The sequence below is a fragment of the Hirundo rustica genome, chromosome 1, assembly GCF_015227805.2.
Source record: "Hirundo rustica isolate bHirRus1 chromosome 1, bHirRus1.pri.v3, whole genome shotgun sequence".
In the NCBI taxonomy this organism is placed as follows: domain Eukaryota; kingdom Metazoa; phylum Chordata; class Aves; order Passeriformes; family Hirundinidae; genus Hirundo; species Hirundo rustica.
Genome location: NC_053450.1, coordinates 4139537 through 4281524, shown reverse-complemented (window position 1 = coordinate 4281524; position 141988 = coordinate 4139537). Strand labels below are relative to the sequence as shown.

At 43.5% G+C, this 141988-nt stretch overlaps 1 protein-coding gene across 1 annotated transcript; it reads right to left on the bottom strand.

Moving 5' to 3' along the window:
• Nucleotides 1–37046: 37046 nt before the first annotated feature.
• On the bottom strand, nucleotides 37047–125534 carry KCNK9 (potassium two pore domain channel subfamily K member 9). The gene is made up of 2 exons (XM_040074589.2): nucleotides 124952–125534; nucleotides 37047–38232 (listed from the first exon to the last, which is right to left on the bottom strand). The coding sequence occupies exons 1-2, from the start codon at nucleotides 125532–125534 to the stop codon at nucleotides 37391–37393; spliced, it is 1425 nt and encodes a 474-aa protein (XP_039930523.1). The 3' UTR covers nucleotides 37047–37390.
• Between the last annotated feature and the right edge of the window lie 16454 nt (nucleotides 125535–141988).

Sequence of the window (141988 nt, the reverse complement as noted above, 5' to 3'; positions counted from 1 at the left end):
TGGCTTTTAATAGCAGCTTTTATAAGTGCTGGCCCCTCTCCCCACAGGAAGGGACCTCCATTCATGTAAACTTTACTTCACAACAGCATGTGCTAGGAGTATTTTATTTCATCTTCTCTTTTGCCTTTTCGAATGAAGGCTGAGGATGTCAAGTCTTTGCTGCTGATTGTGACAGCTGGGAGTTGCTCTAAGAAAAGTCAACTAATACGTGTCTCACAACTGTGTGACAAAACTTCACAGGAATACCAGTGCTGCCCTTCCAGCCTGCTTTGTTCAAGTAGACAGACCTTTTTTGAAGACATTGGGACTCTCTGTTGTCTTCCTGTGCCTTAATTTACCCTAAATCAGATCAGACAAGGACCAGATTGTGCCATTCTGCATGCAGTCTTTACAATACGGTCACCTGGTTACCCCATGCCTGAAGCACATTCTGTTATCAAGGAAGACACAAATCCTTGACCCAAATACAGAAAATATTCAAGAAGTGATAGTGTATTAGCTCTGCTGAAGTTTTTGATTAGGCAATTCATGATGTTCTTAGCAAAAAGACCCATCAGTATGTTCTTGTCAAGGAGCTTCCAGTCCAAATCCTTGCTTTCATAGTCCTCTTGTATTATGCAGGTCTTGAAAGCTTTCTGTCGTATCACAGCATTAGGACTCACAAGATCTTTCTAGATTTAAAAAATGTATTAGTACTAATCTCTCTCTTTCCATTTCAGTCTCTCTCTTTCCCCTCACCTGTGCAGTTAGCCAGATGGTAACTAAGGCAACCTGGATTTACAGTGGGATGTGCAGACCATAAAGTCTTTTATAACTCTCTAACTCATAATATTTCTGTATGAATATGTACCTAAGCAAACCAGGAGGATAAGAGCCATTTATGAATAATACAGCTAACTTGAATTTCTCCATGAAATCTTTACTGGGTTAAATGGAATCTCCAAATCTTCTTCCAGATACAGACTTCACATCTCTCATCTCCAGAGACAGCCTTACTTCAGGTTTGATAATTTCACCTCATTCTGCCTTCAAACAATGAGTTTATCTCCAGCTAATTTATCCCCAAAATTCTATTTTATCATTGTCAAGCAAATATCCTCAGAGAAATCAAATCTGCTTGCCATAAAAATTAAACTCCACAAAATTTGGGATTTCATCACATTGTTACCTATTATTGGACAAGACTTTCTGCAAGAGGTAGTTTGAGGTCTGATGTCTTGTATAGCACTAACACTAGAAGACAGAGATGATATCTGCAGGAGGCAGGGAAGTCAAACTTACAGGGATTCATATAGTTGTGAATAATATGAATAAAATGTGCTCGTCTCACAAGCAGAATACATCACTCCCATGTCCTGAAGCAGTAGAGAATAAACACCATGTGAATGCTACAAGGGCAGTGCCCAAAGCAAAGGAGGACAAATTCATGTCAGGAGCACACTTGAGGCAAAAAAAAATTCATTCTGTTCTTCTCCTCCTCAATGCAGCTTTTTTCGAGACCTGTTTCCATACATCTTATGAGCCACAACCAGAGGAGCAGAAACAAAGCATGTGGTTTCCATAATGCATCTGGAGAGTGTCAGCCTAGAACTAGAAACACTTGTCTTCTTTTCAGATTGCAAAATGAAAAGACTCAAAAGCAGGCAGAGAGCAGCCTGGGAAAGATTATTGAAAGTTGTCCAGCTTTGGAGAAGTAGGTTGTTTATGCAAAATATTGCAATGTCCTCAGCAGCTAGTCCAGTGTCTATCTGAAGCTGAGGCACCCACTGAACTTAGATCAGCAGTGTCTGCAGGTGACTGTACTCAGTAACAGGAGGGGAGCCCTGAGCTCCTGCAGGGCCTCACACAATCCTAGGATTACTGGGTGCAGCATAGGTCACATTCAACCCAAATCTCCAGAACAGCCTCAGTCATTCTTCACCTGTCTGCTCTTGCCTCATGTTGCTCTCCCCCTGCTTTACAGTCACAAGGTCTTTATAGCCAAATGCATTTGGTGCTGCCTTGCAGTGCTAAGCATTGCTTCCTGTATATACAATACAGATTTTGCATTTCCTTGCCCTGGAGAAAAATTCCTTTGAGAACTGAAAAATGTGTGCAGTACCAGGATGCATGTCTGTGTAGATAGACTTAACCAAAATTTATCTGCTGCCCTTCCAGGTTGTTCCCAGGGTCACTGTTACCATGGCAGCTTGTAGAGCAGCAAAGGTCATAGATTCATAGAACCATGGAATGGTTTGGGTTGGAAGGGACCTTAAGGATCATCTCGTTCCAACCCTTCTGCCATGGGCAGGAACACCTTCCACGAGATGAGGTTGCTTAGACCCTCATCCAGCCTGGTCTTTCTTCTCAGTTATCAGAAACTCTCCACCAGCAACATATTCCCTCCCAGACACTGCACCATCACCCTGCTGACAGCAAGAGACAATGCAGGTCATCACCAGCACACTGAGGCTGTCATCCAGATGTTTGACCACTGTGCTAACAAAAGTGTGTGTACGGATGCCTGAATTATCCCCATTAATGGATGAGAACAACACTTCGCAGAAAATACTGAAACAAAAACACTGCAGTCAAGAAACCTCCTGTTTTTATGAATGTGACAATATCCTTTCTATTAAAAAAAAAAAAACCAACCTTTGGCTGAGTTTTGTCTGCAGAGACACCAGAGCTGGACAGAGCTTTGAACATTGAGATGTCGATCGACGTCAGCAAATGTTTGATGACGAAGGCTGCAGCTGTGATGCTCTGTGAACCAGGAAAATAAACCTCTTGGGATCAGGCCTAGAAATGAAGCTGAGAAGTTGCTTGAGAAGTGGAGCAGTCAGTAGTGTAATGATTTGAAAGCCTGGGGATCATGCAAGCGATGATGTCTGTGCTACACACAAGGAATTCAATCCCTTCTCCCAAATAAGGGCCCTTGACTGTAACACAACACTGCATTATGGACAGAGAGATATTGTGGATCTGATGCCTCCTTTTTTATTGAAGTCCAGGATTATGAACTGTAAGTCATTTAGCCCACTTTAGATAAGGATCATTTTAAAATCGGATTATAATTTGCAGAGGCACAACATGTTCAGGGCAAAACCATGTCAGGCAACAAGATAAGTATTCCAGGAGGCTCTGCTGCATAGTAGCTCTGCAGACAAGGAACGAGGGCACTGGGAACTTTGCAGTAACACATGAACTGACAACTGCTCTTTTTAATTCTTCTTCAAACAAAGGTGAGCTATTAGACCTCTCGAGGCAATTGACACAGAGAGCTGGGAAAAGTTGTGCAACATACAGTTCTTCATGGGTGCTCATGCTGATTTTGCACACATATACATTATTAATGCTGCTATTTTTAAGTTTTATTTTCCCTTGTGCTGTGTGGAAAGCTATACCATTCTCCACTGTGCCAGTGACTGTCCTTTGAATATATTTTCATTTCCCATTTTCCCACATGAAGCATTTTCCTATGTCCAGCAGAACAAATCAAGAGAAGAGCTGCCAGCTCTGACTCAGAGGGCTGGGGGATGCCACAGGCAGCTTCCCACAGGAAGCAAAGGTGAGTGTTTCTCTCGCACGACACGCAGGCGGTGTCAGGCATTCCTCACCAACTTCACAGAAATTCTGGAATATTAATGAACGAAATGCAGGTCTCCCTCCTGCCCCTGCTTCTCTCAGAGACGTCGATGAATGAGTCAGTGATGAGCTGGTGCTGCATCATCGCCGTAGTCACTGGGGAAAATCCCAAGTCACAGGGAGAAGCTTAAGCCATGGAGTTACTCCTCACCAGAGTGCTGAGGTGGGCAGGGCAGGATGACATTCAGCACTGGGCTCAGAAGAAATTCCCTGGTAGGATTAAGCTGCTTTGAAGAGGAGGTCTTCCCTTCCCCTGCAGGCCCTTCCTTGCCAAGCTTTGCGTCCACAGCCTGATAAGAAAGGAGAGTTTTGAATGTGGCATTTAAGACTCTGAAGCCATTGAAAAAGAAGGATGAAGGTGCACAGACTCACATCTCTTGTTCAGTTTTATGTCCAGCCAGTTGTGCAAACACAGGAAAATATTGGAAGATTTGGCTCTGCCAGAGCTTTGATTGCCTTGGTTAAAACAATGGCACTCATTTCTTCTTAGAATGAGAATCACAGAATCATTAAAGTTCAAAAAGACATTGTCAATTAAACCATGGCACTAAGTACCACATTCAGTCATTTTGTGAACACCTGCAGGGTTGGTGGTGAAGCCACTACCCTGGGTAGCCCATTCCAATGCTTGACAGCTCTTTCCATAAAGAAATTATTCCTGATGTCCAGCATGAAGTTCTCCTGGTGAGGTTTGAGGCCATGTCTTCTTGTCCTGTCAATAATTTTCTAGAAGAAGAGGCCAACACCACATGGCCACAATCTCCTTTCAGGTGGTTGTAGAGAGTCATAAGGTTTTCCCTGAGTCTCCTTTTCTCCAGGCTATAGAATGTCCTTACATGACTCCCATTAATGGATGAGAACACCATTTTGCAGAAAATACTTGAATAAAAAACTGTCAAAGAGAAGCCTCCTGTATTTTTGACTGTGACGACATCCTTTCTATTCAAAGTCCCCCTTGGCCAAAAATTGCTTGTGGAGACACCAGAGCTGGGTGGAGCTTTGTGATGTCAATGTCAGCAATGATTTGGTGATGAAGGCTGCATCCGTGATTCTCTGTGAACAACGGAAATAAGCCTCCTGGGATCAGGCACAGAAACAAAGCTGCAAAAGATAGGAGGTATTTCCCCCTATCCTTGCAAGCACTTTTAACTATCATTCAATCATGAGCATACTGAAAACCACTGATCAGGTCTCACCTAACCTATGTTCCTTGGAAACATAAGTTTCCTCCAGAGACACGCTCCAAAAAACCCATTATGTGTCCATCAGCTTCAGCTGGTGAGCCATCCACAGAGCTGGACCAAAGCAAGATTATGGAACTGGCATCTGAAAGCAGATTTGTCCTGTTCATCTTATCAGTAGGTTTGAGGTCTGGGTATGGTATTATCTTTTTGAAATTCCTACAGCACAGGAACACTGGTGAATGTTTAAGGCTTTTTGTAGGTACAAAGGGGAAGAGAAAAGGAACATCATTGGCATCATATGCATCTTTCTAAACTCCATGTAGTTATTCTGTGGAGCAAGAGACACCTGCTTCTGATATTCTGATGTCTTGTATTCCTGAGAGAAAATGCTCAAGGACTTATTATCCAACTAAGATTTTTTTATTATTATTATTATTATTATTTGAGCCAGGATTCTTTTCCTTGGCCCGAGTCCTATTTCACTTTGGCACCTGCACTTCACCATTGAATTTTTCAAGGGTCCTCCATTTCTCTTGATTTATGAGATGAGAGGGAGTGACAAGCCTGACTAATTGCTGTGTATCTCAGTCTACGACACCAAACTTTCAGAAAGGTCAAGGAAGCCATGAGAGTCATGGTCCCTTAAGAATGATTTTGACATGGAAACTGAATTTATATTAGCCAGCCCCACTTACAGCAGCTTGAATTCCTGCCTGTTTTGGTTCCTGGCCTTCTGGTCCACCAGCAAGCACAGATCCACTGTACTCAGTCCTACTTTATATTGTTCCTGAATGAAAAAAACTTCCGTTTCAGTTCATTGCCTAAAGCCAGTTTCTTCTAGAGGGGCATCAGAGTCCTGAAGTTTCCTGGGCCATCATAAGCAGAAAGAAGACACAACAAAGGGGTTTGCTGTGGCCCAATCTCCAGCTCTGTGTGAAGGAAATGGTAATCCTTAGCCTTAGGGTAGTGTGAGGGTTCATTAACTCATGTTTACATAGTGCTGGGCATTAATTATTAAGTCAAGCTGCCATTGAAGGGAACAAAAGGCCTTGGCTTTCTGAATAATAGGGCAAGCATTTCTTGGAAGACTCCCACTGCCTCTTTGACAGATGCACAGTGTGACATGGCATGTGGGAAACTGCAACCGTGTTTTCCTTTAAGCCACATAACTAATTAAACTCATGAGATAGCTCAAGCTTCACTGAGTAGTGTGGTGTTTTGGAAGGAATACTGCAAAGCTTTGTGAATAGCTGAAACTCTGAAGGTGAGGATTGACTGATGAAGAGTAGAAAGACAACATCCCTAGGAAGCAAATGGTATTTTTTCTTCCAGCAATTTTTTTGTGTATGTCAAAAAGAGGAGACACAAAGAAATCAACATTTCTCTTTCATGAAAAAACTCTAAACAGAATTAGGGCTCCACTGAAGAATTTACTAAGCAATAAAAAAACCCCAGCCCCTTTTCAGTAGAAAGTCATTACCTTCACTCTGCAGCTGAGGAGAACATGGCTGCAGGTTTCCATTTGCTTCACAGATACCTGGTAACTTCGCTGGTGGATGAAATCCTCCCATGACCAAGAACACCTCATTAGCCTAAAATTTTCTGAAGACTTTCCTAAGTAACAGAAACAACTGGGACTGTGCCATAACCGTAGCTACTATTACTGCCCAATTCTGGGGTTATCTCCTTTAAAGTGAAAACAATCAGTGCCAGGGGTCAGAAAAGATCCTGACCTGGCTGTTCTACATATGCATAATGCCTCAGCACAGCAGGTGATTCAGAATACTGTAAAGACCAATGTTTTACAAAACAGGACTATATTTCAGCTTGGAAGCACAGGAAGCTACCAAGTAATTTCCTATATGAGCACCATTTCTGCTCTGAAAATTTTATGTGATCTTCAGAGACATATTCCACATCTTTGTGAACATGGCTATAGCCACAATTTTATCACAAACTCTAATGTTTTGATGCAATTGCTCACAGACAGCACCACCTGTCCCATCAGGTGATTTATCTTCACATACGCCCCCCCTCCAGCCTCTTCAACCTCATTTTAAAGGCAACTCCCCAGAAAAGCTCCAAAGTGACACCCCCAGAAACCCCTGCATGGAAAAACCACAGCTGTCAAAGGCAGATGGTGCTGGGCAGTCAGTGCCATTTTTTTTATTCTTGCCAGGGGAGTTTCAGTGCTCAGGAAGAATGTGAGAAACTTCTTTACTATGATTATTATTTGTTGCTTTTACCACTAGCACTACTGGTTATGCTGTATTAACTGTATAGTGGTAGTATTGGCAGTAGTAGTGACAATAGTAAAAGGAGCATTATTTTTAGCAGCCAGAGTCATGACTTCAGCTTTTATCTGAAAAATAAATCTCTTAAGGGATCTCAGCTTAGTTGCACTGGCAAAGCCTGTTCATTCTGGGGAAGGGGCCCTGCTGGTGATGCATGTCTGCTTGAAACTACTGTGGCATCCCTGGTGCATTTCTCATAGGTACCAGGACACTATCAAACAGCAACAGCACTTAGTCAGAGCTAACCCAGCAACATCAGAAATGGAAAAGCAAAATGCACTCCAAGGAGCTAGGGAGGAGCACAAGGAGATCCTCATTTGAGGCGTACAGGCTCTGGTCAGAATTACTGTCACCAGTTAACTGGTTCTGTAAGGCAACCACTTATGTGTAACTGATAGGTAGTAAAAAGAATTATTTGATGATTATCCCATTGCCTTTCCATTGCTGGCTTGACCTGATAAGAAGCAGCTCCCCTATCCATCACAGCTGTGACCGTTCTAACTGAACTCATTTTTCAGACCACTATCAGTCAGCCTCAGCTATTTTTACTCCTAGATTTATGGGGCAAATTCATCCCCTAAATTCAATTTTCTTTGATGAAAGCTCTTCAGAATTTTTTTTCATCTTTTCTCCATTGTCTGTGAGTTATGCTTTACCTTCTCTGTCCCAGGTGTAAGTCCCAGAAGGTTATCTGCACCTGCAGGGATATTGCATTGCCTTCCTATATTTCTTTTTAACTACTGAAGTTATTATTTTCAGAAATAATATTTTTCATTCAAATGTCACGGTAAGCTCCAGGAAGCCCTTAAACAAGGCAGAATCTATGTTTGTGTATGTAGGTACGTTTTCCTCCTCCCCAGTAGACCTTGGACCAACTGGTGATCGGTGAGTTTCTGTAGAACTGAGGATATCAGTAAATTACACACTGGAGGATGCTCCCATTCACTTGCATTACAGCTTCAATTATCCATTAATACTTGCAGCAGGCTTGGATACTGATATCTATGTTAGGAACTTTGCATCAGTTTAAATAGCAAATGAAAAAATAACTTCCACTGAAAGGAAGGGAGTGCTTAGGGAAAAGAAATTAAATCACCCAATAACTCAAACACCTACTCTTATCAGAAAGGTCCCATCGTCCCCACACCTCTCAGCCCTATGCAGGGATGTTGCTGCAAGCCCATTTCCCAGAGCTGAGTTTGGCTCTTTGGGAAAAATATTTCCATCTACTAGTGCAAAAGCTGAATATTTATCTTGCCGAAGGGAGATAAACAAGGTAAAAATGCACAAGTCTGGGTGAGGCACATGATAATCCCTGGACAACCTGTGCTGCACTTAACAAACTAGACCAAATCCTGGCAGGGTAAAAATATTTTTGAGGCAGAAAACTCAGCCCTAACCATAAAATACTCACTGAGGGAGCAAAATCCAACATAGTCCAGAATTCTACATGCCCAGACACCCAAAATTTGGGTTTGGCTATGAGGTCTTGGGTTTAGCTCCCCTCTGCTTACAGTGCTACTTGAATTATTAACTTAAAGTGCTTTAATGATTTTCAGTGTTGTGTTTTACTCTTCTCAGGCAGCTAAACTTCATCTGCTTCAGTATTTTGACAAGCTTTGAAGGTAAAGCACCTCTCTACACCCCCTTTGCACTGCATTATAAAGTGGGGAAACTGAGGAGGGATGGATACTGGATAATCCAGCCCTGGCATTCAATAGTTTGGAGCCAGACTTGACTCCAGGGAACAGGCTGCTGAATCTCCTCTGCTATTTGCATGGGTGCAGGTGACTTGAAACACAGAGACAGATCAGGAGGCGTTAGTCCCTGTAGAGACCCACAAAAATCATGTCAGATGTAGAATTTGTGGCTTGGAAGTTCCCTGACACCCAGGAATGCCTCTGTCCATTCACTCTGCAGCTGGTGTTTGGGGCAGATGGAGACCCTTGGGTCAGCAGTGCTGGGTTATGCATGAGGAAACACGAGCATTGCCTGTGCCCCAGGAGATCGGGCTTTGCCTTTTGTCTTCAGCAGAGTTCAGACATCCAAAACCAAAAGACCAGGTTCCCACTTGCTTTCAGGGGAAGCCTATAAGGTAGGGATTATCCGCTCAGTTTTAAGTTTTAAACTAGTTTATCTAGCCATTTTTCCACAGAGTAGTTTTTGTCTTGATTTTAAACATCACAACTACTTTTAAAGGAACAGATCTCAAAAAAAACCAAAACCCACAGAGTAATATTTATCTACAGTGACCAGATATTTTCTACTTCCATAACAGATATTAATTCTTTGTAAAACTCATTCTCCAGCCCTGAGTGGCAGAAGCCAGCAGTCGAGCACCTACAGAGTGTTATCTGCACATCTCCTAAAAACCATAGGAGCTGGTTTCTCTATTCTGCTGTGGACCTTTGCTAGGACTAATCCTCTGCACTGCACTGATCTGTTTCTCACTGAATTGGCTTTGACTGATTAAGGATGTAACTGTTTCTCACACCATCCTCAACCATCTTAACCTTGGCATCAAGAAATGTACAGAGACACTCAGGGAAAGAGCTAAAAGTCTCATAGCATATGAATCCATAATCAGGCCTGATATATCCAACTACTTTTGTTTTAGTGGTAACAGAATCTGCTCCAAAACTGCCTTATGGAAAAGCAGGACTGTCTCTGTGGCAGGTGCTGCACTCACTGACATTTTTTCTCGGGCAAATTGAAATAAATGAACTGCAGCCTCCTGAAACCCAGACTGTTCATGGGCTGCTCCTGCTCCTTGGGCTCTGGGCCAAGCTTCTCTTCCCAGGAGAGGACCATGTTCTCAGGACACTGTCTTAGTGGAATGAGTCTCTTCCTGCTGTATGAGCCTGTTTCCTGTGTCTCTGCAGCGTTACCTTAGAGCCCTTGCAGACTCCATGGTCCCAGCAAAAAGCTCCTGAGCCTGCTGTACATCAAAGACCTTCTGGCTCACTGGTGGCCATGAGAAGATTCTCCTTTCTATCATGTACAATGCCGCCAGGCAGCCGGTGGCAGATGAGGGGGCTACTTTCCCATTTTTCTTGGGATTTTCCATGAATTGAGTACTGCTAGACCATCTCATTTTAAGGCCTGGCATGACAAAAGGATGGAAAGTTTTGGTACTAGCCCATTATCGCTAAATCTCTTCATTTCAAGCTGCACTAAGATAAGAACAAATAGTAGTAATACCAGACATAGTGTGCAGTGCAGGAATAGATAATGCAGTTCACAGAGACGTTTCTATAAATATGCTACTTTCTAGTCTAGCAGGTTTCAAAGTTTCTTTCACACACTGTGATTCAGCTAATAAGCTGAAAGATTCTTCTCAGGCTTCTTATTCAAGGACTTGCACAACCCATTCACCATCTGGCTGCCTCACAAAAGGCAACCCATGCATAGATCCCTTTGCTCTTTCATAATTTAAGTTTGCAGTTTCTTCAGATCCAACAATTTCTTATTCCATCAAGAAGAGTGTTGCAGCACCCCATCCCCACACCATGGCTTGGACCCACCAGTATTTGATACTGTCTTTGGGATATAGCCTAGTGTGACTCCTGTTTGCCCAGATGGACAATACAGTTATTTAATTAATATTCTTCTTGTCAGGGGATAAATTACTAAGTCACTGTAAAAGAAAATTATCTCCCCCCCACAACAGCTACAGTCAAATGCCAGACTGAAGCCTCATCATTCCTCTCCAGATCCCACAGGGCCATGTAAATTGACGACCACATTCTATCCAGCTAAATAAATGTTACTGATGTGTGTGGCCTATGGTTGCATTTTGATCAAGACTGCACTGAGCTGTTAGGGAATTTGTGATTAAATGATCCATGAATTCTAATTTTGAGGGAAATAAGTGGAACCATTATGGTCCCACTGTACTCTCCCTCCCCCCCCCCACCCCCCCTGCCCCCCATCACATGGCAGCCCAGCTGGTAACATTCTTTATGGCAAAAATATGAGAATGCCATCAGAAAATACTGTATCTGAAGAGAAACTGACCAGGACTCTCAGTGGACAGGTATTCAGTTATTTGAACACTGAGTGCAGAGTAGCCCATTACTGTCTCTGTGGGCATTACTCCTTCTTTTGGCATATAATTTGCAAATGGACAGCTTATATCTCACCTCGTTCAAAGTGTATTCTCTGAAACTTGGACTTTATTGTCCATTTGCATTTTCAAAGGCTCGTTTCTCTAAGTTCATAAGATTGTGCATCATGGTACTAGAGGAATTTGCTCAGGGCTATGTCCCTTCGGGTTTTGAATACCTCCAAGAATGGAGAGTCCACGGACTCAGTGGTGACCTGTTCCAGAGTCTGTGCTCCCTCAACTTCCCTCCTTCCAAGAGAAATGTTTTCTCTTACATTTAAATGGAATCTCCTCTATATCAGTTTCGGTCCTTTCTATTTGTCCTGTCACTAGATACCACTGAGGACACCTTGGACACTGCAAGATGGCTCCATCTTCTTTACTTCACCTCATCAAATATTTATATGCATTAGCAAGATTCCCCTGAACCTCCTCTTCTCAAGGATGAATATGTCTCTCAGTTTCTGCTCATATGTCAGGTGCTCCAACACCGGACCCATCATTGTGGCCCTTTACTGGACTCGCTCCAAGCATGTCCACGTCTCTGCTCTGCTGAGGAGCCCAGCAGTGACACAGCTCTCCTGGAGGTTCCCAGCAGAGCTGGATGGAGGTGAAGAACCACCTCCCTTGATCTGCTGGCACTGCTAGTGGATGAGATGGAGAGCGATGAATGTGAAAGCAGCTCCGTCTGGACCCATTGGGATCCTTCTATGCTAAACAAAACTTTAAGAGGTCTCTTAACACCTAACTCAGGTTCCAAAACAAGCCAAATACCACCTTTATTCAGCTATTCCTGTGCCTCTGTGCTAGATCGGAGGATCCTTGGGCTCTGATACCCTCTGGACCACAGCTGGAGCCTCCTGGGGGAGGTGGTGAGAGTTGGGGGGCAGGAGCTGGATGTTCCTCTGGTCCAGGGGTTTTCCAAATGCCTTGCCATCCCAGCAGAGTCACCAAAAACTGATGCCTGGAGAGGCTGTCTAGAAGAGAGGCTAGACAGTGTTAAAGGAATAAAGTTGGTGTTTATTAAAAGGCCTTCAAAGGATGCACCTTGGGCAGTACAAGAGCCTGGCTGAGGCTACAGCCAAGATGGACAATGGGTCATGAGTTTTCACACTTTTATAAGTTTTGATTCATTTACATATTGGGGTTAATTGTCCAATTACAGCTACAGGTAATGAAGTCCCATCCTCCCAGACTGCTCTCCTCAGCTCATTGTTTATACTTTTTGGGCCTGAAACTGCAACAGTGTCCTTGGTTCTCAGGCTGGAAAAGGATTGTTTTGTCTGACCGAACTGTGAGGAGAACTTGCTAACACTTTATATGAAGTTCAGAATTATACAGTAATGCAGTACAGAATCTGGAAAATATGAAAGCTAAAACAAGGCATCAGCAACACTCTGCCTAATGCAGCACTGGAGGCTGTTGGTCTTTTCGTTTTGCTGTAAGGGCACATTTCCACCTCCTGTGCACCAGGACCTCTGTGTTTTCTTCTGCAAAGCTGCTTTCCAGCCACCTTCTCCTGGTGCCTGATGTTATTCCTCCCCAAGGGTTGGACTTGGTGTTCCCTTTACTGAAATTCATGAAGTTCTGTCAGCCCATTTCTTCAGCCTGCTGAGGTCACTCTAAAAGGCAGCAGAACCTTCTGTTCTCTCAACTATAACTCATAATTTTGTGTACATAATGTAGGACACCTGTATATCTCAGGCAGGACTTCTCAGTTGTACTCTTAGAGACAGAAGAGTGAAAATTAGATATCCCACAAGGTAACTTCAGGGGTCTAAACTCCTTATTAGTTGTGGTTCTGAGAACTGCTGTCCCTGTCATATCTCATTACCCTCCATTGCTCACTGAAAAGATCATATTTAAATATCAAATTCCTCGTGCATATATTTTATTTCAGCCTCTGTGATTGTTAATATTATGTGTATTGAAATTCTGAGGTTTCAGCAGAGATGGCAAAGGTGTGTCTCTGCCTCACACTCTCTGCACAGCCCTCCACTCACAGGTCATTGCTTGTGCAAATATGAAAGCTCCATCCCAGTCCTCCACATGCCACAGAAATGTACCAACAATGAACTTTGAAAACAAGCCACCTTGCTGCTCATGTCTTTTTTAAAAGCTCTGTTTGGTTTTGCAATTGTCTAATTGGCTCAGCTCACTGAGTGAGATTAATCTCCGCAAGGAGGAAATGAGATTCTGCTTCTCCCTTTCAGCTGGAGGACAGCATGAGGGCAGATGAACACTTTGTGAATCTAGGACATATTTCTCTCACTCCTCTGCCCTTTGCAGGAGCTCCTCTGGAAGGACCTCATTAGGTATTCTTACTATGGCAGCTTCAAGCCATCTGTTGCTACAGAAGAAAATGTTTGCTGCAAGCATTTATTTTCCTAAATAGGTACAGAACAGTTGGTGTTGTCTGGTGTTTGGGTGCTCCTGGAGGGTGGTGAGTGTTCAAACAGGACCTGTCTAACCAGATACTTACAGCCTTTTTGCTAAAACACATCCAGCTTCTGGATCTGGATGGATCACAATGAATGACAGCTGAATCTACAAATGCCTTTCCCAAAATCAGAACAACACTTGGGCTCTTTCTAAGTTTCTTCTCAACAACTAAAGTGGTCTCAACCAAATCATTTGCAGAACTCAGATACTGTCAGTGACATGGATTTCTGCCAACTTCAAAAGTTGCATTTTTCTTTTGCACTAGAAATTAAGACACAGCTCCTTTATCATGAGATGGAGCTGCGCCAAGTAGATTTCATTCTCACTTTTCTGACGGGTTATTCTGCAGGCCAAGAATTTTTTCTGCCCTCCCTGAGCTTTAGACCCATGGGGGTCCTTTAGTGCTTCCTCTGATGGGTTAAAAGGCTTAGCAGGACCTCAGATGCCAGCTAGTGCATCCCTCTCTAGAAAAGTAAGCTCAGATTATACTTAAACTACTCACTATAATCAATGTCATCATTTGTCTTAGGATCCCCTCACAAAAGGAAGCACTCTCAGCCTGTGTCAGCCCTTAGGCAGAAGCACAGGGAAGGTGGGAGCATCTCAACCACCCCCCTTCCAGGAATAACCAAAGAAGGAAACGAGCTCAGTGATCAGTCACCATTCAAAGCACAAAGCAGTGATTATTCCATGAGGAACTGATGGGAATACAGCAATGAAAACATGAAAGTAAAAAATTAAGTACAGTAAGAACAAGAACAAGGGGAATGCACCAGACTTCTTGGGACCCATAGCAGGACAGACTTTGACTTGTAAAATTCAGAAAATCAGCTACTTTTCCTCTTGGTAGCCAGTTCAGTTATTATAAAGGGTGGCCTATCTCTATAGGTGATCTTGTAATGGCTGAGTAAGATCTGATCCAAGGACTTTAGTGTGAGGGGAGAGCTACAGGTGGCTTCACATTGTGCTGGGAGATTTTCATTCATCCATTTGCCCCCATATTAACAGGAGGGACAATTTTACTGAAGTCTTGGCTACTTAAAATCTTGGCTCAACTTGAAAACTGGAAAAAAAAAATACATATTCATGGATTTGACCTACTTAAAGAATAACCTTCAGGCTTCCCACATGCAACAAGTTAAAAAGAGATCTCAATTGCTTTCCCAAGTCACAGACAAAATCCTCTTATCATCTTCCCTACTGAAGGATCCTAAACTTTTGTGAATGCTGCTGGGGCAAACCTGCCCCTCAGGGAACAAAAACTATCATTAGAGAGAAGAGTGGTCTTAGGTGTAAGGAAGTGGCCCGGGATTGAGGGCAGTGTGGATGTTTTCCATCTGTGTGATTAGGATGCATCTTTCAGTAACTCATGTGATTTGTGATTTTGTAAAATTATTATTCCAATATACTTCTTTTAATGTTCATTTTGTTTATTTCTCCACCTAGACTATAAAAGGAAATATTTTTCTATCTAAAGGCTTAGGACTTCAATGCATACTACTATCGCCACCACCACCACCAGATCACTACATATATTTTCAGTGTTATTAGAGAAAACAATCAAATGTCTGTTATAACTCTGATCCTCTGATTCATTGATTCTATTCCACACCCATCCCTGAATCAGTGAGTCTGTATAAATCAGCTTTCACCATGCCCTGGTCCAGGCACAAGGCTGGCCTGGATGATCTCCTGAGGTCCCTTCCAAAGTGAATTTTCATATGATTCTGTTATACTGCTCAACTGGCTAATGATGTTTGGGTGACACATTTTATCTGAAGAGGTGACACATCTCTAGTTGTTGTGGTATCAAAGGCTTCCCATTACTGAAGTAAACAGTAAATACAGAGCTCAGTCGGGTGCATTCTGATGTGTCAGCCAAGGGCAACATTAAATCTGAGGAGAAGGCAGCAGTGGAGAAATTTGGCTTTCCTACTCATTATAAACAAAATCTATGAAACAGAATGATCTGCAAAAGGATGCAACTAAAGTAGGATCATTTAATATGCCTTTCCTACAGACTAGGCTAAATATACAGTGTGAAAGGAAAAAGGAAGCTTCTTGAAGTGCCCATGACAGGGAAACACAAAATAATGGAACAATTTAGAGTGGAAATGGAATTTAATCATCTAACCTCGGAATAAAGCAGAGCCAACTTCAAAATTAGATCAAGCTTCTGAAGAGCTTTTCCAGTCAGACTTTGATTATTTCAAGGTTAGCACAGGGGCAACCTGTTCCAGGATTTGACCACTCTCCTTGTGATGCCTTTTTCCTCAGATTTCACTTTCTGCTGTTTATGTCTGTTGCTGCTCATCCTTTTGCTGCACAGCTCCAGCTGGAGTCTGGCTCCATCCAACCACCCATACCACATGGGAATGGTCCCATCTTTTTAGTGCTGGTACAGCTCTACTGAAAATCAATTGAATTGCCCTGGGCTAAAACAAAGAGACAAATCTACCATTTCCTTCTGTGGATTCAAAGGAGGTTGAAATTTTCTGCTCTGTGTAATAATTCTGCAGTGTCCCCACGTCATTCCCAACTCACTTCTCTTTATGCATGGATCTCAGCATTGCCTTTCATGATGCAGAGAGAAAGAACTGTTTAATACCTCATATCCCAGCATCTACTCTTGATACCTCACTGGGATATTGCCATGGAAACAGGGGAAGTTTGAAATAAAAGCAAATACACTAGCTTTTCTTATTTTTCAGTAGGGACTTCAAAATTTACTGCAGTATAAAAAAAGCCATGTGCCATCTGCTTATTGAAAATTGAATGCAAATATTTCTTTTCTTTCTTCTGGAGCAATAAATCACTGCCACAGTGTATCCCCTCAGAAGCATCCCTAGAGGTGGTGCATGAGTTTTTGTGTAGCTTCCTGTCCAGAAGTTCAGGTGATAAGAAACATTCTTGTCCTTCAGCCAGGGATGGCACAGATAAAGAACAGACTGAACCCAAATGGAGGGCAACATGTACTGGAGGCAAGCAGAACTGTGAAACCAGCTGCTGGAACAGAATTTAGGCTCTATAAGTCACACAACCTCCCAGCTATTTTTGTGGAAAGGTAATTTCTTACGTATGAGAGGACTATGTAGGAAAGTCTTCACAAACACACCAGTATCATATTTCCCTCTGTGGTCATTTTTTCTGTGGATCAAATAAGTCAGGCACTGCTGAACTGGAGAGCTGAGTCCTCCGTTTGCAGCAGCATGAGACTCTCAGCTCTTGTGACTAATTTGTTCACACTGCCCTCTAACAAGGGGCACCAGAGTATGGTTCTTGATGAAGTCAGTGGAGATAAGGAGCTATAACATCTAACTCAGCTAGCTGGAGGAGATGATGGGTCTGTGTAAGACATCATTTCTCCCTACTGAGATCTGTACAGGATCTCAGATTCCCTTTGTGTTATGTGCCACAGCAGAGACCTAAGTCTGTATTAGGAAGTGGCTAGAAGGAAGATCAACTCTTTTCACATTCTTGATCTCTCTCATTGTATTGAGATTTCTGCTGAAGAAAGATTTTGTCATAATTTTGATTATTAGTTTTATGACCTAGACACTTGCCTGCCAGCAACCTGTCTCTCCGAGGTGGGGTTTTGCTCTCTGCACTGGCCATCAGTGTTTTGCTACTCAAGGAAATTTCCTGTCACCAGGGGAAATAGTCCAGACACCACTGAACCTCTGATAGCTTTCCAGAGGAAAGATGTATCAATGCTGATGAGTGCAGCTGTTTCTTTGCCCCTGATCTCAACAGCCCTTTCCCCAATTAGTGGTTAAAGAGCTTCCATCTCTTTGTGAATTTCCATGGGCTCAGGTTGGCCAGGAGAGGCTGACTTACAACTTCTCTTTAGGTGCAGGGTCACCACTGCCTCTAGAAGCAGAGGGAGCAGCACAGCTTCCTAGGTCTTGCACTCTGCACATAACTCTGCTTCATAAGCAGCTCACGGGGCTGCAGCCTTTGCAGGGCCATCCATCTCCTGTCTGCCTTTGCCTCTCCCAGAGCTGTTGCAGGGAAAAGGTGCTCAGGAAGCAGTTGCAACCAGATTGTGTCTTCTGTTGCTGCTTCTCTGGTAATCAGACAGCTACATCAATAATCATGTCCTTACAACCCTGGCTCCTGCTTATCACAGGCTTGTCTGGGAAGAAAAGCCTGCTGTGCCCTGTTCCCTTAGCCATCCGTCACCTGGCCGTCCTCAATGATTAATGTCTCCCTACCCAGGCCTGCACAGCTTTTCCTGGGAGGCACTGAAGCTGTTGCATGTGCAATGTTTTGGGCCCACTGGAAGATGAGTATGAATGATCCTTACCAGGCAAGTCCAGGGTGCTATGAAAGTGTGTATCAGTGACTAAAATTTACATAAGATTTAAGTGTGATTAGATTATGCTTCATTTAAGCTTCCTCCTCATTCACAGACACCAGGTCAAATCTTCACTGTGTCCATCTGGAGAGACAGATCCATCATGTCTGGAGAAGTTTTCTGGATACTGAAAGACTATATTTCAGTCGCTGCTATTATATCTATGAGGTAAGTCTTGATTGCAGGCGTCTGCTTTGTGTTACACTGATTCAAACACAGTCACAGTCCTGTTCAGGCTGGGAGGTACTGCAGGATGTCTCTAGTCTAGATTCCTGTTTAAAATTGGAACAACACTAAAGTCAGACCAAGTTGTTTACAGCTGTTTCCACGTGGGTACTGTGGTGGGTTAACCTTGGCTAAGAGACAAACTCCCATTTGGCTGCTCTTCCACTTCTCACTCAACGTGATACACTGGAGGGAAAAAATAAAAAGCCAAAACCAAAGATCTGAAATCTTGTGGATCGAGATAAAGACAGGGAGATAACTTACCTGTTACTGTCATGGTCAAAGTAGACTCAAACCAAGGTAACTAATTTATTGCAAGTTGAAGTAAATGTGGATTATGAGAAAGTAACTGAAACAGCACCTTCCCCTCATACCTTTCCCAGTTCTGCCTTCACCTCTTAATTCCCAGCTCCTGAGGGGAGGAATGGGAATGAGGCTGAGGTCAATCTATCACAGCCTCTTTTAGTCACCCTTCACTCCTCACATCTCCCTGCTAGGAACCTGCTGGGTTGGTTAAACTGTCTTTGGGTTTTGAATCTGTGTAAGCACTGGCCCTGTGAAAAGGTCTTTGAAGGAATATAATTTCTTATACACTAATTTCCTACAGAATATTAGCTGGAGTAGGTCATGTAGCTTCCCGGTAAATCTGAGGTACAATAAATGCCTCTATGTATTTGTCCAGAAACACTCACTCCATCAGAACTGACTGGAAACTACACACATCATGGTCATGGGCTGAGGAGAGACCTGAGTCCTGGTTAACAGCTCATCTGCTACACAACAGCTCAGAAAGACCCTGACCTCATGATGGATCTGAACCCTTGTGCTGTCCCTCCAGCAGATGTGGGACATCTGGGGGGAACTCAGGAACATCTCCAGATCATCACTTCCTTCAGCTCTTCCACTAAAGGCCAAAATATACAAAATATGATGACTTTTTTTTTTTTTTTTTTTTTTTTTTTTTTTTTTTTTTTTTTTTTTTTCCCCCTGCAAGATGACTGACTCCTTCTGTCTCTACAACTCATTCAGCCTTGGACCATGTCAGATTATCTAACACAGCACAGGGAAGAAATGGCAAATTTGAAAATTCATCTGCTAAAAGAAACTACATGGAGACTCAATAGTGAGACCCTTGCTCCCACTATCAACATGGGATGGATTTAAATGATCAAAGGCAGGCCAAAATCATCTTGAAATTATTCAAGTGCAATCAGTCACGTTTAGGATTCCACTGCCCAAGGCGGGTCACAGAGATCTCTTACTTAAACAGCATCTGGTCATCTCTTGATCTTCTTGTTAGCAGATCTGCCAGACTTGATTGACTTGTTTGCATTAGGACTCCTGACAAGACCAAGTCTGGCAAAGACCTTTTGGCCTACAGGCTGTTGCAAGGAGGCAGAGAATGTCCAAAGGACAACAAACTCGGGTGATTTGCTGTGATTTGTGTTCTAGATTCCTCCCTCCCTCTCTCCATCTCTCTCCCTCAGGGGAGCAGACACTAATCATTGCCTGCAGCACTGGGTGATTAATTTAAATGATTTAGCACCTGGGGATTAACCTTCACACAGAGATCGATGTTTTGGCTGTTTCCTACATTATTACCCTTACAGCAATTACCTCCCACAGACACTTGCTCTTGTACTAATGAGCCAGGAGATACTAGCATCCACATCCCCTATCTACATGTTTTATAGTTACAGGACGCTTCTTCCTTGATGACCACAACTTCTGGACATGTAAATTCACAACATGATTAGAAAAGACTCTTCTGAAGACATTTCTGGAAGGAAAAAATAATAGAGAAAATTGTATTAGCCTTATGAAGAGAAATGTGTCATGAGCATGAAATGAGACCCAAGGAGAAGAGAATCAGACTGTTAATTGCTGCCCTATCCTCTTCTTTCTTTTCCACATCTGTATTCAGCTGAGTCCTATCCCAGTGGTGTTGGCTTTTACACTACCATCCATCAGTTTGTCCCTTAGCACCCCACAGGCTTTTGCACCAAAATATGGATTATTTTAACCCATCAGTCCAAATATTCCTCTTGTTTACAGTAATATAAATTCAATGAGATGCTATCAGAATAATTGTGAAATGCAGAGACCATATGTTTGTCAGAGCCCATGCACAGCATAGAGACAGAATAACATGAATACAAACTGAGATCACTTCTACTGTGCATTATTTCACAATGGCAACATGAATCTAGAACTGAGGGACATTGTCTTCGTGATTCATCTCTGTTCCTTTTCTCATTTTATCTTTTGGTAAAATTATTTCAACTATTTTAGCAACTCCCTTTTTATACATGGAATTTTTTTACATTTTTTTAAGTAGAAATAACAAAAGAAAAGCACAGCAATAGTTCTGCTCACTAAATATGATCCATCAGGAGGCATAACTCATAGTTTGAGATCAAAGTCACTTGGGCTGTGAGTTGGCCTTTTCCCCTTTCATTTCTGTGTTTAACACAGCAAACCTCTGTCCTAAAACCCCACAGATGTCAGCATCTTGCAGTTTGCCTCTGCATCCAACTATTCAAAATGCAACTTCTAACACTCATCAGCCTCTACAACAGTGAAACAGATAAAGGCTGTTGCTCCCGATCCACTGGGCAGCACAGGACACCATAGGATGGAGTAAACTTTTCTTCCTTGAAAAATCAGCTGCTGCCTTTTGTGGAGAGAAGGACCATGACATACCATACGTTCTCCTTTTATTCAAACCTAGGTCTGAATATACAGCTGTTGGTTGCTCCCTTTGGAAATACCAAGTTCATTCATATGACCTGAACTTCCAGAGTAAGACTGGGGTCTATTGTGACACAAGACCATTAGTGTAGGAGGTATTTAGGAGCAAAATTGATATTAAAGTAGAGGGTTTTTTCCTGCCTCTCAACCTTGACTAGAAGGTAGAAGGGAAAGATTAACTCAGCATAGACTAGGGCAATATAGGTTAGTAGTTTCTATCTCTAGCATTTCCAGCTTCTTAGAAACTAAGTGACACATTCTCACCTTAGCCAGACCTGGGAGAAATAACCCTAGACCTGAGTCAAGACAGGTCGTCTGAATCCATGACAAGTGTTAAAGCCAAGAGTTTTCATCAACAGCCACTGTGAAAATGGCACAGTACATTGGCTTAATCTACAAAGATATTTTCTTCCTTTTCTTCAACAGTCAGCATTTCCCAGCAGTAAAATGCTGGAGGCCAGGATAGTCTGGATATAATCATAAAATCATGAAATGGTTGGGTTTGAAGGCACCCTAAAGATCAGCTAGTTCCAGCCCTCCTGGGCATGGGCAGGGACACCTTCCACTTGACCAGGCTGCTCTGAGCCCCATCCACCTGGCCTTGAACACTTCCAGGGAAGAGACACCCAGAGCTTCTCTGGGCAACCTGTTATGAACTGGTTTAAATTTAGAAGAGCAAAGAAAGCTAAGCCTCTGTGAACAAAAAGGATCAGACCCAGAAAGGTTTGAAATATACCCAAAAAATATGATTAAAACCACATGAGGTTCAATGTTGGTGCTAAAAAATGATATATTTTGTTTAATAGTAACAGAGAGTAAGAGAAAGAAAGATAACAGAAATAAAGAAAAAGATAGGGAAAGAATTGTGCATGGGGGGTGGACGGACAGGGAGAGAGTGACAGGGGTTAGGTGGAAGCATATCACCCATCCAAAGGTCCAGAGATGTCTCGTTGCTCCCCTCTATCTGGTCCTGGTGGTGAGGGTCCCCTGTCGCTGCTGCTGCACCACACTGTGAAGTATGGAATCCCATGGATTAATATACATTTTGGGCAGGCAGGAACGCCCAGGTGCCTCCTTTATGGGGGCTAGGCTTGTCACTGCCTGAGTGTTGCATTATCTGCAGTCCTTTGGTGCAGGGTCTGGGGAACCTTTGGAGAGGCCTTTGACAGGCCATGACAGCCCCTCTGCTGTGCATAAGCTTTTCCCTGGGGTGAAGAAACGCCTGCAGCTGAGCTTGATGCCTTAAGTTTTAGCTTTCATGTTTTCCAGATTCTGTGCTGCCTAGGGGCGCAGTTCTGAGCCTCATATTAAGTGTCAGTCAGGTCTTTTCACAGAGCAGGGGGACAAAACAAATCTTTTTCCTGCTGAAGATCAAGGACAAGGAGTACAACTTTCAAGCCCAAAAGCACAAACAATGGTGGACTGAAGAGAGAAAACAAGAAGGGTGAGACCTCACAACCTGAAGCTGTAATTGGACAATTAAACCCCAATATGCAAATGAACCAAAACTTATAAAAGTGTAATACCTCATGACCGGCCAGCCATTTTGTGACCATTCTAAGTCCACCTTGGGTGTAGCCCTGGTCAGGCTCTTGTCCTGCCCAAGGTGTACCCTAAAGGTCTTTCAATAAATATTCTATTCTCCAGCTCTGTCCAGTCTCTGTTCCAAGGCAGCCTTCCCAAGGCATCAGGCTGGTCAGCACAGCGGAGGCCGGGCGGTCACCGCACTGCTCCCCAGAGGCTTTTTCAAAGCCTGAAACCTGAAACCTCTTCCCCTCACCCTTTGGTGGGAGGGTCTGTGCGAGCCTGGCAGCTGACAGCCCCGAGGCTGTGGTCTCCACCCCAAAGAGGCTAAGATTGTGCTCTGTGAATGCATTTTTCTCCCCCAGCCCTGAGCTGTTACTTTATCTTGTCTCCATCAACCAGCAGTTCAGGGCCTCAGTCAGGCCTATTCAGGATGTGGTGGTCTTCTCTGTTGCTTTTGTAATGCAGTTTTGCTATTGTAGGCAAAGGTCCTTCTTGAAGATGTTTAAGCCATAAATTATAACATTCAGTCTCTGACATGGCCAGTGCTAGGGCCTCGCCACCCTCATGGTAAAAATTTTCTTCCTCCTATCAGTTTCAATCTCTTTCAGTTTAAAGCCATTCCTCCTTGCCCTATCACCCCTTTGTTCCTCTCCAGCTCTCCTGTACCTCCAGCTCTCCTGGTAGCCCCTTTAGGTCTGAAAGAAGCACTAACATCGCCCAGGAGCCTGTTCTTCTCCAGGCTGAACCAGCCCAAGACCCTCTTGACGTGAATTCACAGCAGAGGTGCTCCAGCCCTTTGATCATCTTTGTGTCCCCCTCTGGACTCACTCCAGCAGGTCCATGTCCTTTTTATGTTGGGGGGTCCAGATCTGGACACAGTGTTATAAATGGGGTCCATGAGAGCAGAGTAGAGGGGCAGAATCATGTCCCAACAGCAAAATAGTCTTTTATATTTCTTTCAGTGGCTGAATTTGAACTAACACACTGATTACAGGTCTTCCAGAGCTTCTGCTTTCTGCATTTTAATCAAATCAGTTTATTTTCCTGACTCTGAAGATCCTAGAAATATGTTTTTAAAAAAAATTATTCTTATACTTTTTTTTTTCATAAAAGAAATAAAAATATTTTCTTCTCTCAGTTCTAAATGTTTTTGTTTTTGTTTAATTGGATATTGCTTTGTCCTGGGAGAGTGAGCGAGCACAACAGGGAAGAGCTCATTTACCTCTTCTGTAGTGCTCATTATTTTGTACACTTCCAGCACAATTCCCTCATTTGTTCCCTCTCAAAAGTCACTGTTTTTACAATGGATGAGCTGAACTAAAGATATTGCCTTAGGTGAGAAAGGTGCAGAGCTTTGATCACAGCATCATTACAGACATAAACCTGTTTTCAGTGACTGAAATATGTGGTTTGCTGTCAACTAAGCAAAATATGTACTGAGCAGGCTCTTGCATTTTGCTGCAGGATGTTTAATTCCTAACCTCCTCTAAGACAGGACCCATGCACATGGCAGTAGCCAAACCCTAAAAAATCACTTTGATTTAAATGTATAAAGATTTCTATAGCATACAGATGAAAAATTGAAGAATTTTTCCTTAATTTTTACTCCCATCCCCTGAAGCCTGACATTCCTGTTGTAGTTGAGCTCAACATGCAAAGTCTTCAAATTCTCCTGCACTACCTGGAGCCCTTTAAAATGTTGTCTCTAGTCTATATTATTGATTGCTTATATAATTACTCTGAAAAGTTTTTGGAACAGGAGCATCTGGGATTCAACAACACTTCAGCTTTTCTGTGCAAGATAAAGTGTGCTTTCAAATACCACTCCAAAAAGAAAGAAATAGTTGATCTCAACTGCTAATAGAGACGTTCATAGAAATCATAGAATCCTTTGGTTTGAAGAGGATCTTAAAGGTCACCTAGTTCCAAACCCCTGCCATGGACAGGGATGCTACTCTCTAGACCAGGTTCTTGCTCAGAACCCCATCCAACCTGGCCTTGAACATTTCCAGCGATGGGGCATCCACAGCCTCTCTGGGCAACCTGTGCCACTCACTACCCTCTCAGTAAAGAATGTTATCTGATGCAGCCCGAAAAACATGTGAGATTGCTTGGGTATCTTTCTCTCTGACATGTGAGGTTGCTTGGGTATCTTTCTCTCTGTGGTTACTGCTGTTTTTCCCCTTTCTGTGCCATAAGTACTTCTGTCCTCACCAGAAAATGAAGATGTCACATGCATCTTTTTTTAATTGTTTTAATGTAGGCCGGGCACTAAATAAGGATGTGTAGAACACTGACTGTGTACCAACACACAGGGCTTCTTGGCTCTTCACTCATTTGTAATTGACAGCAAGAGCAGATGAAGGCTATGACAACAAACTTGTCTCACTGTCGCTGTAATGTCCCATTGTAGCTGGTGGTGAGGCACTGGCACAGGTTGCCCAGAGAGCTGTCAATGCCCCATCTCTGGAAGTGCTCAGTGCCAAGCTGGATGAGTCTTGGAGCAGCCTGATCAAGTGGAAGGTGTCCCTGTCCATGGCAGAGGACTGGAATGAGATGACCTTTAAGATCCCTTTCAATCCAAACAATTCCATTATTATATCATAACATGTAGTTTGGCTATGTTTTATCATTGCATGTCGTGGTAAATTTGCTGCAACCAGCTTTTATGCTAATGGTTACCTATTCTCACTGTTCATGTGAGATGTTTCCTTTCATTAAGGCTGCTAGAAGGAAATATAAAACTTCTCATTCTCTGTCACTGTGCAGCTGGGACCAGCTTCTGGCCACAGCATCACCAAGAAGGAAGAAAGAGGGGATTCTTCCTATTAGTGAGATTTCTTAAAATATAAAATATTAACTCTGGCAACTTTTACAATCCTTCCATTAGTAGCAGAGTGTGGTGAAGCCCGTGTAGGAGCGGTTGTGGTAGTGCCTCCTCCCCCAGACCACATCAAAATCTAAAAAAAGTTCCTTAGGGCTCAGCACTGATGAACAGCACCTGGGCTGAGTCCCTCTTGAGTTTATCAGAAACACTGTGTGCTCCCAGGAAATGGTGCTAATGAGCTCCTGCTTTTTTTTGTAATGAACAGCCTTGGAAACATTTCTTTGCCTGAATAACAACCCAAGTGGGATGATATTTTTGTTCTCAGACTTTCAAAGAAAGCCACCGACCTGGATAGCAGCCAGGATGAAACATTGTTATGACCAAAGCCCAAGACTCTCTTGTGGATCAATAAACAGCACCCTAAAGTGAGACCCTCTGAGCTCTCCTGGACCACAGAGGGCTGTGAGCGCCTCCTCCCTCTGAGTGCACACCTCTCCGAAACAGAGACTTCTCGAGTTTGCAGTACTGGGGAGATTACTGAACAATGACAGATCCTGGCCAGATACCCCAATTCCTCAACCCTTCACCTGCTGAGAACATTGAAAGAAATATTTCACTACCTTCAAGGGGAATTTTTCACAGGGACCTTGTACAGACTCTTCATGTCTGTCTGCATGTAAGTGTGCATATGCCATAGCAAATGTGGGAGAAATGTTGCTCTCCTGGATTCTTAGACACTTTGGATTTGTAGATGAGGCCTGTAAGGAAGTTACAGTTGTGCCACAGTAAATCCTATGTGAATCCTTTGCTGAGTTGTTCAACTTAGGTTATAAGTTAAGGTGTTATGGTGCTGTTAAGTTTAATTTAATACTGTTAAGCTTAAATACTGTTAAATGCTCTTGGGCCTTCAGGCATATTCCTTTTTATCCTGATCCTTTCTATCTTTTTGTGTCACCCCCACCCTACCTCCACATGGATAGTTTTGGGTTTATTTTGGTTTGGATTGATCAACTCTGGATTTTTTTGTTTGCTTTCCCTCAGTGTGCCTTACCTATCTAGGAAGTGGTAGACTGAATTTTGCCAATGAACTTTGTTGTGCTGTCGTTTTATATCAATCCTGTCTTTACTGATAGCTTTGATGATGATTCTTTAAGTGATCATAAAACCTTCATTTGCTACAAAATCACTTCATTAGGACAAAGTGAGGGCCTCTCCCTGGCTTCCCTTGTGACTTACCTGGATGGCAGCAACAGCATGAGCTGTCCAACACTCCATCCCAAACAAAGAATCATGCTTGTGCCTCAAGGCAATATCTGCCAGCTAAAACCATCACTGAGACCCAATTCCCCTCTTTGATTAGGCAGCACCCAATTAGTCATTTCATGAGGAGAACACTCATCTCCTCAAGTCAGGATAAGCCACGCTTTTCAGTTTGATATCCTAAGATCCTGCCCTTTAGCTCCACAAAGTTAAGATGTGGGGAGCCTCAACAGCTTACTCCAGCCCACCATGCACTGACTGTGCCCTTATTCCTCCTCTAAGCAGTTTAGTTTTTGCTTGTTCTGAACTGCAGTCATTTGGGAACAACATGGTTGGGTATTTGATGAAGGTTCATACTTCACTCTGCACGTACTTTTGTCAAAAAAGCTTTTATTGCAATGCAAAATATCTTCTGTATATGACATCTTTCTGCCCCCCCAACCCCCTTAAATTTAATGAGTAATCCTCTCTGGGTTTGTACATTGTGATTCTTGTGTGTATGTATGAATATATATACATATCTATATATCTATCAATCTATAGATATTATATTAATACAATCATATATAAATCTGGACCTATATCATTTTATATATACATATAGCACTGGATATATGTGTGTGTGTGCATATACATATACATACATTAAATATACACTATATACACATATATGCACACGCATACATATCGTATAATCATAAACATCTGTTGGTTGTCAAGGGACTTTTCTTTAACAAAATAAGTTCCATCAGTGGATTTTACTTCTGTAGTGCAATTTTACAGGAAGTTAACATTTCCACATTCAATATAAAAGAAACAATATACATTTGAAAACGTGCCATAGGATTTTTAATGAAAAAATTAGAAAAGTGCATTATTTTACAACACTACAGTAAATGATTCTTCTTTTTTTCTCTGTAAAGACATTGTAAAATATATACAGGGTTGCGTAGTGCATTCATTACAAAAAAAAGATGCAATCCCTTGCATAAATTACATATTGTACAGGGGTTCGCTGTCTACTTGGACTTGTAAACATTTGTGTGATACAGTTTTCATTCTTTAAGTAAGCTGCAATACATCTTATTTTCATTTGACTGTTGTTGCATTCTGACTCCAGTACGGCATTCTAAGGCCATGTGTGAAGGCATCCTCTCCCATGACGGAGAAGGCCAGGAAAAGAAATGAAAACACAAAAGAGTCTTCAATTTGGTTCTTTGTAATCAAGTTATCACTGGTTTAACAAATCACTTCTTGATGCTTATGACCTGATCACTCTCGTTTGCTAGGACCAGCTCAACAACTATGTTGAAGTTTAGAGGTCTGAAATGAGTAGAGAAAACAGCTTCCAGGAGGTAAATTCCAAGTGCAGTCTCCACAGCCAAGTAGCTCCTCTTTCTAGATGACCATGCCCCTAATGCTCTGTGTGCTGCACAGAAAATGTATCAGCCAGGGTAGAAATTTAGATTTTTGCTCTATCTCAGGCTGTTGAGGGCCTTTAGAATGCCGTCAATACACCGTCGGTAAGTTCGCATATGCACATTCAAAGAAGTACAAAAATGCACCAAAAAGTGTCAAGAGATCCAAAAGAGACACAGCATCAACACACACTCACAAACACACACATACAATCACACTTCTTTCTGAGCGGGAAGGCTCAGTCTCCAAAGTAGGATTCACAATTTAATTTCAACATGTATGTGTGTTTGGAAGAAATCCAAGAATTTCCATATAAACTCCTTAGGTCCCAAATTGAACACTTTTATCCCTGTTTCTCATAAATGAACAGTTTGTTGTAGTAAGAAATTGCACCTTGAAGAGACAGTATCCACATTCTTTTGGCCTACTGGAAACAACTGTTAAGCCCCCCTCCCTTTCCGCATTGACCTATCCAGCTCCAATTCATATCCTTTGCCACCATATCACTAGGGTCAAAAGTTTTGCTTGATACTCCTCAATGGAAACAAACAACCACACAAATCTTAACAAGTCAAGGGAAAAGGAAAAATAAAGCATTTTTTTCTTCCACAGTGCCCTCCTGACCTTGCAAAAAAAAAAAAAAAAAAAAAAAAAAAAAAAAAAAAAAAAAAAAAAAGATGGATTATTGGTCGTATTATAGGAAATGTGCATTATGTATAAGATTAGGTTTGCATTCTAAAGGAAAAGCCATTGCCTCATAATTTCTGCTTCTTTCTTAATTGTCAAAGGTTTGAAGTAGACAGGACTCTTTCTGAAGCATATATTAGCACTTTTTTTCAGACAAGGTCAACCCAACAGTACTTACACACCCAAACTAACTTTGTGTGCATTAACCAAATTTGTCAAAGTCCAAAATAGCAGTGTTCAGAGTGGTACCCAAGAAATTACTTAATAAACCAAACTGCTAGATTAACTGTCTTAAACCTCTCGTGATCTGGACACTGGGATCCCTCTCTTGTTATGCAGGTATTGCACTTGTCCTCCAATCAGCTGAATAATATTCCTGCACTAAGAATTTATGCAGAAAGTATTTGCCACAATGTAAATGTAGCTGAACAGTTGAAAAGGAGGGAAATTGCCATGAGAAAATCATTAAGTTGTGTTGAGCAAACCAGTTGTGTTGGTCAGTGGTGACCACACAGGATTCTGTTCTTTCCAAGAGAATAAAGAGGGCACAATATCAACAATCAAGAGGAATTTCCCACTGCTGCCTCTGACTGCAGTGTCTCTCCATGTTGGGCATTGAGGAGATAGGCTAAAAAGGATCTTTTCTGGGAAGCATACATGGCAGTAATGAATTCTTCAAAGAAAAGAGAAGTAGTGTGGAAATATCAGTCACCGTAGAGCAGCTGGAGCTTCAATGCTGAAAAACTTGAAAGGAATGTACAGTGAAGATAAAAAACCCAACTAATTGCATTGCTAGAAGGATCTCACATACATGTCTTTTGCCCCACTTGGCCAAACTTTTGGGAAGAGAGCAACTCCTAGAGAAAAAATGGCAAAGTTTTGGGAGGGTCACAACCACAATGAATTCCTGTGACCTGGCCACCAGATCCATTTGGATGACTGGCATCATGAATACAATATGAGTCCACTGCTGCTGAACAAGAAACTTCACCCACTTCACCACTTAGAAGGGGTTCTGAGAAGAGCTTCAAATCAGAGAGGAGAGATAAATGTGGTGAATACTTCACAGGAAGCATTAAAAGAAACAGCTATAGATCTATCTGAAGGCACTGCCTCTCAAGTTCCACATCTTGGTTTCTAAGGAGAAACCAGCCCTGAGCTCTTGCCCAGTGTGCAAATCAGATATCAGCCCTGAATTCAGTGGGAATTAAGAGCCTCAATGCATTGGTGCTGAGCTAAAATCCCTTCCCCAGATTCTTCCAACACCGGCTCCAGCCAAGATGCCAATATGATGCTTGTCAATAAGACAGCTGAGACATGACTCCTATGTCAGAAGTGATATTATCAAGTAGGCCTTTTGGAAATAATTTTGTGGAGTTGCAGTTTCAGACTCTGGGAGGCCAAAATCACTTACACAGTCTACTCCAGATAATCCAATTAAATACTTTTATCAGATTAATTATCCTCTGAACAATAATTATGATTAAAGAGCTTTGTACCCACTCTGCAGGGAGAGTCATAATGAATAAATGTTACTTCTCTAAAGGTCAGTTTAGATGACATTTTGACATGTAGAAATTGCCCAAACATAGTCAATATGAAGAGGTTTCTTTGCTGTATTGTGACCCCCTGAACTCAGCTAGAGAATTCTCACATATTCCTATGGCTCTGGGGAGGTGTTATCAAAGATGGACAAGGATACGGGAGTTCAGGTCTTTTGGATTTGCTGCAGGCAGTAGGAGGGCTGGTGTAACTGATCTCTTCCATGGAATAGGAGAGGGAAGGTGCTCTAGGAGACACGATTTTCCGTAGTTTCACTTTGACACCTGTGTTGGTAAGGTGGTCTCACCACAGCAATCCACTCAACTGTGAACTAGCCCTGGTTCATCCTTCCCACACCTCCTGCCACTCCTGCGTGGGAGGATGCTGGCAGATGACTAGAAAATAAACTGAAGCAAGAAGCCCATGACTCTTTCATAATCTGAAACTATGCCATGGACCTCACCAATGATCCTCAGACAATGAGCCAAACCACTGTCGCTCTTCACCTGCTTATATAATTTGTGCTAGCCATTCTCCTGTTGGCCTTCTCCCAAACAAACACACTCCAAAGTTCTCCTTGTAGGTTAAAGCATTGCATCCCAGCCAGGGAAGAAACGGGTCTCACCCATTCAAGGTTATGCACATTGCATTTCCTACTTAATTCCCCACATATTGCTTTTAATCAATCTGTAAATTTCTTTTGTCAGCCATAATTAGAGAGGAACATTTCCTTCCCCAGGGTGTAGTTGTGTAGCATAATGCCTTTCATTAATGGATGAGGAGGCAGAGTACAGAATGTGGCGATCTTGGGCCTGAACATACATCCATGAAATGGCAAGCTAATGAGTTAATGTCTGAGTGGGAAAGGAGGGAGAGGGTGTAGAGAAAGCCAGAGGGTGGCTGTCTGTGAAATGGATCTCTCTTCTAGCCTCAAGTGTAGTGCTCTGGATTCAGCAATTACTGCAAGCTGTTCCACAGGCCGGATAAACAATGAATCAAAGCCAGGATGGTGGTATCAGAACTTATGCATGAGAAAGATGCATTATGGAGCATAGTTTCAATTATTATATTTGCCAGCTCCACTTGTAAATTTGCCAGCTATGATAAATGTTATCATCCTGTTGTTTGCTCTGCATTTCTCAAAGTGAACTAAAAGACAAACGCAGCTTGGAACTGTGAATATTAATTACCAATAAAATTGCAGCATTTATCTCTCCTCCTCTACCCCTCCTTTTTTTTTTTTTTTTCAATCTGTTGTGGGCGTTAATGCACGGCAGTACTCCTTACCCTGTCAGAAAGCAAGGTGAAGGAGGGCTTTGGGATATTTATTAATTACAATATTCACGGGAGAAACAAATGAAGGCCGAAGGCTCCAGGGATAGTATTTCCAGCCTAAAATTAGCAGGCAGCTTTGAGTGACTGGATTCCATAAAGAAAACTACAGCTGCATAAATTATACAGGTCGACTGTTGGGTTTAGGTCTTACTGCTTTCCCTTAAGTTTAGGAAAGACTGTTCATGGTGAGCAGTAGTTGGAGGCACTGATAGAGTATCTAGCAGTAAATAGAAAAAAGTTTCACATTTCAGTCTCAGGAAAAGGATGTAAAACAGGACTCATTGTATGGCACCCAAATCAGTTGGCTTCAGAGGAAGATCTTGCCTATCCAGGCCTCAGACAAGGAGAGAATTTGCTCATGTCCTCTTGCACTTGGAAGCACCAGGAGGAGGAAACAGCATCACTAACATGATATCTCCCAGAGACCAGCACTGCTTAGGATGGGCTAGCTGAATAAAATCTTGGTTTAAATGGGGACAGCAAAAACCGGACTGGAGAGTCAGGAGCTCCATGAATCTCCCCATCAGCAGTTATCAGTGGAACACTGGGTTAGGCCTTGACTGAGCTGAGGACAGTCAGTTTCCCAGACTGATTCTACACAGATGAAAGCTCAACAGTCCTTCATCATCACCTCACAGCCATTTCACCTGGAAATAACAGTACTCCTGCTTCTGAGAACAATTTTTTCCCCCCCAACTTTATTTTTTCCTTCCTACTACTTTTTGGTGGGTGAGAGTTCCTTTGTCATATTCATTATATGCATCTTAAAGAAATTAAATTTTCATTTTGGCAAAGGATTGCATCAGTTTTTCATGGTTTTAATTCAGCCTCTGAGCTCAGACTATGTGGCATAAGAATCCCAGGGCACCTTCCATCTGTAATCAATTTCTGTGTCCAGTATCATTATTCCATTTGTTTCAACTTTGGTGAATTGTTATGATAGCCAATTCTTTTTCTACAATTTATCTTGCTAAAGTTCCCAAAATAAAGTTTTATATAAGATCTAGATGACAGCAGGCTGGTCAGAAAGGTATTTTTTTCTTTTTCAGTTCTGTGAGTGTTACACATTTCTGGTTGATGAAAGTAGAAGTGGTGCAATTCTCATTGTAATTTGTGCAATATTCCAGTCAGTAATAGTGTCTTGTTGAAATATGCATGAAAAAGTCCATAACATTAGTGTAATGGACACACTCCAACACATCTCTCTCATCTGGCTTCCTCATAAGGATTTTAAATGACTGCCTTAATTACATCTTAATATTAACGGGAATATTACATAAAGCTAAATGAGGACATAAACTTCAGCTGAAATCTACTTCTACCTAAACCTCTGCCCTCTGTTCTGCACACACCAAATAGTTTTGGAACATTTTCATGCTCCATCTTAGTTTCACTGACTGCACCTTTTTAAGCTTTTAGCAACAAATCAAGCTTTATTTTTTCCTTAACAAAAACTTCCAAATCTGTCAAAGAAAAAAAAAGGAATTAACTTACTTAGGTCAGATTCACAATAATCTTGATTACTGCCCTGACATTTCATTGATCAAAGCACTAGGGAACTAATGAGAAAATGTACAATACAGTATATTACCTTGGTCACTTCCTTTTTTTCTTTTTCGTTTTTGTTTTCTCTTTTTCTCTTTTTTTTTTCTTTTTCTTTTTTCTCTTTCTCTTTTTCTCTTTTTTCTTTCTTTCTTTTTTTTTTTTTTTAATTATGTCTCTTTCATCCTAATGAGCTGTTACGGAGAGTTCAAACAGAAGTTTATTGCTGAAGGTCACTGTACATCTTCTCCATTCATTAACAATCAAGAAGCTATTTTGGACTCTTGAAGGAATATCCAAACACCCCTTCTAGGGCTGCCCCACCACAGGCATCCCTGCAAAGCAGGTGCATGTACAAGGTTCTGGCAAAGCAATGCCTGTTAGATCAGTCACAATATTCTTACATGGTAATGAAGACCAAGTGGGGACTTGTGCCTGCATTGTTCTATTAAGTTTCCTCTTGTTTCCATATCACAGCATGCTCAGTCAAAGCTATTTTGGTGCTTCACTGATCAAACTGATTTTTCCCTTTGATGATAATATGAAATATTATAGGATAATAGGGTTGTTATATAATCAAAGTTGACAGCAGGGAGCTAAATTTGTGTTGTTTTGATGAAGAGCACATTAGTGTGACATAAATAGACTAATCTGATTTATTATTATTATTTCTAATGCTTAATAATAGGGAAGGGTAGGGGAAATGAGACTCTGGGGAATGAGAGTGCATCACAAAGTGATAGCACACATTAGGATGTCTAGTCATAAGCAGCACCACTACTACCTGCTCGTAGCTGAATTCCAAAAGAGCGAGCAGCGAACAAGAGAAGTTGTTCTGACAGAGATAATATCTTAAGTGGAATAAACCCAATAATGTACTAGCAAAAATATTCTGTAAAAAGCAGTGCTGTGAAAAGAAAACATGTAGGGCAATAAGAAGTCAGAGACAGAACTGACAAAAGTCAGCTCACCTTTCAATGATTGATTTTTCATGTTTAACTGAAAAACTGGGATTAACCTTGGACAAAAGCTTCCCTTTCATGATTCAGTCTGTTCCAGTCCAAGACAGCCCAAGCCATTATTCACACATCAGTCAAGAACCATGAAAACAGCTAAAGGGAGGCAGATTTTGCCTCATGTTCTGATGTGCAATTATGACAGTTCTTGTGTCTAGCTGCTCACAAAGCAAAGTCCTGCGAGAGTTTCCTTGCAAATGAAACATCCTGCTGCTTCAAAATCCCATGTGTGGCAAAAAATACAGGTTGGACAGAATTGTGGGGTCTTCAGACAGAAAATAAAATAAGTAAGCACATTTGAAAATCCCAAGGAATGCAGATACATTCAAGCGAAACACTTTCCCACATATACAGTCATTATAGCTTTTAAATTTAAAAGCATGGCTACGGGCATCTAGTCTGGCCCCTTCATATCAACTTACACAGGTTTCTTCAACTACATCTACAACTTCAACTAAGCTAAAGCAGAGCTACTACAAAGCCATTGATTTTTAATGCAAGTGGCAGATAACCCATGACATGATGAGGTAAGTTTCTTCCCAGGTTAAACACCCCGTGTATTAAAATTTACTCTTCATTTATGGTTCCAGAGGGAAGATTTAGTAACAAATCAGGTAGAGTATGTAATGTTTTCAACCCCTCCAGTTCAACAACTTTTATAGGACATTTAAAGATGATGTTTATATGCAGTAGAAATAATAGTTTCTTCTTTTCTTAAAGGAAAAGAGAAAAAAAATCTATGCAATGTTTTATAAGGTGCAACTGCTGTTTTCTTTTTAAAGGTTTTGCTAAAAGTCCTTTTATCAAAATTCTCCTTTCCCAGGCACAGAATTCAACTCAAATTCTGCAAAACCGCAAAATTTTCCTGCTTCTTTCCAGTGTCAAATACACCCAGCAGTTGTACATGATATAGAGGTGCATATTTCAGGCATACTTCTTATTTCTATAGCAGGAAAAGAGACATACATTTATTTGCACTTCTGGGATAACGAGCAAAGATGAAAAAAAGTGAATTAGGAGAGCACTGTGAACCCTATGGGCTGTCAGGGGAAGCAGCTTCGAGGTTTCAAACATTGAGGTGGTTTAATGCATCCTGAAACTGCTTTTTTAGGTATTCTTGTTTTGATCCTTCTGCATTTGCCCTAGGACATGGTACTGGCAGCACAGCATTGATGCACTCAGCATGCCCCACACATTACTCTGGAAAAAGTCCATCCTCATCCATAATGATTAAGAATCCTATTAGTTCTTCACCAATCTTAATGGAGGATTTCATGCCACAGCAATTTCTACACCCAAAGGAAGCTGCGTAACGATGTCAAAGTCATGGATAACTTGCTTGTCATTTACTTATTGAAAGTCAGATGTGGAGAACATGAGCATATTTGATAGTTAATAATTTAAAGCCAAGGAGAAGACAACAGAGGAGGAATGACACTCCTTATTTCTCCCTATTAATGCTCTTTATAGATGCCTCTTTCAGAGGGTATCAACATCCATCAGCACATAGAGCTCAGAGCAGGGCACACACCATCCAGTTTTAAAGGTAGAAAAAGGATTATTGCTTTTACACTGAGAGCACAAAATGGTAGAATCAGCAGGAGGTGATTAGTGCCAGAAAGAAATGGGTTTTGTAGGGCAAATTAACATGGAACGCAATTTCAAAGATAGAATTAAATCAGAGAAAAAGGTGCAAGTTCATAAAACTCCCAGTCCTACCCTTGTAAAATCAAAGATAAATATCCAAAAGCACTATATACCATGTAATCACTGAAAATTCCTATTCTCTTAAAAGGGAGCTGGATTAGGCCTCTAATTAAGTTCTGTAAAGTCTGTTTGGTCCAGATGAACAACTGAGGGATGGACAATGTCCAAGGAACAACTCTATGACATGGTCTCAACATCCTCCACTACAACTTGCCAACACAACTGCTCCCGCTGTTACCCTCCAAACACTGGAGTAAAGCTATTTTTGCCTGTTACTGCTAAATGAATTTTGCCTTTGCCTAGCAAAAAAATGCAGTATCACATCTAATCTCACAAGTTCCCAGTGAGCCAAACACAAGATACTGTCCCTTGAATTCTTCCTGAGACCAACAAAGGCTTTCCATTATTTACAAATCAAAAGCATTTAGAGACAATCATCTTTATTTTTTTTATTTAAAACAAGGAATGCCCTGTCACTATTATATAAGAAAAAATATACATCCTCCTATTTATACCCATCTTAACCAAGCATTCCAAAAAATATAAATACTATTCATGCAGGAAATTACTGCACAAAATAAAATTAGTAATAATAATAATAATAATAATAATAGTAATAACAATAATAATTTATAAATAAAATTAAAATAACAAAATACACTCTCCTGTTCCAACAATTCTCCCAATTTTTCCTAGAAACTCTGTTAGCAAATTGTTGGAACAGTTGAAAATGATAAAATTAAATATAGTTAAATTAATATGATTATTTGCTTTTGATTATTAATTCCATTGCTAGTTTTTCTTGTGTTTTTATTATGCATACCAGTTTTACAAAGTGCATGCTTTATTTTATTTTTTTTTTAAATTCTGAACTGGCAAGCTAAAATGACCCAACTTCTCCTGCCTTTTTTTTTTATGTTAATACAATCTAAAATCTAGCGTTAAAAATTTTACCATGATACACCTGGTATATTGACTGCTTATGGCGCATGCTTGCCTTGCTAAAAAAAAAAAAAATAAACAAAACAAATTGGCTCCCCTCCCACCCTCCCTGTTCCTTTTGGAAGCAATCTAAAAAAGCAGGCTGGAACACAATTGCTTCAAGGGCAAAAGAAAAAATAATACCTGATGCTTTAAATTTTGTCACATGGCACTGGTTGTGGAATTGCACCTGCACACTCACACACACGCACCCGGCACTCACACAGGCACACCCACACACACTGCAACCTGCTCGTGAGGAAGAGAGTTTGTTAGGTCAGGAGTGCCAGCGGCACATGAAGGCTCCCAGCTGTGTGTGCAACTTTGGATTTGGTACCCACTTCACGTCACCTTGAATCCTCTGACATCCACCAAGGGGGTAATGTAAGGCATACTTTGCTGGAACAGTAATAATCCATGCTTCATGCTGAAGAGCTGAGTCTCAGAGGAGGACTGGCTTGCTCTACTCCCTTTGGCCTCGCTCCGTCTCACTCAGGGAACAAAAAACCCAAAAGAACAAAGAACTGGGAAAAACAAGGAAAGCAAAATAAGACAAATCCCTTTAAATGGACTTTCGCCGTTTCATCAGCCTGTGGTTATCTGTAAAGCTGTGCAACCCAGGTGAGATGGAGCTGACAGGAGATGGGAAAAGGCTGTTTTTTAATGTGCTTGGCGAGATTTCCTCTATCTTGTAAGAGATGGAGTGAAAGTACTGGGGGTTCAGCTTCGAGCTGAACGAATTTTGGTGGGACACCACCCGGCTGGTGTACTCGTGGGACCTGTAACACATGCAGGAACAAACTGACTGAAGGTCTGTTACTTCGGCCTTGTACCGTGGCCGACCATGCTGGGAGTCCTCTTGGATGTGGATAATCATGCTGTTGCGGTTCCCTGCCAGGGACGCCCGTTCCTCAGCATCCCTCCTCTCATCCTCACTGTTCATGGTCAAGAACCTGAGAACAACCAGATTTAGAAATGCCCCAATGACTGTTAACCCCACTAGAATGTACATAAAGCTAAAAGCCACGTAGAGAGGCTTCTTTTGAAGGGCCCCTTTGGTCTGCAGGGCCACATAGTCTCCAAACCCTATCGTAGTCAATGTTATAAAGCAGTAATAGTAAGCATGGAAAAAGCTCCATTCCTCGTACTGGGAAAAGGCTGCTGCTCCAATGCAGAGTGTCCCCATGCAGGAGAAGAAACCCACAGTGACCATGTTTTCCATGGAGACCTCGGTGCTCCTCATGCCACAGCACTTTTTGATGCGTTTCAAGAGGTACTTGACGAAGGTGTTCATGCGCTCACCCAGGCTCTGGAACATGACGAGTGTCAGTGGGATCCCCAGGACTGCGTAGAACATGCAGAAGGCCTTCCCCGCGTCCGTGCCTGGGGCAGCATGTCCGTAACCTGGGAGGGGGGATGGAAACACAGAACAGTCAGCAGGGCAGGTGATGGCTACAGTTCCCCCATCGTGCAAGCCACACAAATTGCTCTGATGCCAGAGCCAGATCCAAAGCTTCAGGCACACTGCATCTTCCCATATCTCCTCACTCATGCCCTGTGTCTGAAGTAAATAAGGCACAGAACAACATCATTCATGCGAGAGTGAGAAAGATGAAAGAATGTGCAACCCATTCTACCTCAAGTAATATTGAGTCTCCTAAATAAGGTTTTATCACATTGAACAACTGTAGAAATTTCATGTCTGTTCAGTGTCACAGGCAAAAGTGGAAACTTTGGAAATAGATGGACTTTCCCAGAGTGTTTTTGAGAGTAGTCAGTGTTGCTTGTCCCAGAACCAGAGTAGTGATGGCATTCAAATTTTGTGTCTGTTGACAGCATGGAGTTAGCAACATCCACAGGACCACCAGCAAAAGAAATCCCTTTTCAAACTTTCCCATACTGAATAAGCCTTTCTCCTAATGAAAGTGACTCATTGTTGGAACACCATAGGAATTTAGGGATTTAATGCTCGTTCTATCTTTACTTACTGGAAGAATAAACAACTTACCAGCTTGTGCCATAGTTTTACAGCTTTGACTGTAAGTATGGAAGAGGCAATTTCATCAGGATGTTAAACTAATCCAAGGATAGAGGATGTACCACTTTTCACAGCATGGTTTTCAGATGGTAAAATCATGGCTAACCCTTTATTGTAAATCAAACCATATGCAAGGGGCTGTTTTAGTATAATTACACCTATTCAGATTACGTTGTTTTAAAAATCTACATTCTTACAGCTGAGATTTTAAGAGACTGTACCAAAGTCTCCAAAATGAGATGGCTGGGACCCACTTGGCCATCGTGTCCATTCACCATGTGGGTACCACCATCTAGAGTCCCTTTCCGCTCAGTGAGTAGAACTATGTACTTCACAAGGGCGGTTTCTGTCATGTACACAGAGGTGTCTAAAACATGTCAGTGAGTTATTCTCAGGAGACAATTATTGCTCTACAATCATAACAGAAATCTTGGGACAGAAATAGTTCTGTCCCAAGATTTCTGTTATGATTGTAGAGCAATAATTGTCTACGTTCAAGATTAATATGCCTACATTTATATATTTATATATCTGCATGTGTTCTATGTGTCCAAATTCCCATTATAGTCAATGAAAACAGGCAGTAGTGAGTTATTTCACTGACCATCCCAAGTTTGGCAGGATGAAATGACCATTCCGTCTGTTCATTGATCATGTTCATTAGGCCCCCATTAGGCTGACTAGACATCTGTTGACTGCAGAAGAATTTAGACACCCAAAGCACTGGCAGACCACCACCTGTAAACAGCCAAAGGAAGATACACTAATCATGATAGTCACCTTGAGTGACTGTCTCCGGAGTAGGTGCCTGCATTGGAGATATTGAGGGTTGAAATCAGTTTTCCAGAAAGAATCATCTAGTTTACACCAGACCCTTGAAATATCAGGATACCCATAGATGGCTGGCAGATAAAACACAGGGCATTCAGCAGACCCACACTCTTACAGATCTGAAGCTGGAGGATAGAGCTGATGTGAGACACCACTGAGGCAGGACCACTGAGGAGCCCTGCCCATCACCTTCAGACTCAGGTCTGCTGCTCAGAATTTGTCCAATTCTTTTTCAAAACTGTTGACACTGCGCACCTCCTGTGGCAACACGTTCCAGAAGTTCACTATCTATGTAAAAAAGGTACCTTTTAATTTCAAGGATATCTCCTTGTTTCAGCTAGACAGCTTAGTTACAGGATTGAAGTTCCAAATCTTCCTTACCTACCACCTTCATGCTTTCAGCTAAACTCAACTTTATCTCTGCTCTCAGCTTTTTCCTGTCTAAACTGAAGTCACAGCCTTTTTAACTCACATAGCAGAAGTCACATTTCCTTGATCATTTCCATGTCCTTCTCTGAACCAGTGCTGAGGTACAGAACCCAGAATTCTGCCCTCAGAATTCTGCCTTCTTCTCAAGATGGGGCTGCATCTCAGAGTCAGCACTTGTACTAGAACTAAAATATGAACACCAGGCAACAAGAAAACCAGCAAGAATCCCCTTCAAAAAGCACCAGGTTTATTCTTAGGTCAGTTGGTATTTGTTGATGGATGGGTTGCAAAAACCACTTTACAAAAGAAGCACAGAACTCAAAATAGGAGGTTCTTTTCCAGGTTATAAAGGAAAGAGATTTGCCTGTTTTATTGAGCCAAGTAATCTGTTCATCATAAAAAGCAGTTTCCAAATTACCTGGAAAGGGAGGTATCTTCACCAGATTGATGCTGGGTTAGTTCCACCTGACTGTCCCTCAATAAAGGCTATAATTGCCTCTCATTACTAAGATCAGCTTTTAAACTACAAGGGTGTGAATTAAACCAGGGACATCTTCCTATTTTATAGCTTTAGTTACAGATGATATAGAGAAGGAAGGCTTCAGAAAATGCGATTTTCCAGATGGTTGCAGAGATGGCAGTTGGTGGAAAAAACTTTTACTTTGTGTTCTAAAAAAAACATTTGGGGTGACAAGAGGTTTCTTTTAATCTCACTTTGTCCTTCTCATTAAAGATATCCCCAAGAAGCACTTTAGGAACATCATAAAACATTAATATTTTGTGCTTACATTCTATCTCTCTATCTCAATTCTATCTTGAATTTCTAAGATTTGTCACAGACTTTGTAATTATATATCCCATAAAATACAAATATATCCATACCCGTTTCACAAAGAGAGAAGCACAGGCACCAACAGGCTTTAGTTTCCCTCCAGTTTACGTAAGTAGATAGAAAATCCAGAAATTCTGACTTCCATTTGTCCCCAAGTCATATTCACGTTCCAGAATATCAGATAAATGTCTCTTACTGTATTATCATCTTGAATCTGGGGTCAAGAAAGGACTTTATTCATGAAGCTGGGATAACACTCTACTAATAGATTAATGTATATAGGATTAGAGTCACATATTTATCCTATACAAAATGGCTTTGAGGAATAGACCCCCTAGCCATTGCTTTAAACACTCTGAAATGAGGGGTGTGAAAATACACCAAAGACAGACCTAACTCTCCATTACTTCAGCATTGCAGAATCTATCCAGTCCTGTACAGAGTAATACATGGAAAACAAACTGCAGCAGTGCATGTTCTCTGAAATTCAGTATTTTTCAAATCTAAACCAAACCTCTGGAAGAGGGGCACAAAGGAGCAATAATGCTGGGAAAGGACACAGGTCACAGAGTCAGTCTCCAGGTAGTTGGGTTTTACTTGCATCAAGTAAAGGCAAAAGCAGAAGCAACTGCCTTGGTAGTGGATTCCAGCTACCAAAATTCTTCCTGATTTCCTCTACATGAATGCCACTACCCTTTAGCAGTGTACAGAGAGATGACTTTGTGTCATCCTGAAGAAACACAAGGCTTAAAGAAAAACAGAAACGTTAATGATGACATCAGGGCTCCTCTCTCTTCTGTGGTGAAGAAGAAACATCGAACAGAAGACCTTAGTACTGGGTACAGGGAATGCATCCCTTAACAAGCCAACAGAGCTGAGATACGAGTGAGAAAGGTAAAGATGTAGCTTTACAGTGGACCACACCCAGGCAAATACTGCCCATCCTACCCTAGTATAGTAACTTGTTTGTTGGGGTACCACAATACAGCAATGTGACCACAGAGCAGTTTTGTCTGACTTTTAATAAGACATCATTTGAATGTTCAAGGAATGTCTAAATATCTCTCACCCTGATTGGAAGTAATGTCATTAGTACTCTCCCTCCCTTTCAAAAGCCCTCCCAGCTGCTTAGGCTTTCACAACAGAACTCATCTGAGCTGGCACCAAGAAAAATAGCTTGGCACGAATAAATGTCATGTTTCAGTGTTACTCCAGTTTTGGCCTGTGAAGCACCAATACACCACAAAATCTATCTCCTCCCAGTCATGGAACAGCTGGGCTACAAACACCAAGCAGAACTGCAGGAAGGTGTAGGCAAGGGAAGAAAAGAATCACACTGTAAGGGCTGGCACCAAATCAATACTCTGTTGGGGTCTTCCCTGCCTTTGGTTTTTCCAGGCGTTATCCATTCTCTGATGAAAAACTTTCAATGAACCTGTGCACCTACATGTAATTCTAGAAGAAAATAGAAATTCTATTTTCTTGTTTGCCAGAGTGTAGCTATAAAGGTCTGAGGAAAAACCACTTAGAGCCTTCTTCAATGTTTATTTTTGAATGGTATCTTTCAGAAAGAGACACGGTGAGAAACTAGTCATTACAATCTCTATGAGGTCCATCTGGGGATAGCCCCAGTATTTTTCTCTGGGTTGTAAAGAGACATTGTCCTGGTGTACAAGCCCACAACCAGAACATGCAGAGGAACTCTGTGCACAGCTACCCTGAATCCAACAGTGACCACAAGCAGATGGCTGAGGAAGAGCACAGGAAGGCTATAATTACATCGGAGTTTTCCCCAAGAATTCATGTACCCAGCTTCATTATTTGGTGCTCAGGGATTTCCTAAGCCAGTTTTTGCTGGGTTTAGTAACACAAAATTGATTTATCTTCCATGAGCTTGGACATTGTCCCTTCAATGTCCTAAATATCCTGTGGCAAGAAGGTTCATAGAACAACCACGTGTTCTCTAAAAATATTGCCATTGCTCCTTTATTTCACTATCATTACTATCATTTGGTGGCAAAGGTATCTCCTCCTCTTTGGAAGAGACCAGGAACAATCAGTCCCCATTCCCCTTCTCTGTGTCACTCATGGTTTTACAGACATTTTATCCACAAAAATGCCATGTTGCATTCAGGCCCCAAGCAAGTATCTCTGACACTTTGCAGCCTCATGCAGGCAGAGCAGCTTGCTTAGATCTACATCAGTGATTTCTGCAACACATTCAGCTGCAGGGTACAGACAGGTCTGTAACATCTGTCCTGTCCTCCAACAGAAATTCCCTGAAATAACATTTTGCTTCTAGGGCAAAAAGAGTCTTAAACAAATTCATGTTATTGTAATGATACAGACTGCTCAGAATAAGTAAATCCACAACAAAAAGAAAATACTATGGGAAAAAATCCTGAATGCATTCACTTTGTTGCATCTACATAGTAGCCATCTCCAGCACTGCAAGACAGTATCTACTCTAGCAAACTAAACTGGGCTCAAGTTCTGCCAGGGGAGCTTTAGGTTAGATATTAGGGGGGGGGAAATCATGAAAAGGAATGTAAAGCATTAGAACAGATTGCCCAGTGAAGCAGTCAAGTGTTCAGAAAACATGGGAATTTTGCACTTGAGGACATGGTTTAATGGTAAACATGGTATTGGTGCTGGGTTAACCATTGGACTTGATCTTAAATGTCTTTTATAACCTTAACAATTCTGTGATTCTGGGGATGAATTCCACAAGCAGCCCATGATGTCCACACTATCATCAGCCCTGCCCATAATGGTTTTCCCCTGGATTAACCAGCACTGTCCTAGGCAAAGTCCATGCCTTGGCCACACATGGAGGTTAACAGTGGCCAGGATCCAATGGAACTAAGCACCTTCTTGGTGCAGTACATGTGTTTATCTATTTCTGGCACTCAGTGTGTCATCTCTGTTGGCCTCTGTGTCCTACAAAACACAGGTCCTGCTTCACTTAGTAGCACAGATAGAGCTTGCATGGGTTTTCTGAGTGCTTTTCTACATTGGGCTCTGTCAGTAACTGAGATAGGTTTGTCTCTAGAAGTGCATTGGTACCAGACCAAGTACATGACCAGTGTTAAAAAATAAAAACTGTAGCTGTGGTGAGTTAGTTACAGGTTGTGCTCAGGCCAGAGTGTATCAGCAAAGCAGCTGAGCCTCATTCACATTCGAATTCAATGTGCAACAAGTCTTAGATGTCTTGAATCTCAAAGCAATGCTTTGATTATTCATGAGGGATGCTTTATTTCTCTTAGAAGGAGGTTTCTCCCCTCATTCATCTACACATCATTCATCCCCATAATGTGATGGGCATTTGGGCCAGGTCATCTCTGACAGCAGTCCCTGGAAAGGAATTAACCTCTCCATCTCTGTGACTCAAACCCTTCTTACTCATGCTGGCAGCAGCCCAGGCAAGGAGATAATGAAGAGAGGATAATGGCACCTGTTCTTCAGATGGTGAAGTATAATTCAGATTAAAACATCTTCCTGATGTCACACACTTCACTTCAGAGATTCACCTACGTCAGAGAAACAGCCACAAGGATCAGACTGTGTTTCTGCTGGATTTGTTGCTCGTGCTTTCAGCTTTCATCAGGGAGAAGAAACAAAATGGCCTTTGTGGTGCAGATGAAAGAGATTTTCAGGAGGGATCAGGAAGATACTTCATCTAACTAACTGGTAGTAACTCATTCACCAGGATAAAGACTTTCTCCTGTAAGGTAATCAAGAGCTGCTGTTACCTGGATGAGAGCTGCTGTATAACTGCACCACCCTCCTGGCACATGGGCACTGCTGATTGCTCCCTCCTCCCTCTCCCTGAATCCTGCTGCCTTTCTCCTCAAACATCTCCAGGACCTCTTTTTTCTTTTATTCCCTTGTCAGCGATCTCACTGTGGACTTCAGCTGAACAATCTCTCTTAGGTTTGCACATTCCCTTCCATCCTCAAAGGTATCCTTCCCTTCCATGCCCAAACAACAGTCTCTAATGTCAGGACAAAGCATGGCACATGTCTCCCTACAGGAACACCTAGCATGATAATATCACAACAGGAGATGATGTTATCACACATATGTGATAATATCATTTCCTATTGTGAAGACAAGGACATCACAGGAGAGGAAAAAGAATCTGACGTGCCCAGATGCAACCTCAAATCCCAAATCTCTCAAGAAGTTTGGCATGGCCTCTCATCCTGGCTCATCCCCGGTCTGTTAAAACTGCTTCCAGGTCCTGGCTGCAGAAGTAAGGTCATGCCACCCTGAAGATTGCTCTCACTGCTTTGTTTTGTACCAAACCTGCAGAAGACCTCCTATTCTGGGTGGCAGGGATGCAACAGGTTTCTACTGGTTTTTTTTTCTCCACACCACAAGGACAGACTTCTTTTCTTCTTGATCTTGAAATCAAACTTCCAAGATGTTCAGGGAAAACAGCTTCAAAAGCAGATCTAATGGGAGAGGCAGGCACCGGCAACATGCAGCAAGGAAACGAGGAGGAAAGGGAGGAAATGGTTTCTCTCTGTGTTCTCTGGGATCTGCTGAGCAGCAGGAGAAGACACAGCCAAAGCCAGTCTTGCAGGTGGAAGGCAACTCATGTACTTGGTGAGTGGGGACAGACAAGTGTCTGGCCGCAGGAATTGCCTCTGCAGTGGTTCCTGTGAGCTCACCAGGGATGTTGAATCTACTGCCCATCAGCACAGCCAGCAGCAGACCTGAAAGACTCATCCAGCGCTGATAAGACTGATAACTACCGCTGCCACTCATTTCTCTGCCATGTTTTCTCACTCCCTCTATGGCAGCCATCCTACATTATCTCCTTCCTTATGGAACCTGAACCTCCTGCTCTGGAGCATTAGTGTTAGCAATTTTTCCCATAGCTTCTCTTCTAGCCACACCAGGATGCAGTAACCACTGGCATGGTGAATATTCTGCATCAGCCAAAATGCCTGTTGGCATCAATTCCCAGCCCTGACCATTACCAGATGTGGCTAAACCGTGTTCCATTGGAAGATTCAACTATAGGAATAGTACCAAGAGTGCTTGGGCAACTACTTAAGAACACAGCCCTGAATTCTTACAGTGCCATGGAGCAGAAACTAAAGCTATCAACTGTAACAGCATTCTGGGTAGTCCTCTTGTGGGTGGCACTTGGAAAGACAGTTATGTTTCTCACACTGACTGAAAATATAGGGATCCAAAGGCAGAAATTTGGTGAAACACAACCATGCTCATTTCTGGTTCAGGGTAGGACTTAGGACTTCTGGTTTGGCTGGTTTCAGCTGGAGATCACAAGCAATACAGTTGGGTGTTCTCTGTAAGAAGTCAACCCTCTTGAAGAGATTTCTTTTGGATTCTCAGAGGATCAAGGTAAATAATGTGTCCCAGTCCCTACAAGGCTCTCAGTAAGGTCATGTTCATGAGACATGTTGGAGAATTGTGTTTCAGAGGTTCTCAGACTGCTTAGACTGCACTTTCCTCCTTGTTCCCTGCCTGGACTCCACCACTAGCATGTGCAAGGGATGGCCTCTCTTCTTTCCTGCTGGATACCTCCCTGGAGAGGTGAGGACACAGATCTATTCAGTTCCTTGGGGCAGAGCAATTAGGGGTGCTGCTTATTTAGCACTCCTGTCAGAAGCTTGTTCCCAGCTGGTTTCAACACTCCCCCAGATGGAAAGACCTGGGGACTTCTTTGCTTCCCCTGGAAAAGATCTTGTATTCCGCCTGGACTTAGACCCCGGCAGGACACAGCTCCTCTCTTTTGAGACCTATTGTTTCTGCATAAGGCAAAAGCATGGATTTGGTCACATTTGGGCCTTTCAAATACCCACTGGGTTATGGCAGTATGGAATAGGTTTATGAGTTTAAACCAAGGCATAAAAAACTTTCCTTTTTCTAATTAGTTCTGTGTTTTTCTCATTTCTTGGTAAGGATGAGCCATCTATATCCGTTTCTCTGCCCATCTGTTTTTCCTCCACGATAACTTTGAAGCTGCTCACCAATTTCCACCACTTAGAAGAAACTGTAATGTGAACTTGATAGTGATCTGTTCTGCTGGGCCTGCCATCTGGCCAATCTGTGAAAACACATAAAAGGGCCTAAAAATCAACACACACATAGTGCAAGCTCAGCTGCAGCTGGGAACAGCTCCTTCTCTGGCCCATTACTGGAAAGAAAGAGGAGCTGGAGGTCCTGCAAGGTGGGAGACAACTGCAGGAATAAGATGTCTCCATCCCCTTATAAAACAGCCTGTGGTGGGATATCTATCTGCCTGCAAGGATGAAAATGCAAATCAGGGCTCAAGAGAGCTTGGGTATGTTTTTGAGTTCACAGGAAACCAGGCATGACCACCACTGCTCACCAAGGAGAATCTTGTTTCTAGCAAAAGATAAAATTTGGGAAATGTTGCTTTAAAATAAAATTGAGACTTCTGTATTTGCTTGTGTTTGTTATTGTTTTTCCTTTGAATGTGAATATTCCATCCCCCCCCCCCCCCCCTTTTTTTTCCTGTTTAAAATTTATGCTATAAAGGGGTTTACAAAAAAAAATAAATGAGAGGAAGTGGAAAACTTCAAATGGCCCAATGTAATCCCAGTCTTTCTGCTCATCTGTCTGACAGAGAAGATCTGATTATATCAAACCTCCTCTTGTTGAACTCAGCCTCTATTTTTACTGCTTGAATAGGAGTTGTCTGCAGTCCCTGGCAGTTCCTTTGAATAAGGTAACAGTAGCTGAGGTAATTTCCACCTGGTTTACCACCTCCCAAGAAATCAAGGATGCCACCACTCACCAGTTCATTTTGTACACATAGAACAGTATCTCAGCTCTTCCCTAAAATTTCCTTTGTTTCAGAAAAGAGGCTGGAAGGAGAGGAGAGGTTCCTCTCCAGCTCTGTGAGGAGATAACCATTTAAACAGCAGTGATTCTGTTATACCAGATTTGTGTCTGGTGTACCATTCCTGACTCCTCCCAAAACCAACAGCAGCTCTGTGTTGGATTTCCAGCTGGGCAGCAGTTGACAGTTGACTTCTGAGTCAATATTTTCCCATGAGGTCTATTTTTGACTGTCCCTGAACTCTTTTCCTCCCCTTCCTCCTCTCCGCTTGGTTCTCTGAGTCAATCAGAGGACTGACCTGAGGCTCACATCATATCTAGTCCCAAGACAGATCGTGCCCAGAACAAGTTCTCAATCTGAAGAGAATCATCACAACCACTAGGAAAAGACTTTATCAGGTCATGTTATCCATTCCCAGGGGATGGCATATGATTCTTCCTTACAATATATTCTCCAGGGCTTTGTCCAGTTTTGTTTAAATGATTGAAATAACAGGGTTTCTGCTCTCACCCTTAGGAAACTGTTGCCCTGTCTGGTAGATCCAGCTATTAGGAAGTTATTTTTTAGATACACAGCCTGTACTTTTCTTGTTCTATGCTGTCTTTTATCACACTGTTCTTTTGTAGCCCTCAATCCAACACGCCCATTTCTCTCCATCATTGCTCACTCCTTTACCGTTCTTGGAGATAGTCACAGCTTCATTCCTTAGTTAGCATTAGTTATAAACAGAGCTCTTGGAAGCAGAGTCCTGCAGCAAGAAAGACAGGAGGCACTCTACAACATATACATATGTAAATATACGATTCAGATTTTGTGTCTTTAGAAGCAGCCTCTTATATGACCACTTTTGTTGTGCTTGTCTGAGACCACTCTTGCTCTTCAGAACTTTTCAGGATCTTTTCTAGAGCTGTGCACAGCCCTTCTAGCTGCAGAACTGTGGTATCAGGGTTATCAGTTGCCTGGACTGCAAAATATCCTTTTTTGCATATGTAGATGTGACCAACCATCACTATAATGTTATGTCCTCACTGCATAGCAAGATTTTCCTGATGCTGTAATTTCTTTACATCACAAGGGCTTTTTGTATTCCACAGATGTGATTGTAATAAGCATTTTTTTCCTTATTCACCTCTATAAATTGACTTCTTGGGCAATTTTAAGAGTTTTCTATAACTGACTTTTGTTGCCCACATTTTATTGGCAATGATCTGAGTCTTCTCCATGAGGGGGGAAGATGAAGGACACACCACCTGCAGAGCTGGCAGAATGATCCAGACTGTACTCTGAGGGATCAGGGGGAAATACATCGGGAAGAAGCACAGGGAATCATGTCTTAACAAAAGACCAAAAATTAATAGGTTTCTTCTATGTTGTGATGATAAAAAAGAAGCATGAGAAACTTCTGATTCCACTTTATTCAAAGAGTTAGTTCTTTTCAAACTACCAGATCTGAGTCTTTGCAGGGTTAACAGGATCCTGCTCTCAGCTCTCAGTCTGACACTGCCAGGGCTTGAGAAGCTGTATCTGAACAAAAAAGCCTATTTAACAAATATTATCAAAGGCCAGCACAGAGCACAGTGACTGAGATCATTAATAACGTAGCACCCACGTCCTCTGAAGTTGTGATGTCACTGTCCAGTGCAGTTCAGAGTAAATGTTCATAAATGTGTGTTCATAAATCCATGTGACATCAAATTCTGTCAGAGCTGGTCTGGTAAAACACAGCACACCCAGCAAGAGATGTGGGGTGACACTCAGGAAAGTGGTTCAGATGTGTTTGCACTGAAGTAATCGCATTTTTCCTTTTACAACTTTCCCCTTTATGCAGCTAAGAGACACACAAGAGCACAAATTGCCATGAGTTTGCTCATGTATCTTTTTCAATTTTGTGCTGTTTCTTCTGCAGATTTTTCCCATGCAAAAGATAAAAAAAGAGTATTTTCCCAACTTTTAAAAAATATTAATAGGTCCATGGTATTTTAAGCAGATTCTCCTTTCTGCTGTTGAGAAACCAGGAGTTTCCTCAGCCTAAAGGGCAGCTAAAGGGAGGGTTAGCTATTCCCACTGTGCTTAGGTTCAGTCCCAGCTAGAAAACATGCCAGCAAATCAATTCAGAGATATAAATTTGACTAAACCAGAAAAAGCTCTGATTTAGACAAAGTTATACAGATACAAAATTGCTTCTTCCAGGGAAGTCTCTGTGTCAGCAGGTGAACAGCCAAGTGTGGAAGAACCAAAAATTCCTTTTCCCTCTCCTTTGCTTGTGATTCTCCCTCCCCTAATTACCACAATAAGAAATTAGCCAGAACAACACAAGTTTTCCTGCTTCCAGAACTTTGCAATCATAGACTTCTTGACATCAGCTACAGCATTTATTGTTCCCTTCTCTGAAGAAAATAATCCCCAAACATATCTTCTGAATCTGGCTGGCTGCAGTTTTGGCCAAGGTTATTCTCCCTGCACACACTAATTTTGCAGTGGTTTTATTAATTGAAACCTGGCTTCAATGATTTAGCAGCAAAAATCAGTGGAATCTGTCATAATTTCCCCCATTACATCACATATATACTGAGCAGTGATTCAGGTGGATTTACAGATAGATTGGACATTGAATGCAGTTCATGGATTTCATTAAATATAAATAAATAAAAAAATGTTCAAATGCTTTGGATTCAGTTTCTTTTAAAAACATACTTTTTTTTTTTCTCTTGCTATTGTTCCCTCCCAAAAAAACATTATGCTTGAAAATACAAGCAAAGAGAGATGCCACAATTATCCTCTACAAATTTTAAAGTGTGTTCTGTCAAATATCTTTGAAATCCTTCAATCAAAACTTCTGTGAAGGGAGAAGTTCAATTCTGATTGAGAAAGCATATTTTGAAGCTGAGGCCAAGAAAGTTAATGGAAATATATTGCCCAATGGTACTGTTGTGTCCAGCTTTCCACTGAGCCAGTACTAACTTTGAGGCATATCTGTCCTTGTACTTTGAAGAAAGAAGAGCTGAGCTAAAACATGAAGGTCAAAGTTTTGCATTGTTGTTCAGCTTTGGCTATGGGAAGATTTGCTGGAATTGCTGTATCAGGGTAATTACACCAGCCTAACTCACTGGGCTGGCACTTTCAAATGAAGCAACCTCATACATTTTTCTGATAGCAACTTTGATCTCACAGAAGCAAGGACACACCAGGAGCATAGAGACCTTGGGGCCATTTCCCATGGGACGCTGCTCCAGCCATCAGGTACTGCCCAAGGAAAGTCAGGAAATTGAGCCAAAGAGATATTAAACCCAGAAATTGAGCTCATTGTGCATGAAAATCTCCTTCCTAAAAAGACAAAGGTACACCTCAGTTTGGGCTTCCATCTCTGCTAATCAAGCTGTAAGGCTGTCACAAAACTCACTGCTCTTACAGGTAAAAGTTTTACTGTTTTCAATCCAAAGTTTTTCAAAGTCCAGTTCTTCTCATGAAAGTTCTTAGCTCAAACAGCAACGCACCCAGTTTGCTTTTCCTACAGACTAATAAAGATCAGCCATATCTCACCAGCCTGGTTTGTTTGTTTGTTTTTCCCAAGGAGGAATAAACCAGTCACAGCTAGTCTGTTGCATTAGACAGGGTCACTTTGATAGCATTTTGCACCTTCCCAGCTTGAATTCAATTTTCTTGTACATCAACAACCCAAATTTAGATACAGAGCCACAGAAATTCAATACTGCGTTTGTACAGGATTCAAATTGTATTTCATACAACTTAAGACAGCTCTTGTACACGGCACTGACACAAAACCCAAAATGAAGTACTGCATCTCAAACCCACCTGTCCTTGGTTTGTAGCTAAAAATCCATAGGATCTTTTGTCTTACACTGATGAAAATAGAGTAATTTTTCTTGGTGTCTGTGAACTCACAGCACTGTAACTCAAGTAGATATGAGTCCATGATTTAACCAGAGACAAGCATGTGAGCTAAGCTCCATGTAGCATTAAACAGATGGATGCTGTGATATATGTCCTAAAGTTAATTCATGTTAAGCAATATGATATGTAATTGATTCACTGTAAAATGGAATAATATACCATACCAAACTTTAAGTTTGGTTTAAGATCAGTAAACCTAAAGATGTGTATAGGGTTAACTGAGACTAAAACTGCACAGAGGGACATGAGGGAACCACTTTGGAAGGCACAAAAGGACTGAAAAGGGAGATGGGTGCCCTGACGACCGAATAATTAGATCAGATCGATATCTTATCTGTTCCAGCCGATGTTAACATTTCCAAACCTTCTCCGGACATGGCAATCATGACATTGTTCTGCTTTGAGAATCCATTCAACGGACCCCGGACATGATCATGAATATCTAATAAAGCGACCACGAAGCAAGAGTCTTACGGTCTCGGTCCACTCTCAGCGGAGGACTGTATAAAAACCAGCGGTATTGGACCCAATTTGTGAACAGGCTGACAGGGTCGGCTACCGTGTTTACCCAGTGCCGAAATCCCGGGATTCAACACTGTCCCTTTTAATTGTGGCTACTGGAGACTGTGTTTAAGTCTCAAAATAAAATTCTAAATTTTGATTTACTGAATTTGGCTTGGCGATTTATTACAGATGCTAAAAAGAAACTTTCCGTATACTGCAAGCATCTCTCCCATGAAATGACCCATGAAAAGCAGGATGGGGTTCATGTGTGCTACCGAGTCTCAAAGCTGACAGACATATCCCAATTAGTTATTCTAAAAGTGAATCTGTTCAAACTCCTCAACAAATTTCCAGTGCCCAGAAAATCATTTTGCTGAGACCAATCTGAGCTCTTTCACCTCCCCTTTTATTTCTTTATTGTTTACAGACATCTACCTTTTCCCCACCAGCCCTGAAAAGCACAGCAAGCATCAAGATTGCAGGAGGCAGTAGAGTGAGACACCATTTAATGCACCTGACTAGGAATAATCAGAGACATCCATCACTTCAGTTTTCTATTCCCAGCCAACGGGAATAGCCAAACTGAGTGGGAAGAAATGGGAACTCACTTAGAAAAACTTCTTCAATCCCCTCACCATTTATCTTCTGCTGGGTGGAAAACAATGACCTACTATATTATTTTAATATCATAACCAGTGTTTTTCATTTTATTTCATCGCTGAACTCCTACATACAAGGTGGCTCAATAAATCAGACTGACAAAGTACTTCATGGAAGATTTCTGAGCAGTCATAAACATCATTTGCACAGTTTTTTATACCTGAGAACCTCCATTGTGATCCAAGACCCTGCAGTGTCAGGAGCTATATAAATGACACATGAGATGGTCCCTAACTATTCACAATTCTGCTCTGACACACAGAATTACCATCTGCACTTTCCAAGTATGGATACCAGAGAGGGAGAAGGCCCAGTCATGAAGAATACAGATTGGACTAAGAGTTTAATATCGCCCCCCAGAACGGGCTTTGCAATGAGAGAAGCTATTGGTCTATTCAACACAAGAGAAAAACCGCTTAGAAGGGTTATTTCATAAAATCACAGAATGGCCCCCTAATGGGATCATCTCATTCCAATCCTCTGTCATGGTCAGGGACACCTTCCACTAGACCAGGTTGCACAGGACCCCATCAAACCTGGCCTTTCACACTTCCAGGGATAGCCATCCACAGATTCTCTGGACAACCTCTTCCAGTGCCTTACCACTCACACAGTGAAAACTTTCTTACTAATATCCAATCTAATCTACCTTCTTTCAGTTTAAAGCCATTCCCTCTCATCCTATTTAGAACTTCTTTGAATAAAATATCCTCCAGAACTATTCCTGATGTGACTTAAGTCACTATTTCAGCTTCATTTGCAGAATTTGAAGCTTATATAAATAAGAAGCAGCACTGCTGAGGGTCTGCTGGAGACCTAAAATGTTCCTCCATTTGCCCTATGCATCTACAAGGGGCTTGTATTTACAGTGGGACTTATTTATCATCTCACACTCATCAGTCTGGGATTTGAGCTGCAAACACATGCTCAATTTTGGACTATCAATAAGTTAATTAGAAGAGTTTTGTGGAAGTCAAGTTGCCTCAAATGCATATTTCTGGGAATCAATATATATTATAATGTGGTGGGTTGACCTTGGCTGGCCACAAAGTTGCTTTCTTGCTTCTCCTCAATAGAACAGGGAGAAAAAGTAGGATTGAAAAATTTGTGGCTTGGGATGGGGACAGGTTGATTAACAGTTACCATTCATGGGCAAAACACACTCAACCTGAGGAAGAGTTATTTAATTTGTTGCCATTTTCCTCTCTGATGAGGTCAGTGAGAAAAAAAAGGCGAAACCAAAACCCCCTTATCCCTACTTCTCCCTTCTTCCCATTCTCAGCTTCAGTCCTTCATTCTCAACCCTTCTCTCTCCTCCTCCTCTACCAGTTTGACATGAGGGATGGGGATTGGGGGTTGTGGTCAGTCCATAAAACTTTGTCCCTGCCACTCCCTCTTGCATACACTCACGCCCTTTCTCCAGCACAGGGTCCCTCCCATGGGATATAGTCCTTACCAAACTGCTCCAGCATGGGTCCTTTCTCTGGGCTGCAATTCTCCAAGAACTGCCATAACGTGGGTGCTTTCCACAGGGCACAGTCCTTCAGGAACAGACTGCTCCAATGTGGGTCCCCCATGGGCCACAGGTCCTGCCAGCAAACCTGCTCCAGCATGGGCTCCTTTCCATGAGCTGCCGTTCCTGCCAGGAATTCCTGCTCCTGTGTGTGCCTGCCAAGGGCTACATCTTCCTTCAGGGCAAATCCTTCGGCTCCAGCACAGGGTGCTCCAAAGTCTTCAGGGTGCGTTATCTGCTCTGGGGTGGTTCTCCAAGGGTTGCAGGTGCATCTCTGCTCCCCCATGGACATCCATGGTCTGCATCAGGGGAATCTCAGCTCCAGTACCTGGAACACCTCCTCTCCATCCTTCTGCACTGACCTTGGTGTCTGCAGAGTTGTTCCTCTCTCATATTCTCACTCCTCTCTCACAGGTGCTGTCTGGCATTTTTTACCCTTTCTTACATCAGGAGATATCACCACCATTGCTGATGGGCTCAGCTTTAGCCATGGTGGGCTCCGTGTTGGAGCTGGCTGGAGGCTGGAGCTGACTCTCTCTAGCATGGGGACAGCTTCCCATGTTCTCTCACAGAAGCCACCCCTGCAGCCAAAATATTTACATGTAAACCAAACACAGGTCAATAGCTATTTTATATTCACTTGCTTGGTTGGTTGCGACTCTTGGAAGTCACAACTTCACTTTCAGTCTTGCTACCTCATTCATTCATGGGTCTCAGTTTGTCTTGCAAAACCATAAACAGTTTGATAGAGCTGTTGTCAGCAGCTTCAAGTGCCCACACTGAGTCTGAAGCTGTTCCTGAGTCCTGAAGACCTCTGACTCGCCGGCTGTGTAGCAGCAGCATTATAAACCTGGCAAGGTTTCATTTATTTCTGCAGAGGACCAGCTCTCGGCTTCAAAGAACCTGTCCCAGGGAGAAGACTCCAGTAAGCACCATCACAGCTACTGAGTAATCAAGCTGCTTTTCTTACCAGGCAGACAGGGACATGACCTAAAGACAGAAGCTGAAAATTTCCTTCAAAACAACAAAAAAGTCTCTGACTCATTGAATCTCAGGCTTCTGTACTCACTGCCCTGATTCTCCCATCAGTTCCTTTCAATTTCACTTCCATACTTCTCCCATTTTTTTGGCCATACCCATTCCTCTTCCTTGCCTGCTCCACCAATAGATCACTCCACTGCTGTTTTCGTGTCTTCACCCTACTTGTTTTCATTTGCTCTTATCACCTTTCTTCAGTTCTGTTTTCTTCCTCTCTGTCACCCACTGTCTTTCTTTCCCATCTGCCCCTTTTTCATTCTCCTCTAACTACAGCAAACACCTGCCTTCAAAGGCAATGCACAACATTTAAGAGTAACCACCCTATGCAACAGTTCTCCAGTGATGATAATTGCCAACTATAAACCATCAGCCTTATCTCGGCCATCAATTCTGGTGTGGGGCATTATAAAATCAGCCCTTCTTGGCAAAGCTGCTGGTCTTTAGTTTCCACAAGAACACAATTAAATGGAATTTGTGTAGTCAAGGTACAGCAAAGCTAAGAGGAGACAGACATCAGGAAGTTATTAAATTAGGAGGTAAAACAACTACTCCTTGGTTAGATCAAGTATTCAAACACATTATATAATATTTCAAAGGCAATACAGGCAAAACAAAACCTCTGAGGCACTTTGCCTCCTTCCCCTCTTTTTTATCTATGCTGTGAGGAAGCACATATCATAATAGCAAATGAGGAAAGTCATTACCAGACCTCCAGATTTTGGGTTTGTTCACAAGGTTACTTGTGCCATGCTGGGTTAAGTCAGTGGGGACTCCAGAGCACAAACACAGCTTGAAGTCCTTCCTAATTAAATACACACATACACCATAATCAGAGCTCTTTCTTCACCCCAGGGCAGGATCTTTGGCTCATATAAGTCAGCAGAATGCCCCAAGGAGCTACTTTGATTTATATTGGCTAAAAACCCAATCCCAGAGCCTCTGTGCATAAGAGGGTGTTTTAGAATAACTGGTGAGTATCTGGCCTTAAAGAAGCCTTCTCACACACAGATTTACACCCTGAAGATAGGCACTTGTATGTGCATCAGTGGTAGCTCAGGTTTTACCCCTTCTTGGAATCAGCTTTTGATTAGAGATTGGCGGTGTTCTGAAGCTGGTGTCCGCAAGCTCCATCCTGCTGGGGCAATCACCCCCTCATTAAGTAATACAGTCCAAACGAAACAAAATCAAGCACATTTCTGGGCATGTCCTACTTTGTCTTCACAGATGTCCCCTTAATCATTGCATTTGGCATGATTTTGGAGAAAAGCTATAAAATATAAACCAGTTTCTACTCACATATTTTTTCCCCCATAACCTGTGATGGTGTTTGCTCACAAAAATTAAAAAAGTTAAACAATTGCTCAACACCTTCTAAACACCTGCACCATGTCAAAAGTTAAGCATTAATATCACCATCAGGGAAACAGGGATCCTAATTACGTTCTTCTTTAGAGGTAAGGAGAAGAGAGACACCAGCTTTAGAGTAGGATCTGCACTCCTTGGAGTCTGTCAAGGCCAAGTGTCCCAGGCACTCAAATCATTACACAGTGAAAACACATCCTCTGGGAACCAGGTTCAACTTTTGACAACCCACACAGGGTTTATGTGTGAGTCCTGCTCAGCACAGCTCCGCTTCTCCACCCACCCACAGCCAAAGGAGCAGACAGGCTTAATTTACTGCTCTTTAAAAACAGATGCTGGCCTTCAATTTATCTCCATCAAGAGAAAAAAAATACTCAAGCTCCTCAAATGAAATGCCCTGCAGGATTTTGCCTGAGCAAATTTGAGATGGAGATTTGACAATAAAAAAGACATTTCATTTGTCTTATTAGTGGCTGACTTCTGTGGAAGGTGTTCAATCAATTAGACTGATCTTGGCCTCCTGAATTATTGATAGAGAGAGCTGGATTACACTCTAAAATGCTTTTAGTTTAATTGCCCAACCCATCATTGCTTCATTTTCCTTTTCTTATGTATATAAATTTGTTGTTGTTGTTGTTTTGTTATTTAAGCAAAGCAGTTTGCCAGCAGCTGACTCTGGCACTTTGCTGCTGTTGGAGGGAGCGATAGATGCAATAGAACACAGGACTGTCTTGGCCATGGCACTATCCCCAGCACCATTTGAGTGCCCAAATGGCTGTTCTTACCCCATCCTGACCATCATGGTTCTCCCTCAAATTTCTTAACTTTCTTTGCTCATTATCCCTTTCCACCCTCAATATTTTCCAGCCTCTTCTCACACTCCATTCCTCATCAGTTCTTAGACACTGTCCTCCATTTCCCAGGCTGTGCACATCATCTCTTGCTGAAGCACCAGGACATGAGCAGAGACAGAATCGCTGCGTTCAAGAGTGCTCCATATTTTATAGACTAAGAACAGGTTAATTGCCTTTAAAGCATGATTCCCTGCTACTCTTTTTGCAGGCTAACATAAAGTAGTGAGAGAAGCACAAATAGAATTATGAAAACATGCAAGTTTTTTTTCACAGTGAGAGAGGAAAAAGGAAAAGGAGGGTGAGGAAAAAGCAAAATAAGATGAGATGGGAAAGTGTATAAAAATGATATTAAATGGACAGAGCAAAGAGGGGAGAAAGAAAAAGGAGAATATGAAGAAAGAGGAAAAAAAGGGAAAGTAAGAAGGAAATAAAAAGATGAGGGATCCTTGCCCACTGAAAATGGCAGATATGCAATGTAGGTGCTTGGAAGAACAAGAATTCCGGGTACCAGCTGTGAAAGAGTATTTTTGTGACAATAGGAACATGACATGGTCAGTATGCAGGGCTGAGGGATATGATCTGAGAGGGAAATAAAGGCAGTAACCACAAAGCTGCAGAGAAGGTGAATAACATGGTACCTCATATGGATTTAAAAGATGAGACCATGCACATAGCAGAACAGGATCCATCTGAATATAATTCATTTTACAGGAAGTCATTGCAGATCTCTGCTACTGGACCCAAACATAACATGAGATCTCTTGGAAACCATTTGGAAGATAAATTCTGGGAAATGTGTCATTTTGCGTTTTTCTAGGTGGCAAGTGAAGAATTACTGTTATGAGTGAGACTTTAGCTCAGATATTCATGGATGTAATAGGCAATAGATATTTTTCCCCCTAAATTAGCATCAGAACCCACAAAAAGTAATTTTATTTTAGACTTGGTTTAGATCAACAGTGAGGACACTATGGAAAAGTGTTTGATCAGATGTCCACTACTATTCTTGAAATGAAAAGAAGGATAAGCAAAAACAGGTATCAAAGTCCTTAAATTCTGAAGCACAAGGGTGAAGAATTAAAGGGATTAGTGACTGAGTCACTTGGTACTAAGAGTGCAGAGATGGTAACAAAAAAGCTTGAAATTTCTCCAAGACAAATTCACAAAGAATACCAAGATTAGAGAATAATAATGCTTATTGCAATACATCTTGCAACTCATTGCTAGATTACAGTAATACTTATTGTAAGGCAAGAATTGCCAGAGACATTTAAGAGGAGTGGGAAAAAGATATATCAACAAATCCATGTCCAAGTTTTTATATGCAGGAATAATATGATAATGGTCCAAGAAACATTAAAACAACAGAAGAGGACTCCTTAGATACGTAAGGAAAGAAAGCAGCTAGGTAACAAGGGTAGGATGAGTATGAGCTATACATTAGAATAAAGTGTTGCTTTTGTTTCCAGCAGAAAGAAATTTAATTATTGCTGGTAACAAGTCCTGAAAAACTCCCCATGTTCTCAAATGTATAAACTAAATATCCCTATAAAAGAGAAAGAAAGAAAGAAAGAAAGAAAGAAAGAAAGAAAGAAAGAAAGAAAGAAAGAAAGAAAGAAAGAAAGAAAGAAAGAAAGAAAGAAAGAAAGAAAGAAAGAAAGAAAGAAAGAAAGAAAGAAAGAAAGAAAGAAAGAAAGAAAGAAAGAAAGAAAGAAAGAAAGAAAGAAAGAAAGAAAATAAATTGCAGGTGTGTTTCTTATTGTACTTCGGTGAGATTAATTAATATGCTCCACAGGGAATCCCTCATGAAAATGAGGAAATCTCAGATCCCAGCAGGCTGCAGACAAGGGACAGCGGTTGGGCAACTGGCAGAAGTGCCAAAGCCTTGCAGGAAAGTGGTCCTATCCCTGCAAACACATGTGGAGTTACTCACAGTGGGGCTGATTTTAATTAATATTTCCATTACTGGGACAGAAGCAGGATGCCAGAGATAAGTTGAGCCAGATAGCAAGCCATCAATACGTGTGCAGAAAAGGAGGGGTCTGATGCTGAAATCACCAAAAAGTGAAGTTGGAGCACTGGGGAAGTTTGCCTGGTCACCAAGCACCCCTGAGCATACAGAAGGTGTCTTTGGGGGGCTGCCAGCCCCTTTCCAGGGGGTTCCTGTTCTGCTGCCACAAAGAGACAAATTGTGTGGAAACAAGCAGATGCTTTGCTTTCATCAAAGCATCCCAGAGAATGATTTTATGCACAGTAAATCTCCTTTCTCAGCAGTGGCAATTGCAAGGGCCTGGGCTGTTCCTGCATTTAATTCTCCTGATTGCTGTTAGTACCATTTTACCATGTTTTAAGCACAGAACTGAGTTCAAATGTCCTTTGAAACTGCTGCACTGTCTCCTTCTGTCTAAACTTGTCTCTGCCCGAGTTTGATCAGTGCTAGGACACATCCTGGGAGATTCAATCTCACACTGCACTGACCTTGGCCGCTGCCTTGGACCAAGGAACATGCACCCTGGCAACACCACCAGACTGGGGTTAGCCTCAGTCTTTGTGGCCCTGTTATATCCCAAGGGCTGGTGCATGGTCAGGTCTCAGATCCTGGTGTATTCCAAATTTCATACCTTCCTCATGGCAGAAGTGCAGAGATACAAATTGCCTTGTCATGATGAAAATTCCTGGAAGCAGAAGAGTCTCTGCGTTCTGAATTTGAGGGAGGAGTGCAGGTATCTGTGGGACTAAAGCCATTTGAAATTTTTGGGGAATATTACATTATAGTATATTAGATATATAATATACATATAATATGTAGCACATCACAGCAATCATATATAATAGATAATATATGATATATATTTGGGCATAATATATCACAGTTTGGACAGGTGTGCTCTTTCCTGGGTAAAAAATTGATCAGAGAGCAGTGCTAAATGGAATCACATCCAGTTGGCATCTGGTCACTAGCAAGGTTCCTCAAGGCTCAGAACTGGGGCCAGTCATGTTTAAAATCTTGATCAATGATTTGGACAAGGAGATTGAGTGTAACTTCAGTAGGTTTGCAGATGAAACCCCATTGGGCTGGATTGTTGATGTGCTGGAGGGTAGGAAGGATCTGCAGAGGGATCTGGACAGGCTGGATCGATGGGTTGAGGCCCACAGAATGAGGTTCTGTCCTTGTTTCAGCTGGGATAGAGTTCATTTTCTTTCTAATAGCTGGGACAGTGCTGTGGTTTTGGATTTAGTATGAGAATAATGTTGATAACATGCTGATGTTTCAGTTGTTGTTAAACAATGTTTTTTCCAAGTCAAGGACCTTTCAGCTTCCTGCTCTGCCAGCAGTAGGCGCACAAGAATCTGGGAAGGAACATAACCAGGACAGGTGATCTGAATTGGCCAGGGGACTATTCCACACCACAGAACATCATGCCCAATTTATTAACTCGGGGAGATTGGCTGTGACGCACTGGTTGCTGCTCAGGCACTGGCTGGGCATCACTCAGTGGGTGGTGAGAAATGTTATTGTGCATCACTTGTTTATACTGAGTGCTATTTCTCTCTTCCTCTCCATTTCATTACAATTACAATTGTAATAATTGCAACTTCGTTGCAATGTTTATTATTATTATAGTTGTTCTTATGATTAGTGTTATTATTATGTTTTATTTTGTTTCAATTAGTAAAGTGTTCTTATCTCAGCCCATGAGGCTTACCTTTTTCGCTTGATTCCCCTCCCTGCTGGGGTGCAGGAGCTGGGGGTAATGAGCAGTAAGGTGTGGTACTTAGTGGCCACATGGGGTTGAACCATGACAAGGTTCAACAGGGCCAAGTTCCAGGTCCTTCACTTCAGTTACAAGAAGCCGCTGCAGTGGCCCAGGCTGGGGGCGGAGTGGCAGGAAAGCTGCTCAGCAGGAAAGCATCTGGGGGAGCTGACTGAGAACGGCCCAAGGTGAGCCAGCATGTGCCCAGGTGGGCAAAGAGGCCGGTGGCATTCTGGCCTTCTGTGTCAGCGATAGTGTGGCCAAGAGGAGCAGGGCGGTGATTGTCCCTCAGTGCTGGGCACTGGGGAGGCCACACCCCAAATTCTTGGTTCAGTTTTGGGCCCATCAGGACAAGAAAGACATTGAGGTGCTGGAGCATGTCCAGAGAAGGGAACAGAGCTCGGAAGGGTCTGGAGCACAACTCTGATGAGGTGCAGCTGAGGGAGATGGGGTTGTTCCACCTGGAGTAAAGGATGCTCAGGTAAGATGTTCTGACTCTCTACATCTCCCTGACAGGAGGTTGTAGCCAGGTGGGGGTCAGTCTCTTCTTCCAACTAATAAGTGACACGAGGAAAGGAAGTGGCCTCAAGCTGCACCATGGTGGGTTTAGGTTGGGTATTAAGACACATTTCTTTACTGAAAGGGTGGTCAGGCCTTTGAAGAGGCTGCCCAGGGCAGTGGTTGAGTCACCATGCTTGGAGGTGTAGATGTGGCACTTGGGGACATGGTTTAGTGTTGGGACTTGACAGTGTTGGGTTAATGGTTGAATTCAATAATGGTAGAGGTCTTTTCCAACTTAAATGTCCCTATGATTCTATTGATCTAGCGAAAAAGAAGAACCTGAATGAATAAACGTATGTTTGGTTAAAAGTTACATAAGTTTTTTTGTTTGTTTGTTTGTTTTTAATTGAGCTTTAAAGAAAATGAACCACATTCCCCCAAGCATCTTTCAGAATTGAGTATGACTCCCTTCTTACTGGTTTGGGGTTGAATCATTTTGTATCATGAGGGAATCCACACACAAACATACTTTCTTTTAACATTTAATTTACAAGCTGAAACCCCGATCTTGGCACAGCGCTCCAGCAGAGTTCAGTAAAGGATCCCTCTGCAAACCCAGGTATAATAACTGCAGCTTGGTGTCACCATGTGGCAGTGCAGCCCTGCCACTGAGACACCTCCTTACAGATGGAACCCCCCAAACACCCATATCCACACTCTTACCCTGAGAGCACACAAAGAAGCCTGACACAGACCTAAACTTCTTCTTGTGCTCAAAATATCAGTGCAGACATGCAGGAGAGGTTTTCATACATAGAGCTACTGCCAAGCATTTTCCAACGCATATCTTCATGTTACTTAAACTATTATGGCCATGACCCAAGGCATTTCCCAGGGCTCAGGGAACAGCTGAATGTATTGAACACACAGCCCATTAATCCCAGACTGATGATGGTCCATTTGAGCATCACAGCATTCAGGATTCCCTACATGCTTGGTCAGGGTCTCCAGCTGCTACCACAGTATATACAAGCATTACAAAATCTCCTTTTGCATGAGCAAACACAGAAGGAAAAAAAAAAAGAGGGGAAAAAGAAAAAGAAAGAAAATAAAAAGACCAGCCTCTAGTCCTTGTGAGGAAAATGAGGGATACACAATAGATTGGCATTGGGGAAATGGTGCGAAGAGACATCAGGACTCTGGGGAATGCTCAGGATTTTTTCAACACCCATCCTCTGCTCTCTCACAGCTTTGTGCATCGCCCTCCCCGGATGCTGAGGGAAGCAGGTGTGTGCCATGAATGGGAGCCACCTGGGACCATGCCGGGCTGTACTTCAGCTTAATAGTCCCTGTCACTGCAGTGCCTGGATGGGAAAGCTGAGTTTGATAAAGTCCCAGCAGCTGAGATGAGGTCTTCTCCTGCCAGCCTTGGATTTTTCACTAACTCTCAAAGTAGATGAGTGGAAATATCAGAGAAGTGATTCTCTTACCTGCACTGCTCAATGAGGCTTTTATGATATTCCCTGTTCCCCTTGGAGAGATGCTTAGTACACTCTGGAGTGTTGAGATACATTCATTTCCATTTCCAATTCTCTTTTATTTCCCATCCATCTCCTGGCTGCTATAAGCACACACTCTCTTCTTTCTGCAAACAAAAAGCCTTCCTCCCCTGCCATTTATTCACAAAATGCCTTCCAGTGACCCCCAGCTGCTGCTCCAAGTTTCATCAGCACACCTGGGGTAGGAATGTAACTTTTCAGACGCCTCTTCCAATCCTCCATCACCTCGAACAACCTTGCACCTACTTGTACTCGAGCACCTCGTGTCTCCAGAAAACTGCTTCCAGTCCCCTTTTCAACAGAGACATGGTTTATTGTCCCCTAAGTAGCCCTTCACAGTTCCTCTTCTCAATCAGTACTGGGTAATGGTTTCCTAGGGATCATAATACTTAGCAGCACAGTAATTGAATGATATTATTAACAGCAGTAGCATCTGTGTTGTCTGTTTAATTAACTGGAGAGCAAATGAGGCCCTAAGAGTCATTAGTCTGATCCTTTATTGTTTTTCTAATGATGTGCCGCTTCTTACTTGATTATTGGCTAAGGATCCCCTTTACCAAAAAATGCACTTTTAATAAAATAATACAAAATTACTTTCTACACTCCTGAATGACATGCTACAGATCAGATAACTGTAAACTTCTGCTCTAAATACTCCAAGTCCACCTCTACTACTCCCTGAGGAGCAGAAAGGAAAGAGGAGACACCATACCATGTTTCAAGGAATGAAAGAACAAAGCTCTAAACACATTTTAATGCTGAGAAGCTGATAACAAAAGCAAAGCTCACCCTGCAGACATCCCTGGGGACTCTGTTGGGGCTGAAGGAGGAAAGACCACCTTTAGAGACTGCTGGGAAAAAAAGAGGAGCTAAGATATCCCAGAAGTGATCACAACATTTCATTCACCTCTGCACTGAAAGGAATGAGGACCAAAGGAAGCAGACATCCTCTCTATCCATAACTGGGCTGAATTAATGGGCAATCTGAGAGCAGCAGTTCCCATATCTCCACTTGGAAGCTTATTGCATGGGTGGGGCAGCCACTCCACAGCAGCCCCAGCACTCATGCAACCCGGCAACACTGTCACCACACAGAGGCAGGAGTCAGATGGGGATGTGGAGTCATCATTCCCTCCACACCCATTTTGCAACTGTCCTGGTTGGATGTTTGGGCTGAGGTTCATTGCTTGACAGCTGGTTATTGGCTTCTCTGCAAGGGGCATATGGAAATTTCCATGAAGATGATCCCAACTGCAGTTATTCAGCTTATCAGGAAGTACGGGCAATTTGCATTAACCAAATTAGGAAAAAATCCTGTCCTTAGACAGAAAGGAGATCTTACTCCTTGATACTTGCTCCTGCAAAGTCTGTAGGTTAAGCTGAGCAGTAAAGGATGTCAGATTCAGCCATATACAGATCTGGGGACTTACAGATGTGTATTACGATCCTCTTCAACAACCAGGTGTGAGAGTCTTAATACGATGTAGCTTTTCTTTACCTTGTGTAGCTTGTTAAGCCCTGCTCTGGTGGCCACAAGACCAACCACCAACCCCCCCTTTGCAGCGGGTGGCTCATGGAGCCTGCAGATGGAATGTCTGCCAAAGCCTGTCTTCACACCAGCATGACACTAGCACCTCTGTATCCTCATGGACTTGTGGCCCTGCCTCTCCAGCTACTAGTTTGGAGACCACTGTGCTCAAACCTGTGCCTTAGGGAAGAGGGATACTGCCTCCTTTTATGTCATCAATCAGCTCCACCCAGATGGAGAGGAAGGGCTTGGCTCTGTGGTTTAGTTCAGGTTTAGGTGTGGTGCTTGGGAGGTTCTTTCCTATTGACATTTGTGGGTCTGGGAATCAACGTGATCTCTGAACATCAAGTTTGTATTTTGTTCCAAGCCCCAAGCGCATCTCACTGCATAGCACCATCAGTACCCAGAGGCCAAAGCTCATGAACACCACACACGAGTGTCCCTCACTGTGCAAAGTGCTCCAAGAAGACCCCACTTGAGCAGGGAGATGATACCACTGGAGTTCCTTTCAACATCAATCACTCTGCAATTCTATGTTTAGGACCAAGGATGAGGCTTTGGGTGCAGCCATAGAAGGAGAAATGCCTATAACTCCATGATCTCAATGCAAAATCCTCCGAGTCATTGCCTACTTATCTGAATTGTCATTAAGGAGAAAAATAAACCCATTTTCTCCTCTGACGGCCTCATTCAGTTCAGTAGTATGTTTCATCAACCAACTTCTTCTTGCACATATTAAATAAATACAGAATGAAGAATGAGCAGAAATGGATCCCGGGGCATTAGAGAGATTGGGAAAATGACTGTGGCTAAGAATAAATAGGCACATCAAATGAGTGAGGAAAGAAAAGAAAATGTAATGTCTCTTGTCACCATTGGACCTATCCATCTCAGGACAAAGTCACAGCTACTCCAAGATTTGCAGATTTAAAATGGTTTTGTTTCTTGGGAAATTTCTCTGGAGCTCCAGGCTGACTCTTTATGAAACCAACTTCCTAGTTAGGGACTACTTTTTTTAACAATTACCAATATTTCTGTCTCTGACTTGTTTACCTGGAAATTTTGCTTCTTGTTCACAAGGGACTTATTTGTAATCCCTGATTTGCTGCTGTTCTCTTGCTCCTTGAATCATGGTGCAACAGCTGTTGGCTGACTCCTGCTCTGTGCATGAATGAAAAATAAATGAATGAACACATGAACTTGTGGCTTCCTGTAAATTTAGAATACAACAGCTCCTTCATACTGATTATAACAACAGGCACCATAGGAAACCAAGAAAGCTGCTGTTTGGTTAAAGTTGCTAAAGTGACTGCTGAGGAGACAGCAGACATTTCTTCATTTGGATCTGGAGAACCATTACGTCAAATATTTTTGAGAAAGTGTTTACAAAAATCTCCAATGTTGTGAAGTAAATTTGATAGATACAATATCTCTTGTGATTTAGATGGAGATGGAGATCCCCAACCCTGAAACAGCTTCCCAGCAACACTTTGGGTACAGCAGGTTCAAGTATTCATTGAAAAAGGGTAAAAAGGAAAAGGATATAAATTGCATATGTATATATGAACTTCAGAGATGGTACACTTCAGACAAAAGCCTAAATTATAAGAATAATTTATTTCAAGTCAGTCACCAACCCCCCTTTCTTTGGTTTTTACACCCATTATATTTTTGTTAAAGCTAGGTAGCACAAGCCCTTTAACTCATCCCTTGGACATGCTCTCCAGATTTAACCCCTAACTAGTATTTTACAGTGCCTTCCCTCTGGGTTTTTTGTGCATTTCCTGGTAATCCGGGGGGCGGTTTTTATGGTAATGACAAAAGAAGGTCTGAATATCTGCCCTCACTAGAACTATAAGTGAGGAATTCCCTTTCTTAATAGTGTACAACACCTTCAGTCTTATCCTTTTTTCTTTCCAATGCCTGCACTGGTGATTTCTTCTCCCCACTCTGCATGTGTCTGCAGGGCATGTAGCACATTTTATATCCCAGTCTGAAGCCATCTACTTCTTTCCCAGCACCTACAGCATAGCTGGAGGTCATGCCAAGAGTCCAGGGGGATTCACACATGAGCTGGAACCTCTAAGTTCATCTGTGTATCACCTTTCCAGTTGCATTCTGCAGAGTTAAAGAATAAAGCATATAATGAAAACAGGAAAGGAATAAACAGGAAATAATCCAGCTCTGTGGGAAGCATCCAGGACAGTCCTCTAGGAAGGTGTATTCAAAGGAAGCCCCAGTTTCCTACCAAATAATGAAACAGGTGGCCATGTCACATGCTGTGGAAGAGCCCAGCCATTGCCAACAGGCAGTGCATGGAACCAGAAACCCTGGCTCACAGCCTCTGCTCTCCACATGAAGCCACTGAGCAAAACTATATAATCCATTTAAGCACAAGTCTGATTTCATGATCTCTGGAAGTACAAAGTAGAGATCAGAGACCTCATTGCCCACTTTTGAAAGGTGCATGGGAAAGAGCTGACTGACTGGGTTTTAAAGGGTATTCTTTGCTGCATTTGAAAGTGGTCATAATTAAAATGAGGAGAGAGCAATTCGCAAAACAAGAAATACGTTAGGCACCATAAGCACTATACTGGAATCTGCAGGACTTTACCCATCTGGAGGTTGAATTTTAGGTGATTGATTTCCTGAAAACCTGTTCTTTGCCAAAATTACTATTTCACTGGCTGTTATAGGCAAACAGACAATTCAGCATATTTAGCAGCTCTTTTCAGATACATCTGTGGGCAAGGGGATCAATAGGAAATAACCACCCACTGATGAAGGTCAGGGATGAGCCCCTAACAGTGGCTGTGCCACGGGGTGTCACCTCCCATTCCTCACGTCACCAGAGCTCTTCCCGACTGACAAATCAGGGATAGTGCTCTCACATTTTCTTGTGTTTCATCTGGAAGGCCATGTCACATTCCTATTCCTTGTGGCACCCGGCCATGCAGGACACGGCTGTCACAGCCTGTCAAGCCCTTCACTCTCTGGCTCCTGGCAGTCTGATCTTCTTTGGCCTGTCTCAGAGAGGGACTCCAACCCAAGCGAAGACAAAGTCTGACTCAGGGTAGGGAAGGTCAGCCTGTGTCATGGCATGCTGATTACGCTGTGCTGAAGGTTCCTGGGATGACATTAAATCAGTCAGCTTCCTATTTTATTTGTTTTTCCAGGGAGAAATGTCTGGCAAGGGATAGCAAGGATGTTTTGATGGCTGAGCATGATGTCTGCTTCCTCCTGGGGTGTTCTGGCTAGCAGGTTCGGCCACCACTGATTCCAAGTCTGGCCTGCATTTGCCCTATCCATTTTCTCCCTCCCACCGCTTTCTTTCCCATCTGTCCCTCCCCTTTTCACAGCAAGCTGTGTGCTCCTAGAGAGCTTTCCATGCACACAAGACAAGCACAAGTGACTTTGAGTTTCCTGAGGTCATTGTCCAAAAGGTTTCAGCCCCTCCAAGATGCTGCAGGAAAACTGGCCGCTTCTGAAGACCAGTGCTGGCCCCAGGGCCCCTGAGCTTTTCTGGCCACTGGGCTTGCATGGACAAACCCTGAACCTCCTCACATGCAGAACACTGACTAAGATACTTTGGCATAAAACCTTGAGGCAAAAACTGCCTTTTGAGTAGATGATTGATCTATTTTCCCCATAGGGGTTTGTCACTTTCCAGGGGATTCCAAAAGGACCACCATTCTGCTAGAGGACCACAATGGGCTAATTCCTCAACCCAAGAGATCACCAACTCCATTTTTACAACAGTTTGCTTTTACACAGCAGGCACTCTCAGCTTTTCATTTAGCCTGGTGGAGACCCTGGTGCAGCTTCCCCCATGTTCTGTCCATGGCCAGCCACGAGAGATGTTCTGTCCATGGCCAGCCACGAGAGATCAGGATGAAGAAGATGAGGCTACAGCTACATTCCTATTCCTGCCTCTTCCACCAACTCCAAAAAACACTTCCAAGTCTGTGGTAACCAGAGACAGAGATGACAACTTTACAGCTACACATACATTCATACCCATGTTCATAGCTGTATAAACACATATACATGCATATATATGCATACATAGCTATAGACATTGTAGGAACCAGCCTTGCCACCAGCGTCCTTCTCTCAACAAAGACATGACTGGTTTTGCAATGAGCTCAAAGTCTACAGTAAAACATTTTACTGCCCATACAGCCAACCCTTGTATCTCAGCAGCTCTGAAGCAGGAATAAGGCTGTGCAGGAGGGAGCATTGACAGTGAATGAAGGAGTCTGAGAGCCTGTGGCAGAACCCAAATCTGACAATTTTGCTGGCATTTAAACCACACAAGCATTTTCTTCCATTCAGCCACAGCCTAATTGCCTACTAAGCTGGTTAGCCTTGCTTTTTGCCCATGTCCTGACCCCAGATGACTGTCTCTTGCACAAAGCAACAGCATCTATCTAGCTTGCACTCAGCTTGCCTCATCTGTGCTGTTCTTCAGGCTGCTCTCAGTGACTGCTCATCTCACTCAGATTTACCAAATCATTTTGTAATGCTGAGTGCTCTTTGCTTGGTAACCTCACAGCTGTCTTGGTGGGAACAGATTTGGGCCCTTAGTCTTTGCTGATATACAAGCAATATTTTTCTAAGTCCAGTGCAATGAACACTGTTGTCAGGCACCAGCCACCAGGTTCTTTATAACAGAAGAAATGTCTCTCCAGTGAAAAGCAAACAGTTTGCACATAAAGTCCCTCAAAAACTTATCTGTATGTTACCATAAGTTAGATTTGGATTTCTACTCTGCCTCTGCACAGGAAAAGCTCTCGTCATCTTTCTGTAGCTCTACCTGCTTAGGTACCTCTTAGCACTGTCTGTGCCACTTACTACATCAAGGGCCATAAGATAAAACCCTTGATGCTCAGCATTCTTGCCAAAATCTGCCAAATATTGGCATTAACAGCCACAGAGGGCCATGGCATATATGCTGTCACTTTTAGTCATTTGTTTAGCAGTGGTCTCCAAAAGCCACAGGCCAAGGTCCTTTAAGCCTGAGGCTTTGTGGGTGCTAGAGTGTGGCATACTTTGGATTAAAACACACTAACTGTGACTGGCACACACTGACAGATGTTGGCAGATGGGTAAAGTAATAACTACTGTTTCTAGAGGAGGAAATATATTTTCCTGCTTTTAGAAAACTTGGGCCAGCTAAATCAATCACCAGCAGCACTGACTGTGTGTGAACTTTTATCACAGAATCACAGATTCACAAAATTATTTGGGTTGGAGGGGGCCTTACAGTTCATCTTGTTACAAATTCCATGCCATGGGCAGGGACACCTTCCACTAGACCAAGGTGGTCCACTTGTCATTAGCCTGGCCTTGGACAGTTCCATCATTAAAGATATAAGAAGAGTTTGGGGAGCAGTACTGCTGACTGAATGTTAAGCACCTGTCTGGGCTAACACATTCCCATCTCATGTTTTTGGACTTTGGTAAGTGCTGTCACATTTTCACAGGGAAGTAGAGACACAGTATTCACATATTGGCACAGAACTAAATGACATGTAAAAAGGATCAAGCCCCATTAGGCTGTAAACTGGGTGACCTCTTCTGAAACCTATGGAAGTCAAAACTTCCATGAAATAAGCAAACAAACAAACAAACAAACAAACAAAAACAAAAAACAACAACAACAAAAAAGGGCAGGTCTGCTTCATTAACATGCTTCTAGTAGCACAATTATCTGATAGTACTGAGAAGCTGTCTTTATGTAAAAACACTTCCATAATGGGTAATCAGTATTCTATCTGGTAAACTCTTTATCTACGGAGAAAGTATTTCATGTTCCAAAATTGAGTTGTGGATGCCCCACGCCTTGAAGTGTTCAAGGGCGAGGTTGGATAGGGCTCTGAGAAACCCGGCCTAGTGGAAGGTGCCCTGCCCATGGCAAGGGGTTGGAACTAGATGAACTTTAAGGTTCTTTCCAACCCAAATAATTTTAAGACTTTATGATAGATTCATAAACAGAAATGTTTTTGCTGGCCTAGAAATTAGTCAGCTATAACTCTAAAACCTGACCTCATTCACCAAGCAACAGGCTGTTCTGCCTGCTCATCAAAAAGATGTAACAGGAGGTAACAGATCGATTTCAGCACCTACTATGACAAGAGGACAACATTTAATTTCCCTGACCTCTGATAAGCCAGATTTTTTTCCCTGTCATATAATCTGCAATAAATAACTCATCAATCCTTTCACTGGGTGGCTGCTGCAGAGCTGCCCAGTTTAACATATGCACTTTACTGTCCCTGTTGTATCATTCACATTAGTCCACATTTAAACCATATTTTCCATTGAAAATCTCACTTGGAAAAAAATCCATTGCATCTTGAAATCTACATTAGCCACCGTCACCACTGACTCATCCCCCTGCAGCAAACACAAACTTGTCCTGGATAATCCTGTCTCATCTCCCTTTCAGCTCCATCACTGTGCTCCTCTGCCCTTCTTGTTAACCACTTCACTGCTGTCTCAGAGTTAATTTTTGAGTGTTAAGATTGAACAGACCGTCAAAACTGGCTGAAGGGTGGCATGAGACAAAATAAAAAGTCAAAGTTTAGTATTTCAACATAGGAAAGGAGTATCACCACCACTGCATGCATTCACCACCCCACTGCAGACTTACAGAATGGTTTGGGGTTGGAAGTGTCCTTAAGGACGATTTAGTTTCAATACACCTGCCAAGGGCAGGGACACCTTCCACTAGACCAGGTTGCTCAAAGCCCCATCCAGCCTGGCCTTGAACAGTTTCAGGGATGCCACCAAAGTGAAAACCAGAAGCAGCTGCTCTAACAACGCTCTAGGTAGTGCACTAGGAGAACTGTGCTTGGCTTTGACCAGGGAAAAGAAACAGTCTCTTTTTTTTGCCATCTTAAAGCTGTTTTCAGGACACAAACGTATCAGTATTTGGGAATCCATAACCCATTGCTGCATTCCTATCACCTTTGCTTTTATCAAATATTATTGTTTTATTAGAAGAGAGGTATAGAATGAAATTGCTATATGATCAGAAATAGAGATACTTAACTTCTGGAACAGGAAAGGTAATTTTTTATCACTTACACTTAGCAACTTAATCAGTGCTGAGAGTAATCCAGGTTCCCTGCCAGGCAACCCGCTGAATTTGCCTAAACACAATCTAATTTCATACCAAAATTAAATATGACTTGACCATATTTAAACAGAGTCAAGTTTCTGTTCCATGTCTGCAACAGATGAGGAGAAGGTGGCGGATGAGCAGTTCTACCTTCCATAGACCCCTTCAGCAGATCCCTTATCTCACACTGCATCGAAGAAAAGATGGCAAAGCACTCACATTTCCCCGCAGGCATCAGATGCTTCCTCCAGCCCCTGGAGCTCTCCCTGGGCAGTGCAAGGAGGTGAGGAGGCATGGGGAGATGTGCTCTCCTTTGTGGAATGAGCATAAACTGAAAAAAGCCTCCTGGCAGAGGAGTACATTAGTGAAGCACTTACCAAGCAGGGGAAATGCCTCACTGAGACAAATGCAATGTCCCTGAACCTTCCCTGAGAGTAAAGCAGCCAGCATCAGCAGCAGCTGTTCACACCAAAATGTTTTCCACCTCTACCCTGGGTAACCTCTGGGTGGTCACAGAGTCTTGCCTTGGTGCTGAGAGAGGATGTCAAGGCCAGATCCAGTACATTGTGCTCTACATGACTGATAAGAGACTTCCAAATTGCTTAAAGTAGTAATTTGATGATAAAAATCCTAATAATATCCTGCTCCCTTCAACCTCAATACACCATAATCTTATTTAACGCATTGGGTGGAGGAAAAAAAAGAAAGAAATCTCGTAGTGAGCAGGCAGCAGTGGGAATGTGGGCTAGGAAAGGATATTACAGTATCACTTTGGAGAGCACCATAAATAAATCTTCACCCGAGATGGGTGGGCAGATCAGTGCAGTGCCCCACACAAAATTGCACTGCTCTACAAAGACAGTGACTCATCAACTTTTCCACTTCTGATAATCATTCCAACCAGGCTTTCACTGCAGCAAGGAAGAGAAGCCAGAGAGGGGAACTATCTCTGAGCCTGGCTAGAAAGCAAGGTCTGGCTGTCACAGAGGAGAGCTGGGACACACAGGTCTGGATCCTGCCTCCTTTGATCATTTTCTGAGGGACAATGTGGATGGTGTCCAAAGGACAATGCCTGTGGCCAAGCTCACCAGGACTGGGCTCCACAATATGAGAGAGACATGGAAGTACTGGAGTGAGTCCAGCGAAGGGCCATAAAGGATGGGAGTATCTGATGTGGAAGAAGAGGCTGGGACAGCTGAGACTGTGCAGCTTTCAAGGAGATAAAAGTCAGGGAGAATCTTATCTATGTGTATCAATATTTGACAGGAGAATGCAAAGAAGACAGACAGACTCTTCTCAGTGGGGCTCACTCAGAGGGCAATGGGCACAAAGGGGCATACTGGAAATGCCATTTTAACAAGAACTTATCTACTATGAGAATTGGCACCCCCAGAACAAGTTGCTCCTTATTTGGAGATATTTAACTTCTATCTGGATGTGGCACTCTGGAACCACTGTTTAGCTGGCCCTGCTTGAGCTGGGGACTAGGTGATTCCACGAGGCCTACCCCAGTTCATTGGCTGTTCAAGATCCTTAATATCACCTACATATGAAATTAGCTGCTTAAAAGCAGATACAAGCTCAAATACCTGCTAGGCCTCACTGAATGCAGAATCCAATATATTTACTCAGGTGTTTCTAAGGCAGTCTAGCCAGCAAAGCTACAGAGGTTGCATGTGTAGAGCTCATTTTATTTCTCTTAAAATATACTCATCCAGCGTATGAATCAAAGGTTTCCAGTGAGGACCCATTAGTCCCTGTAGGGGTGTTCTCTGGAGGCTGTCCATGTGGCAGAGACACCCTCTCAGACCATCACTCTCCCCACAGGATTACAAATTGTCACAGATTCCATATGAACACTTTCTATAGTGCCTATCACCATAGTAACCAGGCATTGTTCAGGCAGAGCGACCCCCTCCCTGTACATCATGGACCACTCTGATTTTTTACTGTAGTTATAGAATGCACCAGGTATAAGATACGTTCACAGAGAACCAGGTAGATTGAAGACTCCCATGACAACCTGTTTTTATCACTTTTTGTTTTTAATTTATTGCCAGCTTGGGTTTGCTCCCTCCTATACAGCTCTAACAGATTTCAGTTCTTTGACTCTACACTAGGAGGTTTTTAGGGGTTTTTTTATTTATTTTCCTTTACCTTCTGACTAATGAATCTACCATCTCCTTGTAGAACTATGGATGCCTCCTCCATTCATTTTACTATTTTACATTGATTTGAAAGTCAGTTTTGGGTAGGACTCCAAAGGCAGAACCAAGACTTTAATCCTCTGCCTTTGCAGACTCCTCCATGCAATTCCCCTGAATGCATTATTTGGGTTGGTTTGTTTGTCTGTTTGTTTAAGTCATTTCCCTTAAGAGAAACATCACTCTTTTGTCTCTTCACAGGCCTAGACAGGTAATTGCAGCTCCACAGAGCCCAGGATAAATGTGCATTCTGCAGCTTTGTTATAATTTTGTTTTCCTACTTCTACTATCTTCTGTTTGCTTAGAACAAAGAGGCACTGAAGCCAGTGGGAGGCTTCCTATTGATTTCCAAGGCCACCGGGTTACGCCTCCATTTCCCAATAAACTCCACACTCCAACTATACACCTCCTTGGGCTGAGAGCAAAATCCAATCAGCCTTTCCCCATTTGTCTTTTCCACCTTTTTCTCCCCCAAGATGACAACTTTGCAATTAGTCTGCCAACACATAAAGCAGAAAAGGACATCAGGCAGCCAGCCCCTTAATTGGCAGCTTTTCCTCCTCAGAAGTAGCGCTGACCCCAAGGCTCAGGAGGTTCCTGGGAGGAGCTGTGCTATGTGGATAAAGGGGAAAGCTACAACTAGGTCCAGCCCTGTTTATAAGCATCTGCTGGCTAAATTCCAGCACCCTAGCAGGGTGAGTGAGTTTTGTGTTATCCATGCTTCCCTTAAAATGTCTCTTGGGTGCAGCACCCTGTCTTCACCACCTAGAACCAACCTGTGGGGCATTTAGGCAATAGGAGCATAAACCAGGACTTTGGCTGCAGTGAATTCTCTGAGCTCAGCTGAGGTCACACAGTTATGCCACTCCACACCAGCTGAAAACAGCTTAGATTTTTGCGTAGCCTTAAAAATAATTGCTCTACTCCACACCGGGAAATTATTTCCCTGTGATGAGAGTTGCTAGGATAGCACTGAGGATTTCAAGAACATAGATACATTGTGATGTTACCCCTCCACCACCTCGTCTGGACACCTCCCATGACTACAACTCATTACTGTCTTTTCAATTTTCCACACACAGTTTCCTTTGTTTCTTCTGTCTCCCACACAGCATTTCTTCTCTCTTGCCCGCTTGCATCTTCTGCTAAATGGAGAAGGAGAATTTGACCAGATAGAAATACGTAACACCAACCCTGCCCCTCCTGCTGCTGTGCTCTTCAGCAGAAGAATTGGGTAATTAATACCCAGGGAAAGAGAGAGCTAAGTACAGCAATACATATTGCTTGCTCTGGAAATTAGGAGCAGCATTTATACATGCAGAACAGCTATTTAAGGATGTTCACAGAAACTTTATGGTTGTCTCCAAGCTCAGGAGAGCTCAAGTCATGATAAGTAAAGCACCTGGATTTCCAGGTGGGAGGATGCTAACCTCAATCCAATTTTAATACCTTACAGCTCTCTATAGTGTTTGCAGAACAATTTCTCTGTAAAAAAGCATGTACTGAATGAAATTTAGATGAAGGGATAGGAAGAATTCCTTGGCAGACATTTACCTTCTGCAACTCTAAGGCCCATGCAATACTTAACCCACAGCTCCCACAAACAACATAACTGTCCCTTGCATTCTGCAGGACCACCTTGGATCTTGCATGACATCCAAATCAGGATTATCAAAGGATAATTTTCAGTCAAATTACCCCAAAAACTCTGTTAGTTAAAGGTTCTCTTCGTCAAAGGCAGGGAGAAAACAGGTGGAGAGAAGACCCAGGCAGAGAGCCCACGTGAACCCCAGGGACAGCAATACCAGGCCAGGGGAACTGAGCCACACGAGGACAGAGACAAGAACGTGGCACTGCCCAGGAACGATCTACAGGCTCTGTGCAGCACGGAGAAGCACATAGAAAGCCAAGGAGCAGCTGCTGTTTAGCTGCAGCAAAGAACTGCAGCATCAGTTGGGTTGTCCCAAGGGATATGGGGAAGGAGGATGACCATCCTGGTACACTGATGTTGAAGGAAGCAGTTTCATGTCACATCTCCAGCGACAAATAGAGTTTAAAAGATTTCCATGCCTCCATCACATATTTCTGCCTGCCTGCCTCCACCCCTTTTCCTGCTACAAGATACACCACAGTTCCTCTGTTCTACCACCCACGCTTTTAGGAGGAAAAGTAAACAACCATGTTTATAAAAACAATCACACCACATGATTTAACCATAACCTACTTACCTTTCCTTCACCTTTAAACACAGGCATATGCATTTTTAAGCTAGCTTTAGCTAAAAGCTAAAGCTATAAAAAAAAGCTATGTATTAAAAACTAAAGCTATGTAAGGTTTCCTATATCTTATTTGTTAAAAACTACCAGTTCCAGTGATCCAAGCACTGAGACCACATCCAATCAACACTGGACAGGCTAGAAGTGCAGTAGATTTCCACATTCACCTCTTGGTTTGGATGTTGGCTGGCCTCACACCCCTTGCTTTTGAATGGTGTCTATCTAGATCATCAGCTTTTCAGACAAGGAGCTTTCTCTTCACATCACCATGAAACTTGCTTGCCCTTCAGCAGGGGCACAAAGGGAAGCTCTAACGCACAGTTATGGGTCTGCAACACAAGGCCATGTCTCTCTTGTTCACATTCTTGTAAATGCAAGAGAGAACTGTACTTTATCATAGAGCAAGGGTTCAACCCCAATGCTGCATTGCCATATAGGCATCTTGCTTCTGTCTGTGGGAAAACCTTGAAAACTGAAGGAAAGCCAAACCCAGCTGCTCACAGTGGATATTTAGTGCAATCATGCTGCAGGAGCAGGAAGTTTTACATCCTTGGCCCTGGGTCTCAGGCACTGCATGTTGGGACAAGCTCTCCATTCCTGGTGAAACGCATTCCAAAAAGGAATAAAGGTTTTCTCTGGGTAATTCCACACCTTCCTACTTCTGACTAACCAAATACAAGTTGGTAAAATAACTACTGAACAGGTGGCAGGGCATCCTATGGGAGAAGTATGAATCAAAGTGCCAGGAACTCCTGGGTGTAACTGCTCCTCCCTGAAATAGAACTGAACATTCACAATGTCAGCACTCTAAGGAAACAATCTATGCTTTTTTTCCCCTCTAGATTGGCAGAATGAAAGACAAGGAGATAGTAAAGAAAGACCAATATTAGCTGAAAGTTTTACGTTCCTGACAGTGAGGGCACATGTGGCACATGTGATTGTTCATGTCTCTCTGGTCTGGCTCAGTTATGTCTCCTCTCAGAGTCCAAGCACTTTGACGCAAACATCTCCAGCCAGATGTTTCCTGGATCCCTCCACTGACTCTACACAGTGCCTCTAGGACAGTCTATACTACTCTTTTTTCTTCTAGGCTTATTCAGCAGGCCCACAGCAGCTTTATGTCCAATTAGCAAAGAAATACCTCTGCAAGGCAGTGTGGTCCAGTGCTACCTCCCCTGGCTTTCTGGTTTTGCACAATTTCCTGCAGTTTAGAGTTGTCCTTCAGAGTAGTTCAAAGGCCAGGGGTATGCTTAAAGTCTCTGCCCAAGGTGTTTCCAAGGTGTTCTGTGATGGGTATAAAATCACTGCTTCCTGTCCGGCTCCTGTGGCTGAAACCCAGAAAGCCCCAAAGGTGCAGCAGAGTGGATGGAGAGGTGCAGTGTCAAAATGCCCCATCATCTCCCAGTGACCCATCCTCTGTGGGTCACTGACATGGTCATTACAGCTCATCAAGTCAGTGCATCCCTAAGGAAAACTCTGAGCCACACATCCACACAAGTGAAATCTGCAGACAAAAACCATCTTGATGTGATTAAGGCTGAAGAGCAGTGACTGCCTTCCACCAGACTCTCCTTTTTTCATAAGGTTTTCTAATTACACACAGTATTTCCAAAGGGGATTTATTAAAAGGAGAGACTGATGCCTTTTAAAAACTTACTGTAGGGATATTAGAAAATCCTTATCATTATTAAGAGAATCATTCATTGGAAAAGAATGTTCTTGATTCGTTTTACAAATTACCCATGACTAAGGATTACTATTTTTGGTTCATTCCTGATATGAATTTGCATAAAAGCCCTGAAGTAAGGCTTATTCCCCAGAGAGCACCCCGGAGCACCTGACCTGTCCACAGCGCATGTGGATGTTAATTTGAAGCACGATGCAATGACACACAGGGACAAACAGGCAGGAAGGGAAAAAACAGCCTCTTTGAAGGGTCAGGCTTCTGCTTTACAGCCAGGGCTGGACTCCAGGAAAGCTGGAATCAGTTGCTGCCATTGAATTTCTTCATGGTGTGACCAGGAAATTTTCTGTTCCTCAGCTCCCCAGTGATAATTGAAGGCTGGAGCACTTCCCTGCCTTCTCAAGCAAAGAGGAGATGTGATCCCTGTGTCACATTTGATCAGTGTCTTAAGTGCTTACTTAGCATCCAGATAGCTCTTCCTTGTCCTGTTTGCTACTTCTGCCATTAGGAGTGCTGCAGAGAAAGGAGGTAGGGCAAGAAGACAGCAGGTGACTTCTCATCACCAGCTGGAGGACTCCAACTAGTGTAGGGCTAGGCCAGCAAGCACCCTTGGAAACAGGCAGATCAGGTGCCTCAGGTGGTCACATCTTAACATGCACATTAAGTGACTTCAGGAAAAAAAAGAACAATAGAGAGCACATGTTCAGTTCTCCAGCAACTGATCCCTGCTGATGGCACAGGGCCCTGATATCTCACTCATAGCAGCAGTCCTACCCATCAGCAAGCACCTCACAGCTGCCTGGAGCTTGCTGTCTCTCCCAGACCAGCACATGTGTGTGCACAGCAACATCCCAGCCTGTGTCATCACACACAGGAGTGCCAGGTCACAGGCAATTTCTCATTACATTCTTCAGCTTTGCAGGGATTTCACTTCACAGTCCCTTAAAAAAAAAAATAGATCTGGAGTTTTACTGCCCAAGAGCTGGAATGAACAGATCTGGCCATGTTTCATTCCCGGTTTCAAATGCTTCAGACTGAATAAAAACTGCAGTCACAGACAGGCAAAACCTCACACCTCTGCCCAAGCATTCCAGATTGGTCTGGGACACTACACTGGGCAACTTCAAGACAGCCTAACCTAGAGCCCCAAACTGCCAACAAATCTGAACCCTGTGCAGTTTGGAAAGAGACAACCAATGTTACAATCACTGCAGAGTGAAAGTGATTATGTGCAGAGCAGCACTTGTGAGCAAGGTGGTATTTCCACAGCATGATATCCCTTTCCACTCCTTGTTTGAGACCAGTATGTACCTTGAATGCTCACAGCCCCAGACATTTCCTTTCCTTCAGAGCAGTAAAATTCTAGATCCTGAAAGTACTAAACCCTTAATTAAAATATATCTATATGTGCATACATATATATATATATATGAGCATATATGAGCATACATTACAAAAGCATATAGATGCCACCAAGAAATACTTCCCCCACTGAGGTCCACAAACTTAAAATGCAGCCTCTGTAATGAAGCTTCTAAATAGTTCTTCTTTCTGAAACAAACTGTCTTTTACTGTCTTTGTAGTTCTCTGTACTCATCACTCCATAAAAAGGATTAAAATACAAAAAGCAAACCCAGAAAGTGGCAGACAAGCTCTTCCCTTTGAGTATTAACCCTGTAAAATACATCAGTTCTAACTTATCATCTTCCCTATTGATTAAATTGCAACATTTTCCCTCAAGCCTGTAAAGAAAAACTACATTGCTGACCACTGTCATTTTTTATCCTATTTGCACTACCAATCACTTTTAATCATTTTTCAGCAATCCTGGCTAACTGAGAGATCCCAGTTTGCTAGAGGTTAGAAATGTGATGCCCATTTATGAGAAGGGGCAGAAGCAGGATCCAGGAAACGTCAGGCCTGTCAACCTGACTTCTGTGCCAGGAAAGATTATGGAGAATCCCATCTGGAGTGCCAGCATGTGACATGTACAGGACAAGCAGGTGATCAGGCCTGGCCAGCATGGGTTTATGAAAGGCAGGTCCTGCTTGACCAACCTGATCTCCTTCTATGATCAAGTGACCTCCTGGTGGCTGAGGGAAGGCCTGTGGATGTGTCTACCTGGACTTTAGTAAAGCCTCTGACACCATTTCCCACAGCATAGTCCTGCAGAAACTGAATTCCCATGGCTTGGATGGGCATAGTCTTCACTGGGTAAAAACTGGCTGACGGTGATACATCCAGTTGGCAGCAACTCACTATTGGTTCCTGGTCCCCAGGGCTCAGTGCCGGGGCCAGTCTTGTTTAATATATTTATTGGTGATCTGTATGAGGAGATCAAGGGCACCTTCAGTCAGTTCACAGATGGCATCCAGCTGGACAGGAGTGTCAATGTCCTGGAGGGTAGGAAGGCTCTGTGGGAGGATGTGGACAGGCTGGACTGATGGTGTGAGGCTAGAGGGGTGATGTTCAAGAAGAGCAAGGTCTGGGCCCTGCCCTCATGTCCAGAGAAGGCGCTGCAGTGGCCCAGGCTGGGGGCGGAGTGGCAGGAAAGCTGCTCAGCAGGAAAGCATCTGGGGGAGCTGACTGAGAACGGCCCAAGGTGAGCCAGCCTGTGCCCAGGTGGGCAAAGAGGCCGGTGGCATTCTGGCCTTCTGTGTCAGCGATAGTGTGGCCAACAGGAGCAGGGCGGTGATTGTCCCTCAGTGCTGGGCACTGGGGAGGCCACACCCCAAATTCTTGGTTCAGTTTTGGGCCCATCAGGACAAGAAAGACATTGAGGTGCTGGAGCATGTCCAGAGAAGGGAACAGAGCTCGGAAGGGTCTGGAGCACAACTCTGATGAGGTGCAGCTGAGGGAGATGGGGTTGTTCCACCTGGAGTAAAGGATGCTCAGGAAAGATGTTCTGACTCTCTACATCTCCCTGACAGGAGGTTGTAGTTGTAGGTTGGTCTCTTCTTCCACCTGACAAATATCAGAACAAGAGGATGTAGTCTCAAACTGTGCCAGGGAAGATTTAGGTTGGGTATTAAGACACATTTCTTTACTGAAAGGGTGGTCAGGCATTGGAAGACTGCCCAGGGCAATGAATGAGTCAACACCCCTGGAGGTATTTAAAAGATGTGTAGACGTGGCACTTGGGGACATGGTTTAGTGTTGGGACTTGGCACTTCTGGGTTAACAGTGGACTCGGCGCTCTCAGAGGTCTTTTCCAACCTTAACAATTTCATGATTCTTTGATTCTACCATTCTTTTTCTCAACAAAAGGGTGATCAGACTCGATACAGCAGGTGGCCCAGATGAAGCATTAGTTCACTGGGGGTCATTAGACACGTCATTATTATTGGACACAGCTTCCTCCACCCGTTCTTTAACTCAGCTGAGCAAGCTTTTCACTGTTGCAAGCCCTGCTGTGTCCTGCATGAATCCCTTCTTTCAGTTGCTAGCAATTATGTCCCTATGTCTAGAGGGTTAAATTGAATGCAGAAATCATCAGCGTGTACGAAACCTTTAAATCAGTCCTTCTGAGCAGCACTGCCTTCTGCTTTGTTATACTGAAATTCATGTTGGCAATTTTTATGGTTTATTAGGATTTTATGGAGTTGTTTTTATTCCTCACAAATCTTCATTAACCTGATTCTGGGTGGAACTTGTTATTAACCTCTTCCCATGCTGAGAATTGAATTCGGCCCTTGTCTTTCTGTCCCTCCTCTTCACCACTGCTGGAGCTATGCCTCTGCCTTCCTTCTTCCTCTACACTCACAAAATCCCATTAATAGCTTCTTGTAATGTGTTTTTCGCAAAAGCATCTTGAAAATCTAAATTAAGTGTATTTGCCAGTCATCCATTATCTGCTCTGCTCTTAATCTTCCCAAAGAAATTGAGGGGTTATTAACATCAGACATATTACATTATTTTCATTCAGGTGCTGCAGCTTCTAAGACATCACCGAAGATTAGGTGGCAATGAGCTAAGCTCTGCTTACACCGACCGAAATCCCACATCTCTGCTCATGATCTTAGTAGATACAGAAATGCCAGTGAAAGGAGTAATCCCTACCTTGACTGGAAGATGTGAATGAAAGCATGCATGATTTTACCCTTAAAATCCAAGGAGTTTTGCTACTTTCCACTTATATTTGCCCTGGTGTTTTACTGCCTGTTCTTCAATAAATTTCTCAGTTATTCTTTCAGCAACTGAAATAAAACTGAGAAGTCTATGATTCTTTGGATCACCCATAGTTTGTATTAAATAGATGGATACATTGGCCTTTCTCCAGTTCTCCCTAGTCAAATTATTCATCATAAATAGTATTTATTATGAATAAAGCCCCATTTTGGTTAGCAGAATGTTTGGGAACCATCCTGATTTTCTTTAAATGTATTGAATTTTTTATAAGCACCTGGCAAATAGACTTAAAGATACTTGCAAATAATTTCCTTTTAGTCTTTACTTTTAATAGTTGGTTCCTAGTTGGTTCCCAGTGTCCACAATCTTTTGTAACAATTTTATTAGAGAAGCAACAAACTACAGTGGAAAATCATTGATCAATTATAAATTGGTTTAAAATAATTTAAATTGATAAACTGAAGACTGGAAGATATCTTCCCGAATCCTTTGGGGCTCTCAGCATACTTGCAAATAACATTAAGCAAAGCATGGTGAAATCAAGAGCTCAGTCACAAAAACCCAAGCCCAATATTTTATCTGCAGCATTATTCTGTATCTCCAGCTGCTTTTGATGCATGGTTGTGTATTTTCCATGTGATATTGAACTGCTCAGCTCTTTCAGAACACCTTGATTTTCCCCACTGCCCTGATCTGTGCCTCTTTTCTGGGGCCTGATCCTTAGGAACCAAAGCTGCACCCAGCCAGCTTCACTGAGGTACAAGAGAGAAGTGCCCACAATGTGTCCCCTGCGGAGCAGCAGCCTTAAAATCCCAATTTGTTCCAGTGCCATATTGATTTTGGCTCCCTTTCTTAGTCTCTCTGTTGCCCTCCCCCTCTAATTATCCTGTTGGCAAAGTGTGAGGAAAAAAGGAAAGAATTCTCCAAAATGGGATCCTGGATTACCTGCAAGCCCCAGTGTCAGGAAAGTCTTTTAGTTGCTTTGATGTGATGCACTCGCAGAGGAGACACTGTGTCAGAAACACTCTGCCTCACAGAGCTCTGCTTGTGGGAATAGTTCAATGACACTCAGAAATTAAAACTCAGGAGAGGAAAGGGATTCCCTCCCACACATCTCTTCTCATCCTGTCACCCAAACCCTTTCCAATATGAACACAGCTTTGGAGTGAAGATTGATGCAAACAAGTAATTGAACTCCTCTGCAGTCTGTGTAGTGCCCATGATCACCCCCCTTTCACCTTGACAATCTAATATTTAGAGTCACCACAACCAGTCTGAAACTGGGAAGAAAGAGATGAATCAAGTGTTTATTAACCCAAGCAGGAAATGAATTTGAAAATGATGCATCTCTTGGAAGCCTGCAAAGCTTAATGAGAAGCCTGATCACCTCTGCATGAATGAAGCCAGTAGGAGGGGTCCCCACTGCAATGCAAAAGGGATCTGCAGCTTCTGGCTGCCTTGCAACAACACTCCAAGTCAGCAGCAGGAAGGTTGTATTTCACATTCATTTTTATACATGAATTCACCAATAAATTGGGGAGCATATTACCACATTTGATTTATTGTTATCGTAAATTTTGTGGCTGCAGAATGGAACAAAACACAGCAGTTAGGGACTTCATCTTAGGAAAAGTGATGTTGTGCAGCCTCCCTCAGTACTCCCTTATGGCAAAGCACAAAAGCTGAAGGGAGAGGGGGAGAGAAAGAAATATGGAAGAAGGGGAAATACTTGGTCCTGTTTCCATGCTGTTCACTGCCCCATTAAATCTGAAACCTTTCAGGCTCTGATTTATTGCTATTTTATATACCCAAGTTTTTCCCTGACTTCCACCAGTAAAATCTTTGAGTTTTCTGGCTGCACAACTCAACAGGAGCCAGACAATCCACGCTTTTATTAGCCAATACTCAATCAGCATGTGTTAGGAGAATTTTCAGCTGGATATCTCACAACCAGCAGTCTGATTTACCCTTCAAGCAGATGCTCCATCTTTCACAAGACAAACAGCTGCCTGACCATTATGAGGGTTGGAGGCCACTAATCAGACCCCAGCTGGCTTGGGCTGTATCATTTTCACCTATTTACCCTTCTGTCAGGCAGCACGGCCCAAATCTCCAGGGCTAGTGCCTGCTAGTGCCTTGCACACAGTTGAAGGACACCAAATTCTCAGTGCCAATAAGTTTAAGTTGCCAACTTTGGCCCCAAATCATCGTCTGGGTTTGGCTTTTTGTGTCCCAGCTTGGTGATGCACAGATGACAGTGCATGGTGGAGAGGGCTGGATCTCAGAGAGATGGGAACAACCTGTGTCTCCAAGAGCATAGGAAGAGGTGGACCCAGAGATGTGAGACAAGGAACTCTCATTACTGCTACTTTCATTCCCTCAGGGAGAAAAGAGCTGCCCAGGGGCCAAGCTCTGAAGATCCTGCTCAGGTACTTACTTACTTACTTACTTACACTGTCTTCAAACTGGAAATCTAAGTAGGTATGTGGGTGGTCAGCTCTCCTCATGTCTTTCTCTCTGCTTTTGTATAAGCAAATTTAAACCAGATTAGGTTCAAAATAAGACTGACATATGATTGTCATGGGGGTTACAGCTCACATGGGATGGTGGGGTTGTTAAAGGAGTGAAATAGCACTGAATCTTTCACTGGAGGACTTCCAATTTCTATAAAAACCAGGCAACCAGACCTTCTGACACCAGGGAGGCAGTGAGCTGGTTTGGAGGGGAAGAAAAGCACCTCTTCAACCACCAGGGCAAGTCAGGATCAGAAGTGAGAGGAAGACACAGCTGAGATAATTCTTAGCCTGATGCTAAAACCAGTCTTTCCTCTTTGGGACTGAGATGTTGGGAGACTCCAAGTTTCCCACTGGGCACATCACCTAGGGCTTAGAGAAGACACATGGTATAAAACCTGTACCATCACAGGAATTTTTGAACTCTTTAAGTTAGTATTCACCTAATCAAGAAGAGCTAGAATATTCCTTTCCTTCAGACAAAAAGAAGCAAACTTGGCAATTTTATGAAGAAGGAAAAGCATCAATGAAGAGATGAAATGCTGAACAGTTATAAGACCACTGCTATGCCAGAGACCCCTACCTGATGAGAAATTGGATAGATTAAGGACCTTTTAAGATTAGATGCATTTTTCATTTTTTCCAGTGAAGTCCACAGCTCAGCACAGAGACCAGCCAGCCTCCAACCTCCTGCCAACCCTCCAGTGAGGCCTCAGCTCTGCATTTTCAGAGCAAACAGATCAGGCACTCAGCCGTACTCGAGATGACACCAAGTGCAATGCCGATATCAGCAGATCCTAGAAGAACGCTGCAGGGAAAGCTGACTGACTCTCAGCACACAACCTCATCTTCTGCAGAGACTCAGTGTCCCCTGTCTGGCCATGGCAGGCCTAGCGGACTGAGGTCAAAGTTTTGCAGTCTGACAGCAGCTCAAGATGTCAGCTTGTGAATTTTCCATGGCCTATCAGCACCTCCACCAGCAACACTTCACTGGCCTGGCCTGCATTAACCTCTCGACCTAGAAGGGACTTTTATCTTCACTGTTACCCTCCCATCAAAACTCATTTCCCATTATTCCACTGCACTACATAGTATCAGTAGTTCAGATCTCTCCAGGAGACATCACTGGAATTGCAGATATTATTAGGCCACTGCTGGGTCAACTGCAACGCTGCACAGTGTTTCAGTGGTGCAGAAAATGAGTCAGACATGTTGTGCTGCTATTTTGAGTACTCTGCAAAGCCCCAGACAAGTCCACATGGGATGGAGGTTGAGTCTGTCCCCCAGATAAGGACATTGCCACTGCCCAACCTGGCATGTCAGCAGGTTCCCCCACTGCAGGGAACTCCTCTGTCAAAGCCCATTCACAGGAGAAAGCACAGTGACACAACACTTCAGAGAGCCTGTACCTCATCTCCAGCCTGCACATCCTTGTCTTGTAGTCTGGACTATCTTCATGTTTCCATGTGGAGCTCTGGAACCTGAGATATCCTCGACCAGAGACTTCTTATACAGAAAAATATTGATGTGGTCATACACACCTGGAGTTAGGTAGATATGACTCCTTTTGCAAAACTTAACCCTTAGTTTTACAAAGAATCATAGAATGGTGGAGGTGGGAAGGGACCTCTGCAGGTCATCCTGCCTCCCCTCCTCACAGGACAACCCCGAGCCAGCTGCCAGCTCCATTGGCTTTTGAAGATCTCCAAGGATGGAGACCCCACAACCACCCAGGCAGCACTTTGTCAGTATCACAGTAAAAAAAGTATTTCCCGATGTTCAGATAGACCCTCCTATGGTCACTGGGCACTACTGAAATGAGCCTGGTTCTGTCCTCTCCATATCTTCCCTTCTGGTATTTATACACCTTGGTGAGATTCACCTCAAGCTTCCAGCTTTCTCAGCCTCCTCATAGGAGAGAATCAAAATTGTGGTCCTTCTCTGGACTTTCTCCAATATATCGGGGAGACCACAAATAGACACAGGACCCCTGAAACTACTCAGGACTCAAGATCAGCCCCATTTGATTACCCAGCAGGGCCAAATGAGCAACTGGCCCCTAAGAAACTACCATCATTTCCCACTGTAAACTATTCCTAAATCTTCCCATCCCTTCATCTCTTAGAGACAATGGTACATCCTGTGGCTCACAGGCTCTGCAGAACAATTTGGTATGTGAGTCAGAGGATTAGAAAATTCTCTTTCCCTCACCCTACAGCTTCAAGAGAAGATGAAGTTTCTGAAGCAGATTCAGGCACCTTTGTGCTTTGCATTTACCAGTTTCTTAGAGTCACTTTAATTTTGCTGGCTGAGACTTTGGCTTTGTTGTGGGTACCAATTCTTGCACAGATGCTTCTTTTGAATAAAAGGGCACCCAAGACGTTGGCAAGTTTATAATTCTGTCATCTGACATTTAAATCAAAATCAATCTTTCTCTGTGCTTGTTAAACAAAGATAAACAGAAAAGTGCTAAGGTTCTCCAAGTTTCTAGCCTAGGTGGGAGGAGGAAAAATCATGACTGTCCTTGCTCTCAGGAGCATCAGCTAACATTTCCCCTTCCAGTGCTGGCAAGCTTCCCTCTACCCGAGGAGGCAGAGGATGACTTTAATACTGAACCCACCCCAGGCACTTCCCAGAGCCACAGGCAAGGCTGAACATATGGACTGGATGCCGTTTTCACATTAGCACGCATGAGGATTCACCTCACCAAGGTCACAGAGAGCCTTAGCCCCAGCAGTCCTCTCCATGCTGAGTTATTTGACGTGACACCTAAAGCACCAAGAGGAGTTACAGCACAGCAGGGCTTTGGGTCTCCAATGGGAGAGGAAAACCCTTCCCAGAGCCATTTCAGCAGAAGGGGTGAGGCATTCACAAGCTTCAGTCACAGGCACCAGTCTGTTCATTTTTGCACTGGATTTGGTTCAAGGTTTGGTATGGATTAAGCTATGTCTGATCTAGACTCTCTCATTTTGTCATGTCAGAGAAAAGCAAAAGAATTAAGACCTGGGACTGTGAAATGAAATGCCAGTCAAAGGACAAAAACCTTTGTTTTTGTCCTTGCCATGATGGCTGCTTTCACTTTTTCCTGTCCAGAACATTGGTAAAATGCTATTAAAACAAACCAGCTCTGTGACTTATACCACCTTTTGTGCCTGTGAAAATCATGGTACAAGGTGAGAACCAGGTTATCATGCACTGATTTAGAAAGGATTCTCCCTTGATTGCACAAAAGATGGGAAGCTCCTCACAAACATTGCACTAATCAACACCCATCAGATTTATTAGTGTCTCTGAAGGGTCTCTAATTTTGTCTCACTGTGCATTCCACATTTCCCTTTTTCCTGGAATCCTAAAGCCTCCAAGAATTTTACCTGTCACTCACCTCACATCTATTTCCCCATAATTCATGGCTTGTTCTGTGCTTTCCTGTAACCCCAGGCAGTTCAAGGTTGAATTCTATAATAACTCTTCTCTACTTTAACCACATCTGACACCTTAGTGTTGGTCCCAGGCTGGTTGAATAAAAATGCATTCAGGCACATTACAAAAAGGGAGGATTTGTGAAAAATACATGAAGTCTAGAACAATGACGTTTGGGGGTATGTTCATGAACTGATCTGATAGCAGGAGACCCCTCTGAATTCTTGTGAAGTCCATGAAAATAATCATGTTATTGCAGAAGTATCTTCTCAGCAAGCACCTCTCTATTTTAAGTAAAAAATATGACATTTTTCATATTCTCAGAAGTTTGCAGCCCACCAGTATCCTGTAGTTCTACCCCTTACTCAGACATCTGACCCTCTTAGGGTTTTAAGGGATTTTCCGTATTTCCATATTCACATATTTCATTACATTACAGATCCTAAACAAAAACACTGTTTTGCAGCAGAACCCAAATTCTCCTGTCCAAAAAGCACAGACAAACCCACTGCAGCATATGACAGTCTGCAAAATGTTTCCTTCCATGGAAGCACTTTTGGACATATTCTTAAAGATATTGTGAGGTCTCTGAGGTTCAGGACTAAATTTGTCTATCTCCAGAGGATCCCACAGTGGACTCCTGGCTGCTGAGGATGTCTTTGTCAAACCTACCAAAAGAAACACAGGGCTGAAGGCGATTTTTGAAAGTCGTTTTAAGAGGTGTTTACTGAGCAGAAATCCAGGGGAATTGACTCCAAGCAACAGGCATAAGATTTGTGCCTTAGGATCTCCAAGTGTAATCCTTACAGAGATGGACTAACCAGGTACCTCTGGCAGTAAGGAGACTGAAAAAATGGCCTGAGATCCATAGTATGCTAGAACTTGAGTATTTATTTATCCAAGTGTAAAATCCAGGAGTAAAAAATGTACAGTCCTACTACAGATCTCAACAGTCAGCTCCAAAATTAATACATGTGTCATAAGGAAAACAGATAAACTATTCTCTCCTGGTCTGTCTCTCTCACATATGCTGTTTCTTCTTACACGATTACAAGGAATAATCTTATTATGACATTTCGACTGAGAGCCTGAAAATCTCTAGTTGCAGAGTGTCAGCAATTAAAAAATGACATTTGGTTGCTCTGAATATATTTTACACGTGCTGAACAGAGAATAAAATAATTTATTTGGGTGTAGGAAGTAACTCTATGAGTGTAAACAGCCCCTTTCTCGGCACCAACTCTGCTCTGCACTGTGTCAGCGCTGGTCCTGGGTTAGTGTGGCGGCGCTCAGGGAAGACAAGGATCAGGAGAATTTCTTTACAGTAGACCTTGCTCTCCATCAGCAAAAGATTTAATTCCGCTTCAAGCCTTCCCTTGGAGCTCAATTAAATCTTCACAGCCTGAAGCAGATGAACTGCTCCATTTGCCCGAAAGTGTAGCTGTGACAACATCCTTAAAATCTTTACAGCAACTGTTCTTGAAAGAACAGACCATGTCTGGCCTCAGATTACCAGGGGAGATCAGCTGTGGGCCTAATCCCTCTTTTGTACCAGCAGCCAGAGGGCTGAGACTGCAGAAGCCCCATCACAGGGGTCACCTCACAGTGGCTTGGAAAGGCTGGTACAGAGAAACCTGACTGTGCAGGTTCCCCTGCTCAGGAGCCAAGTGGAGCTCTTCCAGAGAGCACTGTGCAGAAATCTGGGGCAAGATGGGAGTAAGGAAGAGAATTTTGGGGGAAAGGGTGACAGACCAACCTTGCTACTCTTACCCCAGGCAAATGACAGAGGTGGTTGGTGCTGCTGAGTACAGTCAAAACCCCAAATCCCAAACCCCTGCCCTGTCTTCAAAGAACAATTAATCCCACCTTCAAGCTCGAACAACCTCTGTCCATACCTGACACTGCTTACAGCCATGCAACCAGAGGAATGGGAGCTGGAGACATGATGGAAAAGCCACTTAATAGAATAAATACCGTTAATATGCAAAGGAAATGGTTGGCAGGCTCCAAACAGGAGAGGCATTCTCGTGTGGTAATTGGGCTTGGCTGCAGCTCACAGCATCACACCCAGCCTGCCTGGCTAACAGAGGCTCTGCTGGTGCAGATATAATGCCTTCACTGTGCAACATGTAACAATACCCCAGGCTCATAACTCAGTGGCTGATAAACCCTGCTAAGCAGGGCCTTGGAGTGAATTGGTCTGAACATCAGCAGATTTTGACACTGGCCAACTCATCCAAATGCAAAATTATTGGGCACAATCCCTGTACACACCACAGCATTTCTTCACTTGAGTTAACAATTAGCACTTTTGGAGGTATTTCTTCACTTCCACCATTAACAATCTTCAGCAAGGATTCAGGAAGGCAGGCAGTGGGTACTGTCAGTTAGAGAAGCAAACAGGCAGTAGTTTTAAGCCAGTTGTCTGGAATGACTCAATAAAACAAAGGAAAGAAGGAGCTAAATGGGAAGGATTTCCATCCCAAATCTACCCACTGAACCAGACTGTCAGGTCAGAGTCTGACCTTTCAACGAGGTTTCCCTGTCCCTCTAAATGTTTATAGAGGGAAAGGTAAAGGCAGGACAACACCAGTGTGGCTACTCTGGCAGTTCTGACTTCTCACAAGGCTCCCAGGAGAAACCTCTTCCTTTCAGCTTTTGAGAACCAGTTTAAATTTTGCTGCAGGTGCAGGAGGCTCTTTTTATAGGGAGGGACAGATTTACTGGAGCACAGAGCAGCTCTGGCTGCCCCCAGTCTCCTTTCCTAGTCCTGCAGTCCTGAGAGAGGACTCCATGGGATGCAGTTGTAAGGCCTGCAAGGCTTCCTGAGCTTGGCAGGTAGTGCCAAAAATGAAGATAAGGTAACAACGCATTTGTGTAAGAAGCCATCATTATTGTAAATATAAATTGGGGAATGAGAGGCTGGGGAGCTGCTCTGCAGAAAGAGACTTAGGCTGGTGGCAAATTGAATGTGAGTCAGCAGTGAGTCCTGGCAGCCAAAAGGTTCTTCATTGGCGGGGTGGTCAGTCGTGGAACAGGTTTCCCAGGGAAGTGGTCATGGCACCAACCTAGTTCAAGGAGTTCAAGGAGTGCCTGGACAATGATCTTTCTCATATGCTTCAGTTTTTGATAGTCCTGCGAGGAGCAAGGAGCTGGAATCAATGGCTTTTATGAGTCCTTTCATAGTTGAGGTAGTCTTGAGTATATTCTAAGATTCTGTGTCAGTGCAGGTACTTCTAGGACTACTGATCCCACGTGTAGGACTGATTCCCATTGAGAACTTGGGGTGGAAGTTAGAACACGACTCACTGATACTCCTAACTCAAAGAGCAAACTGCAAGATTGGTTTCAATTTCAAACATATCATAATTTTCACCTAATATTGTAGTAGCACCCTTACTAGAAGGAAAAAGAGAAAGAAAAATATCAAGCCTCTTTGTTTGTCTTTGCTAGGATTCACTATTTAATTTCCTCTTCCCACCAAACATCGTTCTGCTGAAGATAGTAAAAATTGTCTCTTATGATTATGATAAAGTAGTGGCACTTCTGAATAGTCAAATCAAAGGAGAAGAAGGAGAGAAATGAATCTGTTGATGAAAAATTGAATGATTCAGACAAGGGAATTGATTATTTAAGTGAATTCCATCAGAATGTGAATGTCACAGTGGTTCTTCAATTTTGCTTTCTTTTTCTGAAAACTTATTGTCTAATTGTCTGTAAAGCAAAAAAACCAAAAACCAAAAACCAAAACAAAACAAAACCAAAACAAAAAAACCAAAACAAAAAAAACCCCAAAACAAACAAACAAAAAACCCACAAAAAACCACAAGAAAACAACAAACCCACATTATTATCCAAACAAAATACCAATTGAGCCTTGATTCTGCATCATTTCTATGGAATTCTTTTGTCATTTTGAACATGTAATTTTTTACTACATACTTAGAAGTAGTTCTTCAACATATATTTTTCTCATAATTCTTGTATAAAACCTCCTTGAGTTAGAAGAGTGTATCTATCTAAAATATGCATTTTTCACAGTTTTATGCTTTTTACAGTCTTTGAGATAAAAAGCATTAAAACACCATTTTCTTATCCTGTTTTATTAATCATTTTTTAACCAGAATAAAATATGATTTGTACCTACACATTCGATGAGGTACAGGAGTTGGGGTCTTTTTTCACAGTCATTACACAGGCCAAGTGTAACTAGATACTGCCTAATGAACAGCACTTTTTAAAGGTAATATAGTATCATGAATGAGATCCACACATACTGAAAAGGTTTTACTTGGTATCATTGTCCTTTTAATCTAACACAGCATTGCTGATTATGAATTTGGATGACTTCACCACAGTCTATTTATTTCTTGTTTACACATCACTGCCTGAAAGTCTGTTAATTTTTTATAATTTACCAAAAATTTAGAAAATATACTTAAAAGAAGAAAAAGCAAGGCACTCCAACTTCATCCCCACTGAGCTCCATGGTTACAGAGAAGGAAGTGGGTAAGAAATGCCAGACCGGCCAATTTCAGATCAGTTCTGCTCCAGTAGATATTTTCCTGCAACAGATGTCAAAGTCTCTCTGATGTCCACCAGTATTATTCTGCTGTCCAGTAGCTGCAGTGACCCACGGGCACAGCTTTCAGGGGGCTGAACTGACATCAAAAGTAGTGGCTGAAGAACATGCTCCAGCACTCAAAATTCCTCCACAGCTCCCACTGATTGGGAAAACATCATGTCCCCACTCTTTCATCTCATGCTGATAGAGAACCTCCCGAGAGCATCTTGGAGATTTGCCTTGGGTGGCACACACAGCATGGAGCTCCACCAGAAAATATCTGCTTGCCACATGGAACATGCAAGCGTCCTGAGAACATTTTCACTGACAGGGTTACTCATCACAGCTTGAGCTCAGGCTCCACAGATGGTCTCACACTGGCTCCCACTCTGCCTCAAATTTAGATTAAATCAACTTACTATCAAGTGAAGAAACTCCTCACTGGACAAGAAGAAATCTCCCCAATGCTACTCCCTGGCCATTAAAAGCATTTAAGTGGCTTAAATCACATTGGGTGACAGATTCCAAGCCTGTGCTCAAGCAGGACAGGTACAGTGAGACTGCATGAAATGGAGAGGGAAATACCAAAAAATAAACCTTGGTAAGTACACAGTCCATTGTAAGAATCTAGCCCAGGTGCCAAAAAACAAATCCAATAGAAAATCCATCACTCTGTGCATGTCCCGGCTGAATACATAACACATTAAAAAGGAGGAAAGACTGTGTCTACGGCAAAGCAAATAGAAGCTGAGAAAGGAAAATGCCACCATCCTGAAATGGGAGTTCTTTACAAATAAATTAACACCCCCAGAGATCCCCAGCTGCACTTTGCTTTCTGTTCACTGATGTACCAGGACTTGGCCAAGGCCCTGCTGCCAACATAGAGATTTTTCTCTTCTCCTTCATCTCAGCAAGGCCAATGACTCCATCTAAATATCACTCTAATGTTAACCAAACACAGTAACACCGGGCTGGGAGATGAGTTCTGATAATGGATTTGCACCTCCTCCTATAATCCTTCACATGAAACCCGCGTAATTTGAAGACCCCCTACAAAACACCAGTTCAGTGGCTGCATCATCCCTCTCCTCCACAGCACCCACTGGGTTGCCCAGAAAAAACCCTCAAGGCTGACTCTACAGTCCCCACACCGCAGTGTAAATGATATTGCCACTCTCTGCAGCTCATTTTTCTTTATCAAAATAACCCACCCTTTTGGGGAAGAAGGGAAGAGGAGTGGGATGGTAGGAGGAATGGATCCAAAATTCCGCAGCAAAACCAAAAGAAAAATACAGGCTTAATCAATCACATCCCTCAAACCTGAAGAAATCCTAACAACCCAGCCAGAAATAAGCGTTACCTAGAAACATGAGAATGCACTCCCAAGAAGTGGGAGTTTGGTTTGGCCAGGAATCCAGAGTTAATAGGAACATCCAACAGGAGGATGCACAAAAGGACTAAGCACAAGTGTCCCTCCTGCCTTCTATACCCTCCCTCCAGTGATGGCTTGCGCTGAACCAGGCAGCCTAAATGACAAGTGTCGGTACACTTTCAGCCACCGGCAAATCTCTTTTAATGTGAAGCTTCTCTTACAAAAGCCAACATCAAAAATAAAGCAGACAAAAATGTTTAAGGTACAGTTTGAGGGGTTTTATTTCCTTCCAAACAAAATGTGTTTGGGTTTTTGTTTGGTTGGGGCTTTTTTCCTGTTATCCCAGAGTCCATAACAGATTTAATAACTGGTTGACCAGAGAGAGTCTGGGGCTGCAGGTATTTTTTTTTGCATTGCAGGTGGTAATGAACACTTTATTCTGCAAAAAAAAAAAACTCAAAATAATCTACCAAAAAAAAAAAAAAAAAAAAAAAAAAAAAACCTACAAAGCACCCATAGAGAGGGGAAATGGAGGAGGGAGCACATTTGTGCTGAAGATTAGAAAATCTTTGTTTCCCTATGGCTTTACTGGGAAGAGAAAGAGAGGGAAAAGAGGTGGAAAAAATAAGCAAAGAGGCTTTGAGAGCCTGCCGGTGTGGGGAGGGAGCGGGATGCGTGCACAGAGCAGGATGCGGGCAGGGAGCGGGATGCGTGCACAGAGCAGGATGCGGGCAGGGAGCGGGATGAGGGCACAGAGCGGGATGCGGGCAGGGAGCTGGATCCCGGCACGGAGCGGGATGCCGGCACAGAGCGGGATGCGGGCACAGAGCGGGATGCGGGCAGGGAGCCGGATCCCGGCACGGAGCAGGATGCCGGCACAGAGCGGGATGCGGGCAGGGAGCGGGATGAGGGCACAGAGCGGGATGCGGGCAGGGAGCTGGATCCCGGCACGGAGCGGGATGCCGGCACGGAGCGCGATGCCGGCACAGAGCGGGATGCGGGCACAGAGCGGGATGCGGGCAGGGAGCCGGATCCCTGCGTGCCTCTGGGGGGAGCTCGGGAACCGCTGTTCCCCCCCCGCGAGGCGATCTCCACCTCGCCGTCTCCGCCGTGTAATTAGGAAAAGAGCCTTCTGCCTCCTTTGTCTCTTGCTCAATTTAAAAAAGGAAAAAAAAAAAAAAGAAGAAAAAAAAGAAAAAAAAGAAAAAAAAAAAGCCCACAAACACAAAAAACGTCCTCTTCCCATGCAGGTATCTGCTTAACAGCGTTTTGTCAGCTTGCTTGAAATAAATAGACAAAGGAGGGCTGAGCAAACTCCACTCAGCCCCTGCAATGTTGCTGTCAACAACAGGGTTTCTTTTGGGTCGTACCAGTGGTGCCTGTGATTGAGATCATGTGCATGAGGACAAAGGCACCCCACGGCACCCCACGGCATCCCAAGCACTGTCATGAGTACCAGCAGTGACACTGAAGTTGATGGCACATTATCTACCAGATCCTGTGTCATCTCTCAGAGCCTCAGGAATTTTGAACGGCTTCTGAATTAATCAGTCTCAAGATCTTCTTCCCTCATCACTCAGCACCCATCCCATCTAATTCCATCAGTATTGTCACTGAGGACTAGAGGAGCATGCTCATTTGCCTCGGTGACACAAAGTTCCTTGAACACCTCTTGCTCAGAAAAGTCTACAGGGAATATGCATTAAGCATCCCCTCACAGAAGGGGGGAGGCAAATCTGTGACCTTTCTGTCCCCAAAGTCCTTGCCAGTCTGTGGGATTTAACTCCGACGGTCCTCGGTGTTAGATAAGCTGAGATAGGAAAAGCCATGCTTCTCAAAAGCAGAGGAAAACAGGAGGTAGTATGTTCCTCCTCCACTTCAGCCTGAGCTAAAGACGTGGCTTTTGGTCCCAGAAGTCCCCCATTCATTGTGGCACTTTCCGATGTAATTGCACCACTCTTGCACTCACACTTTCATCAGGAAAGGCAAAATTAAGAGCTTAAATCACTGATGAAATATAACCAGCATGAATGTCCTGGTGAAAAAATGAGAGGCAAAATGCTAACTTGTGATTGTTTTTCCAGAGTACTCCCAGACCCAGAAAGGGAGGATAACAAATTGAATAAGAGAAGAAACTCAAAAAAAAGGCATGAGAAATTATTTCAGTGTTGGAGAGAACTGGCTAACAAGGGGAGATTAAATCAGCCAATTACACATATTCTTGGACTAAATATAACCTATGCTGAGGACTTTATAGCAGCCTCCAAATATTGGAAAGATGCAAACACTTTACTAGAGACAGCAAAACTACCAAGAACTGATGGAATTTATGAAATAACAAAGGCCATCTAAAAATTAGGAGCTGTCTCCCAGCTCTGGGTTTATGCATCAGTGGAACAGTCTGTCGAGGAAAGCGATCTTCCCCAGAAAAAGCAAGGATTTAATCTAATGGAAACGTAGTCTCTAAGAACAGTCTGACACCTGCGAGGATTCAGCCGGAATCAGCGGAGGAACCTTCAGACTCCAGCGTGCAGCTTCACACTGACTGCTTAACATACCATGTTTGCAAATTGTAATGCTGCTGTTACAACTGATACTGTGCAAGTTTTCAGCAGCTCTACACTAAGGGAGGAGAAAAACATCGCTGCAGCTACAAAAGGCAGCACCAGTGACAGATCCCTCACTGAAGGCTCTTCATTTTTTTTTTTTTTTTTTCCTAATATTCATCCAGATGGATTCAGTCCTTTTCTCTTGCCCTATGAACCTCTGGAAGGGAAAGGGCTGGAGACGGTCATTAGGGGTATGAAAACTATCATGGTTGGTTAGGAGGCAGCTTTGCAGAGAAGGATCTGGGGTTCTGGTGGACAGAAAGTTGAAGAGGAGCCAGCAGCACACCCCTGCAGCAGCAAGGATAGACCACACCAGTTGCATTAGTGAGAGCATAAGAGGAAGGTCAAGAGAAGGGAGAGCTGTGTACCCAGAGGTGCACTGCAAAACAGGAGCAATGGTGGCAAATTGCAGACAGGGAAACTCAAGTTTAAGGATCAAAATCTTTACGACAAACACTTAACAGGGGCAGAGAAGCTGTGACATCTCAGCTGGGTAAAAATCTGCCTTGGAGATGATCAAAACACAACTGGATAAGGCTCCAACCTAACTCAGGGCTTGGGCTAATTGGAGGAGAGGCTTGGACTGATGCTCAACAGAGGGACCTTCCATCCTAAGCCATTTTGTGGTTCTATATAAGGAACTTACTCAAACCAAAACAGAGCAAAATCAGGAGAAAGTGCACTCAGAAGCACAAAATGGATTTAGAACTGTATCAGAAACAACCTTAAGAGATCATTCTCCTTCCCTTCCCCATGAGACTGTTAAAGACCCCAATATCCACCCAAAATCTCAGAGGCACAAATGGAAATCTAATGCCACCTTTGCAGCCTCACCTTTGAGAATCACTCTCCAAGCTGCTGCCTTCAGGACACAGCACTTCCCAGCCTAAGAATTCTGTATTGTACAAGAGGGAATTCCATACAACCCTCCAAAAAGAGGAATAATACCTACAGACATACATAGAGGAGCTTTCCTTCTTCTTCACCACAAAATAGGCACAGATCATCTTCCTACTACAGTGATCTTTAAATACGTGCAGGAACCAGGAAAAGTCAACAGTTACCACTGTGTCAAAGTGAAAAACAATCCCTTTCTCAAGGCGGCATGTGCGCAAATTCGTTCTGATTTTGTTCAGGGGGACAGGTTTTTACTGTCCTTAGCAGAGTAAGGTCACTGTGGGGGGGATGAATCAGGATCTAAGCAGGCTCACCTATCACCAATAAAGATGCTTCCCATGTGCTGATTGCAGGATATTACTGGAGGCAGCAGTTGTGAGGGAGAAAGCACTGCTTTATTTCCAGAACCCAGCTAAGTTTATGTGGTTGGCAGTAGGGAAAAATGGTATCACCACTGTTGCCTTGAAAACAGAGCAAACCCAGCCTAGAAGTCATTGAGGGGGAATAAACGTAGAGTCCCAAGATGCCTTTTATAGAAGCACTTTATCATGGATAAACACACTTTGGAATGAGGCACTTTTCCCACTCCACCTTCTTTGTGTCGATGTTATGTTTCTACCAGGAATAAGGAGCTTCTCATGGTTTTTTTGGGGCTTTTTGGGTTTTTTTTTTGGTCACTTAGAGAAGAAACAGCTTTTGCTGAGTACCCTCATCCCTACCTCACCAGGGACATTTCTGGAGCTCTTATGGCTTGAAAGCCAACTAAGAGTAAATGACTCCATATCATAACCTGGTCCCAACCCATCAGAGAGACGAACTGTCAGGCTCGTTCAAGTTGGCTGAGTCACAACATCATTGCTTTCATCTTCATGATGAATATCAGGGATAAAAGAAAGAGCACTACAGTTACATTATTCCTGCTCACAGAATATTGGAAAATGTATTAAATTACTTCGCACTGGCTGAAACAGAGTACTTGGCTCCCTGGAGTTTTTTGTAATGAAGTTCCTACTTCAATAGCCATGGGTATGTTCTGGGGGAACCCTAATCTGCTCATCAGGTCCCACCTGCCAGCTGCCTCCCCCCATGTCCAGGATCCCTGCCACTGGATCCAAAGCTTTTAAAACAATGTCTTAGGCTCCTTTTAGAGTTGCCCTGGATTACAAGTGGCCATAAAAGGTAACTTCCTCAGGCAGATGTAATAATGATACAGATATTCAGATTGCCTTCTGGCACTGCCCAGCAGTAACAACTCTTCCAAGAGCAGTCACTGTCCTCCCTATACACTAAAATGAATTTATGAGGACAGACCTGTTTCCACCATTGAGCTGTACAAGGCATTCACTCTTTTCTCTTTCTCTCTGACTACTTAGAATTTACCAAAGAATACAGAACTCAGGGAGCACTTCTGAATTCCCACTGCATTTTCAGGCACATATTAAGGAGCCTTCACTCATTTTAGGAACAAAATTGACTGCACTGGGATTGTAATTAACTTTAGCTCTAGAAAGAGTTGGTTTTTTCTGCAGGGAGACACACAGGACACACAGCTGGATTCTCTTGCAGCAACAAGGACAGATATTGAATATACAGCCATTTCATGGGATTTTTTAAACTCTAGTTCAGTCCTTGCTCCACTGCTTAGGAACACACCACTTATGTCATAGAGCATTCCTTTGGACTAGCATGAAATGTCAGGCTGCAAAGCACCACCATTAGATCAAATTCCATTCACAAAGGCCTTGATCCCACCATCAAGCTTCCAAAACCACTATTTCCTTCCCTATCCCTTGAACGTGTTCCTCACTTTGCACCTTACTGAGCCATTAGCAGAGTGATAACATGAATCACACCCAAGTCTATCTTTACTGCCAGATTAGTCCCTCCACTCCTGTTCTCTTTGGAGCAATGACAGGTACAAAGAAGGACCAAAAGAGACCGATATGAAAATCAAGAGAAACTCATGCAAACACTGTCACAACTGTGCTGTTAAACCCAAGCAGCCACATTCTGCCACAGTCCTATTAAAGCACTGCCATGGTCTTCATTACTCAGGGCAGGAAAAGCATTCTCTTACCTTAGGAATAAATACTCTCGGTTGTTTGTGAAACCTGATGCCCAGCTTTATCTGGGAATATTAGGAATATCTCAGGCTAGTGGCCAATTTTAGAGGCTATTGAATAGTAAGTAAGCGTTCACTGGCATTTAATTATAGCTATCACTGTTCACCTACCATGTGCTGTATTAACCCTTCATCATCAGAGCCCAGGTGGAAATTCTGTGAAATTCATGCAACATAGGCTAAGGATCAAAAAGGCAGATTGGAATGGTGAAGGGTTTAGAGAGTTAGAAGGGGAGCAGTTAGCTTGAGATACAGTTTGGGGGGGGGGTGGTGTGGGGTTTTTTTGAGTTTTTTGTTTGTTTGCTTGCTTGCTTGCTTTTGTTTTTGGTTTTGGTTTTGTTGTGGGTTTTTGGGGGGGGGGTGTTTTGGTGGGTTTTTTTGTTTGTTTTTGTTTGGTTTTGTTTTTTTATTTTTTTGGTTTTCTTTGGGGTTTTTTTTTGTTTTTTGGTGGGTTTTTTTTGGTTTTTTTTAAAGAGTTATGCATGGGGAATGACTCTAGTCAGTGAGTCTACAACAAGAAAAAACAGCCTGCAGACCACAAAGCTACTTTTTTTCCCAAGATTGGCTCAGACCACTCTACAACTCCTGCTCTACAAACTACAAGATTCTTTCCTTTGTGCTTTGTTAAGTAGGCTGATTTTTATGCTGTTTTATTCCTGACCCAGAAGCCAGCATAAAGAATAACTGACAATAAGCTATCTTTTTGATTATTCTGTTGTATGAGCTGGAGATACTATTAAACAAATGCCATTTATAGCCTGTTTGTGGCCACATGAGACACCAGGCATTTCTCTGATACAAGAAAGATTCCACCATGCTCTCATGCAGGAGACCATCCTTTCTGCCTAGCACATAATGGGGCATTTCTGGTTCTACCTGATACCAGTCAGCTGCACTATTCCAGACCAGCTGCTTCCTCACAGCTCAAAGCACTTTGTAGTGTAAGCACTAACACAGTAGAGCAATAACTTGAGATGATAATTTAGGTTGCTGCTCTTTCTTAAGTGTCTGGATTTTTACAGGTTGTCTGCCTTAATTCTCTCTTTCCCATTAAAACCTCTTTGGGGAGAATAAGCATGAATTTGTAAAAGAAAAAAAAAAAAAAAAATCCAGGAATTTGGAGAACAATAACAGGTGCACACAGAAATTGAAAAAACACATTAGTTCACTGAATTTGAGTTGGGCTTTTAAATCCCCAGCCAAGCATCTATATATTATGTACTCCAAAAATGCAGCAAAACACAGGGAAAGGATTCATTCTGAGGGCCGACTGCACATGCAGGGGAAGAAGGAGGCACTAATAACTCTATCACTTGAAGGAAACTGAGACATGGTCAAATCAAGAATAGAAGCCGACTGCTCCTGGGGCCCCAAGTATAGCAATGCACATACTTTTTGTCAGGTTTACAGGGTAAAACTCAAAACCTTTTCTCAGGGGCTTGGAAAATGTAGTTGCCATAACTGTCACAGTATTTTATTCAAATTAAAAAATTGAGAATCAATTCAGGAAACAAAAAACATCAAATGCTTCCTCCTCATCTGATCTCCATTCTAGATCCCTGCTCTCCCCCTTCTCCTCTCTCTTGCTGGATCCTTGCTGATAGAATGGCTCATTTTTAATAGCAAACAGAGAGTGCTCATTTCCCACCTTCTCCTGCTCCAAGTAACTTCTATTTATGATCCTGGGGATGCCTAATGTGTGCTAGATGTTGAGTTGATAAAAGAGTGTTGGCTTGGCTCTGCACACATGCCAAACTGCAGCTATTGTGACTGGAAGAGCTCAAAAATTCATGAAAATTCAAGGAAAAAAAAATTAAAGACAGAGGCGCCCAAAAAGTGTAGGTAAACTTACTTCAGCACCAAAGAGAGTTAGCCCCAAACAGGGAGACACATCACCTACAACCCAAACCAGCAACTGCAAGGACATGTTGATTTGTCTTTATGGCACATGGGAGCTGGGAAAGGGAACTTGTTGGAACATCCTGATTTTCTTGGGGTTTTATGCCCCAGTTCTGGACCCAAGCTCCCAGAGAGTTGTACCACCTGTTCCAGACCTACTCAACCTCCAGGGCTGAATAAATATTGAATTTGATTGTGCTGCTCCATCCACAGCACTTCCAAGTCTAGGAGAAGAGCTAGCACACACCTTGCCCATGTCTTTGATGAGTCCTGTAACTAATGTGCTCCCTAAAGAGTCTCTTTTCCCTTTTCCCTTCACATTTCCATTGCAGCTGGCCATGTGCCATGACAGGGAAAATCAGCACACGCAGCAGCACACTGAGCAGCCCAGAGCCTGTGACAAATCACTGCAGAAACAACGCAGCCCTGAGATGCCAGTCAGCTCTGTCATCTCCAGACAAAAGCAACCAGGTAGACAAGCACTGAGATATTTCCATTTCACATTTTAAGTTTGCCCTGGGCACTGCAGACTTTTCACAGACTCACAGAGATTGTTCTCTCCCTTATCAGCAACAGGACTCATCTCTCCAAGCTAGTCAGCCTAGTGTGCCTTCTTCAACAATAACACCACTAAAGCAATTAACATTTCGTCATTAAGTTTTTGAGTCAAGGTAAAAGCACTCAGCCCGAAGAGTGTGGCTGCCATCAGAAAGGGCTGTTATGCTTCTCAAGGGGCAAAGAGGATCCTTAAAGTAACTGAATACATGGAGCCATAGCAAAAGCTTTGTAAGTAACACACAGTGAGTTCGAAGGCAGCACATGAACAGGAGCAGACTGAGGATCCTGGCAGTGGACATCCAAAAAAAGGTGAAGAGGGCCATGGATTTTCCACCCAGGAGCTGAAAACGAAATTGTAAAGTCCAGGCAGTACAAATTTTTGTACAATTGTAAAATCCAGGCAGTACAATCTATTTTTGAGTTGCTAAATTTGTTGCAAGCCCTGAAGCTTTTTGCCTGTAAAAATCCAGAGCCAGGTATAAAAAAGGTGGAGAAGCACTGTGCTGCAACACACCAGATGAATTCCAGGGACCTGATACGTGTGGCAGAGAGGCCCCAGGAGAGGTGCGTGTCAGCGCATCCAAGACAGCAGCCACGCCGTGGTCCTGTCAGGAGACACTGCTGTGCCTTCTAGCTGGCCTCTTTTCAGCATGATGAAAAGATGATGCCACATGCCAGGCAAAACCAGTCATGTGGATGGCTAAAAGTGTCTAACACATGGGGATCACGTGGAGCGAGATGCAAAGGAGCAGCTACACTGGGGAGCATCAAGAATGCAGCCAACCCTACCCTCCATGCGCAGGGTTGACAGTGCCCCAGCCCAGAAGGCACACAGTGGAACATGCGGAATCCTCCATCTCTGCAGAAGATGTTAAGGTGGGATCATAGGAGGAGTAGATAAAGAGCCCTTGGCACAAGCATTGGAGGGGGGCTGAGCTAGAGGGGGACTCTGAGCGATATGAAAACCTGTCTGCCAGAAGTTGGACTGAGATCCACCAACTCATTCCACACAGCTCCCCAAACAGACACACTTTCTTTTCTTAGAAACACAGATGCCTATATATATTTAAATCACTGCTCTAGTCAGGGGTTGTACTAGCTGTAAATTTTAAAACTAGGGGGAGGGGAAAGGCACTAAAGATTCCAGTATGTAATTTTCTTTTTTTTTTCTCTTATTAGATTATACCCTTGTTTAAGAACTAACTGTTCTTTTACTTGGTGTCCTTTTGGCAACCATCTCTACCTATCAAGACGTGGGTGTGTGCACTCCTCCAAGCTCCCCTGTACTTGCATAGCAAGTTCAGATGAAATACAGCATAGAAATTGTACTCCTGCAGTCCAGGAGCAGGAGTATTTAGAGCAATTAATCACTAAAATGAAGAAAAGGCAATGACTGGCACTGTAGAGGAAGAGAAAAAAAATGTCAACTTAGAGCACTAGTGAAACGTGCTCAAAATACACAATCCAGGGAGGAAGTAGCACGTCTGCCTCAGCATTGCACTGATGGCAGCTGAACATCACAGGCACTTTGGAGTTGTGCTGCTCACAATCAAAATTCTTTCCTGGGGCGGTGCAGCCATGAGAGTGGATTTGGCCGGTTCCTTCTTCCCCAAGGTAATTCAGCTCTCTCCGGTCACACAAGAAATAGTGACAACATTTAGTGCTCCCCGAGCATGGTTTAACCTAGAGAACAGCTCCAGAAAGGTTTGCATGGCTCTGCCCCAGGCTGAAGACAGAAGCATCAGCATGTCTGCCACATACTGCAGCAGCAGCTTCTCTCCTTAGAGACCTGTTTCGAAACACCCAGAGCTGGAAGGTGTCCACAAATTCAGCTGAAGTCATTAAGAAACCTCTGAGGTTGGAAAATTAGGATTGCAGATTATTGATCGATGGCTTTAATGACATAGGTCTAGCATTTCTACATTATCTAATCCTGCTGAGGTATAACTGTTCCCACAGCCAAATACCTCTACAGGTCAGAACAGCACGAAGAATTTTATGACTCTCCCATCAGAGTTTTAACCCCAAAGTTTGCTAAAGTGTTGGTAATCATTAAAAAGAGCTGCCCTACTAATGAGGCTGATGCTAAAACTAGTGCAGAGAGCACACAAAACCTGTAGGTTCAGGCAAAACAGCGCTGGGATGTTTTGATCCTGCCTGTATTGCAAGCCTGTGAGCTGTGTGAACCTCTTACGTTGTATGAGACCATAACACAGATAGTTGTGCAGTGCAGATAGGCTGGGGATGTTTGGTAGTGTGTATCTCTGGAGGCTTAAAAAATAAAATACATAGCTTCAGACTCTTTCAGAAAGGAGAGTGCATCCTGCATCCAGATCCCTACAATCATACATGGCATAAAGAAAACCCTCAGCCAAGTCCAATTACCATCAGCATCCCAGGGAAGGTCAATCAAGTTGTGACTGTTCTAAAACTGCCCTTGCATAAGCTGGGATGTTCTATACCTGCAGACTATTCTGTTCAGGGGGGATATCATGGAAAAAACTTCTGAGTTCTTTCTAAGAGTTCTATTCTGAGCAGCAAAAAACCAACAGAAATTTGCCCTTTCCTCTCTACTAACTTCTCCTTTTCCCACATCTTGAAGCTTTTCATGACCACGCAACCCTGCTCCATCTTTCCCAGTTCTCTTTTCTCATCACCCACTTCCCCATCTGCAATGCCATTTGTGCCAGCTGTGACTACAATTTTTTGGCTTCTTCAAAACACATCTCCAGGCATTTTTCTTCATAGCATCTTGGATACAAAACACATCCCTGAACTAACCCACAAGCCCAGGATCTTCCTTGGGATAAATTCTTCATCCGATCAGTGATGGTGGCAACTAAGAGCAATTAGCAGAATATAACTGTTATTATTTTCCTCTCCCTTCATCCTACTACTTGCTACACTCATTTGTGACCTGTCTCAAAGCAACAGAAACTTCTCTAAAGCATAGACATACTCCTGTGTTTTACAGGTATTCATCAAGTGAAAAACAAGGTGGGTCAGTACCTCATGAGTCAACAGGCAGAAAGAGCAGTTTTAATGTCTATGTACAAGAGATGGTAGCTTTCATTAATACTCCACATGGTGACTTACCTCCTCAGGTGTAACAGGACACAAAAATCTTCCAAGGGATGTTGGTGTGACAGATAGCTGAAGAAGTGGATTACCAAAGGATTAGGAGTTACCAGGCACCTGAACTATTTTTTTTTAATAAACTGTCCTGAAAGGCATATTTTTCTCATGTTCTTCAATGACTTCACACTCCAACCAACCTGTTTTCTAAACCTGTATTTGGCAGGTATGAGGTTCCTTGGCTTGGAAAACAGACTCCTAAGTGCAAAAGCTACTTTGGAAAATGGAGCTTTAGTTCTGTGGTCTTCTAGACACCTTTTTGAAATTACTCTGAATTTCGTGCTGGTACGGAGCCCAGTGCAGCAGAGCTTGAATCCAAGGACAGGACCAATCATCATGACAGGCTCTCAGTTTCAGTGAGTGGCAAATCAGAAGAAAACTGACATCAAATCCAATTGCACATATAGCTGTGCTATTGTCATTGCCAAGTGATGAGGTACATGATTCAGCACATAGAAGTTCACCTTCTTCCCAGGTGGGTCTCACAGTCTGTGCTGAATGTGAAGCACATCAGCAGCAACCCACTTCAGAGGGCTAAATCTAGCAGAGGAATGGCTGCAGTAGGTTGTGATTTTGGAGTGCAAATGCACTCTGGCACCTGGAAGGCTTCAGAAGAGAGCACACAGACACAAAGGACAAGGTTGCATGTAAGGCGCGCACCCTCACTGAGATCCCCATGTCAGTGGCTCCCAATCTTTTTGAAGGAACCATCAGTGATGCCAGATTTGGTGTCACTGTCTCACCTCTCCCATCCCATGCTAAACTCCAGTCTATTGCATCACTGCTTCTCTACCCTTTCCTAAAACTACTGTGTTGAATGGTCTCACAGCTCAAGCTCAGCTGAAATGAGCAGTAGGTGAAAAAGCGGCGGCACTATACACACAGCAGGGTGACAGCTTCTGCCCTGACACACCCTGCTATTATTGTTGTCACAGTCATGGCCACCAGTTAAACTGCAACAGCTGGCCCCTGACTCCTATTCCTGTTGCACTGGGACCAGCAGCCAAAACTGCACCACCTCCATCTCCTGAGTGCTGCTCAGCTCTCTGCCAGGCCATTGTGCCCAACACAGCCCCCAGACACCTGCAGGCCTGAGTCTTGTGACTGTGCTCAGCCCCAGTCTTCCCAAGTACATGTCAAGTTCCTTATACACTAGCCATGACTACCTCTTCATCCCCAAACTTAGGAAACATTCTCAACATATTTTCCCAAATGAATGTCTTGTAGTCTCAATGAAGTGGCATCTTTTTAAAAAAATACTTCATCCCCAGATCTCTATCCAGCTGTGAAAAGCAACTTTACTGATTTCAAAATGCATGTACTGTTGTCCAGCTGGACATATAGAGCAGGCTGATCTTGGCACATGATTTTGTTTCTTGCTAGGACACATATTTCAGATTTGTAAGTGGACTCAGCCATCAGTCCATTCTCCCTGGCCCCTGCTTTGTTTTTTCTAGTTATTTTAATCCTCTGCTTCAGTGCAACAAAGGTAGAGAGTGGAAATTTTCCACTACCCCAGTGTCTGGTCCTGAGCTTGAAGTCTTCAGAGTGACATGAAGATCAGAGGATGCTTTGCAGCTGAACAGAGATCTCTGTTCAAGCAAAGGTTGGTCCTTCATTAGAGCAGCCCACGGGTGAAATGAAAGTGTGGTGACATTAGTGAACACCCTACTAGAAGCAAAGAAAAGACTGCAGACCCACAGATGAGTCACAAAATCTGTCTGTTCCAGTGCTCTAATTACATTGTTCATCCAAGAAAAGCCTCCTTTGGAGCCATTAGGTCAGAATCTGTTCTCCCCTAGCTGTAAATCCCTCATAACTCGGTGAAGTCAATCGATTTCTATTGGTGTAAGCAAAATCAAGCACAGTGCACTTGCACAGCCTTTGATCTTTCCGTCTCTCTCTCTGAACACAAGCTCACAGAATGCCATTAAAGAGACAAGAAACCCAGGCCCCTGGGTCTCGTGCATGCTGCAGGCACTCTGAGCAGTGAGATCAACATCAAACACTGCACGGAGGTGGAACAGAAGGCAGAGGAGACACAGGAACCTTCTGTGCCTGCTTCAGGATGAAAGGTTGTGGACCTCCCAGAGGGCCTATGGACACTTGTTAAAGGGTTGTAACACATCACATTAAAAGAAAAATTATCTATCCATCTATCTATCAATCTATATTTCAAGTAGTATTATCTTTCTAATGGAAAAGCAAACACAGGGAGGCACAGCTCCTGTGGCTCTCCAGCACACTCAGTGAGCATGCACAGCTTTGCTGATACATGGGACTAAAACTCCAGAAGACTAAAGATCACCAAAACCAAACATTTCTCCTTCAGGATATCACCTGAATGTAGGATTCCAAGCAATGGTCCATTTTGTCCTAATAGTTGTTTCCAGCTTCTTCCTCTTCTTCAAAGTCTCTACCAATGTCCTGTGCAGCAAATCTTGCCAGCCTCTCCTTGGTAAAGAGCTCTGCACTGTGAATGGAAGCAAAAGTCACCATCCAAAAGACACAGGATGTTCCCTCAATATTAAGTGTATTAGACAGACAACCAGAGAATGACACGGGGTCATAGGAGCATTTCCTCCTGTTAAATCTCACGCAGCTTCTACTGAGATGTGCTCTTCTGGTTAGCAGGAGCACCAAGCACCTGCTTGGTCTGCACACTTGACTCTTGCTTCCTGGATAAATAAGAGTACTAAGTTCTCTAAGGGAACAGGAGAAGAGGAAAAGCTTACAGCGGACAAGAGCAGCTTGGCTTGAAGGAATTCAATGGGGAAGCCCACAAGAATAGCTTGAATACTACCGATTGTGTTGGAAGACCATGAGGCAAAGGCTGGAAAGAATTAGGATACTTATCTCTCTCAGATCCCCTCCAAGCAGAAGAGCAGCTAAGGAAGACAAAGATTTTAGAATGCAGAAAGTTGAAAGGCTGTCCCCTCTTCTTGGTGATCATCAATCTAACATTAGTTCTGACAAAGTGATTTATTCCAGTTAGTGGAAATGACTCAAAATAAAAAAAAAAAAAAAAAAAAAAAAAAAAAAAAAAAAAAAAAAAAAAAAAAAAAAAAAAAGAGTTTTCAAGGAGTTTTTTTTATTAATGTTTTAAGACAAATTAATATATATTAGTTTTGTATATATATTTACATTTCTTTGACTCAGTTAATTCTTTTGGGGGGGGGGGGGGTGGTTCAAGGGGAAAATATCTTCTGTTATTTAACATAAATCTCTTCCAGGCCTTTTATCCTAGGCCTTGCACTCAATACACTATCTTCAATTTCTGAAATTAGGTCCCCTGGGTTCGACATTTTCCACAGCACTGAAATGTGTACAGTATGATGCAGACAAAGACAGAGATATCTGTAATGGCTAATATGGAACTCTATTGATTTTGTTGGTTATATGATATTTGTTTACTTTTTAAGCCCTGTTTGAGAACATTTTTTATTCTTTTCGGGCTACTGACATATTTTCCATTTCCTACAGGAGCTAATATCGATGCTCTATACCATGTGTGTGTTAATTTGTTGGGTGAGTAGGAAGAGATGCTTCCTTCAAAATACAGGCTCTCCAGACCACATTCTGCACACATTTTTCTTAGTTTAAAGCCAACAAATACACCAAAACAACCAAGTTTTTCAGGATTTACAGTGATCAGAATCTGTTCCAGTCTGTCAGGATCCACCATTTTTGTCTGTTGGGAAAGCTGCAGGTGTTCTCTCCCACTCTCTGTTGTTTGAGGGGGGTGGGAACACAATACCACATGGGAATAAAAAATCAGCTTTATGGTGAACTGATATATGAGCAGGAATTAACAGGGTAGTGGGAAGAGGATGAATCAGCCAGTCCCAGGGAAGACAAAGAAATTTTTCAGACACTACCCTGGATCTCACCCACTCAGACACAGCATCTTTTCTTGGCCCCTGTGATACATCACTTCTTCCTCTCATAAAACCTTGTATTGCAGGATCAAGCAAACCTATGAGAATGGCTCTTCTAGGAGCAAATCTTCTGGTCCTACACCCAGCCAGTGATGCAGAGCCAGTCCACAAGTGCCAAGCCAGCCCAAGAACCCAGAACTGCTTCTGTGTAAAAGAAGTTCAGACCAACACTGAAGTCTAGAAAATATGGAACCTAACAAAAGTTTGGGCATCTGCACTTCCAGAACTAGGGAAGCATTCATTTCAAGCTCTGGAACATGGAAAAAATATATGGTCATGATCCCTGAGGTTATTTCATTTCAACAGCAGGTTGCTGCCACTCTTATGGTAAAAGACCCAGACTTGAAGGCCATGGAGGGGGAAGTAGATTTTGAAATGCAAAAAAATGGAGGCTGCACAAAGGCTTAGAGGGTTCTTCTGGAGAGAAAAAAAAAAAAAAAAAAAAAAAAAAAAAAAAAAAAAAAAAAAAAGTGCATTTGGGCTTAAATCTGTGTGGTAAATTATCTTTTCTCCCCCTGATGCAGGCAAGTAATTCCTCTCACTTTAATGGACAATTTTATGGCTGCTAATAACATTTGTAGCTTAGATAATGACAAGGATAATCAAATCTCATGCTTGAGGGCATAAACTGATTGCTGCAGGGGTTAGCAACAAAATCACCATTGCCATATATTGCACAGGTGTATTATGGGATAGATTTCTTTCCTCCAAAGTAGAAAGGCATTGGTGTCTGCCAAGATAACAGATTGGATGAATGTCTGTGCTATGGAAATTACTGGTTTGTATGCATGGGATTTAGGGAAAGAGGAGGAACCTCTTTGTTTCAGCACTACAGAATATGCAACCCAAAATGCCAAGTGAGCAGGGGCTGCAAGATGAATATTGATGCCTGTCCTAGCAGAGCAGCTCTCTTAAAACCAAATTCAGCCCTGACCATCTCAAAGTCCACTGTCAGACAGCAAACGCTGCTGTACATTCAGCAGAGCATTTAGAAACATCCATTGAGTGCGTAATCCCAGAAGCTGAGGGTTGAGAAAAACTTCAAATAGCCATTTGTCTTGTTGCAGGATGCTCTGTTCCTCAGTCTGTCACTTAAGGGTTACTCCACTCAGCAGGCAGCTCCTGTAGAGCAGCTCTCAGCCACCCATTCTTAGGAACACATGGCTGGAGGGGCCTCAAAAGGTAACTGAGCCCATTCAGGACTGAAGCAGGCTGAACTATACCAAACCCATGTGTTTTGGACAATTGTTTAACCACTTCAGACCAATATCCCGCTACTGACACTCTGGAGGTTCCTTACAGATCATGTTACACCGGTTTTCACAGCTGGTGATTAACCTACATGTGGGTATGTATGCAGAAAAAACTTATCAATGTCTTCTTTACAACTACCTTTCCCATGTTTGAAGCTGTTATTATTCCCCCCTTCATGTATTTCATATAGGCTAAACAATCTCTGTCCACTTCACACTGAATACAGGTTAATTTTTTCTTTCAGCATTTTGATTTTTCTCATCCTCCCTCAAAACACTGTGAGTCCAAAACTGCACTCAGTTTCCAGGCTGAAGACTTGCCACTTTATCAGCATGATGTTGTAGCACTCGCATCTAGTCAGTTTATATCATTATTTTATATGTGTCTTTGATATTTTATTCTTCAGTGTAATTCTGTGCACTTGATTTTATTGAATTGCATCATATTGATTCCAGACCATTCCTCCAATTTAACAAAATCGTTTTGTATTCTGCTCCTGCCCTCGCAGTGATAGCCACTCCTCACAATTAATGTGTGTACTCTCTGTTCTACCAGACAAGCCATTAATGGGAAACTTGAATAGTACCAGCCACAGGACAGACCCCTGTATGACTGCGTATGTTATGTCCAGCCAATCTGAAAGAAAACCAGTGATAAATATTGCTGCATTTTTTTTATCAAATTGTGAAACTATCTGGTGGCAGATTTAGCATATCTGTGGGTTTGGATTTTCTGCCCCATTTACACCTGCACAGTGTATGTGTTCTTCACACATGTGGTAAGCCCAGTCACTGTCTAACCTCTGGTCCACAGTGTGTGTCCATCCAGACTTTGCACCCACCTTGCAGTTCAGCCCAGTCTAAGATTTTTCTACTGCAATTATGAGAATTATATTATTATGCAATGCAATTATGCTATTATCATGCCACATATGTAATAAATGTCACAACCAACTGATTCTCCCTCCATCAGCTATCTGCTGGAATAAAAACAACCCAGAGAAGTCTAGCATCAGTTACTCAAGAAAAATCTGGGGTTGTTCCAGCTTGTCACTTGTTATCCCCTAGGTACTTTCATGCTGATTAACAGCTCGGTCAAATATCTTTCTGAAGATCAAATTTAGGTTGACTGAGCATTAACTGCCCATGTTCTCTCCCGTCCTTTTTTTAAAGATAGGCAGTATGTTTGTTTTTCCCTGCTACAGCCACTGGTAGGGTTGTTCAAACAGCAGCCATAAAAAGCTGGTGACACTGCTAACACAGAACAGTTGCTGCTCAGAGAAGAGGTTTGATTCTTATCCCGATATTCAGCTGGAGACAGAATTGTAGGATGCACTGATAATCCCTCAGGGGAGCACAAACCTTCAGAAAAAACCAAAAGGACAAGATAAATGTACAAAGATCCCAAGCAAGATCCAAGGCAAACTTCAAACAGCCTGTGTGTGTAGAAACCACTAAAAATACAGGACTGGGAAACCAGTCCATACCTGGCCACAAGGGAGGACAGAATGCAGGGGTCATTCCTGACAGAAGCTTGTCCATCCTGTTCTGCAAGACCAAGCAAAGAAGGGCCCACGGCACACCCCACCAACACATTTCTGTGTTTCACAAGAAACTGCTAGAAAGGTCGTTTTTCTCTGTGGCCACTCTAATGCTTCCTCGCTGTTGTTTAACACTTCTCCTTATTCACTGCGCCACACTCAAGGTCGTCAGGAATAGACCTGGAGTTCTGATCAGATTTGAAATGCTCCACAGGCTGGATACTTGTCAAAGAGACCATGGAAATAGTTTTTAATTCCTCATTACCCAGCTGCAGTCAGGTTCCATCTAGTTAGCCAAATCAGGACCACAAATGCCCAAGAGCCAGAAAATTTCACCATGAAAGCTACTGCTGGATACTCAGAGCCAAGATTGCACCCCATGCCTCTTCCTGTGATCCATCTGGGGGGAAAAAAAAAAAAAAAAACCTCCTGAAAACTTTAAAAATAAATCTATGTTATACCAAAATGCCAGTAGCATACCTACGTCATAAGGACACTGATTTCAAACAACAGACAGCAACAGCAATGAAGCAAGTCTGAGACTTTATGAAAAATTGTCTCTGGTGCCAGTCCAAAACGTCAAACCAGACCTAAATGCAGCATAAACTATCACAAGTACAGGAGTGGTACGAGGCCTTCTGAATTAAGATATAAAAAGGGGTGGATATGTGGGGAGAAAAGAAAAATTAAGCCATACCTAGTGCTTTTTACTCATTAAAATGAACCTCTTGCATCTGCAGTACATTCAGTAACTGGCTTGTAGCACCGCTAATTTGCCTATGTTAGCCTGCATCTCTAGGTATCAGCTTATGCTCTTTCCTCTGACTGCCAGAGTGCACTCATTAAGGCAAACACATTGCTACTAAAGTACTAATTGTTTTTAAAAGTGCCCTTTAAATAACAGGCCTTTTACTACTAGGCAGGATGTGTTTAAAGAGCTTAAGCTTTTGTTGCCAAAAGACTGGATGATCATTTATTTGCTTGTCAGAGAAAAATACCAGAAATGAACGAAAAAGCTGATAGGGCTGATAGCAACCATCTTCTTCCTCTTCTTGGGATCTTCATTCCCACATGGAACAGCAAGAAGGGAGAAACTCCAAAACAGAGAGGTTGGGAAGATCACTGAATTCTCAGTATATCAGTTGAAAGGTCAACTGAAGAGTTCTGGTCGAATCACTGGGATTTCCAGGTGTTTCTGATGGCACAGATCCAGCATTGCTGTTTTAACTATCAGTTGCCTAGAACCAGCCCCATGTAATTTCTAACACACCTAAGTAATAGTGAAAAAAAAATACCAAACCAGAAAAAAGAAGAGGAGAGAGGAGAGAAAAAAAAGGAAAAAGGAAAAATGAAAAAAAGGAAAAAGGGAAAAGGGAAAGGAACTCCAAACAAATAAACAGACATATTTGGTGTGCAGAAGCAAACAGTAGATCAGGAACTTTCATGAGGACATGCCAAAGTTATAGTGGATAGATAACTTTAAATGTTGGAAGAGACTTTCATTCCCCAAATGTTGGTCTCCAGACTACCACATCCCAAAATACAGGGCTTTGTCCTCTTTGGCAGTCTGGGGCAATCCAGTTTTTTTGCAAGCCTAGTGTATGCGATTGTGGTGGGTATTTTGAGATAAATTCGTGTTCTATATGTTATAAACTATAAACTGTATTACAAGCAGAGGTTTTCCACCAAACTGTGGAAACTCTCCTGCTTGCCAAGACTGATTTGCAGTCGTAGAGACTCCAGACAATAGCAGGGCAGAGCCCAGATTAGCAACCAAAAGGAATGGCCAAACAGGAGATGTCCCATCCATCAAGGAAGAGCCACCTGCCTTCTCCGGTGATTAACACATGATACCAATCTAGAAGAGGATCCAGAGATGTGGCTATCAGCATCCCAATGCCGACTTCTCGGAACTCCATTCAAGCACTCGATTCTGCCAGGAAGGAGCATTCAGAACCAAGCGGCCAGAGGAAGAAAACACATGAATATGTGCGGCAGATACGAACTAACAATAAAACTGCCTCGGGGGAGAAAAACTGTATGAAACCTGCCCACGGGATCTAGGGGAACGGGGGAAGACTGGTTCATTCGTGACCGTCTCTATGTTCACCCAACTTCGATAACCCGGGATCGAGGTTGTCTCTTTTATGATGGCTGTTTCAGATTGTAATTATTTTTTAAATGGCAAAAATAAAATTACTTTATATTAAATCGGCTATTGATTGTCCATAACATGATGATGCTGATTAATGCTGAAAGAGCATCCTTCTACTGTTTCTAGTCCTCAGCAAAAAATACAATATGTTTTATCCTGCAAGGAACTCTTCTAAAATTCATGGTTTACTCTGGAAGCCCAAGAAGTCCCTAAAGGCCAGAAAAAATGTGAGCAAGCATTGAGACTTCAAGTCATCTCTGCAAGTATGAGGAGTTTTTCTGATGCAAGATTGTCATGAAGAGTTCAATCATCTTTATTTCATGAACTGTTTTAAAATATTCTTGATGCAGTATCTTACATGACACAGCCTGCATGCAGAGCCTTACAGTCAGGGCTCCATGTCCTTCCTCATCCTGGAGTTCATTTTATTGCAGTATAATATTTTATATGTATCCAGAGCAAAATTAAATTAAGCACCAAACTGCAGATTTTTAGAAATTATTACTGCTGCAAACACTGTTTGCACTGAATGAAGTCAGCCCTGTTTCTCCATTACAGCTCAAACTACCAACAACTAACAGCAACTGTACATTTGTTCAAGTAATGGAGATAAATACCTTTGAAACAGGAATATTTGACACTTTTTCCTACTGTGTCTGGTCCTGAGAAATTTCATATGGGTGTGAAATGCAGCAGAGTGACAAATCAAAACTCGAGTGGTTTAGGTTTGTTACAACATTTAACTTCTGACATGGTTCCCATGGCCTTTGTTGGTTTAAACATAAGAGGAGGACATCCTCTCCAGAGGACATCAAAAGAAAAGAAGGTAGAAAAAATAAAATATTCTATCTCCACCCAAAACACCCCTGTAATGAGTTAATGGTAAGCACCCTTCTGAAACTGCTGACATTGCCGATTGTCTTGGGAGTGGATCTCTTATTTCTATCTTCCTTTCAACATGTCAAGAACACCGCTAAATTGGGAGTCTACGAGCATTTCCTTAGAGCTAATCTCCTGCACGACACACTTAGAGAGAGCTGCAGCAGGTTTCATTCATCAGTCTGTGCCCTCAAGCTCTCTGTGAAATTTTTCTGTGTGAGAAGAAAGGTCCTCTTCTCTGATGGCAGAGTAAGGAGACAATCAGCTTCCCATCAGATGCTTTTTAACCCCACTACTTGCCTGCTTTTCTCTGAAGCTCTTTTTTCCTGCTGGTGCAGGCAATTGAAAGGACAAAGCAGCCTTCTCCCTCCTAATCATCCTAATAAGTAACAAATACATGAGCCCTTAATAGAGAGATTCCTTTCATTGGCATGCCCTAATCACCTCCATAATGAAAGCAGTTAAAGAGGTTATTGAACCCTTTAACCAACTGGTAACTGCCTAAGCCTCTTGTGGCAATTGGCCAGGTATTAATAAAAAAAAAAGTCATTGATCTTCTTAAAAAGAAAAACCTGCTAAGAAACTTCAGGGATTCTTCCCCTTAAACAGGAAAAAAAATAAGTGCATGTTACACTTCAGAAAAAAAAAAAAAAGCATCTCAGTTGATCAGAAGATGATAGATCAGAAGAAGTCATTAACTCTCTGGAAGTCATGAAAGTAAAGAGAACAAGCAAACAGCAAGAAAAAAAACACACACCACCACCACCACCACCAAAAAAAAATTCTTCCTCAAGATTTCTCTTTGCTCAAGTTTGAGGTATGAAGTAGGCATGTAGTTTAGCCTTCCACTTTCAATTAAAAAAATACAAATCAGTATAAACGTCAAAGTCAGTTTCATTATTAAAAATAAATAAATCTGAAAACTGCTTTAAAAGATATTTTCCATTAGTTGATTTGGTATAGAATGTAACTCCTTGAACTGTAGAATTTTTGTCAAATAATGGCCTGATACAAAACTACTGTGACTCAAAATATTCTCCCTGTTACTTATCATAAACTTTGGATCAGGCCTTTATTTATGGGTTTGGATTTTTGGGGTGGGGTTTTTTTGTTTGTTATTTTGCCAGACATTCCTTTATAGAGCAGGTATCCATAGACACTCTCACTTTAATCAATTGAAGTGCTGTAGCTACACCAGCAATATCAATTTTAGTTGTAGCTAATCAAGTCACAGACACCTGGGGTATCATGCTAATCTACCTAAAATCAGTAGATTCCACAGACAATAACCCTGAGAAAGTATCAAATTATAACTATTTTGCATTGCAGCAGTGTCCATATGTGAAATTTCTGAAGTAGACCATGGCTTCATTCAAATTATGCATAAAGAGGAGAATAGGCCTGCTACACACAGCAAACAACAGTTGCAAGTCCACAGTAACCTCTTAGTTCAACTTACAGGCATCAAGGACTCATTAGTTCCGCATCACCAGTAAGTGTCCTTGCTAGCATCTGTTGGAGGGGAAGGGGATATTTCATGTGGCCTCTAACTATATCCAGCCAAGGATCTTCAATAAAATCCATAGCAAGTGGGATACCCGATAGCCTAAAAGGCCTTTGACAGAAGACACATAGGAATAACAGAGATAATTAGCCAGAATAGCAAATGAACCTTCATTAAATAAAGTTCCAGGTTCCGCTATTACTGCATGTCACTTCTGACTTGTCCTAGGCTGCAGGAGTTTGCCAGTAGCACCTTGAACTCCTTATGGCTCTCTGCCTTGGTTCATTTCCACTGTTCAGTCTGGCTTAAACTCATGTCAAGTGGTCTGAAAGAGAAAGAAGTGAGCAGTTTGGCAATTAGAAATAGCTCCCAACCTGAATCTTCAGAAAGTCATTTTCTCTTCTTGTCTCTAAATTGAGGATAAATTTTACAGAGGTGTTGTGAAGATGAATCACCTAATGTCAGTACAGCATTCTGAATAAAGTGCTGTGCAACTCCAGCTCAAAGCCATGAGAAAGGATTTCAGCATTTATGGGGGAATACGCTCCAATACTGAAGGAACTGAGCACCTCAGCTCAGATGGCATTCGAGGAAACACAACAGCATTCTCAGCTGTCCTTCGTGCCAGACCAGCAGCATCTGTCCCAAAACTCATGGTGTCCAACAGGGAAGCTCTCCATTAATCAGTTTTCCTTTGGTCAAGCCTCATAGTTGTGAAGCTGTCCCAAGAAAAAAGCAAAAGGTTTTTATTATTTTTATTTGAAGAAAGCATAAGCCCATTGCCAACAGTTAAATTTCCTTCCTTATTCTTAGTCACAAAGGTCTTCTTTCACTCCCAGTTCTGCCCTGTGAGCTTCTGCTTGCCATCCTCATATAAGCAGGATCATTTTCTCCTTCAGCTAACTTCTTTCCCAAAACATTCACCACCACCTCCCGCTCCTAACCTTGACTGTGGGTAAACACAGATATTTCTATTCTGACACTTGCAAGGGTATATAAATGGGTTTACTGGATAGAAAAATAATCAATAAGCAAAGACCATAAAGTGGAGAAAATAGAATTTCAAATATTTTGCGTGGATTTTTTCTCAAGTAAAAGAAGTTAACCCAAGAACTACTAGGTCTCAAGAAGTAGCGGGGAAAAAAAAAAAAAAGGAAGATTCAGAAAATCATACAACATACAGGTGATAAAGACTTCAAGAGGTCAGCCAGTCCATCTACCTTCCCAAAAGCAAAAGCCGCTGCAACTTATTAATTCCTTAGAGATTTTTGTCTAATCTCTTTTTTAAGCAGTCTCCTTAGGCAGTCTCTACCTGCACAAAACCATCCTGACAGCAGGAAAGAGTTTTCTTAATGGTTAATCTAAATCTCACTTGCTTCAGGTAAAGATAGAATTATGAAGAGTTAGGAGGAAGTGAAAGAGCACCGAATCCTAAAAAATCCTAAAAAAGGTTTCTCAGTATTTCCCCCAAACTATTTTCCAACTCCTACAATTGCATTTGCACTGCCAATAAGCCATGCTGTGGGAAGTTGCAGGTCAACATCTTTCTGAGCTGTAATTTTTACTTGTTTATCAGTGATTTTTAGAAAGCTTTTGCTTAAGTGCCTCTAGCAGGAATCTGAGGTATCATTGCAAAACCGGTTTTCAAGAACTCAAGAACTTTTTCCACAAATGTGAGCAAAGTAGCTTCAAAGTCTCCTCTGTCGGCACAACACTATTCTGGATTCCCCCCCGCCCCACCCCAAATTTTCATCAGACAAAGAATATAGTGTGAAACAATCTTGCAGACTATTCTAGTTTGCAGGGGAGAAAAATCCTACCCACAGTCCATCTTTATGGGAGATCCATGATGAAGAGTCCATCTTCACTGTAGGAGACCTCCTTCTTCCTTGGGAGATATCACTCATAGATATCCAGGCCCTCACCATCCAGTATTTTCCACTAAAGCGTCAGGTGGCATGTATGAGGAGATTTGTTACTTCAGTGTATCTGCAAGCATTTGTCTCACCAGAAGATCTTGCTTTCTGCTTTCACTTGAGTTTATTAATAATTGATTAGCTTAATCTACTCTGTGCTTGTTTGGTTTTTTAACAATATATGACCTTGATGGTCCTGGCAAGTCAGGAACGCAGCAGTTAATTGACCAAAACATTTGTGTCTCTATTCTTAATCTCTTCCCTTACATGTCTTGTTTTCTTCCTTTCCTTTCTTTCCATTGCAGGTTGTCCATCTGCCATGATTCCCTACTCAAACCCTTTCAATGGACAGGCTCTAAATATTTCCTGTTACCCTGGTTTTTCTGAGCCTTTTGATTTTCATAAATGGAGTCAGATCTTTTTAGTTATTGTACAATATTAAGAGCAGTTTTCTATCTTTCTCACAGATGTAACATAAACAAATCCTTTGTTTTTCATTCTCTGTCCTTTGTTTGCATATTTCTAACCTGAAAACAATTGTAACTGACAATTGGTCTAGCCAGCCACTGAGGCTGAGGGGTGGAAACCCCAAAAAGCCAATCTTCTGCTAGACCCAGAAATGTATAAAAAGTAAAAAAATAAACAAAGGGGTCTCCTCTTCTCTCCGCTCTTTCAGCTGGGAGCTGGATCAGAAGAACCTCTGTGAAAATCTCTTGTCTGCGTGTGATTGCTTTGTGTGTCTCAGTGACAATTTCCGTCTATCAAAAACCAAGAGAAGACTCAAAACACCAGGGGCTAATCTTAAAGAAGCAACAGACAAAATAATTCACCTGTGAGAATACTTCAATTTTTTTCTAACCCAAATTAGAGACATCACTGTACTACCAAGTTGGTGTTTTTACACCCATTTTGCAAAGGGTAAAATGATGCACAGAAAGAACATGGAGACTCAACCGCTATCCCAAAATGGATTTAAGCATGTGTTTGCTTAGTTCATTAATGCAGGTTCAAACTCCCTGTCAGGACACCATCTGCCAGAAGTATGAAATGTCCTCATCTGGATGCAGACAGTTCCTGAGTGTTTGGCTACTCAGCAGCCAACCAGCTGTCAATAGGTGGATGTTCCATTCACCATTACAGGTATTGCATGACAATCTTTTAAAAAATATTTTATCTCAACAGTTCACTCACTGCATATAGTAGGTTCAAAACTGAAAACAAAGGTCTAAAACCTAGAAAAAGAGACTCATAATTCACAGCACAAACTGCCTTAATTTTGCTCCCCTTACAGTCACTTCTCAGGAAAAAAAATAAATAAATAACAATTTTCAATCTGCTTGTTGTTTCAGTTCATTTTAGAGTGACACAAACAGCTTTCAGTTCTTTACATTCTGCACAAGCCTCCAGAAATATTCAGTGTTTACTAGAATTTGGTGGTGTTAAATGAAGTATGACTATCACCCTTTAAGGCCTAAAGAATAAAGCTATATCCATACCAGTAACACATTTTGACAGTGTTGACACCTGCTAACACAGAAGCAGTTTAATGACTCCTATAGACCTGTAGAAAAGGGCACTAAAACTTGCTAGGAATGCTAGAAATAACCCTTTATTTTTGGAAGGTGGGGTTTCATTCATAGTATCAAGCCTTTAGATGAACTCTGTGGCATATTCTACAGTGTATCTTGTAAAAGACAAATAACTGTATGTAAAACCTTCATTAAACCTCTCTTTTTCATCATTTTGACTATGTAAGGGGAAATGGATAGGAATTCATACTAGCTCACTCTGAAACAGGAACAATCCTGAAATGAACGCAGCACCTGGTGAGAGCCAAGAAAAGCTTATTAGCTCTTTTTGATCACCTAAAAAGTTTTACACTATTCAAACTTTGTAGAAGCTGGGGGGGGGGGGGGGGGGGGAAGGGGACAAGAAAGGGAGGGGGAGAGGATTTTCTGCTAATTGATTTTAAGATCAGACTCATCGAGTGTTGTAGCACCTGCTGTTGTCAACCTTTCCATTGTTGTGTCAGTTAACAAAAAAGAAAATTAAAAAAAAAATCAAGGAGACAAGGAATGGAAGAACAAGGACATTGCATTTGGGGAGCAGAAAAATATGCTTTGCCCCAGGTTAAAAAAAAAAAAAAAAAAAAAAAAACCAAAAAAAAACAAACAAAAAAACCCTGTTTCTATATACTTGATTAGCCCTCACTTTTTTGTTTAGTACTCAGCTTGACAAGTGAGCAACATCCCCCCAATCACCCGACAATAAAAGCCAAACACCATAGATTAGAGGAAATGAGAGACTTGATCAAATCTCAGTCTTTTGCCTCACACAGGAGAGTTTCAGGTTTTCACAGTCCCTTCCAAACAGGTCTTTAATGTTGCATTTCCGCGGGAAAAATGAGCTTGCCCAAGGAGGGGAGTCTGGAGCTGCAGTGACAGACGGTAGCCGAGCCCAGCCCGAGGGCTCTGCCGGAGCTGTCCCTTCAGCACCAGGGACTGGGGACACTGCCGGAGCTGTCCCCTCAGAACCACAGACTGGGGACACTGCCGGAGCTGTCCCCTCAGAACCAGGGACTGGGGACACTGCCGGAGCTGTCCCCTCAGAACCAGGGACTGGGGACACTGCCGGACCTGTCCCTTCAGCACCAGGGAGTGGGGACACTGCCGGAGCTGTCCCCTCAGAACCACAGACTGGAGACACTGCCGGAGCTGTCCCCTCAGAACCACAGACTGGGGACACTGCCGGAGCTGTCCCTTCAGCACCAGGGAGTGGGGACACTGCCGGAGCTGTCCCCTCAGAACCACAGACTGGGGACACTGCCGGAGCTGTCCCCTCAGAACCACAGACTGGGGACACTGCCGGAGCTGTCCCCTCAGAACCAGGGACTGGGGACACTGCCGGACCTGTCCCCTCAGAACCAGGGACTGGGGACACTGCCGGAGCTGTCCCCTCAGAACCACAGACTGGGGACACTGCCGGACCTGTCCCCTCAGAACCAGGGACTGGGGACACTGCCGGACCTGTCCCCTCAGAACCACAGACTGGGGACACTGCCAGAGCTGTCCCTTCAGCACCAGGGACTGGGGACACTACCGGAGCTGTCCCCGTAGCACCACGGAGTGTGAACACTGCCGGAGCTGTCCCTTCAGCACCATGGAGTGCGACCACTGTCGGAGCTGTCCCTTCAGCACTACAGACGGGGGACACTGCCAAAGCCATCCCTCCAGTACCACGGAGTGGGGACACTACTGGATTTAGACCTTGAATACTATGGACACTGCTATGGGTGTCCTTTCAGCACCACAGACTGGGGATACAGACAGAGGCGTGCCTTCAACACAGCGGACTGGGGGCAAGCCAGAGTTGTCTCTTCTGGTCTCTCTGGACCAGAGCTGCCAGAGCTGTCCCTTCAGCCCCACATCTCAGGGGCAATGGGGCCCCTGATTCATGGTGTGGGGACACTGTCCCCTGGCAATGGAAGAGTAGCACCTGCCTCTTCCCAGCTACTGATGGTCCATGGCCAACCATAAACATCTTTGATTAAATTAAAGCCACAGTAGTTGAAATCAGCACAGCAAAGAGGTAATCGCTCCAGACATGTTGCTAGCACGGCAACATCACAGAGTAAAATTAAGATAGACGTAAATTAGTCTGCAACCATATGCATATTGCCCAGCTTTATGGTCCACCAATTCCTATCACTGTTTTGTCTGAAGGGAAGTTTTGTGGAAATAGAGGTACCCTTCCAGATTAGGCAAGGTCTTTGTTCATTCTCTTTTAAAGGTCAGCCTGTGATGATATTTAAGACACACATTTGCAGGAGTACCTACTGAGTACAGCAGGTTCACCAATGCACACCCCACTGTATGTGCTTCTGGAAGTCTGTCCGGAAGGTTTTAGAGTGAGAAAGATGCATATGAGAGCATACACACAGATTTGGGAAAACAAAAACAAAAACAAATACGAACCAAAAATGCATAAAAGATTAATATGAAAATTTTAGATCAGTCCCCTACACAAGAAACATAGATAAGAACTCTTGTTTCTCTAAGAACTTAGACAAAGAAAGTAGGGGTTTTTCCCCACCCGTAAGACAAATTAGTTTAGGATAAATAAGAAATTAAAGAAAAATCTTCCATGCTTGCTTTTACAGACTAGCAGTAGATCAGACAACATCATGAAGCCACTTTAGTACTGAAGAGATGGTACAAAAAATAGAAGTGCATTTGGCAAGATGCAGAGAGCAACTATTAATAAACTTTTGAAAGACAGATCAGATATCCTCCCAGAGCACAACTTCCCAAATGAACAATTGTTACAGAATGCCTGTAACTTTCTGCATCATTTTTATTATCACTCTTCCTCCCAGTGGTTCTCTGTTGCTATACACATTTTTAAATTTAAACAATTCATACATCCCAAAGCACCTCTGTCTACAGAAATGCATTCTATCTTCTGCATGCTGAGATACTCTAAGCTTCCCAAACAAATCCCAGCCCTCTGAAGGAGAAAATGCTACAACTTCCCATGCAAGTTGTACTTGTTTGTGGGTAAAATACCATCAAAACAGCAAACTACTGTACAAGCATCCCCGTCTACCTGCCACAAACACAGCTTAAGAACACAGCAAGTATTGCAGGCAGCTCCTAGGCAGGAGTACAGGGCACTGTGAGTACACAGACGTGTGTGTGGAAGGCTTGTTGTAACACAGACGAGCACGACAGAGCAGTATTCACTTAGCAAAAATAAGTGGCAAGAGACAGGCTGAGGAAGAGAGACTCAGTGGTCAAAGGAGGAAAGAGAGTTCTGACATCGTAAGGAACAGCAGGAAATGCAAATCATCAGCCAAAGTTGCATTCTACTTTATATTCTACACCCTGTTAATATATGCATTTGTACTAATATATCTAATAACAGTAAGGTAGAGGAAATTAACCCTTAAAAATCTTATCTTTGTAAAGGCAAATAGGCTTTATACTGTCAGATGGTCTTTCAAAGGAAATTTTTTACTGCCCCAGGTAGAATATAGTCAAATACAAACATAAGCAGAAACTTTTCAAAGGGCAGTGGACAGCATGTTCTACTGAAAACTCAGTATCTTCAGGTGGCAGTGTGAAAATTTCTTGTAGCAATCCCTACATGGCAAAAAGACCTAGTCCTTCTGTATTAAAAAGAGAGCTACTTTCATGTCCTGTTAGGTATAATGCACTATCAAGCAGCCACTGAGTTAGAGGGGTCTTTTCAGACCTTCACAGATATTAGAAGTTCTGGAAGAAAAATGTTATCAACTGCCTTAGTATACCCACCTTAAAGAACACTAAATTGGCACAAGCTGCTCACCCAGCCAAAGCCAGAGTTGCAGCACAGTTTTGTGTGCACTCCGCAGCCTCTAATCACCATGGTATTTATTTTTATGGCAGAGAAGCAAACTTTGTGACAAATGCTCAGCTTTAGCTGTGGAAGCAGGGAAGTACAAAATGATAGCCAGCTCCTGTGTCCACTGACTGTCCCTTGACTGTCCTGGGAAGTGGCACATCTGGCAGGCTGGGCAGCACGGATGGGACAGCAGGCATCATTTTGCCCATCAGACCATGTGCCCACAAAGGGGAAATGCAGACTGTGACCTGTTGTCACATCAGACACTCCAGCTGCAATAAAAACTCCAGGAACACATTGTCAGTGCCCAGGGTTTGACCGCAGTGGTGGGAACCACCACCACTGCCCTTGCCAACACCAAAACAAAGTTTGCAAAAGCAGGTCTATCCATGCCTGGCTACATTAAGGGTTTTCCCAGCTGATCCTGTTCCCATGCCCTCATAATTTTCATTCTCTTCCAGATGCTTTTTGTCTAAGTTTTCCCTGTGTCTCTTAAGGTGGAATAAGGAGTGTGACAACAGGGCCTTCTTCCTAAGAGGAACCCCAGGAGTGTCACTCTGCCTCTTCCCCCCTCTTCCTCTCCATCCAAGCCACAGCACCATAGTAGCCACCTGGCCAGTGCCAATGCCCCTAGCCAGACCAGCTTCATTCTTCTCCAGTCCCACACAAGAGACCGAGGATCCATTTCCAGGAGAAGAGGTGTGGGACACCGTCAAGTCCAACAAGTGCATTAAATTACGTAACACGGGAGAGAAGCAAAAAGACTCATCCAGCACAGACACCTTTGCATGCCACAGCCTTCCTACCTCTCTCCCTTTTTGCCAGCCCGGGAAGTTTTTGCCCCGGCCCCGGCCCTGGCCCCACAGGGCCTCCCCGGAGGGAGTTACTCACCGATGGTCGTGATGACCGTGATGGCAAAGTAGAAGGAGCCGGCGAATTTCCACTGGACTCCGGCGCGGTGCGGCTCGGACTGCATGATCACCAACTCCAGCTGCCGGTAGTCCTCGCTGGTGATGTTGTACTTTCCTTTGAGCCGGATCTCCTCGGCTTTGAGTTTCTCCTCCTCCCGCATCTCGTTGTCGGACTCCAGGGCATCAAAGACGGCGGCCCCGACCAGCAGGTAGGTGAACGTGCAGATGATGAGGGACAGGGTCCGCACGTTCTGCCTCTTCATGGCCGCCAGCAAGGGGCGAGTGAGGGGACCATGTCCCCCCCTGGCCGCCCGGGGTTCCGACAGGCCGCAGCAGCTACAGCAGGGGAGCAGCTGCCGGGGGGGCCGGCGGCGCTCGCCGCCGCTGCCGCTGCTCCGGGGCAGCTTGTGCTGCGGCGGCGGTCGTTCCCCGCCCGCCTGCTCGGGCTCCTGGGAAGAAGAGAGGCACAGGAGGCTGCTGGAGCGCCGGGACCAGGTGCCTTGAAGCCGGGAAACTCTGCGCAGGACCTGCCCAAACCAAGCCGTCCCAGTGCGCAGGGCCATCCAGGGCACCCCCCGCTCCTCCCCAGCACCGAGGCCAGGGGCAGGGGGTCCCCGCCGAGGGGCCGACGACCCCGGCACGGAGTCCTGCGGCGGGCGGGTCCCCCCGCGAAGTTGGCGCGGCGGCGCGGGGAAGGATCGCCCGCAGCCCGGGCGGGGCGCGGCGGCGAGGCGGAGGCCGCCGCCGTCCCAAGTTTCTTCAGACGGAGCGGCGGGGCCGGGGGGGGCCGGGCAGCGGCAGCGCGCCCATCCGCCGAAGAGGAGCGGGGAGAGGGGCGGAGGGCTCCCGGGCTCCGGCCGTCGGGGACCCGACCCGCCCCGGCCCCGGCTGCCTGCGCGGGCGCCGGCCGGGAGGGTCGGGACAGGCTGAGCGCTCTATTCCTTCCGCCGCGGTGCACGGAGGGCGGCGGGGAGCCGGGCAGCTGCTGCCTCTGCTGCTGCTGCTGCTGCTGCAGGTGGCCGCGGCGTGGGCAGCGGAGCGGCGTCCGGTGCGGCGAGGGCGGCGGCGGCGGTGTCAGGCGGCGGGCGCGGGGCCGGGGGCAGCATCCCCGGGCGCGCCGGGCCGCGCCGCCGCTCCGGCGGGAGGCGGGGGCGCCGGGCCGGCGGCGTGGCCCTGGCGGCGGGGAGCCGGCGCCCCGCGAGCGGGAGGAGCGGCGCGGAGCCGCCCCGGCCGGCGGGCGGGGAGGCGGCGGCGGCGGCGGCAGCCGCGGGAGCGAGCACCTGCCCGGGGCAGCGGCGGGGCGGCGGCGGGGCGGGACGGCGGCGGGCTCCGGCTCCGGCCGCGGGCTGCCGGGAGGAGCTGAGGATCGCCGGAGGCTTCCTCGGGGAGCGCGTGCCGACAGCTCGGCCCCAGGCGGACACAAAGACGGAGGCGAGAAGAAAAATAAGACCCAAAAAAAAAGCGGGGGGGAAAAAAAAAAAAGAAAAAAAAAAAAAAAAGGAAAAATAAAAAAGAGGCAAAAAAAAGGAGGGGAAAATGAAAGGGTACTTTCACGGCTGCTGCCCCTGCGGTCGGGGCGGGGGCTGCTTTATTTAGGATGGTTTTAGAACAAAGCCGTTAAGAAAAAGAGCAACCGTCCTCCTCCTCCTTCTCCCGGGCTCTTGACATCATCTCGGGGAGAAACGAGCCCGCGCCCCGCAGCCATCGCCTGCGCGCGTGTGTGAGAGAGAGCGTGTGTGTGCGGGCGTGTGTGTGTGTGTGTGTGTGTGTGTGTGTGCGCGCGCGTGTGTGCCTGTGCCGTGCCCGCTCCGGAGGAGGCGGGATGCGGGATGCGGGAGGCGGGATGCGGAGCCCGCCCCGGCCCGCCGCGGGGAGCGCCTTAACCCCCTCGGCACCGCCCCGGCAGGGAGCGGCCGCGGAGCTTCCCCGGCCGGGCTGCGGCTCCCGCCACCCTCCCCGGGCTCGGCCACGCCCCGGCCGCCGAGCGGGGCCGGGCGGCGGCGGGGCGGGCTTGTGCCGTCCCCGAGCCGAGCCTAGCCGCGCATAGCGGCCGGGACAGGTTTGTGCCACCTTCGCCGCCCCGGGCGACAGCGGCTTCGTGACCCCACTCTGAGCTCTACCGCAGCGCGGCTCCGCGCACCGCAGCCCCTCCGCAGACCGCCACGTACAGCCCCGCACGCCACCGACACACACAGGCAGAGCCCTGCACGCCCCGAGCTTCACACGCCATCACCCTACACCACCGAGCGGGCACACACACAGCCCTACACGCCCTGAGCGTCACACACCACGGCCCCCGTGCACACACCTGCACAGCCCTACACACCCCAAGCATCACACCCCACAGTCACACACACCACGATCGCTCACCACACCTGCACGTCTTGTGCTGCTACTCCATGCACGCAGAGATCCACACATCGCAGTGCCACACACACACTGACCTCGACACACCACAGCCTCACACATCAAAATTCCCTCAGGTCCCCAGCCAAATGTGCCACAGCATCACCCTCTCCAAAACCTGCCGGCGCCACAGCCCTCCACACAGCAAAGCCCTTTCCCCAGCTTCAGCATGTCCCCCCAAGCACAGGCAGGCACTCAGACCCGTGTTATGGGTGGAACTGGATGATCTTTAACATTCCTTCCAACTGAAACCATCATGTGATTCTATGCTCATTACACAGAATGTACACACATGCAGCAAAATGTTCCCAATGGTTCAGAGGAGCCAGCCCTGCTCCACAGGGTCCATCCCCAGCCCCATGGCTCCTGAGATGACACCCTATGGAGGCTGCCATTCCTCAGGCCCTCTAGCCACATCCTGCTTCTCATTCACCATCAGGTTTCCAGCTGCAGGTGTTACCACAGGAGCCTGAGGCTGCTTTTATGTACTCCCTGGGACAAGGCTGTCCCTCCTGGTGGTGCCTTGCCCATGATTGCAGGCATCCTCCTGCGTTAGAGCTGGGATTTTCAGCCTTGCTCAGTGAAGGCTGAGCTGGTCCTGATTTCTCTGAAGCTCAGGTTACATTCCCTTGGTTTAGGTCCTTCTTAAATCCTGGGACCACAGGGCTCATTACTGTAATTCTCCATCCATAAAAGCAACTCTGTCTGCCTCACTCCTGGCTGTACACTGTCTAAAGCCTTTGGATATCCTTACTGAGATATGAGGGGGCAAAGGGAACCCTTGTAGGTGGATCAGATCAGAAGTCAATCTCCAAGACTAAAGACCTCTGAAAGGTGCACCCCAAGCTGCGTGGATGAAACTGGTCACAAGGCCCTTTGGGAAACTCTTGGATGCAGGGAGGAGGAAGGATTTGTTTCATCAATTCAGCAAACAATAGTTCACCAAGGGCAAATTTTAAATCACATCACGTGAGAGTTACCAGAAATGTTACAGGACCACATGGAGGAAGGTCTCACCTGCCAAAGGAAGCGTGTACAGATCAGCAACAGAGGGAAGGGGGGGAAAGGTGGAGGAAAGAGGAAATATCTGGTTTTGATCAACTCCTTAAATTTAGAAGTCTGATTACCTTCACCCATTTCTGATTCCTCAAGGGAGAGCAGGAGAAGAGGAATCTATAAATAGTTTGCAATATAGAGAATCCTATAGCAAAGTTGCTGGGAAAGATCAATAGCATGATTCAAGGAGGGCTCCAAATTACATCTCAGGGGAGGGAGGTGCTGAACAGAATTGATAAATGAGTTGCAAATGCTGTGTATGTTGTGTGTATCTAATTAACAGAGGGTGACTGGGATCAATAGCAAGGAGGGAGATTGTCTAAAAATAGGACTCAGGCAGGGACTGCAACCTGCGGGCAACAGCTTGGATGGAAATGTCCCCTGGAGTAATTAACCTTTAGCTGAAAGTGATGGTTAACATGAGGCCAAAGTGGGGCCTGTGGGCAGCTGGGAAGGGATGAGGGCTCTGTGGGACTTAGGGCACAGAGCAGTGTGACATTTTGGGGGTACAGGCACAGCCATGAACTCAGAGCCTCCTTTTGGTCAGGTGACAGTGACGAGATGCTGATTTGTGTCGTGCTTTCTGGAGAAATATCTGAATATTAACATTTTTCTGGGGTTTTGGAACAGAAAATACATGCTGTTCGGTGTACTCACAAACGTTTCAACATTGCTTAGAGAAAAGTAACAGTCATTTTTTAAACATCTATTTACTTCCATAAGAATCTGCGGTTTTCTTCTATTTTGCTGACCCTGTTACCAAGGAAGTACCCGCCACTCTGAGGACCAGTCTTTGCTCATCCAGACTCAACACCGTATAAATCCACAGAGAAAATAACTTGCAAAGGGGAGTGTCCTTCAATCCTTCCATCCTTCCATCTACAACAGAGCTGTCAGGCAAACTCCAAGGGAGAAGGATTGATGTTGGGCAGGATGGTCTGTGGCTCAGCTTACAGGCTCAGCTGTAGTGGCAGGCTTCAGACAAATGAGAGGCAGAGACACACCCAGGAATAGAAAGTTCATTTGCAAACTGAGTGCAGGATTTGGACCTGGGGTGTTGTACAGCATGACTGAAAGGAAAATGTAAAGACGAACAATCTAGAAAATATTGGATTTTCTAGAAGAAAGGGCTTGGAGGGATAAGTGGTGAGTGAAGATTTTTTCTTTAATATAGACAGAAGTGACTAAAAAATCCTGGACAATAGTTTTCTCCATAAAAAAAAAAAAAAAAAAAAAAGTATTTTATTCTGCTATAGATGGAGCTACCAAAGGAGAAAACCATGTTTAGTCACCGAAAGGAAAGCTAACTCAAAGGGACAACACATAACTTATCTCCTCTTGGGTTAAGTCTAACTTGTGGGAGAGAACACAGGCTGGAAGGTCTGAGATGTGCAGGGTGTGCCCTGGCTGCTGACTGCTTGGCTAACCCAAAGTTGCACCTAAAGTCTCCACAAAAAGCCAAGCAGAATTTGAAATTTCCCACATTTTAGGTAAGAGCATGTGGGTGCTGTTGTGTCACAGCAGCTCTCCTGTTTCACCTTGAGTTCACTTTGCAACAAAGGCAAGAGCCAGCAGCAAGGCACCTGGATTGTGAGTTGTTCTCCAGTCCATCATTTGGACCTGACAGAGGTTCTCCTTGAGAGAAATCTAATATCTCTCTGTGCAAGAAGGGGCAGAGAGCTGCCAATCCATGAGCCATCTCCTAGATGAACCACAGGAGTCACAACAAACCAGAAAAGGAAAAAAGCCCCCAAAACAAGAAAAATAACTGAAAAACAGGATCAGTACAAGCAAGAAGACCTAACCTGTTTATTTTTCAACATGGGGTTATTAAGAAATCATTTTCTTTCTATGAAAATGGTACCATAAAGATGACCAGAACAGCAGTTCTGATTCAGGCCGAGGTTCATTGAGCCCAGAAGCTCCTCATCCACAGAGGCTGTACAGGCACAAGGGAGAAATGCAAACAGAACAAGAATGTGCCATTCTTTCTCATCCCATTAAATACTCTCCCAACCTCAGACTATCTTAAATCAGTGGATTTTCTTCTGAGTTCTCAGTTCTGAGATTTTCTGAGTTCTCACTGCTCTATCCAGTGACTCGTGACAGATCTTTCTCCCAAGCACTTGTCCTCCCTCTTCCTGAACCCAGTTGAAATTTTTTGCCCCCTCAGCAAAAATTCAAGCTAAGGGCAGATTGGATGGGGCTCTGAGCAACCTGGTCTTGTTCAAGATGTCCCTACCCATGTCAAGAGGGTTTGAATGAGATGATCTTCAAGGTCTCCTTCCAACCCAGACCATTTTGATTCTGTGAAAAATTATCATCCTTCCCCAAGATGAATGGATCAATGGATCTGGTATTCAGAGCAGGAAGAGCATGCACTTTTATCTGTTTTAACCAAGCTTCCTTCAGTGGTCCTCAGGCCCTGGGATGGATCAGAGAACACACTGCAGTTTTTCCATGTCATCAGAGCTTGGTAAAGACTGTGAAGTTCAAGAAGGTAGCCCTAATTTTAGCCACTCTTCCCAGTGCAGGGCCATAAAATGACATCTCCGTGTGTCTCTCCCATCTCTACTAAGGAAGAGGGTAGCGGGGAAGGTAAGGGGAAGGGGGCCCACATGTACAGGTGAGCAAGGCAGAGGTGTAGGCCTGGCTCACTTTGCCCTATAAAACGTCTCTGGCCCTTTGAGGGATTTCTTTGAACTACCACTACAAAAGAGTCACAGTGCTGAATTTTGCTGTGGATGTTCTTTTAAGTGACAGTTCATGGAAGGTGCTGACACAAAAGTCATTGTTGTCATGCTGTTCACATGAGAGGAGGGCTGCAAATCTGTAGCAATTCCAAGACATAGTGAGACTGGCAATACATAAGGAAGACACTGCAATTTCAGTCATTAAGAATCACCAGAGGTCCCCCATAAAAATTCTTCCCTGCAACCTACAAAATTCATTCATTAAATGGTCTGGCCATGAATGAAGTCTGTCCTTTACAATGCAGATGCAGCAGTGAAGTAAATGTTGCAATTTTAAGAACAGGGAAGTGGCTCAGTTAAAAATGCAACGCCTGACTCAAAGCCTGTCATAGCCATATCTATCAGTTCTGGTGGCCTTTCGACCAGGCTGTTATCAGGAATACAAAGATTATGATGACAAGTATTTGTGACTGGATTGTAAGAAGTCAGACTTCCCTTTGGCTTCACAGGCTCTCTTCATGTCCTTTGCTTCTGCCAGCTGTGTGCATTTGCACAGTCACATAAGTGTTTGTGGACCGTGGGCTGAGTCAACTGAGTGCAAGAGGAAGCTGAGCTCAGGTTACTGGGTGAATGCACCTGTGTCCTTAGAGCACTAGCTCAGGAAAATGATGGAGGAGGGAACCTTTCCTGTGCAGCTCTCATTTTATTCTTTGTACCTTCTTCCCATTGATGTTCAAAGGAGTGCAACCTCTGTTGGATACGCTCGGTCAGGACTCACATGGATTCGACAGCGTTTCTTCTGTAAGGAAGTGTTTGTGCAGAAGCAGGTAGAACAGGGGACTGGTGCTTTAATTCTTGCCTCCATCCCCCATGTGTCTGCAACATGACAGTCCTCTTGAAAGTAATCAGCAGTGACAGAAAACATGCACGAAGATCTCATTGACTTAGGGAGAGGGTGCTTGTGTGAAGCAACTTCACACATGAGAGAAAAAAAAGAACAGGATCAGACCTACGCTTTGTATTTTTCCCACACTCGTCTCTTTTCACAGGGAATTCACTAATATTAAATCCACCTGGGTGGCAGGAATGTGAGCATCTGGTCCAACCTAAATAGTCTCTTCTGTTCTATTTTTATCCTCATGTATCATTTTTATTCTGCAGAGCCTGTGCGTGGCAGAAAGGGTGAGTTCACTTCTCAGCATACAAGCCAAAGGTCTCTTCCAGAACCGCTGTGAGGGATTTGGAAGATATTTCACTCAAGCACAGAATTTATATATAGGCACAAAGCTTTCATTAAACATGAGCAGCCACGGGGACAGCATCAGTCACTGATGGTAATGTATGCACATCTTGTAGGCACACTATAGAGGAGTGAGCTGCTTGGAGAAATTAATGCAGCAAAGGTGTTGGATATGGATGCATTTGTTACTGAATTGACTCCGTCTGCTTCCTGAGCCACTGTGACTTCCAGGTCTATTTGTAGATTACGAAATGCTCACAGTGTGACTGTCACTTTTGCATTTACTGCAGCTGATGCCTCAATGTGATATTTAATGCATGTTTTAAATGAATAATTCCCAAACCAAACCTGCCCCTGATTAAGAATAAGTCTTTGAAGAAAATCCTGGCAAGGTAGAAAGGAAGATCCCTGAACAGGTACAGCCCTCACCATTGTCACCAGAGGTAACTGAGCTGCAAAGATGCAGAGCTCTGGGAGAGATATCTTCCTGCAGCAACGGGTACTGTATTTTGGTGCAACAATTTCTGAATGAATTGGAGGAAAATGTGCATTTCATTAAAATCACCACTGAAGAAGGAAAGCATTTGCTGAGGGGGCTTGCTGGCTAGTGCAATAAGCTGCAACTGTTACTAATGCAATGCCACAGTAAAGGCAAAATAGGAGCTGTCATGAATATTTGCTGTGGAATTGCCCTTTTCTGTCCAGAAAAAAAATTGTTTAGAATATTTAGAATAATGCTGAATGAAATGTTCTGGTTCATCTTACTTCTCTCTTTTCATTGCTTGAGCAGTAGGATCCAGCTTTTATCTCCTTGGAATAAATGGTTGAAGTATACTGATGCTTTTTATTTGGAAGAGATTGAGTGGGGTCTTCCACACCTCCTTCTATTTTTTTTTTTTTTTTTTCCTGTTTGAGGACACATGAATACACTCACCCATCTGTTACGTCCATAATTTTCACAGTGCATTTTGTTCTAATGTATTTTTTTCTGGCCTCTACTCCCATCATTTATGATCTGACTGCCTCCCAGTAATGGAAATATTTTTCCCAACCAATGTTTTCCTCCTGCATATACCATTTTTCAGGTAGAGTTTCACCAAAGCTGCAGAGAAAGCCTGTGGAAGGTGGGGTACCCAGCTGCAGCCATAGCCTAGATCTGACACACACCTCGATGGCACCTGGTGGGGTGTCCCCACTGCCTCCACTGGCAGCTCTTGCCAAGCTGCCTCAGTGGTCCATGGCCTGACTATTCCTAATATAATCCCTGAATACTCCAGTTTTGGGTGCTACTTTGAACTCTACCTACGATGCTTTAAGACCAACCAAGCCAATCTGTTCTAGAGCAAGTGGAAGAAAAGCTTCTTCCCTCACCTCCACAGACATGCTGGAAGTGTCAGCTTTACTTGTACAAATTCAAACAGTGGTTGGACTGACTAGCAATTAAAAAGCTGGTGCTAAACATTGTCATTACTGTATCTGACTGTGTAGAAATGGAAGTAAGACCATAGCAGCGGCTTAAACCTCAGCTAATTTGATTACATTTAGCTGTGCCAGGGTCTCTTACAGATATTTTCCAAAATAAATTCCAGCCTGTATATACACACAAAGCTAAACTGTTTCTTTGAAAGGAAGATTACAGTGTTCCTGTAGGGATCAGGCAGGATATCTACTGCAGTGGAAACCTTTCCTGAGAAACTCAGAGTCAGGGCAAAGGCAGTACCAGCTCATGGAGACAATTTCCCACCACCTCATATTATCACTTAGTTTGAAACTGGAGGAGGGGAAGGAAAGTGAACCTTTAATAACTGTCCAGATCTAAAATCAATTTCAGTGCTCAAGATAGCTTGTAAACACACAATATGCTTTAAAAAGGATTGAGGCTGAGCAAAGTGAGGTACACATTTTCCTGCTGCTGAAGTCAAACAAAGCTCTTAAACAGCTTTCATTTTCAAGGGTGTGTAAATGGCTACATTATTGAGAGCCTTCCTCTGTCTGAAGATGAGAGATTTGCTTCTCACCTCTCTTACACACATTTAAGTCAGGAATAACCCACTGAGAATTGACCTGGTGTACATTTGTTATTATAAAATAAGAGGGGGAAAAAAGAACTCCTGTATAAAAAAATTCTAACAAGGTTATAAATTACGATGATTTACACTTTTGGGCCAGGAGTTGAGATTCCTTTTAAAACCACAATTGATTGATGACTCCTCACAACATGCCTGTGATTCAGTAAGTACTACACTCAGTTTGCAGATGGTTGCTCTGAAGCACAGCATTGTTATATGGTTACAAGCCCAACAAATGAATTAGTGGCAGAGCATGAACCAAATGCAGATTGCCATATCCTGATTATTACAGAGCAGTGCTTTGGGACAGCATTTCTTCCTTGTGGCTGCTCACAACACAGCAAGAATTTCACTGGATTTATGTCTCTTGGCTACCAAAGTTGACAACTTAGCATGGTACTGCTGCCTTTATGTCTTTGTGGTGTCACATCTCATCATCCTGAAACACGTGGTTTTCCTTGACAATCCACAATACCCCCAGGGCTCAATACTGGACCTGGTATTTTTTAACTTAGTCCTAAATTACTTGGATAAGGTGCAGATCCCTCCTCAGAAAGTTTGCTGATGACAGAAAGCTGGGAATAGTGGCCAATGCCCCCGAGAACTGTGCAGCCCTGCAGAAGGAACTCATCAGGTGGGAGAGATGGGCAAGGAAGAGCTGTCTGAAATTCTACAGAGGTAAATGGATCCTGCACCTGGGGAGAAATAATCCAGGCACCAGCACAGGCTGAGGGCTGATCTGATGGAAAACCACTCTGCAGAGAAGGATGTGGGGGCCCTGGTGGACAACAGGCTGTCTCTGAGCCAGCACGGCCCTTGTGGCCAAGGACAATGGTATCCTGGGGTGCATCGGGAAGAGCATTGCCAGCAGGTCAAGGGAGGTGATCCTGTCCCTCTACTCAGCCCTGGTGAGACACATTCAGAGTGCTGTGTCCAGTTCTAGGCTACTCAGGATGAGAGGCCTAGAGCTCCTGGATCTGGGCCACTGGAGGACAACAAAATATGATGAAAGGACTGGAGCATCTCTCTTACAAGGAAAGGCTGAGGGAGCTGGGGCCGTTCAGCCTTGAGAAGAGATGACTGAGAGGGGACCTCATCCCTGTCAGTGTCTGCAAGGAGGGCTCAGAGCAGGAACCAGGCTCTGCTTGGTGTGCCCAGCAAGGGGACAAGAGAAACAGGCAGGAACTAATCCCAGGAAGTTCCACCTGGACATGAGGAATAATTTCTTCACTGCAGTGACCGAGCACTGAACAGATTGCTCAGAGAGGGTGTGGGGTATCCCTCAGTGGATATTCCAGAACTCTCTGGTCACAATCCTGTGCCTGTTCTCTGGGATGGCCCTGCTGGATGAGTGAGGTTGGGTCCAGTGACCCCACTGTGGTCCCTTCCAGCCTGATCCATTCTGTGATTCTGTGATTTTGTGTAATGCATTTAAGTCACTGAAGTAGAATTTTAAAATCTGTCCTTACTAGAAGGTTTAGAAATGTTCAGCTGCCAACCAGTCTCTGTAAGTCCATCCTGAAGGACCAATCAAGAAAAGGGATGGCTGCCACTGATGGCTCACACTATTGATGTGCAAGACAAAAATGATCAGCAATAAGGGCAGAATGCACAAAGAGAGTAAAGAGAATGACAGCAAAGGTCATTATGCAGGGGATCTAACCTAGAAGGGGGAAAATGCAGACTGGAAAGAAGATGTAGGAGACTGAGGAAGGAAGTGAACAGAGAAATTGGATGCTGAGGATGTGGGGCTAGGAGGGAGATGGTGCAATCAGTCATTTGACACTGGGCAGAGAAAAAGTTGCCGTCAGAACTCAGAAAATGTTTATCAGTGTCCACTTCAGCTGTGTCTGCAGCTTTTCCAGTTGTCTGGAGACTCGGGATGAATCCTCTTGACATTTTTTCTTGAAGGCAACAAAGTAGAGGAGTGAACAGACAGCACCCGCGTTTTATTTTCCTCGGGGGAACAGGCAGTCTGTCAGGCAATGTTCCAAACCCAGGGGGGTTTTGGGAAAGGCACATTATGTCCAGTGAAGTTATCACTGCCATGATACTGGCATAATAAAGTGGACCCTCAGACCTGAACTCTGTCCTGAACTGTGTGCCTTGAAGATTTCTGGCCACATCTCTTTTGAAGGCTTTTTTCTAGCATGGGCATCACACTGCAGAGACTTTTGCCTGTGCTTGCATGTCAAGAGAAGATATGTGAAAAGGAAAAAAAGAGCCAGATCTCCACCAGCTCTTCAGTTTTCTGTTCCCAGTCTTCCTTAGTGCAGCTGAAGAACCCTTGTGTGTGCCAATATCTGAGGGGCAACACTTCCTAGCCCTTCTCCTGAAAAGACAGTTTAGAAGGGAAATTTGCTCCTTTAAACAGACATTCCCTGAGATTAATTTTATGTCTGCAGTGGATTAATTTCTCTACTGCTAAACTACAGTGGAAAAGCATCTTTGCAAGTGTCTGCAGATGCCTGCCTGCAAAACCGAGCTTTGCATAAGCTTAGTAGCTGTTCCCCACCAGCAAAGGAAGATGTCTGACTGCAGCACGAAGCTTCTGCCCAATAACCACACTGCTTTTGGGACTTGGTGCCAGCTTAGCTAGACAGTGACTGTTCACACCTCCTCACACCCTGGGGCTATGTTGCTTGGCCAGTGAAAATCTTGTGGTTGGTTAGTTGTGGCCAAGCAGCGTGACTGGTGCTGGCCCTGGTTCTCCAGTGTGTGCTCGGGGTGCTGCTGGTCTCTTCCTCGCTGAACCTGCTCTAAAGTCACATTAAATAACCCACAAGAGTTGCAGGTCAAAAGTCTATGAGACAATGGCAAATGATATTTCCGGCCTGCTGAGTCAGAAAAAGGAGATAGGGAAGAAGGGGCTTGAGGCTTTTTGGTTTTCTCTGAAGATCATGCCTTGGCAAGGTTAAATAATTTCTGGCAGATTGAAAAGACCCATTGGGCAGATTGGAAAGTCTTGCAAAGGCCTTTTTTGAGCAGACTGAAAAGGCAGAAATCTGAGCTCTGAATATGAAGCTGCTTGATAGCTTCATAAGACCACTTACTCTCAATCTCATCCTCTTAGCAACTGCATGAACAGCAGGGCACACGATGGAATGTTTTTTATATATTGTGAAATAAACTGCACTCCACTTCCTACCGCAGCAAGTGTCAGGTGTGTAAGACAAAACAGGGGGTGAGGTGCGCTCCAGATTGTGGCACCTTCTGCATTTCAAACATACACAGCCCTGTCCCTCACCAAGCTACGCAAGATTGAATTCATCGCACTTCCCAGCACGCTGCTAAGTAAAAGAGAAGACTGATACACTACTAATAGTTGAGGCTTCTTATAGCAGCCTCATCTGTTATCACATCCTCCACCATCGTTCAACTCCTACTCCCACCTCGCAGTTACTCTGCGCTCTGTTTATCTTGCTCTTCCTGGCCCTCGTACTCTGTTTGTCTTGCTCTTCCTGCCTGACTCCATGCCTCTTTCTGTGCTCCTCACTTTCCTGATCCAGTTTGCCTGCTTACCCCTGATGCCACCAGCTCACACAAATGCTCAGGAAAGATCTCACACAAATGCTCAGGAAAAATTACTTTTGCTATGACACAAGACAGCGGGATGACCTTCGTGGGGTGCCAGCAGAGGATTGTGCTCCTGGCCCTGTGCAAGGTGCTGGTGTAGCATGGGACAGCTCTTTGCACTTCTCTGGGCTACAGCTTCTTCACTTATGAGAAGAGGAACCTTACAGCCTTACTCAGGGCCTGATTCTTTGTGTGTCTTGAAGTCTAGAAAAATCAAAGCCTGGGTTTGGTGAAAATGACTGCTTTCACTGGAAGTTTGCAGGAGCAGAGACTGAGAATGAATGAAAAGACATTTAGGATTTAGCCCAAAGCATCTATTATGAATATGTGATTAAATCCATCCTAGCACAACTTCTGCAGTTAAGGAATAGGGTTGGAGCTCCAGGCCTGACCTGGAGCTGAATCTAGGGGATCTGAGGAGAGAGAGAGAATTTAATTCTATATAAGATTACTATTAACTGACACATTGTCATGGTGCTTTAGAGAAGAGAGAGGGGATGATTACAGAGGGAGAGCAGGATCTACAAAATAGCACTTTTATTTTTCAAAACCTTCACATAACTTGGCAGAAGAAATGACAACGGAAGTTAAAACAGCATTTTTCAATTTTCCATTCTTTATTTCCATGATTCTTCTGTGGAACTGCAAGTAGGATATTTATTTCCATGTCTTGTGCTTTTTCAACACAGAATGTCAAATGGTTCAGTAACAGATAGAAAAACCATGGCTCTTATCTCCATATAAATATAAGAGTGCATCTCTGCAGGACTAAATCCAGGTATTCATGATGCTCACCATTACCCTATTACCCAAATGTCTTGCATTAATGGATTTCTCCTTGCATCACTTGACTGAGGAGAAATTCAGTGCTGAATTACTACCCTCATATTACAGACAGGAACCTGCATCTCAGAGAAATTACAGCATTGACCAGGTGCCCACAGGAAACCTGTGCAGATCAGAAACCCCAATTAAAGCAATGCAGACACAAAGACCAAATCTGCTCCCTCAAGTACCCATCCAGTACTTATGGGGACCATGTTTCCCTGAGACTGTTCCCCAGTCAGGGCCACACAAACAACGTTTCAAACCACTACATGATAAACTCAAAGCCAAATCAAAATCTTTAGCTGACAGAAACTGGAGAAAATGCAGCTTGAAAGCTGCCAACAATGTCATTTACACCTGCTGGGAATTTGACCCAATCCATTCACTGCATCCAATTACGCAGACGATAAAACACTGAAATTGTCAGATATTATATATGTTTAATGGAAGATCAAAGCAGTCCTCTAGACTGTAAGATCTTGGGGAATTTCTCTCTGCTGGATTGGGAAGTACGAAAAATCTTAATGTGAGGCAAATATTCTCTTTTTGCAATACTGCTGATAAATTTATTAGAAACAAGGAATTTCTTTTGTAAGGAAACATGTGCTCATGAGAAATTTCTGATTAAGAAACTTTTCTCCAGCTCTGAATTCCCATCAGCTACTATTCAGGATCCCCTGGTGAGGGTGCTGATTAACAGCAACTTTCCCTGACACATGTTAGGTCTGGCTAAGGAGTGGCAACACCAGGCTCCAGCCCTTATGGTGACTTGCACCCCTCAGCTTTTGGTGTTGACACAGCTCACTGCAGTCAATTTGCTTCTTGCTAAAGACAAAAAAAAACAAACCACCAAACAAACAACAACAACAAACAACTGGTTTAAAAGAAAAACATTTTGGAAATTGGAACAGCTCTACCATAAGGTATGTAAAGCAGAAGTTCATGTACCTTCAAACATCTCCAGGCTTCTCACAGCTCTGTGCCCATCCAAGTTCTAAACGAGCACCAAACAGGGAGTGACTGACACTCCTGCCAAGTCTGGGCAACAACATTTTGGCCCTCAGTGAGACCAGTGTTAAAATTTCCATGTCACAAGTTCACTTAGGGAATTTAGATGATTCATGCAAAGACTACACACCTCACAAAGGTCTAAAACAGACAAAGAACTCAGCCTGTGGAGGAGGAGGTGCTTTGGTGCCACAGTTGCTCACAATTGCCGTGCTTGGGTAATTCTGCCCTGCTTCTGGTGTTGAAGGGACTGTGTAATCCCATTTTCCTTTCTCTCTTAGAAACCTGTTCTGTGCTAACATTGTTGGAAACCTGTTGTAGCTGTTAGCCTGTCACAGTGAAAGTATGGCTTTATTTATTTAAACAAAAAAAACCAAACCAAACCAAACCAAAAGACAAGTGAAAAAAAAGACACGGGGGGGGGGTGGGGAAGACAGTCTGTGTGCCTGCTTCTCTTCCTGTAGGAATTTGATCAAATTTAGCTCTGCAAATGCAGAAATAATTCCATTCAGAAGAGATATTGTTGTCTGTATGATATCCAATGCTTTGTTTCAGAACTTCAGGAAACAGAGGCTCCATTTTTCAGCACTGAGATTCTTCCTGACTGAAGCACATGGAGTCTTTTCACCAAATTTCTCATGTTCTCCCTGCCTAAAGCTGTTTCCAGCCCTCTCTAGCTCCAGGTCATGTCCTTCTAATGTCTTGTCAGCTTTCAGATTGTCTCACCTTTTCATTCCTATTTTCCTTTGCATGTGCTCATTATCTCTCTCCTTCATTCTCAGCAATCTAGTCCTTAGTTAAGGTAAATGTCAGCTTTTCTCTCTACTGGCATGAAATGATATTTTAACATTTATGCTCTTGCTTTGCCTCAACTCATAATTAAAATGATCAAATTAGCTATTTCATTAAAGTCAATGGCCAGACTGCTAACAGAGCCCCTCTTTTAGTATAATTTAACATCAGCATAGTGCAATGAAGGAGCCTAGCACTTAACATATGCCAGCTGGAATAGATACCAGTTAGCTCTGAACCTAACTGAAATAATTTGTCACCACTAAGCCAGCAAGGAGTGCTTTACACTGGTTGCTGCAGTTTAGTATCTGGGGCCAAGTCGAGCACCTTCCAGTGCCTTCAGCAACATCACACAGTTTGTCTTAGTTCCTGTTCCAGCTGCCTGAATCCATCACAACAGCTGGTATGAACCAACATTGCTTGTACCCACCTTCATGCCCTCCTGGTCCATGTGGCAGCCCTTTGTCTGCTCACAGTGTTGGTTTAAAGAGATTCAAGATCAGTAATGGAAATCCCACTGTCCATGAAGGCCAGCACCCATGACTGCTCTGCCTGTGACCTCCTTTTCCCTGTGAGACCCATTACAGACCCCTAATGCGTGATCTGGATAAAGCAGCTGATTTAAAATCTCTTATTGACTCAGTGCCTTGGAGAGATCCATGAGGGTTACAGAAAGATGCTAAAACAGCTGTACTCTAATAAGAATGGGTCTGATTAGCGACACACATGTGCCAAAAATTTCCTTGAAGGGCTGGGTTAGCACACACAGAAGAATAAGGGCTTCGGTATTTAACAGGGTTTTTTAATCTGTGCCTTTGCAGAAATGAATCACTTGATACTGGTGTATTCTTGCTTTTCCAGAAATCAGCATCTCAGTACTGATGGCAATAACTGAACTGAGTGTGCTTTCTGAGGCATCCAGTGTCCTTTTCTGAGTCTGCCCCATAAAGGCTAAAACTAATTTTGTACCAGCAAGTCTGAATATTAATGACCACACTGAGGTCTTGCTGTTCCCAGTGTGGGAAAGGGGAGTGGTGACAGAGGGCTGAGAAGGCCCTTGGACAGCTAAACTTGGAGTTGAGCTGCCTTCAGGAGGTGGAAACCTACCACCTCAGTGCCCTACAGCAGTATTAGCAAACCCTCTCTCTCAGGGCTCCAGCATCAGCCAGCAGGCAGAGTGCTCTGCACCACTGGCACCATTAAAACCCATAACTCTGTAACTGTATATCCCCAAAGTCTATGCTAATCTTATCTGAAAAATCCTCCTTGGCAATTACAAGCATTGAAGGGACTACAGCAAACCACTCTGAAATTATCCTGCTATCACCTTGCCTGTGTTATGGCCTGTG

What these genes read in the sequence shown, in the direction of transcription:
- KCNK9 (XM_040074589.2), bottom strand. Translation starts at nt 125,534, where the DNA reads ATGGCCCTGCGCACTGGGACGGCTTGGTTTGGGCAGGTCCTGCGCAGA. An exon ending in CACGGTCATCACGACCATCG is followed by an intron (nt 38,233 to 124,951) that starts GTGAGTAACTCC and finishes CCCCCCTCCCAG; the next exon opens with GTTACGGACATGCTGCCCCA.